A 136,431-nucleotide genomic window follows, 5' to 3' on the forward strand; every position below is an offset into this window, starting at 1 on the left:
GGCAGTCTCAGGTCCGGCTCTGGCACTGCTGGGTCTTGATGCTGATGAGGTTCTGAAAGATCCACTAGGCCCAGAGTATCTCAGCGGATCTAAAGTGATGCCAGGATCAGAGCCTGCTGCCCATTGCTACTGCGGGCACCAGTTTGGACAGTTTGCAGGACAGCTTGGGGACGGAGCTGCATGTTATCTAGGAGAAGTGAAAGCCCCGGTGGATCAGAGCCCTGAATTACTGCTTGAGAATCCCACTGTACACTGGGAGATTCAGGTGAAGGGTGCTGGACTGACACCATACTCTCGGTAAGCCTTCTATTGCATTTTCACCGCTGCTTTGTCAACATTTTATGTGCTACATCATGTTTGTATTATCTTCTTTGACTGTTCGAAATGATAATTCAGGAGATGTCAGTTCCACTTTACTATTTCATTCCTTTTCTTAAGTTCTTTGTAAAATTTTGTCCGTTGTGTTCTTTTTAGACAGGCAGATGGGCGAAAGGTTTTGCGCTCCAGCATACGTGAGTTCCTGTGCAGTGAGGGCAATTTTTGCCTTGGGCGTCCCAACAACAAGAGCTGGGTCAGTAGTGACGTCAGATTCACGAGTCATGAGGGATGTCTTCTACGATGGCAATCCACGCATGGAAGATGCTCTGTGGTCTTGCGCATTGCTCCCAGCTTTATTAGGTAATCTTTTGTTGTTTTTTTGTACCTGAATGCTTTCTAGAGTAAGTGTTACTTTTAGTGTTATTTATGTACTATTATTATTTATTAATATGTGTGTGTGTTTTAAGGTTTTAGTAATTTTATGTGCTTTCTTCATTATCATTTTCATTTTATTTAGCTTTATTATTATTATTATTTTTTATTAATTTTAGATCTTGAACTTATTTTATTTTACTATTCAAGGAACATTGTCTTATTTTAATTTCAAATCAAATATTCATGTTTCTGTTTTTATTTCAGCTTTATTTAATTAGTTGAAATCGTTTTGGCTAATAATAACAACAACTGTCTTAACTATCTCTTTTTGACATTGATTTACAGTACTTACAGTTTTAGATCTAGTGTCCCTTGTAAAGGTATTTTAGGTCTAGCCGTCATTGTACTAGAATCTAGATGTTAAGATATTGACCTGATTCTTGATGTAGGTTTGGATCGTTCGAGATCTTTCAAACGAGCCGATGAGTTTCACTGGCCGTCAAGGTCCCAGCTATGGCCACGATGAGATCAGAACCCCAGATGCTGGATTATGTCATAGAGAGCTTCTACCCAGAGATCCATCAGAACCACTCAGACCGCATTGAGAGGAATACTGCTTTCTTCAGAGAGGGTAGACTGAGGTCTATTTATTGCTTTTAATAATACCATTGCAGCGGTTGTGGTATTGAGCCATTTAAACTCCACATAATTTTTTTTTTTTTATTATTATTCCAACAGTTTGTTGGTCTCATGCCAATCATCTTATAATCAAAGACCTTATTTACATGGGTGACTTTGACAGGCTAACATCATCAGATTTTAGCTTTTATCCACTGAGGCTATATTAAAGCATGTTAGCACTGAGCAGTGATTAAATAAGATAATAATACAAAATTTTATTTCCTTTTAAATAGAACTATTGTACATTGAAACTTATTTGTGACTTGCTTCTGAGTGTAAATACTAACTCAATGTTTCATTCTAATTCTTATTCTATTATTTTCCTAAAAATATTTATTTGTCTATTAATTTTATAATGGCAGATCAAGCTAGATAAGACAGGATATAATGGGATCTACATTTAGATCAGTAATATTTTAGATAAGCATTTGATATCAGATATAACTTTCTGTCTTATTGTGCTTTCTATATGTACTTGAAATATGCCACTTTTATTACTAGGTTACTTTACGAACAGCGAGGCTGGTGGCTCAGTGGCAGTGGGTGGGTTTCTGTCATGGAGTCCTCAATACTGATAACATGACATCCTGGGCCTGACTTTGGACTATGGGCCTTCGGTTTCATGACCGGTAAAGTCTGACATTATTCCCACTGTTTAACAATCATTTGCGCTCATCACCTTCAATTTCCTTGTTGTTGTTTTTTTCTTTCTAGTTTTGACCCAGATTTCATCTGTAATGCTTTCCGATGCTTCAGGCCGGTATACTTACCAAGCCCAGCCGGCCATCTGCCCGCTGGAATTTAGCTCGGCTCGCTGAAGCCCTGGAACCTGATCTACCTCCGGACCGGGCCGAACAGGTGCTGGATGAGTACCTGCCTCTATACAATGGCTTCTATCTGAGCAACATGAGGAAGAAACTGGGTCTGCTGAGGAAGGAAGAACCAGAGGACGAGACACTCATCACAGAGCTTATGCAGACTATGCATAACACGGGTATGAAGATAGTATGAGGAACGATCATCCTTGAGCAATTGTGTTATACACGGTTCTGTAAAATGTCTTGATGTGTCAAATATATTAGAAAAGTGGGATCATTTTATTCTGTCTTTGATTCTCTCTACCTTTTCTGCCTCTTAGGTGCGGATTTCACCAACACTTTCCCGTAGCTTGAGTCAGATTTTCCTGCCCAACACAGCAGGAGGGGGAAGATGAAAGTGAGGCTATAAAACAAGCCACAGAGCTTCTCCTGCAGCAGTGTGCCTCTCTAGAGGAGCTCAAAACTGCAAACAGACCCACCATGGATCCACGGTAACACCTCAGGGTATATTCTCATGTACACTACCATGCAAAGTTTGTAGTCATGAAGAATTGTAAATGTTTTAAAGAGATCATGCTCTTATGTGTACCAGGGCTTGCATTTATTTGATCTAATATACAGTAAAAACAGTTATATTGTGAAATTTATTACAATGTAAAATAATATTTTACTATATTTTAAATATAATGTGTTTCTGTGATGGCTAAGCTGAATTTTCAGCAGCATTGCTCCAGTCTTCAGTGTCATGTGATCCTTCAGAAATCATTCTAATATGCTGATTTGGTGCTCATGAAACATTATTAATGATTATTTATTAATGCTGAATTTTGGTGCTTAATGTTTTTGTGAAAAAACTTTTTGTAAATTTTTAAGGTCACTTTTGATTGGTTTAATGCATCCTTGCTGAATTCTTTTTTTTAATAATAAAATAAATAACCAACCATAGACCTTTAGATTAATGTATGTATTTAGAAATTTTTAGCATATAAAATGTAAATTGATTAATTGTGTATTAAACTATTTCCTCAAGCTCGTAAAAAAATGTGTTTTACCAACTAAAGACAGAATGGCACACTGTTCTCATCGTCTACTTTAAAGTGGGAATAGACTTTTGGACTGCTGTTCAGAGCAAAAAGATTTGGGCAGGCCTTCAGATTTGCCTAAAATAATCAAGTGTTTTTATTGTTAACTAACAGTTTTACATTTCCCTTTCGAAGTATTTGTTATTTGAAATGAAGCTGACGTAAAAAAAATATTAAAAGTTTCTGGCAATTGAAATAAGAAAATAAATCTAAAACTAGAAACATAAATATTTACAAGAATAAAAACTAAAACACTAGGTGACAAAAGCACTCATCAAAATTAGTAAAACTAAAATTAAAATGAAGACTGACAATATCTATAATAGTATATATAATAGTATATAAAGAAAACTAACTAATAATGGTCTAATGGTAAATATGGTCTAAAATGAAAAATAAATTGTTTGCATATTTATGTTGAGTGATCTTTTCTTTCCTTCAATATAGTGAACTTGCTATGCTGCTGTCCATGGCTCAGAGTAACCCTGCACTGTTCCAGATGATTTCAGACAGGAAGACAGTCGCCAGGCAGCTGGAAAGGCTCTCAAGATTGAAGGAGTTGATGGACACCACTACAGAACAACTAAGGGCCAAGCAGACTGAAGACTGGTCCCGCTGGATACAGAAATACAGGTACAGAAAGGAAGCTTTGAATTTTTCTGATGTGATGCATTCATTTCCAGTTAACAATTAAAAAAAAAAAAAAAAAAAAAAAAAAAAATATATATATATATATATATATATATATATATATATATATATATATATATATATATATATATATATATATATATATATATATTGTAAAGCAATGTTTTTTCAAGACCTTAAGAGGACTTGAAGAAGTATCGAATTCTTCAAAGTATTGAATAAGTATTTTTCCCTGCTACAATGTGCTTTTGCACTTATTGTCTCTCCAATTTCGAAGGCAGCGGCTTGCTTGTGAGTGTGAATCAGGGCTTGATATGAAAGAACTGCAGGAGGAGAGAGTACGCGTGATGAACAACAACAACCCGTATGTGGTTCTCAGAAACTACATCGCCCAGAATGCAGTAGAGGCAGCTGAAAATGATGACTCCTCAGAGGTGGGCCCTTACAAGCTTTGTTTTAGTTTTACTCTTTATTAAGAGACATGCACTATTGTTTTTCTTTTTTCTTTTTTTTTTATAAAATGAATGCTTTCAGTCAGTAAGGACATTCAATTGATCAAAAGTGACATTTTAGGAATTTTACATTTGTTATAAACGATTTTTTTAAATAAATTGTTATTTTATATATCTGTTCATCTAATAAAAATGAAAAAAAAAAAAACACACAAAGCACAACTTTTCAGAAAATTAAAGTTCAGCATTTTTTAATAAAACAATCATGTGACACTGAAGACTGGATTAATGACTGCTGAAAATTGCATTTTAACATGCGTGATCCCTGGACCATAAAACCAGTCTTAAAATGAAAATTATGTCATTAATGACTCACCCTCATATCGTTCCAAACCCGTGAGACCTCAGTTCATCTTAGGAACACAGTTTAAGATATTTTACATTTAGTCTGTGAGCTCTCAGTCCCTCCATTGAAACTGTGTGTACGGTCTACTGTCCATGTCCAGGGTCTGTTGTGAGCGCGTTCACAACGCTGCAGTGACGCTGCTGATGTGTTATCTTTGTTATTGTGGGCACCAGAAAACACGCCAGCAGGGTTGTACATCAACTGTTTCAGCAGTTGGACTCACAACAGACACGGAAGAGAAAACAATGCTGAATAAAGTCTTAGTTTTTGCTATTTTTGAACAAAAATTTATTTTTGATGCTTCAACAAATTCTAACTGACCCTCTTATGTCACATTGGACTACTTTGATGATGTTTTTATAACCTTTCTGGACATGGACAATATACCGTACATACATTTTCAATGGAGGGACAGAAAGCTCTCTGACTAAATCTAAAATATCTTAAACTGTGTTCTGAAGATGAACGGAGGTCTCATGTGATTGGGACGACATGCGGATGAGTTACTAATGACAATTTTAATATTTGTGTGAACTAACCCTTTAAGTCACTGGGGAATATTTTTAGCAAAAGCCTAAAAAACATTGTATGGTTTAAAATGATAGATTTTTCTTTTATGCCAAAAATCATGAGGATATTAATTAAAGATCATGTTCCATGAAGATATTTTGTAAATTTCCTACCATAAATATATAAAAAAACTTTTTGATTAGTAATATGCAGTGCTAAGAATTCATTTGGACAGTTTTTAAGGTTATTTTCTAAGTATTGATTTATTTATTTTTTATTCAGCTTTCTGCTGATGTATAAATCTCAATTTCGAAAAATTGACACTTAAGACTGGTTTTGTTGTCCAGGGTCACATATATCAAAATCGTTTAAACATTTGCTGTAAATTGTAATATTTCACAATATTATTAAGAGACTTCAAAAACACACACAAAAAAGGTTATAAATATTATGGTGTCTTTTAAGTTAATATTTTTTATTTGTGATTTTTATAATTTCTCAATTTATGTTATTGTATGGAATAAATTCCATAAAGTCTTAAAAATCTGCATTTAAACTGTCATTTTCTCAAATTCATTAGGTCCAGAGAGTTCTGAAAGTGTTGGAAAAGCCGTTCTCCGTGCAGGAAGGTCTTGAAAAGCCAGGCTGGGTGGGAAGAGGAGGAGCGGTGGATTCAGTAGAAAGAGATGAGACTGGAGAAGAAGGGAATACTTCAGGAGCAGAGGCTCGAGTGCTCGTCCCATATGACAGCAAGCCCCCCGTGTGGGCCAATGAGATCTGTGTCACCTGATCATCATAAAACCTTCATGACAACTAACCTGCTCATTTAAGCAGAATCATCCTGCAGAAACTGTTGAGGTGTCATTGAAGGTATTAAAAGAGGTATTAAACTCCTGTCTACCAGTTAAAAACATGCAGTAAGATAATGTGTAGGGGGCTAAATGATAATTCAGCACATTTATCTCTGTATATTTGACTGGTTTCAAATGATGACTTAGACCCCCAGTCTAACCATGACAGGTCTGAGTCTGAAAGATAGAAGTTATTATGCCTTTACTTTAGATTTGAAGTGAAACGCACAAGCCATTGAGCAACCAAGTTCCAAAGCTTAAACGCACAAACAGATGTAATCACTTACTTAAAGGGTCTCGTTTTAAATAATGTAGTTATATATGAATGTAGCACTGATTTATTGATTAAGTACTTTAGAAGTGTACCTTTTACATTTTAATTTTGGAGCCAACAGAGGTAGCACTGTATTTTCATATGATCTTTCTATTCCAGAAATGCCATTTTGTTTTTAAATAATTAAAAGAACTTTCATGTCTTTAAGAATAGATTTTCAACAACTGTGAAGAAATTCTCAGACATTATGTAATTTTTATGAACTTCCCTTATGAATATGCAATATTTCTAAGATAAAGTACTCATTTAATAAACATAACAAATAGCAGCTATGTGTTCTAATTTTGTAAACCACGATTATTTCTGTGAAGATGATGTTTTGCAGTTGTAAAAGACATTTGGGTGAGAGTTTATGGGAAAGCTGCTTCTTTTATTTTCATTTAGGCTGGAATGTCTGTCTGTGCCTGGGGCCCAGTACTTAGGTAACATGTTAACACAGGTTCAGATATGCTCCTAAATATAATAAGGCAGATTTCAACAGTGTCAATTACATTGAACTCCTAAAACCCTCGTTTTAATGTTTTTCAAAGCTGTGTAATAACAAACATGCATCAGTTCACACATTCACTGAAGGATGATCATGTTCTTGGTTATTTTGTCTCAATGACGCAACTCATGTATGGAAAGCTGTTTTGACATTTATTCCATTAAACCAACTGGCATATATTTTATGATGCATCCTTTTTTTTAATTACTAGTAAGTAATTTAATAATGATTAGAAGACATTTTCAATTTCGCTAACATTAATTTGAATACTAAGTATTTATTCTGTTAGCATCTAGAATGTAGTATTACATATTAATTACATAATAATAATAATAATAATAATAATTACTACTAGTTGTCACTAGTAATTATCTCATTTTTACTTCTTTGGGAATCTGTGTTCAGATATCAGCTGTTAATTTCAGAGAGAGTGTTTACATAGCAGCATTTTCAACACACAAAAAAAAAATGCAGCACATCTCTTTAAATACTGCATCTTAAATAGAAGCAATTTGGCCCATATTTTACAGAGGCCAACACATATTTCAATAAACAATAAGTATTTTGCTCAGTTTATAATACTAATAACAATTATAATTAAATCAATTTCATAAGAAGTATAAAGGGCCGTTCACACCAAGAATGATAACTATAAAAATAACGATACTAGCATCCACACCAGCGAACGATATTGTCTGTGTATTCTAAGCGGATGTGTGTCTGCTGCTTTAAATTCTTGAGCTCATTACAGGAGGATTGATTCTGATTGGTTGGCAATGTTTTTATCGTTCATCAGAAAAAAAAATCGTTCGGAAAGTGATTCAAACGATATTGTTTCTCTTTGCCTTTATCGTTATAGTTTTGGTCTGGACTCCGCTATTCTTTAATATTGAGAACGATATTTAGAACTATATCTTTATCGTTATCTTTATGGTTATCGTGCTTGGTGTGAACGGACCTTAAGAAGAGTTAATTTGTGGGTGGTTTTGGCGTCTTTGTTTCCATAGTGACAGAGTCTCCAGAGGGAGTGCCATTAAGCCTTTTCACACAAGCACAGCATGTGCTTAACCTGCACGGTTTAAAACATTAGAGATCACATCTTCCCTTTGAACACAAGGCTCTCACAAGATGAACTGTAGGGCTGAATGGGAAAGTTATCAACGAATCTGCTCAGTAACTAATGATGAACGCACAATTTGCTGAGAAGCTTGCTTACGGTGGACTTAAAAGGACAGTTCACCCAAAAGTTAAAATTGTCATCATTTATACACCCACAAGTTGTTGCAAACCTATAATAATTTATTTCTTCTGTTGAACAGAAAAGAAGATACTTTAAATAATGTGGGTAACCAAACAGTTTCTGGTCCCCATTGACTCTACAACCATCAGCTGTTTAGTTGAGACAGGTTCTTCAAAGTATCTTCTTTTATGTTCAACAGAAGAAAGAACTTTATTCAGGTTTAGAACAACCTGGGTAAATTATGACTAATTAAATTTTTGTATGAACCACACCTTTAAAGTGACAGATCCATGATTAATTGCTTCTAAAGGTATAGGACTAATGTTTTATTAAAATCAGAGCTTGGTAGAAATTATTACATTATTAATTAATATAATTAATGTTAGACCCTATTAATTTATCATTGATATTAGTCAAATATATATAAACAAATAATCATATATGTCATACAATTTGGCATTTTAAAAAGTAAAACAAAATGCTAAATTGTTTAGATTAAAATTGGACAAATGATTACATAATGTAGTCCTAATTCAAGCAAATAAAAAAATATATATATTAAAAATTAATCTCATCAAGGTAACAGCTGCAAAACTGTAAAAAAAAATAATAATAATGATTATTATAATAAAATTGCGTTCTGCTGCAAGTTTACATACTTGAGCATGTTTTTTCACGATTTATTGTTGAGCTATGAGTTCCTTACTGATTATTTGTGTCCTTGTCCCTTATTTTGCCACTGAAAGTGAACCCTATTATCTTAGAATATTAGTAAAACTGTGAAATATACTGGTCGCTATTTGGTTACTTACTAATTTATTTTTTAAAGTATTGGTAATATTAAAATGGATGTAACTTTGGTTTACACACAACAGCTTTATGTCAAAACTGCTTGCCATACACACGAACACGCCGGAGAGGCAGCGGTTACGCGGGCACGCACGGTCTATGAACGCGCACAGGTAGAGTTCTATAAACAGAGTTCAGGTTAACCTGGAAATCACAGTCGCGGTACTCGAGGAAGCAGATTTAAAGCGGCATTCACCAATATGTCTGACCTATCAAGACCTGGGTATTATCGCCAGGACGTGAATAAAACCATTTGGGAGGTACCGGAGAGATACAGAGATCTGAAACAGGTGGGGACCGGGGCATATGGTACAGTATGGTGAGTGTACTCTCATTTTCTGTATTTCCTGGAAAGAATCGTGCTTTATATTTCAGAAACACTTCACTCTAGCAGATCCATGTATCTGGCGTCTATTCAAAACAAACGATGTGGAGAGCTAGTTAAGCGCTTGCCATACTAATAGCTTCTTTTGTTGTAAATTCTATTATGAGTTCGAAATTAATGTACATAATAGTTTTTATTTCTTTGCCACCTGTCACCACCCTTGTTAGTGATAAGTTATTTCATTTTTGCTGGTAACAAATTGTATTGCCATTGAATTCTGTGGGAATCTCTGGTTTAGATATTTATTAATTAATTTAGCAATGCTGTAGTTTGTTTTCCAGCTCGCCTCGAACCTGTTGCAGTTTTACTTGTAGCTATTTAAATAAATTCTAGTGTCTATTCTAGTTGTCGTAGACACTAGTTTTAACTTGAGGGATAGATTAAATAGACACTAGCCACTACGGGAATCAGTATCTAAATAGTAATTTCACTAGTCACTATTTGATTACTTAGTTGTTTTTTGTTGTTGTTTTTGAAACATTAAAATTTATAATACTTTGGTTTACATAACAGCTACAGGTGCTTCTCAATAAATTAGAGTGTCGTGGAAAAGTTCATTTATTTCAGTAATTCAACTCAAATTTTGAAACTTGTGTATTAAATAAATTAAATGCACACAGAGTGAAGTAGTTTAAGCCTTTGGTTCTTTTAATTTTGATGATTTTTGCTCACATTTAACAAAAACCCACCAATTCACTTCTCAACAAATTAGAATACTTCATAAGACCAATAAAAAAATGTTAAAAACATTTTTAGTGAACGTCGGCCTTCTGGAAAGTATGTTCATTTGCTGTACATGTACTCAATACTTGGCAGGGGCTCCTTTTGCTTTAATTACTGCTTCAATTCGGAATGGCATGCTGGTGATCAGTCTGCGGCACTTCTGAGGTGGTATGGAAGCCCAGGTATTGACCCAAGCCTCAGTCCATTCCTTGTTATTGAATTGATTTTGCTTGATAACGTTATGAAGCTGTGGTTCTCTCAGCTGGTAGTCCATCTTTTTCTTTCACGCTTTTTCCTTCCACTCAACTTTCTGTTAACATGCTTGGATACAGCACTCTGTGAACAGCCAGCTTCTTTGGCAATGAATGTTTGTGGCTTACCCTCCGTGTGAAAGGTGTCAATGATTGTCTTGTGGACAACTGTCAGATCAGCAGTCTTCCCCATGATTGTGTAGCCCAATGAACCAAACTGAGAGACCATTTTGAAGGCTCAGGAAACCTTAACAGGTGTTTTGAGTTGATTAGCTGATTGGCTTGTGACCATATTCTAATTTGTTGATTCTTATAGAGTTGGTGGTTTCTTTTTAAATGGGAGCCAAAATCATAACAATTAAAAGAACCAAAGACTTAAACTACTTCAGTCTGTGCATTTAATTTATTTAATATACAATTTTCAATTTTGTGATTTACTCCTCAGCTATGCATTTGACCGGAGGACAGGGGCAAAAGTGGCCATCAAGAAACTCCATCGTCCCTTCCAATCTGACCTGTTTGCCAAAAGAGCTTATCGGGAGCTCCGGCTGCTCAAACACATGAAGCATGATAATGTAGGCCACCAAAGATTGAAACTCCATGATGAGGGTTTCTCATATGACCTGTCATAAATGAACAGATTTGCAACTTCATGCTGTGCTGTATTCAACAACCACTTTCTCTGGTTAAACCCTTACAGGTAATTGGGCTCCTGGATGTTTTCACTGCAGACCTTTCTCTAGACCGATTCCATGACTTGTGAGTATTTTACAAGTGATTTGACCATTTGGTCTAGCTGTGATTGTTTTGGATGTGTTGTGATTCTTGGATGCATGGCCATCATCTGATTCTCCCCATCTTTTGCACAGTTACTTGGTCATGCCTTTCATGGGTACTGATCTAGGAAAGTTAATGAAAATGGAAAGACTATCAGAGGACAGGGTCCAGTATCTGGTCTACCAAATATTGAGAGGACTCAAAGTGAGTATTGTATGTTTTTATTGATACTTACTTGCTCTGTCAAATATATTCCCATACATCTGTTTGTGTTCACAGTATATCCATGCTGCTGGAATCATTCACAGGGTGCGTAAGGTTGTTTTAATCATAAATACATACGCACACATGTATCTCTCACTGCAAAAACCTCTGACTTCATCTGTTAAAACCTGCAGGATCTCAAACCAGGCAATCTGGCAATAAATGAGGAGTGTGAGCTTAAGGTATCTTGCAATGAAGTGGTATTTGCATATTCATGCTGTGTGCCTCTTGTAGAGATAAAGCCTTATGTCTTATATTACAGATCCTGGATTTTGGTCTAGCTCGGCAAGCAGACAGTGAAATGACGGGCTATGTTGTGACACGTTGGTACAGAGCACCTGAGGTCATTCTTAGCTGGATGCATTACACAAAGACCGGTTAGTTCCATGTTGCATGCACAAATCTTTATATCTTTATTTATTAGGATTAACTGGTTGCATGCATTTTTGGAGTATTAACTGAGGTTGCTCTGTACTGTATTGTGAAACACTAATCCATACTTTGATTAAAAGCAAATGTTAATACTAAATAGAGATCAGTGTTAGTCTATTTTATTATATAGAAAATTCTGGATTAATGAAATAATGCACAATTGCTATTCAAACTGATGATAATACAGAGATATGTTTGTGTTTAAATGTTTCCCATCAGTGGACATCTGGTCAGTCGGATGCATCATGGCAGAGATGCTGCTAGGGAAACCACTATTCAAAGGAAATGACCGTATCCTTCCTCGCAGGAAAGCTGTCGATTTTATGCACAAATTTAGAAGAATATTGATTTTTCCAAAAACTTCTGCCATATGCACATAAACTGACAGTCACCATTGATAAGCTACTACTAAATATTGTAGAAACTTAATTTTCTGTACAGTTGCTTTGCAGTGATTTGTATGGTAAAAAGCGCTATACAAATAAACTTGAATTTCTGATGTGCTGTTTATTTCCCTAAATCTCATCCCCAGTATATTTGAATCCTTGACCATTTTCTACCAGACCTGGATCAGCTGATGGAGATCATGAAGATTACAGGGACGCCCACAAAAGAGTTCACAGCCAAACTCCAGTCTGAAGATGTGCGTTTCAATCATATTTTCATACTAAGACTAGTTTGCAGACCTCTCACCAGATATATCGTGAGACGTTAAAATCTAAACCACATGATATTTATTCTAGGCTAGAAGATACATAGCAAAGTTACCAAAACTTAAAAAGAAAGATCTCCGGGCAATGTTACCAAATGTTAACCCACAAGGTAAGAGTGTGTCTCTCTTGCTTAATGCAGAAAGGGAATGAATGTGTATTTTTCAAATGAATTTAATCAGGGTTATCATATATTATGCAGTAGAGATATCATTATTATAACTACTCATGAGAAAGTATTTTAAAAAGCATTTTCATTTAAAATGCATGCAATTTGAGATTACATTGAAAATTTGTTCTGTAAAAACAAATTAACCACCAAAACCACCATTTTTAACTTGTGCAGAAAAGAGGTGAATTTTTGTTGTTGTTGTTAAAATTGAAAATGTTAACCTAAAATGTTGACGTGTATAAAATGTTCATAGCTTTTTATCAACTTCATTTACTTTTATGCATTTGGCAGACGTTTTATTCAAAGCAACTTTTGACAACCCATGACTGTCGTGAATTGGTTTCCCAAGGAATGCAACTGCGATTTGATCCAAGTACATCTTTCATGAATGCATTTGATGTAAACAAGTATGAATGTCACATAATTGTTTGTCATCGACGGTGTTTTGATCTCCTTCTCAGCGATTCATGTGTTAGAGAGCATGTTGCTCCTGGACCCTGAAAATAGAATAACAGCAGCAGAGGGACTGGCGCTTCCTTTCTTCTCCGATTTTCGTGAACCAGAGGAGGAGACCGAGGCCCCACCGTATGACCATTCACTGGATGAGGCTGAGCAGTCATTGGAGCAATGGAAAAGTAGGTTTGGGGTTGTTCCACACATGAACTTAAAACCTTTATATGAGTGACTTTAAATTCACAGTAATGGTGTAATGAATTAGGCAACCAGTTGTCGCATGTCTCATTAGTTCAGTATTGATGGATTGTTTCTCATTGGAAAATATTGGGAGCAAATTTAGCATTTCATCCCTTGCTCATCAATGGATCTGCTGCAGTGAATGGGTGCCGTCAGAATGAGAGTTCAAACAGTTTATAACAACATCACAAGATTCCACAAGTAATGCACATGACTCCAGACCATCAATTCAAGTCTAGTGAAGTTTAAAGCTGCATTCTTGTAATAAACTAATTCATCAAGACATTTGTAACTTCTGTTGAGTTTTAGTCCTCTGTCCGTAATATTGCTTTGTCCAGTGAAAAGTCATCTGAATCAGGAGAGAAATATGCACAGATCAATCCCGGTGTAAGCAAAAATAGTTATGTCGATAAACAAATATGTTGGTGGATTTTGATGTGAGGACAACAAGTGATGGACTTTTTTGACTTACTGACAGCTTTTCGCTTCACAAGACATTAATTGATTGACTGGAGCGGATTACTTTTGCATTACTGTGATGTTTTTATCAGCTGTTTGGACACATGCTGACGGCACCCTTTCACTGGGTACAATGATGAGACAACCTTAGTGTTTACTCTTATGTATGGGAAAGTTTATTCTAGAGAGTTAAGAAATAACCGGTTTTCCTTTTTTGTCTATTTTTCTGTCCGTCTCTGTTCCTTCTGTTCCCTCTTTAACCCCAGAACTCACCTTCACTGAAATTCTGACCTTCTATCCGGCACCAGCGGTGGCAGAATCTAAAGAGACGGCTCTCTGAGATGATTATTTTTACATCATCCAGGCTTTACTTATTATTATTTTTTTCCACTTTCCATATACAGACTTTGAACTATTTTTGTGAGTGAGTATGCCGTTTATTTGTAGCTTATTATCCTGTTGTTTGCTAGTGTTTGGCACAACTGAACTATTGGCAGACTAGCATCATTTTGAGTGAGCTGAAGATTTTACTATAAATCTTTGCAAGTATGTAAAGTAGCTATTTTTATTAGTAGTATTTTCTCAAGCAAATCACATCACTAGCAAACATTAATTCTGACACCAATACACTGGAGATAATTTCACTGAAATGCTGCATTATAAATAAGTGCATGTTTTATATGGTTCATGTTTAGTCCTAAAATAGAAAAAATTAAATAGAAAAACAGGTTTCAGGTTTTTGCCAAACCCCACAGCCAAATACTTCAGTGTCTACAAGAGTAATAACTGTACATTTTAAAACGGTCCAGAAAAATCACTATCAATGTTTATGGTATTATATTTTTAAACCAGGTTTACAGAAAAAGAGAGGTAGAATGATTAAAAGATAATTTAATACATTTCCTGCTTGTGATGTTTCTAATTCTTATTCTTGGTTGTTGTTTTTAACTATATTTCTGTGTATTTGATGGTTGTACTTGAACTTGTTTGAGATTAAATAGAATTCTGGACAATGTCTCATGAAATCCAGCAGAGGGCGACATCTACACTTACTCTGCATTTTCTGTAAAAACGTTTCATATGAAGTTCTGTTTTTATTTATTTTATTAAATGTTTTCTCATGTAATTAATTTAGTAGTGAGTATTGCTGCTACATGCCAATACTGTGAAGGTATGTACTGTAGTTTGTTTGTTTTTTAGCTCAAAGTGCTCAGTTAACCACTGAACTTCTAGTTTAGGGACACAATTCCTTTGTGCCATGTGAGTCTTTCTCTGTTCCTGTAGCCCGTATTTTAATACCTGGCCTTTTTTGGCCTCTGTTTAGAGTCCTTGTGTGGTTCATGTGGTCAGAGATTGTTCCTCAAGGAAAACAGAGGAGGGGGAAACATACATTTTTCATCCTGCTTGCTTCTTGGCAGCCAGATGTACTGACGCTGAACGAAAGAGGAAGAGAAGACAGCAAGCAAAGCCTGCAAAGTTTCTTCTCTCATTGGTTTATTTAAAGAACTTCTCTGATTTGTTGACTCAAATATCTTTCCGTGTTTGTTAGAAAGTGTCTGAACAGCATAGAACTGAATACCAATAAGTCACTGAAGTTTAAAGCCGTTTCAAAATCTATTAAATCTACAAAATTTTATCTAGAAGGTTTTAAAGGAACGGTTCTCACCAAAAGGACTAAAAACATGCAGCTTTTCATGTCACAGGACGTTAATTGATGGATTAGACACGTGAATTAGGCTATTTTGTGAATTGTTTTTTTTTTTTTTAGCTGTTTGGACTCTCATTCTGACAGCAGCCATTCAACTGCAGAACATCCATTCATTAACAAATGGCGTAATGCAAAATTTCTCCAAATGTGTTCCGGTTAAGGGCATAATTTGAATGATGATACAGATACTTTATTTCTAATGCAATTACATTCAGACATTTTAAGTGTCCAAATACTTGCTGAGGCTACTGTATGTTTATACATATACAATTTCACAGATATCTCTTTAGACTGAGAAACTATGCCCAGTGAATAAACTGGTAGGATGTCCCTGTAAAGCCTCCCATCTTGTGCAACACTCCTGAAATGGGGTTAACATAATATTTAATTGCTTGCTTATGTTTGCATAGTTTAGATATATTATTGCATAAGTGAATTTGGCTTGGTTTTCTCAACATATACAATACTGTTCAAAAGTCTCTAATGCTGACCAAGGCTGCATTTATTTGATCAAAATTACAGTTATGCTATAATAAATTCTGAAAACATTTGTGCTGCTTGATTATTATTATTATTATGAGTCAGGATTCTTTGACGAATAGAAAAATCAAACGAACAGTATTTAAAATAGAAATTAGAAATATTTTGTAACATTATAAATGTTTTTACTGTCAAATTTGATCAATTTTGTGTCCTTGTTGAATAAAAGTATTAATTTCTTAAAAAACGTAATAACCCCAACGATATAAACAGTTTGGATGGTAATATATTCCGACTGCATGACAAAAATACCAATATATGTACAGTATTTGCTCTTGGCAAGTAGATTCAAAATTTTTAAACTACAACACAGTAAAAAAAAAAAAAATGTATGTGAATGTAAATGGTGAATTTTCAATAAATGAAAAAAAGACAAATGAGAAACAATTATTTTCATTCATGAAAATTTATATTGTGCTATTATTAACAGCTATTTTGCCTGTTAATAGAGTTTAAAAAATGCTTTTAAATATAAATCTTTTGGAACATTATGAAGATTGTCACATTTAAACAATTTAATGCATTCTGCTGATTATAGGTCTTAATTTGTTTCATTCATTAGAAAAAAATCTTACTGTCCCCAAACTTTTGAATAGCAGAGCACATTTTAAACTGTTTCTGAATTTAATAATCTCATAAGCAGTCTTAGTTGCACTGTGCAACACTGTCTATCTTACTCTCCTGCTTCATGCTCACTGCATATTTTACTGTTTACTTTCTCTCTGTCTCTTTCACAAGCACAGGGAGATGCACGTGCCTCCTCAATGTTTAGCTGATCTTGAGGAATCCTTTGGCTTAGCGGGCTGCGTAAGAGGAAATTCCACCGCCTCAAATGTTCTCAGTAAAGGCCCCAGTGTGGATCAAGGACCCGGACTCCCTGCAGCCCATCGAGTCTGCAGGGACAGCGAGGGCCCAGGAGGAATGAACCTGACGGTATACTGTACCACAGATGGTTCTCCTCCAGTCAGCAGACACATTATTGTTAGAATGGTATTTTAAGTATCACCATGCTCATAAAAATAACTGTAACCCAAAACATGTGTGCATGATCTTAAGAAGTTTTTATTGTTTTCATTCCACATCATAATTCTCTTGATGAAGAATAATAAAGAAAGGGTGAGAGTGCACATATCGCAGATTATAATGCATCAGGACTGTTTTCAGAAAATATTTAGCACAGTATATGCTGTCTTTTTCATCCTTAAGTGTTCTCTGATGGATTGTATGTGTTTTATCATCCAAAAGGCCCTAGAGAGTCATCATATGTAAAGGTTGCACTTGACTTGGCTCGACCAAACCTGTCAAAGTTGTAAGCTTTTCAGCTGCCTAAATACTGTGAAGGTCAGGTGTGGTTCCTTGATTTGATCTTGGAGAAATTCAGCTGTTTTAAAGAACAGAATGTTCCTGGTTGGAAGTGATGTAAGAAGAATGCAACAACACACTCCTGCTTTGGAAAAGTTCTGGGGGACTTTTAGATTTTTTTAGCAGTATTCCAAGAAATTGTGGTCGTGGTTTCACTGTGGTCAGTTATAAGCAGTTGACTCATAAATTAACTGTATATCAAAACAGCTTTTCAATGGTTCACCAGACATTTGTTCTTTTGTCAGGAGAATACTTTGTTATTGCTGACATTCAGTTTCAGATTATGGCAAGTTCTTGATTATTATTATTGTGTGTGTGTGTGTGTGTGCGTGTGTGTGTGTGTTTTATTGATCCAAAATCAAAAGCCAAAATATCAATGTCCAAGCATGTATAAAGATAAAAATGCAATACTAAACTCAAACATAATATAAATTTTAGGCTCTATCTATCTATCTATCTATCTATCTATCTATCTATCTATCTATCTATCTATCTATCTATCTATCTATCTATCTATCTATCTATCCTTAAAATTTAATGCTAAAGAAAAATTATATAAACAATATAATAACAACACATGTATCTATAAACAACATGCTTGCTAATTGTAAACTATCTTGTGTATCCTGTTAAGTGCTTTTGTAGAAACTGTGATGGAAAACAGTGGCTTAAAGTCAGAAAGTGTTCATTTGATATGGAACCTCTCCTCTTATTTCTCTACGGCAAGGTTACATAACTATATACTTACATAACATCCTTTACAGAATTTGGAGAGTGAAGGTAAATCAGAATTTTATGGTAAAATAGCTGTATAACTGCATACAGTATGGCAACAGTACGTATGAGATGTGCTTGTGGAGATGACAGGGCGAATGTAGATGGATATATGTTACGCTGTGCAAGAGAGGAATGGAATGAACCTTTGCTCAGTTACTGTAGCTCTCAAGGGACAGTGTCCAGCAGCAAGGTCAACGTTTAGGACATACACTTTGCTCAATACAATTACATCACAGTCCACTGTTTAGGAATTTCATTAGAGTTGCAAAATATGCGGCTTTCTCTGCTTAGGACATTTCTAAACTATTTGAAATTAAGTACATTTAGCTGATTTTAAAGAGGAGTTTTAAAATCAGCTAATCAGTTTTTCCATGTTTAACAGTTTTCTAATAAGTTCCCACATTCAAGATATTAGATTTATCATTTTTCTCAAAATCACACCAGAGCATTTTAGATGAAAGTTATGACTTCAAAAATGTTTAGCAATGTTCAGCATTCAGAAACAGACCAAGATCCCTATATTATTAATAAAACAGAAAGGAAATTGGGTGAATATTTATTTATGTGGGACTATTAATGTGAAACATTTAAATAAAACTTTGATTAAAATGTTATAAAATGTCGTCATTTTACATTACATTTATGCATTTATCAGACACTTTTAACCACATTTAAGCAAGTTGAAAAAGCTTGTTGTTATTATTATTATTAGAATTTCAAAAAAGTGCAAGGTGCTCTTAAAAAAAACAGTTATTTGTTTTACATTTTTAAATATATTTCTTGTCGTGACTGTTAAAGGGGTTAAAAAAGTGCACTGTCCATTTAATGGCATGCAGTGGCAGCTGTGCTGTTAACTTTGTCCCTGCCACACAAAGACACGTTAAAGCTACTTTAAAGGTCTACCATTCAATTGTCCTCTCCCTTTACACACACCAACTTGCCATATGTCTACCCGTAAGCCACGCCCCCATCCCTATGATCCCGCCCACCAACCCGGAGGATCGAATATCACGTCTGTCTTTCGCTGTATCACTCGATTCCGTTTTTCATCCAAAAATCGCGGCACTGTTTAAGCTGAAGCCTCTCGTCCACGTGGATCTGACAGCACAGATTGTTAGTATGATACACAAATCGTCCTCTGTATCCTAAGCCGGGGGTTGGGAGGGGATAATCAAATCTTTTGACCCCAGCCATCATTCCCAGGATAACGGGCACAGAGCCACTCTACTACTCTACAGCCTCAACTGTTGTTTCCTCTCGCCGACATCTGCTGCATGTTGCTCACATTTGCATCCGATGCAACAAGAGCTCTGTATTAGGATGGTGATGGACCACTTTCATACCAATTCCTGAAGACGAAATCAGTTTAATTGGAACAGAACATTTCATCTTTTTTTTTTTTTTTAATATATATATATTTACTGAAAGAGTATTGTAACAATCAAGAGCCTGGTGTGACATGATGGAGAGTGTGGAGAAGGAGTGCGGTGCTCTAGGTGGATTGTTTCAGGCGATCGTCAACGATATGAAGGTACCACGACTGTTTTATTGATGCAGATATTTAGCAAAAAAAAGATGGTTGTGTTTTACTGCCTTTGTTTTCATCAGGGGTCCAGCTGCCTGCACCACTGATGCTGTGATTAATGGCATGGGGGTCTCAGCATAGAGGGCTTTGTTGTGAAATGAGAATTGGACCCTTTGGTAGATGTTAGTAAAACCTGCTATTTAGTAAAGTATTTTCATTGTGCTTTTTTTTTTTAGATAAACATACAAGCAATACGTAGAAGATAGAGTAAAGAGAGAGATAATTATTTTTTTCACTGAATAATATAGATCTAGTTAGTAGCTTAGAAATGTTCAGAATCCTTCAGAAATATTTTTTTATCCAAAACAGAGGGGTTTTATATGAAGCATGGGCAACACCCACTTTTTGGGAAATTGTTTTGATAGTCAAGTCTTGTGCTGTATTCGCTATCTGTTATTTCACAGAGAGACTCATGTCTAATCCCATTTTAACCTAATTCATTGTACTTGACATAGTCACAAATTTGAAAATGGTGCACTAAAAGTCTGCCTAGCTAAAAGCTGTCTAATGAGCAAAAGACATTTACCTTTATTTTGGACTCCAGTCAGAACATCTCTCAGGTTGACCCTCATATTGACTGAATGCGATGTTAATGTGCAGGGATTACGCATGGCTCAAAAACAGATAGAAATCCATCATAGTGATCTTAAATGTGGAGCTCAACTAAACTCTCATTTGCTCAAAGCCCTTTTCAGTGAAGTAAGAAATAAAAAACAGCTTTAATACAGCTTTTTGTACAGAATACAGTATTTAAAATATTGGTATTCATACATATAAGAAAGCATAAGTGATAATAGTGACGTTTATTTATGTTAACCTGTAACATTAAACATCTCGTGGCCATCTCTCAGATATGATCTGTTTTTCCTAGCTGTTTGTGATTCTTTTGGAGCGCTTTCCAGCCTGTTGAGTTGCTGGAGCAGAACCCTGTGGTTGAACGTACTGTTCCATAAATGGTTTCCATGTTCTCTTGCGGCTCCAGCAGTGAATGTATTGCTGAAAGTTGGCGTTTGAGTGAAGTTCACTGGCCAGATGCCAGATCCGGAGTTCATATATTGTGAACGGCTCCAGACTTGGCTCAGGTCCAACCCTGGCAAGGTTCAGCTTGTTTGACACGCAGTATATCAACACTCATAAAGAGGGTGCAGCTGGAGAGAGTCGTAATGTCACAGATGATGCGAGTGGGTAGGGCAATCTCCTCTTCCAAAAAATTTGCATATCGTAGAATTTCTCTACTCTGTGATTTCACTTGGCAGACCAAGATGTATAAAAGACTTTAGAGCCGCAGTCAAAGGTTTAGCACAGCTATTTTTGTTTGCATAATATGATACAAAACACAGCAAACATATGCTGCTTTCACTTTAAAAATAAAATAGAATGGAATAAAACTAATGTTAAATTAAATAAGAAATAGTAATTATATTAATCACAGGTAATGTGTATATCTTTTTTTAATAATTCAGTGTTAAAATTCCTGTCTGTACAAATTTTAAAAGCATTTTGAATTTATTTTCAGCATGTTCAAATTTTTTGGTGTTTGCAAGCTTTTAACTGTGATAGCTTTTATGACTACAGATTGGCTCAATGGCTGATATGAAAATTGACCATACACATAAGATCTTTAAGGTCACAGTTGAGTTGAAATGTAAGGACTTGTTGTCATCTTGTTGAAGGTGTTTACTGGCCACACAAGGACTGCACTTCTGCCACAAACTAGCATGGAGCCTAGGAAATAACCACAAAATGATTTTTATCTTGAAAATCTTATCTTGCTTTGTCACTGATTCCAAATCATAATACCAGAAATTTTTTTTTTTTTTTTAAATCTTTCATCATCAAAATGCATGTCATTTTAATGATATTTTAATGTTTAGCAGGAAATACCTGTTTTTAATTCTAACTAACTAATACGATCTGATTTGATTTTGAAATGACTGGATATTTAGTTCATTTTTAAATATTTCATTACAATATTGCATTATATTTTAAAGCAGATCAGATTTATTAAATGTTTAAAACTGTGATGATGGAAATATGTTTTTGTTAATCTAAAATGAAAATGAAAAACATGTTTAACATTACTCTACAATATTCTGTCTATAAAAATGATCATATTATTGAATCAAGCTGTTGTTGGTTACGGCCAATAAGCGAACTGATCTCAGCAACTGCAGACTGTTCTTAACCTCTTAACCTGCAACAACCTTCTTTGTTCATCTGTTTTAGACTCAATCTCCTCGTGTCCATCTTGTCCTTGTTACTTGAAAGCTAATTAACCACCTGTGGGCTTTAAATATACCAGCTTTGACTGTTTAGAAGAGTTTGTTTTTGTATTGAATGATTTCTGTATAGTACCTTTTACGAGTTTGGGGTCAGTAAGATTTTTGTATTTATTTATGTTTATTTTTAAATTATACTTTTATCCGGCATGGACATTTTAAATTGATCAAAAATGACAGTAAAGACCTTTACAGTGTTAAGTAAATGTTGTTTTTGTATCAATTTTTTTTCCGGTGTTTAACAGTATGCATAAAAATATTAAGCAGCAGAACTTTTTAAAAAATTTTTATCAACATTGATAATAATAAGAAATGGTTCTTGATGATTTCTAATGGATCATTTGTCAATTGTATTCATTTGACGATTTCACTGTTTTTACTTTTTGATCAAATAAATGCATAATAGTGTTCCTGTAGTTCAACTGGTAGAGCACTGCGCTAGCAAGCAAGCAAGCGCAAGGTTGGGGGCTCGATTCCCCGGGAACACATGATATGTAAAAATTGATAGCCTGAATGCACTGAAAGTCGCTTTGGATAAAAGAGTCCGCTAAATGCATAATTTTAATTAAATTTAAATTTAAATGCAGCCTTGGTGAGCATAAGAGACTTATATGACCTACAAATTTAGAATGGTACTATATTTCTATGTGGTCCTATGTTTGTTTTTACTCTAGTCATATGTTTATGTTTAAACATTATCTTTCATAAGCCAAAGATAGACCTCTTAACAGAGTAGAAAGAGAGGTTGTAATTTTAGCTGCACATTGAGCTGCAGAGCAAAATTACATTTTCTTCCAAAACACAAGAAAACCTATTCCAACATCAACAAACAAAATATTTCAGACTCTCGTGCATTGTTTTGTTTATTTATGAGATAATAAAAAACTACTGTTTACTGTAATTTTTCTACCAGATGCCCATTGTCTCCCTATTTAGCATTTGTGTCAGCAAAGCTGATGCCAGAATGCACTTATTCAGTGGTTTTTGACCAATTTGTTTTACAAAAATGTGTATAAAGCCAAAGGATTTTAAAACACATGCATTTCTAAACCTCTGCCTGAAAGATCATTTGTTCACGATCATCAGAGACCATTCAACAACAACCTTATTCCAACCTCTCCATCCCCTTTAACAAGAGCTGTCAGCTGTCATTTTTTAAAATGTCCCTAGGAATTTCAGTTTATTAAAAACAGACATTCTCTTGAATTGATCCAGTGAGAAAGCCCATAATGATGAATTCTTCAGTTGTTTTGTATAAAAGATGCATCTTGTGTGTGAATATAAATAATTATTTCGGAATGAAACTTCTTTTAGGGTTTACTGTTGTTTACAAAGGTTCTACTTGACCAAGGAAGTATTTCTGGTTAAACTAAAGGGAATAGTTCACCCAAAAATTAAACGTTTGTCGTCATTTACCCACCCTCATGTTGTTCCAAATCTGTATTTCTTAGATATTCTGAAGAATGTTGGTAACCAAACAGTTCTGATGCCCATTGACTGGTGCCACACGGAGACATTTCAAAATGTCTTCATTTAGGTTTCAAAGAAGAAAGTAAGCCATGCAAGTTTGACATGAGAGCAAGAAGAAACCTGTTGTGAAGACACCAGAATCCTAAATTGAGGAACAGCATATGCTGGTCATTTCAACGGCATATAAAGTAGTGATGACAGACAGGGTCAGCACACCTGGACAAAACTTTGCTGGTGTTCCTGTATAGAGAATGTTCTTCTAAAACAGATGGAAGTGTGTCATGAGCGTCTGTATTAAGCGAGACATCTGGTCCTCATCTGAAGTGCTTTGCTCTCTTTAGAGTTCTTTGGAGCTCTGAATGTGTCTGTTTTGGGTTACCTATATGTGTGCAGTTTAGTGTTGTAGTTTATCTCCTTTCTAACACTCTCATATGTCTTTTTTCATTCCTTTAGTTCTCATACCCAGTGTGGGAAGATTTCATTGCAAAGGCCACGAAACTACACTCCCAGCTAAGGTAATTTAACACTTCAGAAGTCTTTTATTAGTTATTTCTTTCACCTTTTTTGGAGATACTGATACTTGCCTTAGGCCTTGTTCCAAATGTCACTTTCAACCCATGCGGTCTACCTGTGCAGTCTACATTTTGCTGCATGGACTGTTAGATAATATTCTGCATCAGTGTGGGATTGACAGAAGGCCAGATGAGCACCCTTCTGAATTATAAAATGACAAATGAGACACCCTAAGGTCTCATGGTCAGTTCATGTCAAGCACTTAATTCGGGACAGGGCCTTAATCTGCATTCTCAAGATGTGAATCAGATTGATTTTCTGGAGTCCTGTCACTGTTCCTAATCAGCACTGGCGCTGATGACTCTAAATGTTTTGCTGTTTACTCCTTCACAGAACCACAGTGTTTGCGGCTGCAGCATTTCTTGATGCTTTTCAGAAGGTGGCAGACATGGCAACCAACACAAGAGGTACATTTAAAATGTTGAGATCACAATGATCAACAGTTTTTGGGTTGCTGTAATAAACATTTGCATAGTCAAATTGCACAATTTCATCCCCATGTATGCCTTTGGAAGGAAGTTGGAAGTGGGGCTGCATGATTTTGGGAATAAAATGTGATTGTTCAGCTAAATTGCAATTTTGATTTAAAATCTGATAATAATTAAAAAAAAAATCAAGTTTGCTCTGCTTGTTTCAAGGGCTGTATGATATGATTTGGACACATTTTCATGATTATAAATCAATGTGGTTATAAAATAATAATAATAATAATAATAATAATGAAAATAATAATTACTACTACTGCTGCTGCTACTAATACAAAAATATATATATATATAAAATGTTAATAAAAAATAGTAGTTAAGAAAAAAATTATGTAATAATAATTTCAGCTGGAAAATTATAAAATTAATGCAAAATAATAAATATAAAATTACAAATATAATAGAAAAATTATATTTATCTTAGCTTCACTTTTGAGTAGTGGTTATTACATGTGCAGGAATATGGTTGGCATTTCTAAGTTAAAACCCCCCAAACTCGAGATGGAGTTTGTGTGGAGCAGGATTTACTGCAAATCAAGATGCTCTGAGACGCTTTAAACATTGGCAGATAATGAGTTGTAAGCAGAGTGTGTCGCACTTTAGTCTGAAACACAAAGCGCATTTTATTTAATTAATTTGCAGCCTTTGTGACTTTGTGGACTATATTTCCATTTTATTTTGATTAATCATGCAGCTCTAGTTTACTTTCTTATGATTACATCAGAAAGGTCACTTTGGGTTTTTTCTGATAACTAGGAAATGGCTTGAGAGTCATATTTCATCATAGTTTAATTCTGCTTCTAGCTGGCTGCTGTAGAGTCTCTGAAACCGAATCCTTCTGGTGCCATTCAAATCCTCTAGTTACTGCCTGCAGGGACCAGACAAGGCTAAAGAAATCTAGTCTTCATCGACATGCTTAAAGGGTGTGGGTCAGGCATAGCTTTCGGCCTAGAGCTGAATCACTCATTTGTATCGGTCTTGTAAATTGTTCCACATATACACAAGCGCTGAATGCACTGGATCTTTACATCCTGTGTAGTGTGCGTGGGTTCTTGTGTCTTAGCGCCAACCAGCTACAGTAGACAAAGGGACCAGTTGCTATTGGCTACCAAAATCTGAAAGGTTACAGCACTTGCACAGAATCTACAGTAACTAGAGACCAGACACACATAAAAAGCTTTGGTTTTAAATATTTACTTAGTGTGGGAGAATTGAAAATTTTGACAGTTTATCAGTTAATGAACTATGATAGTGGTTTGTGCTGGTGGTTAGACAGGTTCAATCAGGGTAATGATCCTGTCCAATATCTATTTCTTAGATAAATATGATTTTTTCAATATATTCATAAATAGTTTTTTTGTCTCTTAACACAGGGACAAGAGAGCTGTCAGCGAATAAATGGGAAAACAAAGCAACTTACATATTAAAAAAAAGTAATTCAGATATTTTGTGGTAAATTTAAAAGTAATGCATTACTTTACTTGTTACTTAGGGAAAGTAATCTGATTAGGGTACTTGCGTTACATGTAATGCATTACCCCCAAAATTGAAATTTAGCATACTTGCAGTATCAAGAAATTTAGAGACAGAAACAATATAGAGTCTATAGAGACAGACTATATCATGTTTCGGTTTGTATCTGTCTAGTAAAGGCTAATAGCAAAAGTCTTTACCCAAAAACACAGCTACCTATCCACCTTCACCCTTCTGCTCAGTTCAGAATCATTACCAGATGCCAGTGAACCAGACTGATTCCATTTGTCCTGCGGGAGCGCTTTGTTCTGCTCAGGACTCCAAACATACAGCATTGCCATGAATTAGTTCAGTGAACTGTCAATACTTTTAGTGGATGGCTGTCACTGGAGCATTTTCACCTCTGACATCTGGACTGGCTGTTGTTTATCACTTTGCATTGATATAAGAGTTGCAAGTAGTTACGCTATACACTATAGTGTATCAAAGAAACTTTGGGTAATGTCCTATTTTTTAAGAAAATAATTCATTACCAGATTCTTACTTTTATGTATTTATTTTTTGTGATGGCCTTGGTTTTTATTTAATTTTTTTATTTCTCCTCCAGTAGCTCCACACTAAAATGATATCCACTGTACACCAATGAGAGGGCAGTATATAATCCCCAGTATTAAGTGTCAGCAACAGTAGGCAATGCGTTTTCTGTGAATTAGGGACAGGCTGGGGGCACTGACACAGCTGGGGATCTCACTAAAACACTGACATCAGACGGATTCTCGTCTCACTGGCTTCCAGTGACACACATTCTTCCCCCCCATCACCCCAGTTAGCAGGCCCATAATGACACACACTCCTGACAGTCACATAACAAGCACAGCCTTTCAGTGGCCTGAATGTTTAAAGTGTTTGAATGGGAGTTTTACCTTTTTTATCCAGGAACTTTATCTTGAAAAAAATGAACAACAATTGGTTAATGTTCATAAAAAAATATATATAATATAATATAATATAATATAATTCAGCATTTTTACTAACTAATTATTATTGTTTTACTTTAGATTAATGCAAATTTATTATATTATATAAATGTTATAATGCAATAATAATAATAAATTAAATCATAATATAAAAAAAATCAAACATACTATTGTTCAGTGTTAATTCATGTTTATTCATAATACATTAGTACTAATGTTAATTTATACCGCTTTAAATGACTGTCTCACTATTTGTATAAATAACCATTAACTGAGATTAATAAATGCTGTGATTGAAGATTAGGAACATTAACAAATGTATAACCTTTTGTAAAGTGTTACCAGTTCATGATTCATCTTCACGATTACCTGGATGTCTCAGTTTTGAGCAGTATTAAAGTTTCATTGGAGAAACTTGTTTTTCTATACTTGCAAAGGATTGAAGTATTTGTCATGCTAAGGTCAGTTTAAGTTAAGTATGAGTAGGCTTGGGAATATCAATACAGGGAACTTCAATATGGAAGAAAATTATATAGTCTCTCTCTCTCTCTCTCTCTCTCTCTCTCTATCATACCTCTCTCTTCTATTATGACTCTCTTCCTTTGATAGCAAAGGAGTCCAGCAGTCTGGCTTGTTTGTGATGTTTATAGTCATGGCGTCATGGTCAGGTTTTTTATAGAGCAGATGTGGGCAGTCTATTAGTGCACGTGTTAGACAGGCATGGAAGTGTTTGATGTCTGTGTTTGACTTGCATTTTGATGTCTGGCCTCCAAAAATAACAGCATTTGCTTGCATTCACTTCCAGTGATGAATGCTAGAGGAGGGATATTTACTGGAAAACAAACGTAATGATACATGCGTTGTTCATCTAGATCTTTATAAACACATCTAAGTCAATGATGTCATATGATGTCAGTGCTTGCGCTATGCATTGCACCGTCCCCTTAGTGATTTAGTTGTGGAAGTGTATAGTGGTCCCAGGATTTCTTATGTTGTGAGAGATGCACCATGGGAGAGGTTCACAAACCTCTCTGTCATGGGATTGGAGCGAGGTGTGTTTTAATGATGGCTCTTGGGTCTGTATGTATTTGTGTTTTTCTCCATCTATGCTGATGACAGGCTCTTCTCAGTGTATGTATGAGTGTATATGTCTTTACATGGAAGGAGCTTGGAAGCGATTTCACCCGGCTTGCAGTGGCGAGGTAGAGATGTGTAATCCTCTTTACCTTGTTGTGAAACACACAGACTGAGTTTGTGCATGTTAGTGTCAGTGGGACGCAGTGGGCTGCTAATCTTCCCTGCAGCTCTGGACTGGCAGATGGCATGTATCCGTTCCAGCCATCTGGAGTGTGGGGCATGGGCAAGAATTTGCCTTACTTGGCACCGGAGATTAAACTGTCAGATTCACACTTGCCACATTTCACCCATTTCTATTAACGTACCTTTTTGTCAGGTCTGTGGATCACCAAACAACTCCCAACTGATTTATTAAAGCACTTAAGAAGGTTATATGTGGCCTCAAATTAGACTTGATGTGTTTACATTGTATGTTGGTGTAATATAGATTTATCCTATTACTGTAACTTATATAATAAAATAGTGCTGTATAAATATTAGCAGGTAGCATAAAGATGGATTCTTAACCTCGGATTACCATAATTTAGAAACAAAAACTGTACTTTGGATTTTGGACATGTACCATGACAACACAATTTTTATTTATATATTTTTCAATGGCTTACCATATATATTATTTTTTTTGGATATGTAAAATGCCAGCACCATGGTTTTGTCAACATGGTGTCATGTTATTATCTGAGATGGTAATACCATGGTTTTATTGGCATGATGATTCAGTAAATTAAATTAAATTAAATTTATGCATTTAGCAGACAATTTTATCCAAAGCGACTTACAGTGCATTGAGGCTATCAATTTTTTTAAATAAATTTGTACATATAATTTACCATGGCAATTTTATTTTATGATGATATTATTTATCCATGATGGTTTTATTTTCAATACTGCGAAGAATTTATCAATGGCTAACCATTGTTTTTGTATATGTATTGTGTATGATTTTGTTAACGTGGTGCTTAATGGTTTTATTAAACTGCATCATGGTCCATGAAAATGTTAATATTGAGTAAGATGCAATATACAATAAATTATGGTATTATTTTTAATGTACTGTGATGAGGGGAAGCTTTAAAGTTAGACAAAATGAAGAACTAACAGTTGTTAAGCTAACTTCTGCTTTTCATTATTTGTATTTAGTAAAAGCAACCACATGTTTTATATCCCTGAGTGGCTTTTATAACAGTCTTTACCACAAATATTATTCACAATAGAAAGGAAACTTGGAGTGCATTGAGAATTTTCCAGAATCAACACATTTAGTGTGGAATAAGTTACGTTCAGTTGCGTGAGACAAGCACAGATGCTTCAAAACAATATAGAGCATTAAAAGAACAGAACACTATGTTCTACGGCATAATGGAAAGGACATTACCATTAAATAGGTTCAAAATCCACATGTGTCCCAGTACCCCCAGAAGTACCTTGGGAATCTGTGATGTAAAGGAAAAGAAGATGATGAATAGCAGTCAGGGAGAAGTAACTGATGTTATCTTGAACTCACGCCTGACCGAACTACTGTCGCCCTTAATAGAGAGACAGATGGACAGAGAGAAAGGGAGAGGAGGGGTCCATATTATGACTGTTTTAGTCAAATGTGTGAGTGTGTTTTTGCTGAAGCTGGAATATAAAGCACATCTGGTGAGAAGGACTGAGGAGTATTTTTAGCAGCAGTGCTCTGTCCCCCAGACAGGAAGTCTTAGAGGCTGTAAACACACACGCACGCACGCTCGCACGCACTCACACTAAGCCATACACACATAGGCATTCTTAATGTCCCCTCCTCGTGCCAGAGAGAGTCCTGGGAAATCTGGAGTAATTGAGAACAGATAGAGTTAGGGCAGTGGGTCAAACTCAACTTTGCTGTCACTGGCCTTCCTGTCTCCGTCTCTGCCTGTCGTTTCACGTAATTTGTGCTAAAATGAACACGTTTTTAATTGTATTTTTTATACATACATTGAGTCCTTCTGTTTATTAGTCTGCTGGTTTATTAGATCATTATGTAGGCTTGCCCTCAGAAACTTTCTTCAGAAAAAACGTGATTTGCAGCTACAAACGTGAGAAGAGGGAAAGAGCTATGCATGTGTTTGTTTTTGCTCGTGTGCAGTTAGGTTTGAGGCTAGCGTTGGGTTGCGTGAGAGTGTTTACATTAAAATAATTGTGTATGTCAGCACTTTATGTTCTGTATGATCCCACACTACAATGGCACCAAAGAGATATTTCTTAAATGTAAAGTGAATCCTCATTGGTAACACACTTTTCTAATGTGATGCATTTCCAAGTGAAAGGTAGGGCAAGGCTTTATTTTATCCATCAAGACTTGATTGGAGAGTCCCCATTTGATACCAGAATGGAACCAGACCAAATATGAGTTTACTAAAACAATTCCTACACTGAAGAAAAAGTCAAACAAACATGTTGTTAATTCTGGTTTAAATATGTTTTGTTCCATTTGTCTAAAAGCAAATAAACATCCCAACAGATTTTTCTTTTAAATAAACAATGTTGTTTAAATAGTATTTTCGTTTGACCCTAAAGTGTTGATGTGGAGAACACTTTCTGGCTAGCTTTACTAGCTGCAGAAATTATTGTGGGTTTTATTCATTTTTGGTGTTTTTAGAACATAAAAGAAAATATGATACATATTTAAATTAAAAAGACATCACAATAAACATTACTGTCTTTCAAACATTATTTATAGTAATTAAACTAAATTAAACATTGACTAATAAATGTGTTATTTTATAGCAAATTTAGTTTATGGTGAAAATCAGTTATAAAAAGTATGACTTACATTAAGTGATATTTTGGCTTATGTATTGTATAGTATAGTATGGTCTTTAAAATAAATAATCTTTTTACCTTGTGTGCATATTTTTGTCTTTGGGAAAGTATATTAAATAAAAATAATAAAAATAAAAATAATATTAAATAAAAAATTTAATAAAATTTTTAAACCAAAAACCATAATAATAATAATTTGAGAAAAAACAAATATATTTGGCTGTAATGAATTAGCTAACATTATAGTGCAGCCTAAGTGACATTAGTTGAAAATGAAAGTCTTTTCAGGGGACAGTCAAACTGTTGCATTGCCAGCCATTCAAACAAAGCCTGCCAACTACTTCTGCACCTGCACACATATCTTTTCAGAGAGAGAAAGGGCACATGTGAGAGTCAGAGACCCGTGGAAACTACTTCTCAGTTCAGATGGATGTAAAGGCTGTTAATCAATCAAATATTTTGACTGAAATAATGTCACATTCAAGGTGCCTAGAACAAAATCTCTTTGTGAAGATAAATTATTTTTCTCATCTCCTACCACTTGTAATCACAAACCAGTTCTTTTTAAATTGAACATGAAAATTTGATCATAATGCATATTCAATGTTATTGTGAACAATTATTCCATGCATGTTATAGTTATGCAACGCGTTGCTCAACCTTACAAACAATTTCCATTCTCAGATGTCTCCAAGTTTAAAGTCAAAGTGAAAATGTTGTCATCATTTACTCACCTTCATGTTGTTCCAAACCTGTATGTCTTACTTCTGCAGTACATAAAAGAATATATTTTGAAAAAAATGTGTCTGTTCTTGTTCCTATAGTGAAAGTCAAATGTTGTTTTTTTTATTGTATGAACAAAAACAGTTATTTGAAACTTGAGGTGGAGTAAATGATGATAAAGTCTTCATATTTGGATGTACTATCCCTTTAAACAGTCTCTGATCACATGAGCAGTTCCTCAAGGGTTCACAGATCTGCTAAATAGCTTCCCAGTTGTGGGCAGGTGTTGGAGGCAGTGAGAGTCTGGCTGAATGGAGCATCTGAAGCCTCTGGGTCACATGATCTGAAGGAAGGCTGTGGGAGTCGTGAGTGTCCGGTCAGGGTGGGAGGCCAGGGGACTCCTGGATACAGGAAATCTGTGAACGCTTTCAGGATGGAGCTGCCAGCTGATCCCTCAAGGGAAGGGAAGAGGATGCTGCCAGGTGTGTGAGTGTGTTTGTGTTGCATATCATTCTGACTGTAACCATGACGTTCGGAAGATCTGTTTTTGAAATAGAAAAGCGTTCGCTTTTGAGCGAAAGTGCAGCTGTGAGCTTTGCACTGAGCCATGCAAATAGATGTGTGTGTGTGCACAGGTCAATTCAGGAACAGCTCTGTTAAGTCTCAACGCCAGTAGCATTGAACTTGATTTGCCTTTCCAAAGGCCTTTGAGAATAGAATGTGAGACGTGCATGCTCTTGGACAAGCACACTGTGTTCTAGCAGTAGGCCTTTCTCTCAGACATATACGTATAGGATGGACCTGTGGGTAAGAGCCAAATTGCACACAGGTTTTTTTTTAATTTTTTTGCAGTATCTTTTCCTAAGTACAGCCATTTATACTGAAGATCAGATGGCTGATCTTTAACCTTCCTTCCCTCTAACTGTCACCTGGTTTGGCCACCGTTCAATCTGTCAGTGTCCCACCCAATGAAAACTGCATTTGCTCCAGTTTGAAAGAAGGAAAATAACTTGTCATGTGAGCATAGGTGCTTTTTATAATGCTGATTTGATAACATATATCAATAGCAAAAAATATCATACTATCATGTATCAATGTAAATGTCATACAGTATATGTCAAATGGATTAAATTTGAAGCAGGGTTATTATCATTAACTAAAACCATAAAAAACATTTCCATTACTTCCCTACTAAACATTTATTAATATAATATAATATATATACATAATATATAAAAGAAGAAGAAAAATTACAAAAACACAACAGAATTACTAAAGAATTAACTGAAATTAAAAATTAAATCAGAAAAATGTAAAAAAAAAAAAAAAAAAACTATAATAGTATATCAATGATACTAAAATAGCACTGGTTTGAATAACTCAAGAATCTTCAAATCTTTGTACTTTACTCATATTTGAAGTCTCAGAAGAACTGACATCCCTCTTTGCAATGAACTCTTATGTAGGAGGCTGTTTGTTTTGAAGGTTTTCAGTAGCTGTGTGTGTGTGTGTGTGTTGTTGTGTGTATTTGTGTGGTTACAGGAGGGCAGGTTATTGCCGGCCTCTCCCATTCTCTCCTGTAATAATGGTGTTTAGGAAACATGAGCAGACAGGAAAGGCAGATACAGAGTGGAAGAATGGAGGGATATCCCTTTACCGGGTTCCCTCCTTTTCCCTTTGGACCTGGCTGGATGAAGATCTACTCCTGTCTTATTGCACACACACAAATTTATATTTGGTGTACAAAAAACAGTCTATGACTACTGCAGAAGTAAGTAAGACATACAGGTTTGGAACAATATGAAGGTCAATAAATGATGGCAACACTTTCACTTTGACATTGATCTTGGAGACATCATCTGAGAATGAAAATTATTTGGGAGGTTGAGCAACTGGTTGCATAACTATAACATGCATGGAATAATTGTTCACAATAACATTGAATATGCATTAAGATCTGTGCAATCACATCTTTTGTAAGATTAAAAAAAAAATTTATATTCATAATCTTCTTATTATTTGCCAATAAAAATGCATTTCTTTTATCCACATATTAAACAAATCATTGGAGGATCATAACCAGAACCAGAATCATTTAGTTCTTTATGTTTCCAATTCCTATTTATCATAATCAATCAGATGTCCCCTTATATCCACTGGCCCCTTGAACTCTGTAAGTGGAGACTTTGTCCCATCTAGCCTGTGTAACCTACTGGCCCTCATACTGACAGAGTTCAATCTCATCAGATCTGGCTGTGAGATTGGGGGAAATCTTGGCTGAGCTGGTTGTGTTAAGGCCCGGGCAGGCAAGGCTTTATAGCTTAAGACCCCACTTTAATTACACTTGGCAGGAGAGGAAAGTTAACACCACTAAGTAATTGTGTTCAAGGTCACCAAGCGAGTGAGCACTTCTTGATGGATCAGAGCCATTCTTTTTGGCAAATGTTCAATTTGTGCTATTTTAAGTTTTGTCTCTTGGGAATATGGTGCATTTGTCTTGCATTTATTACTAAGCACATACTTTTTCCCTTTTATGGGCCTGCTTTTGTGTTCCTGATTAGGTTGCCCTCTTGTGGCCATTTTTATATGTGCGATTTAAATCTATATGTGGACAAGTTTGTCTAATGTTTTCAAAAATATTGGCTCATGATGTTAGTGCTCAAGTTACAATCAGCTTACAAAATGTTCTTTTTTGATATCCACCTCTTCTTTTAACATTGATTTGTCTTGTTGTTAGGTGCCACCAGGGATATCGGCTCAGCCTTGACCCGGATGTGCATGCGACACCGCAGCATCGAAGCCAAACTGCGCTACTTCTCCAAGTGAGTGATCGACCTATCCATGGCGTGATTACTTCATGCTTTGCTCCCAGCCAGTCAGACGGCACAGACAGGATTTAATATTGATTTTCCACTGTGGAGATAAGCAAACATTCATAGCTCAATCAGCCTGCTCTAAGGCTTTAATGTGTTGTCTTCAGAGATACCAAATTAGCTCACAGCTCATAGATTTCAAATGCTGACCTTAAAGGAATAGTTTACCAAAAAGTTAACATTTCCATATATCATACTCACCCTCTTTTCTTTCCAAACTACTGATATAATTTTCTTTATTTTGTGGAACACAAAAGGAGATATCAAGCAAAATCTTTACACTGCTCCTTTTTTCTAAATTTTTAATTCATACAGGAACAATATAGTTCTGTTTTTGTTGTACATACTGTATGTGTGTGTGTGTGTTTGTACACTACTGGTCAAAATTGAAAGTAATTGACAATTTTGTATGTTTTTTAAAGAAGTCTCTTATGCTAATTAAGGCTGCAATTTAAATGTTTGGTTAAGTTATGTTTTCAAATAAATTCTGTTCTTTTGATCTTTCAATCCATCAAAGAATCCAGAAACAAAATGTTTCATGGTTTCTGCAAAAACAGTTTTCAACATTGATAATAATAAATATCTCTAGATGTGTGTATATATATATATATATATATATATATATATATGTATATGTATATGTACAGGTGCTGGTCATATAATTAGAATATCATCAAAAAGTTGATTTATTTCACTAATTCCATTCAAAAAGTGAAACTTGTATATTATATTCATTCATTACACACAGGCTGATATATTTCAAATGTTTATTTCTTTTAAATTTGATGATTATAACTGACAAATCCCAAATTCAGTATCTCAGAAAATTAGAATATTGTGAAAAGGTTCAATATTGAAGACACCTGGTGCCACACTCTAATCAGCTAATTAACTCAAAACCTTTAAATGGCCTTTAAATGATCTCTCAGTGTAGTTCTGTAGGGTACACAATCATGGGGAAGACTGCTGACTTGACAGTTGTCCAAAAGACGACCATTGACTCTTTGCACAAGGAGGGCAAGACACAAAAGGTCATTGCAAAAGAGGCTGGCTCTTGTCCAAGCACATTAATAGAGAAACAAAGGGAAGGAAAAGACGTGGTAGAAAAAAGTGCACAAGCAATAGGGATAACCGCAACAAAACCCATTGAAAAATGTGGGGGAGATTCACAAAGAGTGGACTGCAGCTGGAGTCAGTGCTTCAAGAACCACTACGCACAGACGTATGTGAGACATGGGTTTCAGCTGTCGCATTCCTTGTTTCAAGCCACTCTTGAACAACAGACAGCGTCAGGAGTGTCTCGCCTCAAAAAGGACTGGACTGCTGCTGAGTAGTCCAAAGTTATGTGCTCCGATTAAAGTAAATTTTGCATTTCCTTTGAAATCAGGGTCCCAGAGTCTGGAGGAAGAGAGGAGAGGCACGCAATCCACGTTGCTTGAGGTCCAGTGTAAAGTTTCCACAGTCAGTGATGGTTTGTTGTGCCATGTCATCTGCTGGTGCTGGTCCACTGTGTTTTCTGAGGTCCAAGGTCAACACAGCCGTATACCAGGAAGTTTTAGAGAACTTCATGCTTCCTGCTGCTGACCAACTTTATGGAGATGCAGATTTCATTTTCCAACAGGACTTGGCACCTGCACACAGTGCCAAAGCTTCCAGTAGCTGGTATAAGTACCATGGTATCCCTGTTTGTAATTGGCCAGCAAACTCGCCTGACCTTAACCCCATAGAAAATCTATGGGGTATTGGGAAGAGGAAGATGTGATATGCCAGACCCAAGAATGCAGAAGAGCTGAAGGCCACTATCAGAGCAACCTGGGCTCTCTCATAACACCTGAGAAGTGCCACAGACTGATCGACTCCATGCCACGCCGCATTGCTGCAGTAATTCAGGCAAAAGGAGCCCCAACTAAGTATTGAGTGCTGTACATGCTCATACTTTTCATGTTCAGACTTTTCAGTTGGCCAATATTTCTAGAAATCCTTTCTTTGTATTGGTCTTAAGTTATATTCTAATTTTCTAAGATACTGAATTTGGGATTTTCCTTAATTGTCATTTATAATCATCAAAATTAAAAGAAATAAGCATTTGAAATATATCAGTATGTGTGTAATGAATGAATATAATATACAAGTTTCACTTTTTGAATAGAATTAGTGAAATAAATCAACTTTTCGATGATATTCTAATTATATGACCAGCACCTGTATGCATGTATATATGTCAATATTTGTAATATCACAATATTATGGTTTTTCCTGTATTGTTTTATAAAAAAAAATGGCGCCTTGAGCATGAGATTTTTTTCCAAAAACATTGAAACATTTTAATTATTCTAAAATTTGACCAGTAGTATAATCATAATTCATTTATATTTCGCATATAATCATAGAGTTCTGCATGTTTCATTATTATTATTTTTTTTCTTCTTTAAATAATGTTGGATGACCATTTTAAATACTGTATTATTTCTGTTGTTTAATTGCTTGCCATTTTTAAATTTACACTCAGTGCTCTAATGGAAAAAATGATTGCCCCACTCCAAGACAAGATAGAAGAGTGGAAGAAAACAGCCGCGCTGCTTGATAAAGACCATGCCAAAGGTGGAACTGACTCATCAGAGTTGTCAATATGCAAACCTGGTTATACTCGCTGTCAATGCACTACTACCGGTAATGTCTGTAAACCTAAACCTTCCTTCTGTTCACCAGAGTACAAGCGCTCTAGGCAGGAAATCAAGAAGAAGTCATCTGACACAATAAAGCTGCAGAAGAAAGCCAGAAAAGGTCAGTCTTTTTGTTCTCTCTGTAGCACAGTGATTCCTTCTCCTTATCACACTCTCTCTCTGTGTTATTATCAGAGGATTACTGCATTTGGTATGTTTAATAATTTGTGAAATTGTGTCGTGCTGGGATCTTTTCTTACACACCCACTTCACTTGCATGCTTACTTTTTCTGATGCCAAGATTAATTAGGTCAAATACAGATTATAGAGTTGGATCAAAATGTCATGGTAGCCCTATTGAATCAGATGATGGTGAACTCTACTACTATCCAAATGAAGAATACTTCCATAGTGTTCGCTTGATTTTAAAGGAATAGTTCACCCAAAAATGAATATTCTGTCATTATTTACTTACTCTCTGACATTCTTTCTAATGTGGGTCATAAAAAGAAGATATTTTGAAGAATGTTGAATGGAAAAGTGTATAATTACGCAATGTATCATAAATATTGTGAGGCAACAGACTTGCCTGTGATTTACATTCCTTTGCATTCCCTCACACCTTTGCAATTTCTTCAAGGCAATTCTATTTTTCTCTCTGTCTTTCATACTGTGATTGGCTTGGCTTCTGCTTATAAACTGTAGAACTATCAGGTATGTATTCAGGCAGTTCCATCATAGTTCATAACGTTCAGCATAGACTAACATAGATTTCATTTCGTCCGAGGCGTTTTGCGTGTGTTTTAAAGAGATTGTTTTAGTTTCCTTTACAAACACAAAATTAGATCGTTTGCCAAATGTGTTCATCTCATTGTCATTCTTTCCATCAGACATAATAACATCTGTGTTGTGAAATCACAATGTACAATCATGCAATATGTGAAGTGTGTTTAGGTTCGTAGCATCAACTCTGTCATTTATTTTCATTATATGGTCATGAAAGTTTCCTTGCATGAAGTCTGACAATGCCAGGTTGCTGTGTTGACATTATCCACCCTAATCCGTCTTTGGTTGTGTTGCCCCATGGGACATCTGTGTTGACATCTACATTAAACATTTCATGTGTTAAAAATGCTAAATTGAGCCTTCTCAGATTATCCCGTTTTTTAATATTGGTGTAAACAACTGTTCAAAACTTTGGGGAAAGTACCATTTTTTAATGTTTTTAAAATAATTATCTTATGCTCACCAAGGCTGCATTTATTTGATCAAAAATCCTGTTAAAAGCAAAATTGCTATTTAAAAATCTTTAAGAAATGTTAAAATGTAATTTATTGCTGATGATGTTGTTACTTCAGGCGTCAGTGTCACATGATCCTTCAGAAATCATTCGAACGTGATGATTTGGTGCTCTAGAAACATTATTATTAGTGCTGAAAACACTTATGTTGTTTAATGTTTTGTCGAAATCATGATATATTTTTTTCAGGAAGTTAAAAAGAACAGCCTTTATTTGAAACAGACATTTTTGGTAGCATTGTAAAAGTCTCTTTTGTATTAAATGTATCTTTTGATCAATTTAATGTATCATTGCTGAATAATTCTTTTTTAATTTTAAAATTTTTTAATCTTTCTTACCCCAGATTTTGAAGAGTAGTGTAATTTTCCTTTCATGAATTGTTCATCCACACGCTGCTTTATAGCCTCTTTCTCTTCATCTCAGGTCGAGGAGGACTGAAGCCACAGCTGGACAGTGCCATGCAGGATGTGAGTGACATGTACCTTCTGATGGAGGAGACTGAGAAGCAGGCTGTGCGCCGAGCCCTCCTGGAGGAAAGGGGGCGCTACTGCACCTTCATCAGCTTCCTGCAGCCTGTAGTGGTAAGAATGAAAGGCTCTGGGTCTGAAGTTACTTCTAGATAATATATTTTAATTTATTTATAAAAATGTATTAACTTGTAAAAAAATTTAAAAAATAAAATAAAAAAATAAAAAACAAGCCCTGGTCTCCCCAATGTATGTGAATGAAAGAGAGGAGTGCTTAGTGCTATTTACAATAAAGTGGCATTATCTTTCCATAGATCGGTGAAATTGCCATGCTGGGAGAGGTCACTCACCTCCAGGCCATTATTGATGACCTCACTGTGTTGACCACTGACCCTCATAAACTCCCAGAGGCCAGTGAACAGGTGCTTAAACACATTTATGAAAAGCATTTAACAAACATGCACGAACAGATGATAATAATGACATATTATTTTGATTTCACTAGGTGATTTTGGATCTTAAGGGGTCTGACTACAACTGGTCCTACCAGACCCCACCTTCTTCTCCCAGTAGTGTTGGATCCAGGAAGAGCAGCCTTTGCAGGTGCTTGTCTCATCATTTTTAACAGAATTAAGATTTTGCATTTACTAAAGTTAAAGTTACTACCATTTTATAATGATATTATTATTATTATTATTCAAGAATAACACTAATGAGTTCTTTGTTTTCGTCTCAGTTTGGTGCATCTGCCACCAGGCAGCGGCCATCGATTGAGCAGCATCTCTTCTCATGATTCTGGTTTTGTCTCTCAAGATGCCAATGTGCACTCCAAACCTCCCTCCCCCATGCCGTCTGACATCACTAGCCAGGTCTTTATCAGTTCATCTGGTGTTTTGTTTTTGACTGTTTCATTTCATGCTTATTTCCACATCCATTTCACTGATCTGTAACTATCTTTGGTAAACAGAAGTCAACCAGTTCTGCATCCTCAGAGGCTTCAGAAACCTGCCAGTCAGTCAGTGAGTGCGGCTCTCCCACAATAGTAAGTATTAATATCAGTCAGGAAATGTCATTAATACATTATTTGATTAATTAATCTCCTTGCCCCCAACATCTTAAACTTTCATGAATGAGCTCTGTTATATTTTTGTTAAATTGACAGAATTCTGTTTTCTGTCATTATTTATTTATTTTTCATAATTTGCACTTAACATATTCCTTTGATTTAACACTTAACACTTTTAAGCAAAATGTCATGAGATATGTTTGAGATATGTTTATGTATGTATGTATAGAATGCATAAAAAGGGTACATTTAACCGATTTTTTAAAATATAATATTGCACTGTTATTTGATGTGGGTATTTACTGAAGCTTTTGTAATGATCTCTGTATTTGATTGGGCCATCCTGTCATTCCGTTTCCACAGTTCGGCTCATCCTTTGCTACCTTCCGTCCTGCTCACTGTTTTATTGACTCCATCAGGCCTCACTCTTACTTACTTCCTGCGTCCCCTTCTTATAATCAATCCCCAGGATCAAATTCCCCTTCACCCACATCAAAGATTCCTTACTGGAAGGTCTGTTTTTCATTTTGACCATTCGGTCAGCCTTTATTTGCTTTATTATGTTCTGTTATTCTTTACAAAACATGATTAGTTTTCATTAGTTTTTTTAATCTCCCATTTAATTTGTTTATCATCTCCTTTTCACTATTAACCAACATCCTTACATTTGCTGGTTATTTTTGCTGATTAAAAAAAAAAAAACATCTACTAAAAAAAGCAGGCTGTGTCCTATTCTGATTATATTTCCATAACCTTAAAAAAAAAGCTATTTCCTCATGCAGCAGGACTGGTCGATGGCAGGTCACTATGAGCAGACGGTTGTGACCGGGCAGCGCAGGACTGAGGCAGCAGAGCCCTCTGCTGGAGCGGGAGGAAATGGAATAATTCACCCTGAGGATCCTTATAGGCTGGCTAGGATGAATTCTAAAGACATCGCTGCCAAGGTATTGAGAATTGATTTTTAATATAAAATTGAGAACTTTATGATTTTATTATTTTCTTTGTTTTATAAATATACTTATATACACTACCAAAAGTTCTGCTTTTTCAAATGCGTTTAAAGGAGCCTCTTATTCTCACCAAGGCTACACTTATTTGATTACAAATATAAAATAATATTGTGAATGTGAAATATCATTACCATTTTAAAATACCTGTTTTCGATTTTAATATAAATTAAAATGTAATTCATCCCGTTACGGCAAAGCTGAATTTCCATTACTCCAGTCTTTAGTGTCACATGATCCTTCAGAAATCATTCTAATACACTGATTTGTTGCCAGTTATTATTGGTACTCAATTATTAATAATCATTCCTGTGATTATTAGGATTGTCAGTGTTGAAACTGTGCTGTTTAATATTTTTGTGGAAATTTTAGGATTTTTGATGAACTGAAGATTCAAAAGAAGAACAATTATTCGAAATTGAAATCTTTTGGAACATTATACATGTCTTAACTGTCACCTTTGTGATCAATTGAATACATCATTGCTGAATAAAATTATGATGTTTTTTATCTTAATAATCCCAAACTGTTGAATGGTAGTATATCATGGTATCCACAAAAATACTTGACTTCTTTCTCTCTTTTTCTCTTAGCATGGTAAGCCAGTGTCATCCGCTGCTAGTGAGCTGGCTATGGTTCTGACTCGTGGGCTTAGTATAGAACAGCAGCAGAAGAGCAGCTGTGACTCTCTGCAGTACTCCAGCGGATACAGCACACAGAACACGACACCATCATGTTCAGAGGACACTATCCCTTCACAGGGTAATAAACACATACAGACAAACACTTTAAATACAGGTGCACAGTAGGTACAGCATTTACAACACTTGTCCATTTCATTTAGAGAACAATACATACTTACAAAAGCAAAGATTTCCAACAGGCTCTTGTTCAAAAACTAGTTAGAACTAAACAACAAAAGTGACCAATTCGGATTGCTGTAAAAGGCAACAACTCTATACAGCTTACAAATAATGCCCCTCACTAGATGCAAATGGCTAATGAAACAATACTGTAATAAACACAAAATGCAATTTAATCTAATCATAAAAAATGAAATGAACCATTTTAAATAGATATAACCATTTCTGTTGATATTTTTAGTATGAATGAACTATAAGTACGTATCGAAAGTTTGGGATCAGTTATTTCAGTAAGGATGCATTAAGTAGTTCAAAAGTGACAGCAAAAAAGTTTATAATATTACAAAAGATTTCCTTCTCAAATAAATGCTTGTTCTATTGAGCTTCATCCTGAAAATAATATTTTTTTTTTTACATTGATTATAAGAAACGTGTCTTTCTTGAACAACAACACATTTAAGAAAGGTTTCTGAAGGATCATGTGACACTGAAGAATGCAATAATGACTGCTGAAAATTTAACTTTGCCAGCACAGGAATAAATAACTTTTTTTAAAATATATTAAAATAGAAAACAGGTATTTTAAATTGTAAAAATAGTTCAGAATTGTACCATTTTACTGTATTTTTGATAGCAAAAGAGACTTTTTTTTTTTTTTTTTACTTTAAAAACCGTACTAAAGCCATCAGTAGTGTACAATTTCACCAAAACAAGGTATCTTATTTTCTGGAACAGCTGTTGAGTTTTGGAGTGTGCTTATGATGCTTTAAAATCGCGCCAAAATAGGCCACAAATCTCACTCATGTTTTGAAACAGCCACATTTTTAGCAATTTATTAAACTGTTATCAATTAATTAGAGACCTATAACAGACACAAAAACAATCCACTGCATGAAGACAGTGTTTGTAAGGCAGAGAGAGTTGAGTACTCTTCCCATTTTCTCTTTGCAGGATCGGATTTTGATTGTTATTCCATGAATGGGGATGCTTATAATGATGCCCACACAGACTTTGACAAGTCCTGCACCGTCCCTCGGCATAGCAACCTGGCTCAGAATTACCGCCGTATGATCCAGACCAAGCGGCCCGCCAGCACCGCAGGGCTGCATGGAGCACTGGCTGCCCAGGGAGCCCCAACAACCAATGGGAAAGGAAGAGGAAGTGGTGTCATAGCCTCAGGAACAGCCACCATTCGTAGAACCCCTTCATCTAAAACCAATGCGAGACGCACCCCATCCAGTGTGGGTCCCATCCCTATTCGACCGCCTATTGTCCCTGTAAAGACCCCGACTGTCCCAGACTCACCTGGATTCCCCAGCTCTCCTCTTGTGCACAATGGAAGTGAGGAAAACCTGTACAGTGACGAAGCGTTCGAAATTCTGGACTACAAAGCTTCTCCCAAGCGAATGAGTCTGCCAACGTGGGGAGCTGGTGGTGGAAGTGTCTACGCCCAGCAAACTGGAGCCGCGGGATTCACTTCAGAAGAAGAGCAGATGCTTGCCGCCAATCGCCATAGTCTGGTGGAGAAGATTGGAGAGCTGGTCGCTAATGCTCACGCACTCTGTGACGGCCAGTTCCCATTTCCCACGGATTCTCAGGCCAGCCAGGGCCACCAGCAAGATCAAGGGCATGAGCAGGAAGGAGAAGACATGTTGAAGACCATCCGCAGGGGAGTGCGACTCAGGAAAGCAACCTGCAATGACAGATCAGCACCAAGGATTTTGGGATAGTTTAGTACCGCTTACCCTGCTAAGTCTATTGCTACAGACTCTCCGAATAAAGAAGAGCAATATATTATGTGGAAATATAAGATTGTATTTTTTTTTTTTATAATTTAGTGTTAAAATCTGCCATCTAACAACTAAAGGCCAGTGTCAGTGTTACCTGTTTCGTGCGTATGGACACAATACTCATCCGGCCTATTATTGTGTAATTATATTCACCAGATTTGGACTAATATCTCTGACAGACATATTATGATGGACAAATTATGGCCTGAAGGATGAGAATGTAATGTTTAAGATGTGTATTAACATGCTGGTTATGCCGCTTGTTCCTTTTTGGAGTTGCAGTTTGTGATGACTATGATCGTGTTACTTCTATGTAACTGCTATGTTTTTGAGACATTTCTCTTCCCACGTGTAACTATTGTAAAAAGCCAAAGTCTTGTTCACAGCTGAAAAGATGCACAACACAGCTTATACCGCAGCTCAGTCTCAGATGGACCATGCAATGGAATCTCTGCACATGCTGTAAACTGCCAAATAAAGCACATCAGTTGTAGCTACTAGACCAGATTTTTTATTTTCTTGTTGAATAGATTACTAGTGAGCGATTTTAAAGGCGTGGGGGTCTATTTCAGAATTGTCCAGCAGGTGGTGTAAGTTGCTTAATTTATGTAGCATATGAAAATGTCAGTCATACAATAGTATACTATGGTAGTCTATTTATCAAAGTACCATAGTATTGGCATGTTTCTTACATGCAGTATCATGGTAATACTGTGGTTTACTTTCATTATGTAATGGGATACTATGTAAATACAGTTTAATATTACAATGGCAATCAGATTTCCTTTGTAGGCTGCTTTAATTTAAATGTACTTTTAAATTAAGATGTATTTATAGGGATTAGGATTAGGGTTTGGTTTACTGCATCTAATTAGGCTATGCAGGCTATAATAAAATAAAGTGCTAATCTTATGCTGTAGCACATATCAAAGCAGCATCTGATACATACTTTACTATGACACTTCTTTCATTTGTCAGGGTAGTAAACTTACTACTAGTGCACTTTGTATTCACAGAACTGGTATGGTAAGGTGTGCTTACCAATGGCTCTTTTGATCTTTTGTACTTTTGTTCAGCAGGGCCAGAGATTACCCGCATGTAGGGTTTATGTGACCCATCCTTGCGATTAAATCTAATTGATGGGATAAAGAGCCGGACGTGGTCTGAAGGAGGCGTTTGATGTGGCAGCTGGAGATCGTGAGAATGAGGAGAGGCAAAAGCCTCGGCTCCAGTCACTCATTCACTCACTCACTCATCACATCCCCGTCTCGGTCATCCTCCCCCTTTCTGACGGACGGGACCCCCACACTCCGCTCTGGGCTACACATACAGGGATGTGACACTGGTGCGCATCCCGCTGTCAGTCGCGCTGCAAAAGTGGCACGCGTGTCATTTTCACTGACAGACGCGCTCGTCTGCCTATCCACCCTCCGCCGCTGCAAATGCGGGACATGACTGTATACTGATGGAGCCACGCTGCAAACAAGACAGCGCAGCAGAAATAAACACATCTTGAGCAATGCGATCTGATCTGGAGGATGGGGGGTGTTTAGAGAGGGACAGAGAGCACTTATGCACAGGGACACTTGAGTAACAGCTTGGTTTTTACCCTTTTCTGCAATACTGGACGTTTGGGATGAGATTTTATCCTGTGCTATATGATAAACTAAATGGGGTAATTTGGGGTTTTAGAAAGGAACTGTGATTATCCACGATGTCAATTAGGCCATTTTTTTTTTTTTTTTTTTTTTTTTTTTACTGAATGCGCATTTTAACAGTCCTGCAATTTCACTAAAGTTAGATTAATTTAATCGGTCAAACTCCCTTTAAAGGTAGGCTAATATATGTGGTCTTTGGTCACAATGTGCTAAAATAAATTAAACTTAATAAACTAAATAAAAGTATTCATAAAAGAAATCATTTTGGATTATTGAATTACACATTTAAAAAAATTAATAAAAGGCAAAAAAGCCTTTTGTCTTCTGTCGAAAACAAACAAGTAGGGGTAGCGCTAACTGCTCTAGAAGCACCAACTTACTGCGACGAACTAGAACTACCTCAAGAACGTGGAAGTTAAAGGTATAGTTCACCCAAAAATAAAATGTTATTGTTGTTTTTGTTTTATTTTTATTTATTTATTTTTGCACACAAAGAATATAGCTATTATCATAGCTTCGTAAAATTACAGTTGAACCACTGATGTCACATCAACCATTTTGTCGATCTTCTTGGTGCCTTTCTGGGCCTTCACTGTGGTAGTTACCTTGCTGTCTATGTAGGGTCAGATAGCTCTTAGATCTCATCCAAAATAACTTAATTTATGTTCTGAAGACGAACAAAGGTTTTATGGATTTGAAATGACATGAGGGTGTGTACTTAACGACAGAATTAACATTTTTGGTTGAACTATGTCTTTAAGCTGAAGTCCATAAATTATGCCTCTTTGTTGCCATCTCTGTTTGAAACTTGGAATTGCAGTTATTTGCGGAATTATCTTCTTTACGTGGGTTGTGCATCGGCACGGCTCCTCAGCGCAGATGAATCTAATGTTTTAAGGCTGTCTGTCTGCCACACAATGACTTTTCCCTCGGCCCAAGTACCGCAAAGAATGACGGCCCGGAATTGGCCCAGAACTGGATTAAAGACTCGGGCCACACATGGGCCATAACCGGCCAGAATCTCAGTTTATCAGCCTTAGCTGGCCCTGATCTGGGCCAAAACAGGTTTTATTATTGGTGCCAATTCTCAGCCTTAAGTAAACCTGAATCCCCAAAACTGAGCCACACCTGAGCCTTATATAGCCAAGACCCAACCCAGACAGCAATATAGTTTAATGTACTTTATTGACATAGTTTGTGTCTACATTAAAGCATGTCACAAAATGAATAATTGCGATCATATATACAAGGTAATAATATGAAATATTAGACACAAACTATGTCAATAAAGTACATTAAACTGAATAGAAAATCAGACTTAAAACCCACACATCATGTGCAATAAAAAAAACAAAAGCCTAAGTTAAGTCTTCAGTAACGGTGCATGTCATTGTGCCAGTATATAAATTCTGTGATTTCTTTTTTTAGAGCACATATAGTTATCATTTATTCACAATCACTTGTTAAAACATGCATTTTAGATCTTAGAATATTAGTGTAATAATATGTTTATATTTATAACTAGGGTTTTAGAGCATAAATGGTCTTTTGTTGTAATTTTTATCTATTTCTATAAACCTTTGCTTGTCAATAGGATATTAGAGCAGATCTGTTGTAGCAATAGGCAAAGGCTACAATCTCATTCCACAGTTACACAGTTTGACCATTGATTATTTTTTCTAATTTCTCCATTGCAGTTGGGGATATTTTTGGAGACACATAAAACGGGCTATTTAAAATCTAGTGCTCTACTGATGAGAAATAATTCTTTTGTTCTTTTAAAAACAGAGCCATTGACATAAGCTTGCTGACGGATGCTGATGCTTTCAATACCTCAGAGACCAATGATGAATTACTGCAGACACACAGCGCTGAGCATGCAAATATGTCCAGCTACTCTGATATTGCAGCAGGGGAGGACAATGCGCTTACATCTTTTAAAAAAAGACACCCTGTTTGACTATCTCGCTCTGCATTCATTTTGTTTCATGATGATTAATAATTTGTCTCATTATTGTTTAATTCACCATACATATAAGCTATATATATTTATATACACATATTATATAATATTAAAAGTAGTAGTTATTATTATAGTTTATAGGCAGCAGTTTCCTGTATGATCTTATTTTCCTGTTTCTCACTATCCTTCTTAACCCATTTGCTTTTGTGTCTCTTGTCAATGAATTAAGTCTAGAATATAGTTTAAAAAGCACTTCATTTGAGAGAAAGCTTATCTAATAAAGAGCACTTCTGCTATGTTTTTTTTTCATGGCTGTTGCTATAGGACCCTATGCAAAGAAAAACAAATTCACATTTGTCTCGAAAATGATTAGGCTAATTCCATTTCAAAAGCATTTAGAAACTTATTATTCTATTACTTTTAACTTTCAGCTAGAGTTAAAAAAGTGGGATGAAGATTTATTTATGCAGTATATAGTGTGTGTGTGTGTTTTGCAATTACAGTAAACATCAAAGATCCTCTCTAATGCAGCTCTGTGGCAGTGGGATGATATATGATTAATGAAATAAAGCATCTGTATTTTGTGGTTTGGTACTAGGTTTGTATAGAGGATTTGTTTAAGTCAGATGACAGTGAAAAAGAGATCAAAGTAGCTTATGCAACACCTCAAGGGATGAAAATGTTGTGGTCTGTGTTTGTGTCTATGTGGCTTCCAGATGGCAGGGAAGAAAACAGACTGTAGCTGTGGTGGATGGAATCCATAATGATGATATGGAGAGCCCTTTACAGGCAGCGACTGTTGTTCAGATCTTCGATGGCCAGTAGCCGAGTTTAGTGACGCGATGGGCAGTTTTGACTACCCGCTGAAGGGCTTTCTCGTCTGAGGATGTGCAGCTGTCAGCAGACTGTGATGCAGCAGGTCAGAAAGCTCTCAGGAAGTTCTCGAGAGCTGGTTGGGTAGATTGAGTTTGAGATGGGTATTATTTGAAGATGTGCAGTATGTGATAATTGGTAGCTTGAATCTTTCCTGTCTTTTATCATTATGCTATATTACACTGACAGACCCAAAACACAAATATATAATGTATGCTTGTGTACATTACACACAATATAATATGAGATCCATAAATGTCCTTGGATATGTTTATATATTTACTAAACAGTTTGTGATAAAATTACATTTGTGATGTATTTGTTATTGAAGAATTGATACTCATTTTTCCATCCTGCCAGTAGCTACAAATCAAGTGAAATTACTCCATCAGCAAGGACAGTTAATTACAAAAATGCATTTATGTCACTGATGATGGATTTTTGGTAAAATAATAATATCTTCCCAATGTTAATAAGTATATCTTTCACCTTAATCAAAACACTTCAGACTTGCTTGAAAGACACAATACCTTTCAGTATGCAAATTTCTAAAGCATAATGCCATAGCTCGTTTAGACTTAAGCACAATACACTCTCTCATTTTCTCTTTTCCTGAACTATCACAGAAATCACAAGACAGGCTTACCTGAAGATGGAGTCGATGTGTCTCTGATGTCATGTCTCCTGTCAGATGTTTGAGCTGAGAGACAGGAATGGCATGGCCAGTGAAGCCCCAATGAGCAGGGGTCATCCTTCAGCTCAAAGACAGGCTGAGAGACAGCCACATGGCACACATCTCCAAATGACAGCCTGTCACTGGCAGGAGATCCACCATACGGCCCTGTCACCTCTCACCTGACTGAACTCGGCCCACTGTAATCTCTCGCTGAGGGGAAACTGCGTCACTGTCAAACTAATGGTGGTTAAAGGTGAAAAATTTCCATTTTTGCCATAAGCTCCATCTGTACATTTATATTTTAAGATCAAGGCTTAATTATCTATTCAGAGCGGCCTATGACCGTGCCTCTGCTGTCATCCCGGAGAGGAAGTTGGATTAGTGGAAATGTGAATCTGGTGTGGTCATATTAATGAAACATTTCTCAGTGATAACTGCATAAATTAAATGTCTTTTAATAGGGAAGACTGGGGCAAGTTGTCACAGTCATATTGAATAATTTATACAGAATATTTAGTGAATATTTCTCAGGCTAGGTATATTTTATATCTGTATATGCATCTTATAGGCCCATTCACACCAGGGACGAAAACAGTATAGTTTTAAAAATCTTTCTAAATTAATCAGAATCAGAAAGAGCTTTATTACCAAGTATGTTTACACACACAAGGAATTTGACTTGGTGACAAGAGCTTCCAGTGCAGAAGAAAGCACACATATAGAATGCTGTTTTAGCACCGCTTATTGTCTTTCAAAAAGCTCCAAAAGTGCATTTCCATCGTTATTCCCTCCAACAGTTCTCGATGGGAAACTGTGCTGTTCCATGTCGATCCAGCTCAGTGGGCTTTTTCCCACTGAGAATGAGAAATATTGTCTCTACAGTAGCATAGAATTATCCAAGTATTATGCAATAGGTTTATGAACCAGATGTATGAAACCAACATTTGTGTAACTCCATACCTTTTAGTAACAAAGATAGAAACCCCAGTCTTACCTGTTGCATAAATTGGCCACTCAATTATGTTCCTAAAGATATTCATGTTGCTGTATTGGAAGCAATACTTGTTTCATTTTACAGCCTACTAAAAAAAATACACTGAATTATTGCAGGGTTAAGAGTAAACATCCTGATTGTGTCACTGATTAAGGAGTGATCAAAACTTTTTAGAAGATAAGGCTTGTAATTTCTCTACCTGATCAATACCGAGTCAGAATGAATTGCTAAAACAAGTATTTGCAGATTCTTTGTCCAGTTTGATTTAATCAACATCATCACCTTCCCTCTGTTATTTATTTATTTTTTTAACATTTATTATACACCCTTGTGCTGCCATCCCCAACACATTCACCTCACCATAGATCTCTTCAAAACAGATTTGTGAGTCTATCCGAGACAAATAAGCGGAGTTGGAGAAGGTGAGCTGTGCTGTTTTGACACAATGTTAGAACATGATGTTACAGAGTCAGACACCTGACTTGGGAAAAAGGTCATCTGTTCATCATAGATCAAAGTGGAGGACAGCACCTCTCAAAACAGTGTAGGAGAGCGGGCAGGAGGAGATAAAATGAAATCTTCACAACAGGACTGATGGACATGTGGCTCAAATACACCCTCCTGTGAGCTGTAGGGAGGGTGGGTGTCCTGCTGGCAGATGTCCCTTCTAATTTCAGATGCTGCTTGACAAGATTGCTCTGAGGTGGGGAAGACCAAAGCAGTCTGGGTAATGAGACAGTTGCTTCCTTAATGTTTGCTCTGACATCGTTGCACAAGCACAAACACAAGAAGACATATTTGACTAGTTAAGGCCTTTGAGCCCTAAACAGAATGAACTTAGCAAAGTAACAGACTATTACAGAAATCTGAAAATGAGCTATTAAATAACGTTTGCTACATTTAAAAATGTAACAACCATTACACTTCATGAAAACTAACCAATTTTGATTTATTATGCAGTATTTTCTTTTGCTCATTTGCAACTGTTTTGTGTTTAGCTACAACATATCCGTTTGCTCCTGACCTCAATCAACAAACCCTCTCCATCCCATTCCATGAGGACCAATACAAGGATGTCACTGGCAGACCTCGCCTTGCATTTGATTTATGTTGCTCTAAAAGTAAAAATCAAAGAACCTCTCTAATGCAGCTCTGTGGCAGTGGGATGATATATGATGCAGCCGAGCAGTTAAATGAGAGCACTATGTCTCTGCCTGCGTTTTAATGGCACGGTCAGAACTCTGACCCCACATCTGAATGACTTTACAGTACTTAAAAAGACATCCTCAGACTGTGCTGATTTGTAAAGAAAGTCCTCAGGGCAAACTTGTTTTCGGTCATGCAGTTTTGATTACTCAAGAGACTGTTTGCAGAAAATACAAAGGAGACACTCACAACAAACTTCTTTTATTGGTTTTCAGTAGAATTCAACATTGAGAGGCTTACAGAACAGCAAAACATTGAGAAAGAAATTCACATTTTGAATTATTTTGTTGCTCATTGTTTGATTTCTACAAATATGTCTAACACATTAAAATATTAAAACGGCAGTCATTAATTAGATTTGTTTTCTATTTTTTTTCTCAAAACATAAAATAACTATTATTTATGGAATAATAAGGATAATCATGCATATTCTTACGGAAGTATGAGTGGCAAATATTTCAAATATTTTTAAACGCTTTATAATAACTATAAAGTTCTAAATGTTTTATAGGTCAGTTCATGTACATTTAAATATGAACATCTGATAACATGGCCTAAATCAAAATTTGTAATAATTTATAAATATCTGAACGAATATAAAAGATGCAATATTTTTACAGCTTTTTATTTTATTTTATTTTTAACAGTTTAATCAGGGTATAATCAGGGAAGGTTAATTAACCCTTTAACCACTCTTTGATTTATGAAAACAATTGTAGAATAGAAATGAAAGAATACACTGTTTTCACAAGCATCATAGAATCCTGAGATCAATCATAGCTAGTGGGATCGTTTTGTTTGTGTGGAAATCATATTTTCATGTAATTTAATTTCAGAGGGTTTGCTGGGCGGATCCAATTAACTACACAGCAACAGCATGAGGTTTTCTATTTAGTAAATTTGATAAAATATATTTGAGATATCTAGTTAAAGTGCACTTTCAAATCAGTTTTAATATAGTGTAGCCTAATGATTATAAAAAAACGTCTTATTTCGATGTAAATAATTAAAGTCAATGGATAATTAGGAAAAATACATGTTAACCATTAACCGACATATCATCCATTTGGTATAGCCTGTGCTTAAAAACACTAAACACTGCTGGTTGTTAATGTCCCCCAAAAAACATTTTTTTTTCCTGCGTGTGTCCATTAAGAGTTAAGTCACATCCTTCCTTCCTGACAGTGTAAGCGGTATTGTTAATGTCCTCTTAAGTGACATATTGGCAGTGTCTCAAAACCGTATGAGCTGCCTACTTAGACTGCATTTTGGGCGTTTTGTGAGCACGGGAGTGACCGATAGGAGTAGGCTACACGACGCGTCAGTTATTGTTTAGTTTTTTTTTTTTAAATCCACACATGATGTCTTTGGTTGGTTGTGTCTCTCTTATGTCTCATAGCCATTCGCGTTGTCGAGTTTAAATGGCGTGTAATTTCTATTTACTTCTAATTTCCGATTTAAAATGCTGTGTTCATCGCCAGTCCGTTTCACAACATCTAGCTGTTTTGGACGCAGCCGGACGTGTGGAACGCCTCTTCACTTTTTGTGTTTTGAGGGGATCGGTTGCCGCGGACTTTTGAGTGATGTGACAAACTCGTAGCGAGCGAGCGCGGTTTCTGTCCTGCTGTGCAGTTTTCCTCATCATTCCAACAGACGGGCTTTAAACAAAGACTACAGATGAACACGGAGCACCTTGGCTTTCCTCTATGCCTAATGCGAAGTGTTGTAGCTTTTGTGACTGCGCCGCACTGTTCTTTAATGGTGATACATCTGGTTGGGAGCACATAGCTATCTTTGAATAGTGTTTCAGGTTGCGTTTATAGACACACAATCTGCGCGCAAGTATGCCGAGGAGAAAACAACAGGCGCCAAAACGAGCGACAGGTAAGTTTATCTGAACTGATTTTTAAGATGCTCGTTTGCATCTGTCCTCTTGAGTTTATTTTCTTTAAACTGTTATGTATGCTACATTTGGTTTATAGTGCCTGCAATTACAAACTACCATAAAGAACATTATCTGGGTTGGTCTAGGTTATATAGGCTCCTAATCGTATTGGCATGGATTTTTATTTTCGTGTATAACTAATTTCCCTTTTTTCATTGTTGATGGATACCTTTAAGCCACAAAATTCATTTTCTAAAAAGATACTTGAATACAGCTTTTGAATTATGACCATGCTTTACATTTTTAATTACAAGTCATTTTGATGGAATTTGTGTGTCTAAGGTGTAACCCTGGATACTGTAAAAAAAAAAAATACTTAGACACTGAGAAAGAAAGAAAAGAAAAATATATTTTAAAGACATTTGCTGAGAGAGATCCTGAATATATAAGTTATAAGTAATTAGACTTTTTTTTTTTTTTTTTTTTTTATGGGGCAAAGCAGTTTTGTTTAAAAAATATTAATATTTGAAAAACTCTGTGGCATGACAAACAGCCAGGAAGCCATTTTGTTGTCATGTGACAAGAAAAACATAAAGGAGAAAGGACCCATTTAGACTCTCATCTGCATATTAAGGACATTAAGTTGTTGTTCCTTTGGATATTTGTTGTGAAAAGTTTGTTGTTTGAACAGGACAAATGGACTAACCCTAGTAAAACTTAATGTTTGGAACTCAACATGCATGATAGAAAAGTTAATATAAAATAAATAATAATTATTAAAATAATTAAAAAAAATTTTTTTTTATGTGTCCTTTTTATCAGCTCAGATTTGTGTCTTTATGCATCATCACTGACACATACATACATGTAACCATTTCAGACTTGTAACTTCTGTAAAGAGATGGGAACTACTGAAACGGCATTAATGTTAACTAAAATATTATCTGTCAGCCTAATAAAATAGATCCTATGCTATGTTCTGGGGCATTTTTATATTTATAGCAGAGCTCTTTGAAACAGAGATACAAACCATTATTATATATTCTTCACTGTTCGTGTGTGTGTGTGTGTGTGTGTTTGAGGCACAGATGATGTGGAGTTTAATGGAGGGGTATGGCTTGCTCTGTTAGACTGGCCTGTCAGAACAGCTTTGTCTCATGTTGGATTTAATTGTTATCCTTGTGACAGCCTCATCCATCAAAGGCTTTAATGGTCAATCAGAGCAGGGCCATGTGAGTGCTCTCCTTCTTTTTCCCATAAGCTTGCCTGAGCTTTTATTTCATCAGTATGCTCATCCAAACTTCACTCATGGGCGCTGTGCAGAGTGGTGACCGTGTGGTTTACAAGTATGAGTTTATGGTTTACAGGTATGAACAACACATTTAGTGATGTGGTCACAGACTGAGCCACTTAAATAAAAATGTTACTTTTAACTTATTGATTCTGATGCATTGTTTCTCATAGGTGATGTAAAGCTCAATCGCGATCTTGATCTTTCATTAAGACGTCTTGTAGGTGAAATGTACTCTTTCCCCATCGTTCTCTCTTGCCTTAAAGGTTTGCACATCTCTGTGTAAATTTATTTTTTGCTTTGATTAATTTGAGCACACCTAATTAGCTGTAAACTTGATTGATTCCTGACAGATGTAATGATTGGAGTTGACAAGCTATGCGTCTGTCTCCAAGTCATATTAGGTTTGTGCTGTCTTGATGTAATCAAGTTGATATTAGTCACTCCTGCTGGCCTTTCCTATTGCCGTAACCCAATTTAACACCTTTCTGTGACATATGAGCTTTCTGGTGTCTGTCTTGAGTCTAGACGATTCTGAACTGTTATGAGAAGACAAACGTGTGTGGAGATGCAGTCCTTCTGAAATTAATATTTTCATCTGTCTTTGAACCATATTTGGAATGACAGAATAGACATTAAATCTATTTTGAGAGTTGTACTTTGCCTCAACTCTGTTAGTTAGATCTCTCTTCATCTGTGTGTGGGTGGATAATGTGAGTTAATTAGACACGCCTCCGCAAATCCCATAGGCCACCCTGGCCAAAAAGCTTCTCGCTTCTCAAACTCTTTTGGGCGCGACTCCAGGTCCTGCCTTCTCCCTCTTTCTAAGGGTAAAATTAGTCGCTGTCAGATCTAAGGTGCGAGGCAGGTCATCCGAACAAGCGGCCATCAGTCATGCATGGATGTGACGCAGGAACGGGGCTTGATTGTGGTGGTGATGAAAGGGCAGGAGGCCCACCATTCCCTAATCCCAACCAGTGTCAACATACCTCTCCAACCAGGCATGCCTGCAATCACAGCCAACAAAAATCTGCTAGAACACCATTGATTTACACAGCAGCTGAGACAAAAGATCAAAGTAATCAAACACATTCCTGCGTACTTGTGCCTTGAATACATGTTAAGCGTCATCTTAATCATCATTTCACATAAAAAAATAAAAAATATATATTTCAAGGAATTAAGTTCTTATTTACAAATATTATAAATTATTAATTCATAAATAGTTTCTGATGAGTCAAGCCATATTAATTTATATTTCTTTATCATTAATGTTTTTTTATTATTATCATTTGATTTTAAGAGAATTATTGACCTTGACAGAAGTTTTTTTTTTTAATAAACAGTCAAGCTAAATATTTTAATTTTACTAGAAATAATAATAAAAGATGCCATATATATCTTCTAATTAAATGTTTTCTTAATTGTGATTATAAGAACAGTTGTATCACTACATGCCCCCACAAAAACAAAACACTGACCTACTGTCCAAACTCTCATTTGAACTAGCACTCTATTGTGGTTGTAAACTTATATGAATGTTACTTTGTTGTGTTGACAATGAAGAAATCAATCTTCTGTTAAGAAGACAAGAATCCATCTCCTTTCTCATGGGAGGTGGCTTTTAGCTGGCAGTCCATTTTAGAAAAATGAGTCAGTCTGGTCCTCAGGGGTCCAGAAACCAAACCCTGGTGGAGAAGATCAGCACAATGCCAAACCGTCAATTACCCTTTCAACAGAGCCGTTAATCACACTGCCACCCTTTACTTCTGGCGTCCTGACACATGTCATCTATCACGCAGGCTTTCCGAGATGCCGAGGGAGGGAAGAAAGAAGAAATATTTTTGAGAATTAGACAGAAAAGGCTGGGAAGAGAGTTGGGAAGTCAGAGATACAGGTCAAATGTATAAAAGCAAAGTGGAGGCGGTGCTGTGTAGTGTTTGTTATTAGACTAAAAGAAAGTGACACATGCGAGAAAATTTTATAAATTGTTGAACTGCTGAGTTAAGCTGTTGGGTCATAAAGCCCTGTTTGGGTAGAGACCTCAGCCAGTGACAGACAGATATATTGCGTATTGAGCAATTAAAGTAACAAATAAGTTGTAATGTAGCTTATGCATGATCATTTTTACTTTAGGGTAAAATAGAAATTTTCTCCTACCAAACCACATTTTAAATCAATCCATCATCCATTGACTTTATTTGTCAAGAATGCACAGTTGTGCATGCATCCTCCTTTGTGTGTGGGCATTCATGTATGTGGACATTTGTGTGTTCATAAGCGCATTCCCGTCCAAGCTTAAAATGACATGCATCACTCAAGCTCAGCTGGCCTGTAAATGAACTCTAGTGTTCTTTCCCAAAGCTCTAGCCCTGCTCCATGATGGATGCTCCTTTAAAGAAAGAGATTAATGAGAGGTAGGCGGCTTAGAGGACCATTTATCACAGTGAATATTATTTGGATGGTTGTGTAAGCCTGTAACCTGAGAGTTAGAGAGGCATAGACAGAGCACAGGGTCTTGGATGTCCTCTCTATGATAGATAGCTTTGCTTTCTCTCTGTGTTTAAGAGACACCATCTGTCCACCGGGTGGTCATTGCCGGATAAGATTGGGAGTTCAGTATTGCATTCCCAACGAATGCTTCCAGTATTCTCAGTGAACCCAATTCCTAGTTATCGGAAGCTTATTAAAGGAAGGTAACTCAGGGACAAAGCCTTGCTTGAAAGGTTGGGGGTGGGTGGGTTACAGTCTGGGTTTTTTTGATGTTGGTTTTTGCCCCCAACCTCCCCCACCTTGTCCCTGCAGAGTAGAATTATGAGTACCATCCATCTCATGGAGTTCTTTGATGCTGGGCCATCATCTCAGCAGCTGCTGGCTTAGATACACATAGAATTGTTGCCAGTCACTCTTGGCAGCTGAGGCACATCAGACACACTGTTGTCAAGGGGGAAAAGGAATCAAAGGCACACGGAGTGATAATTAGAGAGACATCTACCCTGAAAGGACGTTTGTGGTCAGTGGAATTCCAGTCAGCAGAGACCGTTTGCTTTCCCACATTTACTGTAAATGGTCAGTTTTAAGTTTCTCTAACAGAGAAAGAGAAACAATACAGAAAAGGAAGAACACGCTAATGTTTGGCATGGGGGCATCTCAACATGTTGCCTGAACGCTGATTTATTTTGGTCAAAGTGTCATGTGTTGCACAAAAGTATGGCCTCGAGCAAGAATAAATCTCACAGTCAACCTCAATCTGTATCTTACTATGAGGTTGTGTGTGAGTCATGTGAGTTCTAAGGATGAAAAGCCACAGTATTTATGAACCGCAAAATTTTAAGTTGAGCAATCATCTTATTGGTTACTATTGCAAAGTTACCTAACAAGAACAGTGTATAGCGGTTAAATGCAGTGATGTCAAGATGAGCTACCTGATTTTCACTTGATGTAAAAATTTGATGAACGAGATAGTTTAGAGGATCACACTAGATGAGATTTACAAAATATGCCAACTTTGAACTATAATCATGTACAGTCTTAGAGTATGCAATTATGCATGCACATTAAACAAATGTTATTATGTATAGAATTTTGTTTCAATTTAAGTGTCATTGGTGCTGTTTTTGTCTATAAGGTGGAGGGGGTTAATGATTGATCATATGGAGACAAATATAGTTATATATATAGTAAATATAGTTACATTAATCACATTAGGCAAGTGCCACTAACGTCTCCTGGATTTTTGTTCTGCTAGAGCTCATTGCACACATCACATTTTATTAGTTTAATTAATCACCCAGGCTGTCAATCAAGCCTTTTGAGAATAACTGGTTATGGTAGGTGCCTCCTGAGATGGATTATAAATCATTCAAGGTTAAAGATTGTGTTCAAATTTCATGGGCTTGGGACTTGGTACACACATACACATTTGTGAGTGTATATGGTTTCTTCTTAGGTTACATTCTGAGGAGTATCTTCTGAACATTTCCACCCACAAAAAAACAAAACAAAAAAACAAACAGAAAAAAAAAAGTAAACACTTGTAGTCTTTGGCATTTGTGCGAGAAAAAAGCTATTTGCCATTGTGGACCCTCAGTGTGTTAGCATAATTGTCTCAGGGATATGAGAGGGCAGGAAAATGATCGTGTCATTGTAGTTACACCTGGTTCACCCTCTTTACGAGCTGCTTTGGAGTTCATGCCAAATCAGGCCGTTCAAATGACATCTTTTGATCAAGGCTGTCAGGCATGATCAGAGGAGATTGGCAAGTAATGGATACCTAGTGACAATCCAAATCTACAGAGGGGATAAGACTGGCCTGCACCTGCCAGTTATCCTTTAGAGACCCTATCCTGCAGGCCGCTTGGCTGACAGCCAGTGAGAGGCTAAATAAGAGAAGCGCAGGTTTGTGAGATTGTGTATTATCATTTGAAATGAGAGCTATTTGTGCTTTAACGTTCTTGTCAAGACTGTGGTGGATCTTGTAAGAGAGAGAAAGGAAGAGAGACCATGCGTCAATGCATTTGAATCACACATGTGGCGGCACTCCATGTTAGCTTGTAATGCAAGGCCTGCTGTATTTTCAAACATCTATCATGTCAAGCGTTTTCCTTTTGACATGGGCAACATAATCACAAATGTGCACACAAACAAGAGTGAATAGAGTGGAACAGAGACTGGGGGGGGGGGGGTATGGCTTTCAAGGGGGCATTTGTTCCACTTACGGAGTCAGAGTGACAGTGTCAAACTAGCAGGGGACAGGCTGTCAGGAGACTGGATCGTCAGTCCCGGAGGACAGTGGTGGTTGGGCTCTTTTGAGGGTGTGAGGACAGCAGGCAGAGAGAAGGGCGACCGTGTCCCCTTGGATCTGTCATCTGGAGGTGCTCGAGCAGACACCTTTCTCGCAACATGTCACCTGTCCAAGGTGAACAGTCGTCAGGTGGGATTCAAAGTGACAGGTGGCTTATGTGCCGCCATCTTATGCCATTCCCCTTAACCTCTCAATCTATCTGTCCACCTTTTCCCTTTATCTTTTTGTCTCTTCATATGTGCACAGGTGTGTTGAAATGTGGAGAAGCGAGCCAAATGGCAGCAGGTGCAGCCTCTTGTAAATGGCCTGATTATGTGCTTAACAGTAAACAAATATATAAAATTCTTTGATGTTCATAGACTGTACCAGACTAGTTCCCAATCGTAGTTACAGAACAAATCTAGGTTATTTCTTGGTCCTCTGAAATTTGTTTGTGGATTTTCAAGTGCTTATGTGCCATTCAGAATTGAATAAATGCCTTTTAGATTCCAATTACATTACAGAAATTGATTTGCATTTGAATTGTGGTAGACAACAGGATACATAATTGCAATTCAAATGTGAACACAAGACTTTGACTTTTGTTGGCCAGGGTGGAGGAACACTTCATTTGAATTGAATTGCCTGTATTGAACAATTCCAGTTCAACCTCTGGTGGGATGTGGCCCATTCACTTTATTTTCTAGAAGATTTTCATTAGGCTAAATTATTGTTTTGTTTGTTTACCTCATTCAGTGCAATTTATGTGGCATTAATTATTTTCTTTTTTCTCCCCTCTAGTTTATGATTCAGAGAATGTTAAGGAAACCACCATACAGACTGAAAGCACTGGAAGTGATTGTGCAGTGACCAAGAATAAACCGCACTGTGAAATTGATTTTGGAGAAGACTTCAATAACCCAGTGGATGAACAAGATTCCCCCACTCCTGAGCTGTCAGGTCATGATGTTGACAGTGAATCTCAATTAAGTGAATCTAGTGACCCCACGTCAGATTCAGACACCACCCTGATCAAAAATGAGGAGGCCACAACAGACTTTCTAAAAGACCATTTTGTGGACTCAGCATGTATTACAGACAGCCTAGAACAGATGAAGGCTGTTTACAAAAGCTTCCTTAATAATCCCTACTGGTCCTTTTTGAGCTTGAATTCCCCTAAAGCACATGGAGACGAACAGCCGGCCAGTAGCAGTGGTAGCAGTAGCAGCAACAGCAGTCCTGGACGCAACAGCTATGACTGGCATCAGTCTGCTATCGCAAAGACACTCCAACAGGTCTCTCAGAAACAACCTGCTGCACTTGAACCAAGTATTTTCAAGCACCGCCAAAGTACTAAACTCTACGGATCCATCTTTACCGGTGCTAGCAAGTTCCAATGCAAAAGCTGCAGTGCATCTTATGACACACTGCTTGATCTCACAGTTCACATGAATGAAACAGACCACTACCGTGATGATAACCTTGAAAGTGCTAGTAAGGGTGCCAATTCATGGTCCAAGCCACGTAAGCGCTCTCTTTTAGAGATGGAGGGAAAGGAAGATGCTCAGAAAGTCCTACGCTGTATGTACTGTGGACACTCTTTTGAATCCTTGCAAGACCTAAGCGTGCACATGATAAAGACTAAGCATTACCAGAAGGTTCCTCTGAGAGAGCCAAGAACAGCAATTTCTGCTAAAATTGTGTCTTCATTCAGGAAGAGGGGTCCAGTGGAGCTGGGTGTTGCAAAATCTTTGCACACCGCAGAACAGACAAAAAGTCCCAACGGAGACCAGGCCAAAGATATTTTTCAGATGTATTCTGAACAAACCAACAAAGATGACTTGACAGATCAGAAGACAACCCGTGATGTACAGTTCAAGTCCGAGAACCTCAAATGTATGGAGTGTGGAATTTCACATGACTCTGTGCAGCAGTTGAGTGCTCATATGATGTTGACCGGCCACTTTGTTAAAGTCACCCAAACATTGCAAAAGACAGAGAAGCCTCCTCATCACAAAAGTAAGCCTGTGAAGTCTAAGTCTGGTACACCATGTTCTTCCCCTCTCTTAGCCACAGGAATCTTGGAGTCATCGTCCCTCCCATCCGTAAGAACTAGGGGCAAGAACAAGTCACAAGAAATTACTTCTCAGAAAGATAGCGTTTGCAAGGAGTCTGCAAATATAAATGAAGTTAAGCAGAAATTCAGCATATCATCAAAGTCTGATTACCTAACTGAAGATGATCTAAAAGAGAGTCCTAAAATGGATTTTGATATTCTAAAGTCATTGGAAAATACAGTAACATCGGCAATTAACAAAGCTCAGAGGGGTGCCCCGAGCTGGGGCGGTTACCAGAGCATTCATGCAGCTTATCAGTTACAAAACCAACTGAAACCTGCTCTAAACAACTCCGGCTTTATTACTTCTTTAAAACAATCAGCTGGTAGTCAGGAAGGCCAGTCCGTAGACAAAAGTCTTTTGATCCCTCCAAGCACTCCATCAAGATCTTCCACAGTTAATTTCCAGGAGGTGGACAAGCTGGACAATAAAGTAACAGAAGAGTCTTTTGAAGTAGACAGTCAATTTAATGACTTGAATAGGCAGGGATCCCCACACCGGCAGCTGCTGAATTCTAAAGGGATATCGCTAATGTCAAAATCTCCAAGTCATGAGAGCGTGGTAACATCTGTGAGCGATGTCTCTGAGTGTAACACAAACAAAAAGGAAATTCAGATGCAGACACAAGATTTAAGAACTCGCCTCACCTCCACTTCAGATCTGTATGATGATGGTGGTCTACTCTCTGCTCTCCCTGAGCCAAAACAACCCTCTGTCAGTCCTCTAAGTGCCCTTCAGTCTGTTATGAACCTCCATCTGGGTAAAGCTGCCAAACCAGTAAGATCTGTCCAGGACCCTATGAGTATGCTTCTTAGGATGAGCAACAGCATGGCTGAAAGGGCCGCTCTTGCCGGTCCATCTGGACACTCGGCAAAACGTAGCCAGTTGCATTCTGACTGTCATGAAATTTGTGGAGACCAACCCATAGACTTGTCCAAAGGAAAAAGTGAACAGGGTCTCAAAGCTGCCGCTCTCCCAGGCAAAGCTTTGAGTTCCTGTGTTTCTGATGCATCTGTGAGTGAATCAACTAGTTCCAAAATCGTAACACCAGTGAGTCCTTTGCGTGAAAATGCCCTCTCTGACATATCAGACATGCTGCGCAATCTCTCAGACTCTCAAGTTTTGAAGTCCTCGACACTTCTATGTAGGCCAGAGCAGTCAGAAATCGAGGGTTCCCATACTTCAGATGAGGCAGAGGATACATCCGTGATGCATAAACGTAAGGGAAGGCAGTCGCACTGGAAACCCCAGCACTTGCTGATTTTGCAAGCTCAGTTCGCATCCTGCCTCAGGCAGACAGCTGATGGAAAGTATGTGATATCAGACTTGAGCTCCCAGGAAAGGATGGTCATATCACATATAACAGGTCTATCAATGACAACCATCAGCCACTGGCTGGCCAATGTGAAATATCAGCTCAGACGAACAGGCAGAACAAAGTTCATAAAGAATGTTGACTCAGGACACCCAGTTTTCTACTGTAGTGAATGTGCAACACAGTTCCAAGCTCGTTCTACTTACATATGTCACCTTGAGTCCCACCTTGGGTTTAAAATAAAAGACTTGGTTAAACTTACTTCTAAGGATCTAAACCAGAGGATTACAAAGAATTCTAAAAGCCCTCCCATAAAACCCATGATTCCCGCTGTACTGCCAGCTAGAGGATATCAGGAGCAATTGCCACCAGTGCCAGTGCTGTAACATACATAAAAACATATAAAACAATACATTTAACATGGTATGGCAGGAAATGTATTGTACTCCAAGTTGAGAACAGACAGTAGGATTCATACACCATTACTTATATATTGTTGCATTAACAAACCCAATTGGCCTTGTAGGTTAAGCTTTTCGATCATGGATATTGTAATGGTCATTTAACTTTAAAAACCTGTTTAAAGTTAAGGTGGCTTTCACCAGCTTTACCAAGTAGATACACAGTATAAGAAATCTATTATATATAAAACTGTCTTAACATTTTGAACATTCTTGAATGCTCATGATGAACAGCTTTTGGGGGGAAGTTTCTGTTCTGATTAGAGAAGAATGTACATTGTACATAGATAAACTATGTTATGTTATGCATATCTTCTAAAATATGGCTTTGAAATTATTGCCTGTGCTTAATACGTAGTGTGTTTGTGCTTAATCTGATTTATTTATAGATATGTCTAAAGAACTGTATATATTTTAATTGTCTTAAACATTTTTAAAACAGTTTTGTCAATGTAAATTGCCTTGACTTGTTATTTTTTACATATATTTTGTTTTCTCCAAATATTTGTATCACCTGTTCATTTTTATTCTAGCCAGATTTGTTCAGGCTATTTAGTCAGACATTTTTGACACTTTTTTTCTTTTATTTACATCAATTTTATTGAATGTTAATACATTGAATGAGGCATGCCATCTATATGTGTATATGTAAATGAAAAAAAGAAATCTGTCATGGGCTCAGAATCAGTAATCTTTTTAAAGAAAGAAATGCAATTAGGAAAAAAAAACAAAGCCTCTTTGTCTTTTTTTTTTCAAATAGATTTCACATTTAATATTTTTAAACTGCATAATTTCAACCTAATATCAGTATTCTAATAAAACCATTATTTTTATTAGTCATCCAAAATAGTCCAAAAACACTTTTTGTCCCAAGAATGCATACTTATGTCTGTATTGACTCTTTGTCATCTTGTGTCTTTTTGTTTTGTTCGTTTGGTACCGTGAATTCAGTGGGGTAGTCACGCCTCGGTGGTAATAAAATAAGAGAGAGAAAGAGAAAGAAGTGCTCCCTGTCAGAGTCACATCAGCCTATGTCATCGCTCTAATGAATATCATCTAAATTGCTTTGTGTATCTGAACAGTTTGGATGTCAATCTAATTTGAGTGCATGCACTGATGGGAAGGGGCCCAGACTAATGAGAAGAGAGCTACGTTTGATAGTGCAATAAGCTTCAACCTGATCAGACAAGTTTGAACAGGAATTCTGACACATGTGTCGATCCAAAAAAAAGAAAAGTTGACGTGAAAACAGTAGCTTGAATTTGATGAGAAATTCTGTACTGATTGTACTGGCGTCATCCTTATTTCTTCTCTGAAAGCTTGTCAGACGTTAAAAACTATAGCATATAGGTCAGAACCTGAAAAAGTGACATATCTCAAACATACATTTTTATAAATATCTCAACATTGAACCTTGTAAAGCTGAGTTCCATTTTAGTATAAATTGTAGTGTTGCTTTAGAGTCAATTTTAACTAGAAAATAAATTGTTTACTGAGCTAGCACAATCTTCATCTCATCATGGCCTCTTGGAAGTTATGTTCACCCAGTACTTGAGTGTCAGTTCATATTGTGACCAGCCCTGAGTTGACGTGACAGTGTATGACAGCTCCAGAGCACTCATGGGACAGAATCTAGGTAGCTGCCCACAGAGTCCACAATGACTGAATTATTCTCAGCACAAGGGTACGGGTTAAGGTCATTTTACTTTTCTTAAAGAATGGGAAAATTGTCATACTGCTGAAGTACAGTCAGTTTTAATTATGCTGGACAACATTTATGCTTAAATGTTTTAAAATATTATTTAAATGTGATATTGTCATGGAAGGTCATGAGTTATAAATTTACGCAGTATGAAGAACTATGGTGCATTACATCAATTTCATCCATCTGCCTAATAAACTTAACTAAAGAATGTTGTTACAAGTCCAAAATATTTAACAGCCGGACAGGGAATATTTTCAGCAGCTGAAATTCTATTCACTAACATTTCCCTAAACAGCTGTCAAGAGCATTTTGGCATGATATCACAGATTTGCAAAAGACACTCGTTTCAGGGCATTACACCATACATTGTTAATTTAATGCATGATGACACGACCAATTATAGTTAGCTACACGCTCAAATAGCATGTCAAAAGCTGTGTATCAATCCATTTGATCCTGTTTTCCAACACCTTAAGTGATACCTTAAGCAACATTTCTGACTAGGAGCGAAGTGCTGACCAAGTAAAACGCTTGAGAGGAACACACTAGCTGATCTAGCTATATTTGCAAGAAAAGTAAGGTCTAAAACAAGATCTGTTGGTGTATAAATAAGAGCACATATTTCATTTTTATACACTAGAGTGTACCAAACAACCGTCAAGAGAACCCAAGTTGGAAATCTTACTGAGCAGTAGTTTTTATATTCATCCAGTTTCTTTTTATTTTTATTATTATTTCTTACCTCTCTTGACAGAGTTTAGCAAGAATTTTTCTATTCAATATGAGGTTTTGTAGGGTGGCATATGTGACCCTTTAAACCTGGAAATAAATACAAAATTGCAAAATAGTTCAAACTTTGAAAATGAACAATAAATATTAAAGATTATAATTTCATGACATTTAACAGAATAGTATTTACTAGTAGTCTCAAAACAAATGTTTTTTTTTTTTTGTCTATCTTTTTTCACTTCAACTGACCTCATTTTTGTCACGATTTCAGAAAGAAGCCGTGCATTGTAGCATGCTAGCTCTCTACCGTCGCCAGAGTTTGTCTGACATGGTGGCATGACTTCTGACGTTGTGTATTCAGAATGAACTGACAAGGCATCCACTCATGTTCTGTCAGGGCTCATTGGAAATGTGGTAATGGTCTCGTCCCTGTCCATCGTCCGTCTCCGCATGTCTCAGCCATATGCATAGGTGGAGTTTAGATGCGACGTCCCAGAAATGCATGAGCTGAGTGCTTCATGCGACCTCCTGGACCGCGGTAGCCATCCAGAGATGGCAGGGGACACGATTCAGTATGACACTCCTGGTTGGAGCTGCCAAACTGCCACTTCCTGTCCTCTTTATTCACACGTTGAGGGAGATGAAATACAGTGTTTTGAAAATCACTGATCAGACATCTGTCTGCTTGTCTGGCCTTTCTGTTTGACTGCCATGATGTTTGGCCACCTCTCATTCAACGTCAGTGCCAGCTCTGATCTGCATTACAGAGCAGCAGATACCAGCCATGTGCTACTGCATTTAATGGCCAACTCAGCCATTTCTATACTAATTAAGCAAGTTTTTCTTTTTTTAAAGAACAAATTAATTAATTTGATTTCCTAGAGTCAATGATTGTTTAATTCTGAGAAAACGGATGTAACATCAAGGTCTAGTGGTAGTATAGTAGTATAAAGCTTCACTTTAAAATCTGTCTAAACCAGTAGGAACCATGACTTTAGTCAGATTATACGATATACTGAATTTAAAGAGGCTGTGAGGGATAGACTTGGGTCTGTTCACACAGAATGTGATTTTCCATTCCACTACACTTAAAGGGATATTCCACCCCAAAATTACAATTTTGTCATTAATCCCAACCCCATGTCGTTCCAATCCCCTAAAAGCTTTGTTCAACTTTGAAACACAATTTAAGATATTTTGGATGAAAACCAGGAGGCTTGAGACTGTTCCATTGACTGACAAGTAAATTATAATATCAAGGTCCAGAAAAGTGTGAAAGACATTGTCAGAATAGTCTATCTCATCTGCCATCAGTGGTTCAACCGTAACATTATGAAGCGACGAGAATAATTTTTGTACATGCAAAGAACAAAAAAAAAAAAAAAAAAACTTTATTCAAAAAAACTTTATTATAAACTTTATACAGTCTTCTCTGTGTCTCTCTGCATCACTGTAGCAGCATTTTGGAGAACATCCGCTGAATGCATACTATGTACGCTATTCTGTGTCAGCCACGCTGTTTTCGTTCAAACCAAATTGTAAATAGAATACATAGAAAACATATTGTATCTTGTGTCGCAGCTGACACAGAATAGTGTACGCAGTTTGCGACATGGGGGTAAGTGATTAATGATAAAATGTTCATTTTGGGGGTGGAGTAACCCTTTAAATTAAAGTTCAACTTTTAAAAGCACTCTTAACTCTTAAGGCATTTTACTAATTTCCCATCTCAAGTTTTTCAAGGCAAATCATGTTCCGTGTGACGCTTTAAAAAAATGTAAGTTAAAAGTTGAGTACCACATTTTTAGAACACCGTGTCATGCACAGAACATGGCAAAAGATGATAGCCGCAAACACTCACACATTCGTCTAGCGCAATTACACAGAAAAACAATGGAAAAGCAGTTCAATGAAATGGTAAACGTTCTGTGTGGACAAACTCTTACAGTCTTTACTTTGGCACGCACTATATACTGTTTCTAGATCACCATTTTGGTTGCACTTTATTTTACAGTACGTGTACTAACATGTACTTACAGTGTATTTATCTAAGAAAGTTTTGGTAATACAAGGTAACTACATGTGGTAGGGTTAGGTTTAGGGGTAGGTTCAGGGTTAGTAACTAGTTATTACATAGTTATTGTAATTACTATAATAAGTACATAGTATGTACACGAGGAACAGGACTGTAAAATAAAGTACTACCACCATTTTTTTTAAATATGTTTCATCAGCTGAAGAATCAGTAAGTTGTTAAACAACAGTACAAACCGAATGAACTGACTATACTGTTCCTCACAGTCTTGTTTTCATTCCTGTCAAAAATTAGATATGGCACTATCCTGACAAAGATGTGACTGATCATTACTTCAACCAATCAATCATATAAGTTAAATTTTAGTTGTAGCCTTCTCATATCGTTCAGACAGCGTAAACATTAACACAAACCCACCCGCAGTCTCTCAAGCTGCTGTCCCATACCTTCAACATGTTAGTTCAACACAGAAAAAATGACAGAGACGTGATAATGTGTTGGAGAACACACACACATACATCTTCGCAGACAGACATCAAAGAGGTGCAGAATCTTGTCAAAGCTGTGAACGTCAGCCTGTGTGCTCGGCAGGGTGAGTCTTTCCCTCATGAAAAAATGCCCCAATAATAACATGAGCTGGAAGACAGAGGTGTCAACTCTGTCCATCAGCTTGGTTTCAGGATATTATGAAAGAATTCACAAAGGAAAACATCTGTAGTTATATTTTTCATAGACAATGACTCATTGTGCGTTTATAAATGCTGAACAAATTAACCCTTGTGCTGTGCTGAAAATCAAGAAGAAGAAACAATAGAAGTTTTTTTTTTTTTTTTTAACTGATTGGTCGTAGGGCTCATTTATCAGAGCCTATGCACCTCAGTTTCTGAGTGATCATTTTGGCAATGTTCACTCACCAAACACCATTTTTGGGTGGTTGTTAATGTTATACCCTGTGTGAACAAAGTCAATAAGGTTAGTGAAGGTTTAACATGAAGGTTAAACATTTAAATAAAGATAAAATACCATTTACTTCCACAATAACACAGTATTGCAAATCTGAATAAAATTATTTCCAAGATACAACGTGTGCATGTATCTAAAATGCATATTATCTGAAGACCAAAAATTTCTTATTTTAATATTATTTATATTTATTTGTGAAGTTTTAGTGCATGATGAAGTTTACTGCATGAGTTAAAGTCTGCATGAACATGTAGGATCATATGACCAGACACAAGGAGAGGAGCTAATTTTGACCATACCAGAAATGTGTATGTAACATGTTCCACTGATGCATAGGGTGGCTTCTTCTTTCCACCAATGTATGTATGTATAAATATACCAACTGATGTTAGCATGAAGTATACATTCTATTTTAAATAAACCAACATGTTTCTGTACCTTGTAAGGAACTTGGTCAGTGGTATATAAGCTATGGTCACTGTAAAAGCTTTAGAGAAACTGAGAAACTGAGAAACTGAGAAACGGAGAAACAGAGAAACAGAGAAACTGAGAAACGGAGAAACAGAGAAAGAACATACAGCTGACAAAGACAACAAGTTTCTCTCCTATGTCAGACAACAAGTTTCTCTCCTATGTCAGACAACAAGTTTCTCTCCTATGCCTGATACATATGTCAATAAAGATTTTTGACAAGGCAACTGGTATTCGGCCCTGTGATTGAATTATAAGGGGACAAGACTGATTTTGGATCAACATTATCCCTTCATAAAAATTCACAAGAAGAATTCCACCTGGTCTTTGTCTTATGGCACAGTAATCTGACAAATCAGCTTATTTCCACTTAAACTTGCCTTAAAAGAGAGTAAATTCTTATTAACAACTGTGCAATTTATATAATGAAATGACTCATAGAAATTACTAAATGAATAGTCATACCATTTGTATAATATTATCATTATTGTCTATTTTTCATGGAATTCAAACAGCCTTGTAATACTTTGATGTGTTTGCTTACCAATTTCAAGAATACAAATATTTCAGTATTTATATAATAATTTGACGTTTGATTTGTGAAAAAATAAAAAAATGTAGACAGTGAAATAAAGTATCACTATATATATATATATATATATAGAATAACAAATAAAGAATAACAATTGCAGAAAATTCTGTCTACTGTAGCTGCTGGTGTAAATTGGCATGTGCATATAGAAAAAGTAAGATTAAATGTTGCTATGTAAATGAATAGATAGTAAGATTCCTCTCATCGCTTTACATTTTCTGTTTATTATAAAGTATGTAATATAGTGTAACTATCTGAAAATACCGTTTACTTTATTCATTGTTGCTTTAGAAGCTAGCTAGTAACTACAACAAATGTATCCTGAAATAAACAAACCCAAGCAGCAAGCGCAACATGCTGGACCATGCCAATGTGATCTGACTTGACCCTGTGACAGGTGTATTTGTCAAGGATGAGCCTGTCCCTCTCGATTTCATGTCATGTAAATACACAGGAGACATGAGTTTCCATTCACTGGACTTTTGCGTGGCAGGAATCTTTTTTTAAGTCAAACATATCCAAAGGGAAAAAAAAGTCGTTTACTCTTTGGATGATTAGACAACAATTCGACGGCAAATATCATAGATCATGATTAATAATCCACTGCAGAGGAAACATGAAATGCAGACATCATTAGCACTGACTGTTGCAAATGCTGCAAAACCCATTGTGACACTCTTCTGATTAATGCGAGCTGGCAGACATCAGCGTCAGCTTTAATCTGAAGCCGATGATAGGCTTTGAAATATGGCCAGGATATTGTAAAGTCTTTAAAACTGTGAATGCCTCATCCAGACAGATTTAATAGAACCTTCCTCCCCTGCACTGACCCAATCATGGGATTTCAAATGTGATATATAACAAAACGCAAGACAGTCATTAAATGGCATACTGTATGTCCATTTTGGGAGCATATACTTTAATAGGCTATTTGATTTAATCCTCATGTTCTGTTGAGATTAACTTCACTGTTGTCATGTTTGGAGTATAAGTGTAAGAACAATAAAAGCTAATTTAAATGAATGTAATTTTGTCTAGTCAAGTTCCTCAGAAAACCGTAAATGCAATGTTATTGAAGCTTTACGTCTCTTTTAAAAAAACAGACGTGCAATTTTTTTTTTATGTGATTGGTATCCTTTAAATTAACATTGTTTCTGTTTGGGGTAAATTTAACTGGGAGCATAATCACTCTTAAGAAGAAGAAAAAAATTGAATCTCAAAAGCCAGTCAAGCAGTAGTTCTCATCCAAGGGGCCAGGGCCTGTTAGGGGGGCTCAAGATGACTTAAAATGATTAAAAATAATACAAATCAAGCATTAAAATAAGTTACAACTAACATTTATTGTTCATTGTTTATTTTAATTACTTATTTATTTTCAAACTTCTCCTTAACAACTGTTTTTTTTTCTTCGATGAAACAGATGCTATTGTCTTGAAAAAAAAAAAGGATACAGTGGGGAAAATATTTACTGGATCCCCAGCTAATTTTCTAAGTTTGCCCACTTACATAGAAATGAAGGGTCTGTGATTTGTATAGTAGTTTTATTTTAATGGATAGAGATAGAATATGAACCGAAAAAATATAGAAAAAAAAACCATATGTTATAAATCGATTTGCATTTCAGTGAGTGAAATAAGTATTTGATCCCCTACCAACCAGCAAGAATTCTTGCTCCCACAGATTGGTTATGTGGAAAACAGATTAGTCCTGCCACTTACTCCTAATGTCAGCTCATAAGATGTATAAGACACCTGCCCACACAATCTGTATCTTCCATTCCAAGCTCTCCCACCACCATGGGCAAGACCTGAGAGCTGTCAAAGGACGTCAGAGACAAGACTGTAGATCTGCTCAAGGTTTGAATGGGCCACAAGACCATCAGCAAGAAACTTGGTGAGAGGGAGACAACTGTTGGTGCGATTATTTGGAAATAGAAGAAATACAAAACAACCATCACTCAGACTTGGTCCAGACCTCAATCCAATAGTAAATCTGTGGAGGGAGCTGAAACTTGTAACTTTCAAGATCAGCAGGAGATCAAATAAATATTTCCCCCATTGTATATGAGGAAGTCTCATTTTAAAAGTGTAATTTCCAGACCTGGAAAAGTCATGTAAATTGATAAAATCTCCAAGGGAATTTCTATAACGAATACACTTTTTCTAATTATACCAAGCTGTAAGTATTTCATTAGTTTAAACTGTGAGAAAAAATATCTATGTTTTTAAAAAGGCCCTGACTATATTAGGCTCCACACCAACGCACAATAACATTCTGTTTATTATAAGCATTTGTTGCAGGTTTGTCATTCGCCGCTTTGAATGCTCAAGCTCTTCAAAGTAGGATCATTATTGTTGGCTGTCATTGTTTTTATAGTTCATCAGCTGCAAAAAAAGAAAAGAAAAAGAAAAACCATAATTACAACAATATTGTATTATATATTTTTTTTATTTGATTAAATATTGCATATTTTTGAGCTATTAAAAACCCCTAACAAAACATGAGGGTTAAGTAGTATGCTGTACGGATACATATCACCACCTAAAGTTGAAGGTGGAAGTGAATTACAAGAATAACTTTACTATCCTCTGCATTATCAGAAAACACAATTACTGTTTACTGCACATTTCCCTAGATAACTCTAAATGAAGAAAAGTCCTATAAAAAGTGCATTGTTAACAGAAAGTTCTGAAGTTATGAAACCTGGAGAACATACACCACGTTTCATCTGGAGGACTGTTAATGTAAAGCTAGACCCCAACCCACCACCACTACCCTCTCTCACATCATCATTCACAAGAAGTGTTGCTATGACAATAAGATATTGACAGGTATGACAGAACTTTGATTGCAGTGTCAGCCTCCGAGCTGAGGCTCGTCATCTGTCAGGTGTGAGCAAGGCTCTGCTTACCAACATGGACGGAAGAAAGAAGGAATGTTTTAAAACACACATATAATGCCTTAACTATTAGTCCTGTATGGACATCATGACATCAAAATAAGCATTCAAACAACACTGACAAGGAAATACAGGTAGCAATAACACACAATGGAGTCTTATGTTCACCATTCTCACTTTGCTAACAAAAACCTGTGTGCCAGGCATATAAATGTGAATGCAAATGTAAACCTAAGAGGATATGGCTTTGACCAAATTTGACTTTTAAGAAAACTGCAAGAGAAGACAATGTGAATGGAGGAAAAAGATGTCTCCCTGCCAGCACAAGAGTTGAAAGCTTTGACGGGCACGTTTCATACAGGCTGACAGCTCTGTCAATAGCCCCAGGATGGCAGGTCTGATTGACAGCTAGCAGGTGGTGGCTGAATGGAGTTGTCAGGGCAACTGTCAATCAGCAGCATCGCCATGGAAACAAGGGAGGTAACACAGCTGCCCGTGGTGATCTATTGTTTTACCAGTCAAACACATGCCTCGTGGAACACTGTCTTTGCAAATCTCCAGAGTGAATGTAATTGCTTAACAATTTTATTGAGAATTGGAGTAGGCTATATATTTAGACCCAGATGCAAAACATGCACAGTAATGTAAGGAACAAGGATCCATCGCAAACATGAGAAAAAAGAAAGAACAGAAAAGCTCATTCTTTTCAGCTTCTTTCATACTACTAATCGCAGCCGAGCAAAATCCAGGGCAGGTTTGTCATTCGAGCTTGAGCATCTGGCTCCATTAGATGTGTTAACTACACAACTAATTGGTGTGTAATTGCCTTTAATAACGTTGCTTTGAGATGAGTAACAGATGTTTTAATCATGGGGTGAAATGGCCACTCTGAGGCACTATGGTTTGGAATAGTTGATATAATGATACATCCAGACTGAACACTTCGGAGAGACTCTGACCCCTAAAACGATGGATCAGCATGAGAGACCAGTTGGACATTATAGAGCTCATGGGCCCAGAAGCCATTATTAGTGCGATCCTTATCAGTGACAGTTTCAGTAACACAGATGCCCAAAGCTGTTGAGACAGTGGAATAAAATAGAAGGCACCACAGTGCCTCTAGATTTATTATTTACTGACACAGAAAATAATCTGAAAGCACTGACTCACGAGTGAGAATTAAAGTGACAGTTCTTTCAAAAATGAACATTTTGTCATCATTTACTCACTCTAATGTTGATCCAAACTTGTTTTACTGTATTTCTTCACAAAATGAGAGACATTTAGTTGAAAGTTCATGTTTGTCTTTTCAGTAAAATGGATGTGAACAACCGTGAACAGAGGTTGTTAAAAATTACCAATGACAAGCAATATACCAATGACTTCTATTTTTTCACAATAAACCTGCTAAATGACATAAAAAAAATAAACTCTAAGTCATTTTAACCACGAAGTGCTTGAAAAAAAATTGATTCTAGTTGATCATTCAGTCTTTTTAGACAGAAATGAATTGAAAGAACTGTTGTGTTCAGCCCAGCTGCTGACTCAGGACCTGTCCACATCCAAATGTCAATGTGCTGATGGATAAGTCTGCAGTCAAAAAGTGACTGATACCGGTGCAAACAAAGGCACTGATGGAAAAAGTATGAAAAAGTCCTCCTCCGAAATACTCCATCCTTGCCGTTAAATGCCATAAGTAATAATGGAGCACTCTTGGGTCATCTTGTTTTTGGATTATTCGGACACATTTGTTTTCAAGAGGGCTGAACTACTTTTGTTGAATTCAAATGTAGAAATTACCTTCGATTAAGTTAGTAACTTGAAGTCACACTGCCATATATATGTTGGCCCAAAGCTTATTCATAATAATTTATTGAATTATTTAATTCTAAATATTTTAAAACTCTATTTTATTAAGTTTCATAACATTTAAAAAGAATGCTTATGTAAAAACACCTAATCTGACAAGCATTAAAAAAAATTGATGGTAACATTTACTTCATGTTTGGAGGGCTAGATTCAGCTGCTAAAATTCTATAGTTTTTTCCCCTTTCCATAGGCAGCAGCTTGTTTTGGCTTTGAGCTGTAAAGATAATAAAGTAAAAGGCTTTATCGCCCTCTAATGGTTCTGACTGAACAACACCACAATGACAAACGAGTTGCGTCATCAACAGAACCGCGACTCGTTTCATGAACAGAAGTTAAAGCACAAATTAACATCCTGTGTAGAACCGACACCAAACGAACAATGTCCTACTGAACAGTTAAAACACCAGTACAGTCAAAATCATTTTATTTTTTTTTCCTTTTCAGTTCAACATTTCAGCATTTTTCCAGCAGTCACAAAAAAGCTGATGTACAAAGCCAAAACTCTGTAAACAAGATACAAAACGAGATGAGAGAGAATCAGAGATGAAGTTCATAAAGGATAAATTTTTTTTTTTAATGGTGACAGAAACTGGCAGCTATTCCATGGCCAACATATGTCAAAGTTGCACATAAATGTCACGAATTAACAAAATGAGAATTAACTTTGATAAAAGCATTTTCCAAAAACATCCAGATCATAGACCACATCACAACAATGACAATGATGTCATCAGTCATGATGTCACTAAAACTACTATTTTGTTTGTCTTGAAAACATTTTAGCATTTTTTTTCATTTTATTTTTAATAATTATTAATTGAAACAAATACACACAAAAGATACCTAAATGTGCAGCTTCTTCATAATGTAAAGAGATTGTTCACAAATAAAAAAAATTCTGTCCTCACTTAATCTCATGAAGATCGATTCTTCTGTGAAACAACGATTTCCAACTTCCTTCAAAATAACTTCCTTTGTGTTCCACAGAAGAAAAACAGGAAAGAAAAAAAGGTGAGTAAATGAGGACAGTTTTGATTTTCTGGTGAAGTATTCTTTTAAATAAACCATCTGGCATTTAAAAAAGCAAACTGCAGGGAAATAATTTGTAATCTCTTTTAATTACTCTTATAGAGCAAATAAAATGTCCAGGGTGCATGTAACCAAAAAATAATAATAATAATTGATGACAGTATACGAGTAGTGTGGAGGACAGAAAAAGAGGGCAGATAGTGGGAAAGTAAGACTATGAGAGTATAGTTTGTACAAAACCGAATTTAAAAGTTGTGTGTTGATGAGATTAACTCATGTCTGATGCAACCGTGTAGCTTTAAACTTGGACATCCTCTTGGGTGGCTCCTGAAGAGCTTCGGGGCCCACCTCCTCCAGCTTTCTCTCGGGGATTGTGGGTAAGGCAGGAGGGACGATGGTCAGGTGTGGGATGGAGCAAGGCAGGGGATCCTTTTCAATCACTGTGCCTGTAAAAGCCTAAAACACAAGAAGAAATTTAAACATTTAGTGAGAGTATTGTTTCTGAGCAAGACAAATAAAAATAACAATGCATTTAATATCAATTCTGGACTGGTAAGGAAATAAAAATATTTATTGTATTAAATATTGTATTAAATATTTATTTAATATTTATGAAGGAAATTTGACTGCTGCTTTTCCATGTGAAACCTGCTGAGGCTTCCAGTCTATTATGTGTAGTTTCTAGGGCATTTCTATGGTGTTGCTACAGTATTTTGGGTGGGTTTTAAAACCACATTCCACTACAGTTAATAAATAAATGACCATAAGATCAATAACATCCAATTAGAATTAAGATTGGGTGAATTTCTATTTCATGCAGAAATAAGTCTTCTGTACCTCAAAGCGTCCGTTAGTGCGGGGGCTCGTTCCGGTGGGGCTTTCCTCCTCTGTAATGCCATCGCTGGTATCACTGTGTGTGGCGTCATCATGGCTCCACGAGCGTCCAAAAGCAGCACGGCGCTCTTCGAAGTCAGCTGTGCTGCTCTCGCTGGTGTCACTGCACACACTGTTCTCACGGCTGCGGGACTTCAAAATGGACTTGCGTGGTACCGGCTCTCCATTCACCAAATCAACAAACACCCTACAAACAAAAACTTGTGTTGAAACTGGAGCGATAAAAAAAAAAAACCAACAAGCAGTGTAATACATCAAGAAATATAGACGAATGATGTTTCCCATTAGGCTGTTACCTATAAATGTCTGTTGGGCTTGTGATCTTGTAACCTTCATGAGGAGAATGGCCGTTACTTTTGCCACTTTTCTTTTTTCGCTTGGCTTGTGCCTTTTGTTCATTTCTTTCGCTGAATTTCAGAGTGGTGTTCTTTCCTGTATTAATCCTGACCTTCACAGGGAAAAGAGAAAATGGAGGGAAGAATTATGCAAAACTTTTACTTTTTAAGACACACAGGAGAAAATAATTCAATGCAAAAAAAATAAATGTTGATATACACTACTGTTCAAAAGTTTGGGTCGGTAAGATTTTATTTTATTTTATATATATATATATATATATATATATATATATATATATATATATACACACACAAGTATGTTTTTGAAAGAAAAAAATATTTAATCAACAATACAGCAAAAACAGTAAAATGTGAAATATCATTACAATTTAAAATAATTCTGTTCTGTTTTTATACATTTTAAAATGTAATTTATTCCTGTAATAACAAGACTGAGTTTTCAGCATCATTACTTCAGTCTTCATATGATTCTTCAGATGCTGCTCAAGAAGCATTTCTTATAATTAATATAGAAAACAGTTCTGCTGTTTAATATTTTTTGTGGAAACAAAGGGGCCATTCATATGTTGCATCTAGCTTTTTCTTTCCAAAGCACTTGGGACCTGCCGTTGTTAAGCATGTTTCATCATGTAGCACTGTATGCACGCTCTATTTGTGTGCGCTTGCCACACATCTACATTTTAAATAATGAACCTGGGTGTGTAAAAATCTTTGATGAATAATAATTTAAAAAAAAACTTCAAAAGAGAAGCATTTCTTATGTAGGACTATCTAAAAGAGGTTAATGTAGCGCTGTACTAACCTTTTTGAATTCCGCAGTATGAGAAAAATAGATAGTTGGAAGACCACTGCCTGCTTCCTCATCAAAATCTTCCTCCTCCTCATCCTCAGGGTGTGAGCCATTAGTGCCGTTCATCTGACTTGTGATAGATGACGGTACCCAGCCATTTTCCTTCTGATGGCCATTAACCTGGACACCGCTGCCACCTTCTGCTTCCTTCTCTTCCTCTGAGGAGGAAGTGGTGTCTTCTCCATTAGTGTCTGTGCTGTCCAATCTAGTATAACAGGAGGAAAAAATAGAACAAACCTATAAGCACACTATTAAAAAGTTTGTGCAACAGCTACTTTTTCCGTGTATTGCACTTTCAGTTTACCTAGAGATGTATTCATATGTGGTATGATAAACAGGGTTTCTACACTTTTAGATCAATACATTTCCCATGACTTTTCCGTAAAGTTTGTGATTACCAGATAAGATGACTGGGATTTTTCTTTTAAAAATTTCATTGGGATATCTGGGGTTGATTTGCATTTTAATGCTATGCACCGATACTTTACACTGGAGAAACACCACCTTGTGTCCCATAGGAAAAAATTATTAGCTAGTATCATTTACTCACTTATACACTGCTGTTCAAAAGTTTGGGGTTGATACAACTTTTTGTTGTTTGTGCTTTATAAGAACTAATAAACAGCCAATATGTTAATAACAAGCATGTTAATAATCAACTAGTTAATAGCAGTTAACGGGTCCCTTTACTAAATTGTTACCATTTTAAAATGTAATTTATTCCTGTGATGGTAAAGCTGAATTTTTAGCAACCATTACTCCAGTCTTCAGTGTCACATTGTCCTTTAGAAATCACTAATATGTTGTATTGGTGCTCAAGGTACATTTCTTATGTTGAAAACAGTTGTGCTGCTTGATATTTTTAGTGGAAATTCAATATTTTACCGGTATCTCTCATCTTGAAGTTCCTCCTCACGCTCTAGTTCATCAAGTCGGGCCCACAGCTCCTCCTCTGACAACAGCCCTGTCGTTCTCTCCTCATCGCCTTCTTTCTTCTCCTTGTCCTCCTCCAGCTCCAATAAATACTCCTGCTTAGGTTTAGAATTGGGTTTGTGAGCCAGACGATGTTTTCCTGTGGAAGCAGATAGTAAGTAAATGATCAACAGAAGATAAAACAACCTGATAACGCAAAAGCTAACCTGAAAAACTAGAATTACCTTTGGTAAATTCCTCCTCATTTATTACCTCTTCTCTAATGTCTAGAAAATCTTCTGTATCCTGTTAAAAAAAATAAAAAAAAAATAGAGCAGACATGATTGTTTCTTCCAGGGAAGAAAACATCAGTATTAGGTTTCCATGTAATGAGGTCATGCTAAGGACACTTACACCAGTCAATTTTTTAAGATCGTCTGTAAAGTCAGCCCTATTCTGAAAGTTCTTCACCACTTTCTGTAAGTCATCAAGCGCATTCTTGACATCTGGAAAAATAACACATATCAGGTCAAGCTGTATGGATTTTTCCAAACTGGTCAATGGAAAATATGAATGGAATAGAAACAAACTCACGTTTCTTTCTGTGTTCCACAAGAGTGTCGGCTTGTTTGGCAGAACACTTTGCAAACCAGTTATCCCCAAGGAGCACCGTTAACTCATTAGTGTGAACTAGCTTTCCAGGCATGAAAGCCAAGGGACCAAATGGTACCTATCAAGTTGAAAAAACATCCATTAATGAGCAAAACCAGGCCTTAAAGAAATAGAGACAGACCTGTTCACTTCAAGAATGATAACTATCATGATAACTACACATCTACCACAGCAACACACATAAGTTTCTCACTTTAAATGGTCGAGCTCTAATTGACTGTTAATGTTTTTATTATTCATCATCTAGAAAAAAACTGTGATTCCAACGATATTGTTATTCTATGTCACTATTGTTATAGTTAGGGTGTGAACTGTGAACTTTACTATTCTTATAGAATAAAAAAAAATTATTAAAACTTTATGGTTATAGTTATCATACTTCGTGTAAACAGGTCTTAAAACAGGCTAAACCTGCGTGAATAATACTCTGATGATAACTTAATATTTTGTTTGCTCAGGCAAAGAAAAATGTTTGTGTATCTACGTGTGAAGATTAATTTGGGTGCGTCAGTAATTGAAAAGTGACACCATACCATAATATCATAAGACAACTTGTCAGGCAAAGTCCTGAGGCGGTCTTGAAGAGATTCATAGTCTTTTTCAACTTTACTCCTGTCAGTCAAAGACAAAAATGAATCTTCTAAAAGGAAATTGTTAGTTTGTTGACACACAAGCTCTATTTTCGTCCTACCTACTGAAAGTCTTTTTAAAATAATGAAAAGTAATAGATCAAAAGCCTGTCAAATCTTGTCATAACCATCTACATCTTTATAGTGAGTCATAGTATAAATAGCATTTTCATTCCAAATTTAAACATTCAACAACCAATGACAAGCTATCATGCAACAATGAACGATAATAATGTTATGCATGTCAGAGAGCTGTTAAATTGCAGGAGGACACTCACCAGTGCTCAATTTGACTTGTGCAATCTTTCACCACCTGTTGTGGAAACAGAGACAATTTGTCTTTTCATTATCGCTGAGATTCCTAAAATGCCACAGACAACCAGTGACAAATCACTGCTAAAGGACTGTATTATTCTGGTAATGTGAATTGGTCATTATATATAGATAGATAGATAGATAGATAAGCCCCTTTCACACTGCACGTCGGACCCGCAATATTCCCGTAACATTGCCTGGTCGCCTTCTGTGTGAAAGCAACCACGTCCCGGAATTGATTACCGAATCGAACCCGGGTCGGGGACATAGTAACATTGCGGTAATCGATCCGGAACGAGCGCTGTGTGAACAAAAGCCAGATCTAATTCGGTATCGAAGTGATGACGCGCGTTATCGCGCGACTCTTTTACCGGCTGTTTTGAAGGAAGATCAACATTCGCGACGAAAACATATGTGCAAACTGTAATGAAGCAGAGATCAGTTAGTTCCTCACTTTCCGCGCTGACGCAGAGTTTGTTTGCTTGCTTCAGTGAAAGTAAAAGTGCCTAGCGTTTTCGACTCGTACATTACACGTCACGCGCTGATGTCACGTGTCGTTACGGGATCTTCAAGGGCTGTGTGTGAAAGCACGCACATATACCGGGTCATCACTGGCAGTGTGAAAGTGCCAAATCTAGCGACCAGGGAACAATTACAGGAACACTTTAATCCTGTATTTGCCGGAATGGCAGTGTGAAAGGGGCTATAGAGAGAGAGAGAGAGAGAGAGAGAGAGAGAGAGAGAGAGAGAGAGAGAGACAGAATGACAGTCCTGTAAATTTCTAATAAGATGTAGAGAGAAGGTATCCTGTAACGCATGTTTATGGAGAGAGAGCAAGCGCAAACCTGTGTATTTATGGCAATGTAAAAAAAATAAATCTGTAGACTCATACATAAACATGTTTTTATGTATATTAGAGTAATAATAATAATGAGACTCTTTTAGCATTAGGACAATTAACATTTCAAGGTTAATGTGGTTGAATGTCATGAAAATAATGTAATACTAAATATCATTTAAAAGTTAGATTTTTTTTACTTCTCAATTGTTGTCTTTCATATTGGTGTTCAATATGACGGAGGTTTGTCTTTAAAGAGATTCGCCCACCAATAAAATAATATAAAGCATGTCTAACAGCATGCATTATGTGTTTTGTTTTTTCTTATTTTCTCTTTTAAAAAGACATGTCACTTAGTGTAGTGTAGTCCAACACAGAAGTTTCCAGATCTTCTAAAGGAAAATTCACCAGATTTGCTGACTGTAAAGGAAGCACTAGTAGCTTTCATATCAGGCCAGCTAAGGTTTATCCTCCAATGTCAATACATAGGTAAACAAACCGTTTCTTTGCCTTCCAACTAATCACGTCACTAAAAATACCATTCAAATATAAATAGGTCAGTTAACCCTTACCTTCACACAGAGTCATTTCACAGCATGTATTCTTCCTACTGTAACAGTACAGTAAGCGTTTTGGCAACGTGGACCACATGTGTTAGAATAAAGATTGTTTGCTAACTACTATACACAAATAATTAAATGTTGACAATGCTGAGATACATTGCATATGAATATGCACATGCTTTTTATTGCAAAGTATCAGAAACACACATGCACCGAAGCAAAATATCTATTTGCAATTAGCTAACGTTAGCCAAAGGCAACACGTGATACACAAAGAACTTTCCAGAGAACGAAACGCGTAATACCGCAAACAACATAAAATATTTGACAAATGAATCGATGCTGCTAATAAATCACGTGCATGGACATCAAGATTTAATATCTGCAGGAATGCATTGGAGGTTTTTGAAGGAAACATTAACGTTACTCCTGACCTTTCTGTGCTCCTCTTTCAACCTCTCGACGCCTTGAGGAAGATCTTTACTCCGTTTGACTTTTCCAATTGCAGCCATTTGGTCATGCAAGTATGCCATCCACAATGAAACAAGGATCTGTTGTTTAAATATCCAAAACACTGGATGCTCAGGGGTTTGAAGTCCTATAGAAATGTTTATGAATGCAATTGGATGTGTTGCACTCAATCTGTCGCCTCGTAATCATCAATGAAGCAGAACAAGTGGTCCAGTATATCGACTTTGAGACCATTTCACACGTGCATGGTACGATGCCAGCCTTATCCCAAAATTTCCTCTTGTTTACAGTCCACCGACGGCCTGTTTCCCCTGCGCCATGTTCATCTGATCACGGATGTAGCACGTACTCTGGAAATACAACGACGCAAACACGTGACCACTTACTTCTCTGATTTAATTTCACTTTCATTACTGATTAACAAATACAGATGTTAATATAATATAAAATTCGTAAACTATAACGTTAACGTTACATAGACTAAAAACAATTATAAGCATGAAATTGCATATATACGATAAACGTCTACTTTTATACTCATCACTATAAAATGGCCATAATGCAGCATAAGTAATTAATTAGAATACATCTATTTTTTTCATAAATTATTCATAAAAGGTTCTGTAAATGGCAAGATACGTTTGATCGAAAATGTGATTCGTTGAGGAGCGTCCTTTTAACGTACCTGTAAACAATCCCCACGCTGACTATGTCACGTGACCTTTTGAATCAGGACGAAACAGGAAGTTGAAAACGTTGTAACTAAAATAAAAGTCTTAAATTCAAATTTCTTGCCAGTGTTGTTATTATATATATTAACAACATATTATATATATATATATATATATATATATATATATATATATATATATATATATATATATATATATATATATATATATAATGTTATTATATATGTATTATATATAATATTATTATATAATACATATTACATTATAATTCCATAAATCCACAATTTTATTTTCACACAGAAACTTTTATTTTGAAGAGAAGACAAAGTGTCGTCGGTATCAGTAACGTTTTCCGGAATGGTCTGTCCTGTCTATGCTCAGTCCTCACATTGAAATGTTTCTAATTGCTTAAAGAAATTTGCGCCTGAAATTCAAATTATTTATTACCATAAGGAATTATTAGAGTGCTGGTGATTGCTGACACTTGCTCATAAAAGTGACTGAATCCTTTGCTTGTTAAAAATCATTGTTTTGTCATATCATAACAAAATTGTTCATATTAAATAAATATATAGTTCTCACATGTATTTCACTCCTTCTGTTTAATACAGCTACTTTTTAATTTATCCGTGGTTATGTAAATTTAAATGTGCATTCAGCTTAATAAGCTTAATAAGCTTTATTTATTCACTAGTTGGTAAGCACGTTTATTGCATTAATAATTATTTTGTATTTGTTGAAGTAAAGATTTATTTCTTTTGTGTGTGTCCAGGTAACAAGAGAGAAGGTTTTCAGTCAGTCATGTTCAGACACTGCAGGGCATTTTCACATTGTGTTTTAAAAAGTCAGACAAATATACTTTCAAAACCAGTTAGGATTCTTTTGCCCTGGTCTCCATGCACTTGTACCACATCCCCACGTACTCATTCTACCAATATCAAGATGCACTTGGTTTACAATCTCCTCCATACAATCATGTGTGTCAGTTTGGAGATCCTGTGTTACATTAACATGCTGCGGCTGTGGAACCCGGAGCCATTCAGGGGCCAGAAGTGCAGAAAGTCATAAAGACCCTGGTCAAGGCCATGAGTGCACCCCAGATTTGTGTTCCTCTACGAATATTAGCCATCCTTGGACTATCCAAAGAAAATGCTGGAGGACAATTCAATTCCTTGCAACCTCAATTTGATCACATTTCAAACCCAGAAATATTTGTTCACATTAAACATTTACAATCAAGCTAGTTTCCACTTTGGCTATACAACTAAATGGAGATTACCACACCTTTATGTTTTAAATAAAAGCAAAAGCAGAATTCTCTCAGTCCCTTTATTTTGGTATTAATTCCAATAAACCATCACATCACATCACATCACATGTGTGTTATATTCAATAATTATATGGCAGTATATCTCTCTAAGCATCATAGTAATTGGTTAAATCACTAGCTAAGACCCCAAACCATCATTTTCAACCATCAAAACGTGTTGAACCAGTTACTGAATACATTACAATTAACAAATATTGGCCTGGCAATCACACAATCTCACCAATAGACAGTTACAAGCCATGTTACTGTGTGACATTAGTAAGAGATAGTTAACTCTAAAGTGAACTTATTAACTTTCCTTCAATATATGGCTCTTATCATCACATAAAGACACCACTGATATCAAAAATCAAAAGCCTAACAGATTGCATGTTTCTATCTCCCAGAATTTCAGATTCATTGTGGAATTACCAAATTAATAACAGGCTTAGTTTGCGGATTAAAAACAGTGTATTCGACCAGACATGGTCAACACTGACACAGTTCTCTCTTCAAATAGAGGAAGAGCTAAAAGGCTTTCCACACTTGCATAAGAAGGTATTTTTATAGCAACATGGACGGCAATACACAGCCCCACAGTACCTGCATAAGGTGCTAAGTTCAGAACTGAGGCATTTGATGCAATGTGTTCTGACATGATGTATTTTGTGTTTTTGAGAGCAATGTGGTAGATCAGGACACCCAATGAAATGAAAGACTTCACAAGTGAAGCATACAATGTCAGGAAATGTTTGGTTAGCTTTCAAGCAATCACGGTGATATGGTATTGGTGCATTAGGTGTTTCTGAATCCCCCGTTTCCTGGGGGTACTGCATATTATGTGCAGAAGAAAGACATTTGTTTCTCTTTCGAACACTCACTCTTTCTCCTCGAGGGGGCTGCACTGTCCCCGTAGACTGCATATAGTGATTACATCTGCGTTCTTTACAGTTGTGTTCATGGATCAACTGACAGTCATTGCACGCCACAAATGATTCAGAAGAAGAATTCATCATACAAAAATGTGTCTTGAGTGAATCTTTCGATCTTTCCTTGGTCATTATGAGCTGGTTTTGTGCGGAATAAAGGTCTTCAGTATTAAATTGGCACAGAGCTAAATTATGCCCTTTTTTTCCGCACTCCTTATAATAGTCACAAACTGAACTGTGCACGCCTTTGCATGTCTCACATTGGTATATATATAAAAAGCCTTGCTTTGTACAGCTGCATATCACTTTTGCTGCTGCTTGTCTCTGGGCATCACCTTCAGCAAAGCTTTCCATCAGACCTGGACTTTTGAGCGGTCCTTCCTGCCTTGCATCCTCATTATTCCCACTGTTTGACTGTGAGACCTCTTTGTGTAAAAGCACTTTGGGTTGCATATAAGAAGAGTAAGGTGGTGAACAAGATGCAGATGTCACTTGAGAAGCATCTGTCTGCTCTGTGTACAGATCCAGCTCAGTGTCAATGCCAGCTGTCAGGATGGCATCTAAAACATTAGCAGCATCTCTCTTTTTCTTGGTGTTCTCTAGTGCTACCTGAAGACTGTGGCCCGCTTGCCTCTCTTTAACTAACTGTAGAACCCACTCCACATCTCTGTCCACCGAGTCCAAGGCCGAAAGTAGCAGCTGGCACTCCATCCGGGCAGTGAAGAAGCCACATGCAAAGCCAAGTAAGAAATCAGTAGGAACTAGTTCGGAGTTCAGCGCCAACTCCTCTTCTTCATTGGGACTTGAGGCCTGGTATCCAAGCAAACCAAACAGCTCCTTAACCTGCTGAAGGGTTAGTGCAGGTTTGATCGAATAAGTAAAAACACCTGAAAACATCTGGTGAGAAGAAAGAGACTATTTTAAGGTAGTGAAAACAAAGAAAATGTCATTGAGACTGTTAAAAGTCTACCTCTATAGGTGGAGCACCAGTATTTCCACATACCTTCACCAGTCTGTACTCTCTCCTCCAGGGGTAGACGTAGAGGTTTAATGCAGCGAGCTCCAACACTTCAAAGGCATTGGAAAGTTTCTCAAGCCCCATTTGGCCAGTTTTAGAGGGAAATGCATTGAGAGATTTTTCCATCACTGCCAGTGAATCTAATCCATGTAGGTGATGAATCTTCTGGGAATTGCCATTGTGAAGAAGCATCTTGACTTCCTTACAAAGTTGCTCATTCCTGCACACCAAACCTCGATCACCCTTATCAATTTGTCTCTCCAAGTTAGTCCGATACCTATTAATGTGGCCATCTTCTGTCTTTTTATAAGCAGAATTCATCCTAGAAGAAAGAAAATTGTTTATTTAAAAGTTTATTTATTTTTAACAATAATATCATAATTAAACATAATAATCACAACAGATGCACAGAAACAATATAGCAAGTTTCTATTTTGCATGACGTCATCAACACCATGGACAGTCGGGTGAAGACAACTTAAACTAAAGATAGCATTTCAATTCAGTTCAATTAAATCTGTCAAGTGATTGAATATATGTGGAACCCAAATATTAAAAACCATCTATAATACTACTACGGAAAAACAGACTAAAGTGAAAGTAAAGATCGAAAGCACAGTTCCATCAACCACCGTTTTACACAATTAATTAAATTCCGATTTTTAAAAGTATATTTAATGTAAAGCACGTTGTTGAACAATAAATAGCATACACTACGCAAAATGTTTAAAGATTTAGTATCTTGCCTTTCCCAACCACAGCTACTGCTATTTTTAACTGACTCATTAAATTAAAATCAACAAAGCTCTTGACACACGACTAACGGCGTTTACATTAACGAATCGATTAAATTAAATTCATTACCTGATCGACATTCAACATCGAACACAAACGGCTTTGAAGAGCGTCGCTGTTTCCCAGTGGATAAACTTTTTTGACATCACTTCCGTACTGGGCTCGCATGAAGATTTTTAGGGTTGCAGTGACGGCAAACCTTACAAACTAAACAAGTAAATACAATTAAATTAGTAAATATAAGTTTTAAAAAATAAATAGACTAAAAAGTATATACCAAAAACTGTGTAAATTAGCGTTTTAACACATATGATAAGTATTCCATATCAATATTGAGATCCCTGTTCCTTAATTATTCCAAGTTTAAAAACATAGCTAAAATAATATATATTTTATTCGCAGTTTATACAACTCTTAATGTGCAACTTTGCAATGATTATTCAACTTAGAGTATCTACCAGTGGTAGTTCACAAGAGGGCGCTATAATATATGAAAGAAACTTGGTAATATCAGTCCGTATCAAACTTTATTGTTACAACCATTTCTACTGACATGATGATATTATTGTAATTCACCACATTATAATATGTTATTTTCAGTCGCAACATTAATAATTTTCCTGAAAAAAGTTTATTTGAAACTGTAATTTAATTGTGATAAAGCATAAAAGAATGCATAATTAGATGGGCGTGTCATTCTGAAAGGGGCGTGGTATCTCGCTGCGGTTCGATTTAAAGATCCTGAGCAGCAGGAGAAATGAAACCCATAAAATATCTCGGACGTCTGCACTGCTGCAGCGGTTGTGTGCACGATGTCAAACGGGGCAGAATGGTTTTAGCCCTCGGTGGAGCAGGAACTGTCGGCTCCGGGATAGTGAAAGCTCTCCTGGACAAGGGTAAGAGCATATTAAGCATTTACACTTAATATATAATAGTAAAATATGTAAATATATTAAACATTATATATAATTATATTTATAGCAGCAGTAACTATTATTAGTATTAGTATTATCAGTACAGTTATGAAGATGTTTTTTAGGTTTAATTCTGATTCCGTAATTTAATTCTAAATTGATTCAACCCTTTCCTTTATTTTACATTAAATGATAAAAAGAAATGTCTTTGCATTAATTAATTATTATTTTTTATGTTTTTTTTTTTTTTTTTAAGCATTGTATGTGTAACTATGCAAACACACATTTAGGTTTCAAGGTTGCTGTGATCTCCAGAGACAGCAGCAAGTTGGAGAAACTTAAGGGGTTTGTTTCACCTAGCACAAAAAGTAACCTGACCACTTTAGTGGGGAATGTCGGTAAGTATCTTCTTCTTTTGCAGTTTTTTAACATTTTGTGTGTGTGTGTGTGTGTGCGTGTGTTATCTTTGCAATTCTAGACATTTTAAGGTCTCATTGATTTCTGATTGTTGGTGACTGTTACTCTCCTTATCTATCAGGCTCAGAAGAAGGAGCGGAGGAGGTCAAACAGGCCTTGCTTAAGTCAGTGGGAAACATCACAGATGTGGTGTCCTCTCTGGGCTTCAGCTGGTGGCAGGGTGGTCCACCACACACTCAAACCCTCAAAGAACTGCACTGGGTAAGAGAGGAACATTTACCCTTGCAGCCCCTCTATATTAAATAAATACTTATTAAACACAATCCTTTCAGTGATTGTTTATATGACAACATTTCACCATCCACGCTTTGCTTTCAAACCAAACTTTTATCCTTAGGTCTGCATCTTCACCATCAATTCACCCCCATTTGATTGCTCAAAACTCTTTCCTCTCTGATCAACAGGTTATTGAGACTCTGCTTTTCAGCACCTTTGTGTCTTGGAAGGCGTTCTTTCCCCTGGTGAGAGATGATGCTAACTCCACCTACACGTTTATCACAGGTACGTCATTATTTGTCCTCCAAAACATATTAAAATAATTGTGAGTTTACTAGTTAATTTTAAAAAGACTGTTCTATATTAAAAGACACACAAATGTATTTTCTTGATGGCAAAAACATTTAATTGAAATATAATTCCATGGCCAGCAAATGTTCTCAATCCACTAACCATTATCAGGCGAATGATGCAAGAAAAAGTCAATTATTCCCCCGATTATTCAGATGCATTCTGTGTTATCCAGGAGGTGCTGGAGAGAAAGTGCTCATGCCGGGCACAGGGTTCCTGACTGTAGGGGCAGCCAGTGCCCTGTCGTTCTGTCAGGTTCTGCGTGAAGAGTACCCAGAGGTGCCATGCAAAGTCAACCAGGTGTCTCATCAAACTCTCCTAAGCACAACGACAGGCTCATGGGGAAATATTCCGGCCATGACATGTAGACTCGCTGTAGATGTGCTTAATTGAATGTCATGAAAGAATTTCCTCATATTTCTTCATCTATGATGCCTGTCTTAATAATCTTCCAACAGGTGAAAATCAATACAGGTGTGGCGGTTCCAGACCGAATGGCCCCCGGGTACATGAACCACTTGGATTTAGGGGAGGCCGTGGCTACGCTGGTGGAGCGCCGCAACACGTCCCACACCATCTTCCCTGTGAGCTGTCCTGCCGATCTAAAAACTGTGATCTTGGAGGGCAGTCTGTAAGCAAGGCCCATCGGATTTTCCTCTGTATTCACTTTATCCTGTTTGTATGCATGTATTGTATTTAATGTCAACCAAACATTTCTGTACTGTCAAACCCCAGCTTTGTCATAGTGCAATCATAACCATGATATACTCATTGTGCTCAAAACAAATCAATATAATAACCAATGGAATGGTACAGATGCTTTGGAGTGCAGCTGAGTGAAAACGCAGTCCCAGATTTGTAAGTTTGACATTGAAAAAGAGAGAAAAATATGGCACATTGTTGGCACACATGCATCCCCGTAGCGTGACGACCTGCCCTCGTTCACTCAATGCTTAACTGGCTGTTATTTCCACGGCTCCAATTATTCCTAGCCAATGTTTCCCATTATAAGTGTGTAGGGGGCAAGGGGTTCAGAAATGGCCGGCCTTCAAACTGGAGGACATTGTTGTCCATGTTTGCTGTAATCATGACATATACATTAACGCTTTGGTGACAGGGATTTAAATTTGCCACTGGATTTAGTAAAGTGTCTAATTAAAGGGGAAAGGATGTGAGAAGGCTTTGTCAGCTTTTAACTGTAGTTTTGCATTGAATCAGTTTTTTAAAGTGATAGTTCACTCAAAACTTACAACTTAAAACTTTCATCCTCATGTCAGTTCCAAACCTGTATGACACACTTTCTTCTGTGGAACAAAAAAGAAAACATTTTTTTTTTTTTTTTTTTTTTGAAGAAAGAAAACCATATAGGTTTGAAATTAGATACTCTCTCTTTATATCTTAAATACAGACCAAAAAGTGTGCCATTCTGTTTATTCAACCAAAACATAGTTTCTGTTACTCAGTTTAGTATTTGTCTGAGTGAAAACAATTAATGGGGCGTTTATATTGTGTGTCTGAGAAAATTTAAATAATAAAAAAAGAGAAAATCTCCCAGACTCCTAATTTCTTTCAAGTAGTAACCAACGTGACATGTGCCTCAAAGCTGAGGGTGCGATATGACTGGAGTTGCCTGGATTTCATTAAAAAACAAGTTCTTATTTCAAAAATAGTTTGGTAATTGAAAACAACGGAAAACAAAGTATCCACTTTGGCAACCAATGAAATCCCTTTTCGTGAGACGGTACACTTCGAATGCCAAAATGACATTGTTTCTCATCAATATTTTCCAACACAAAACTCATACTTGAAGGGATAGCTCACCACAAAATGAAAACATTGTCATTATTTATTCACCCTTATGTTGTTCCAAATGGGTATTTTTTTTTTCTTCAAACACAAAAACTGCTATTTTGAAGCACATGAGGGTGTTAAAAATAGGAACCATCAGGGTTGCAAAATCTCAGACCAATACTAGTGCAATCAGAAATCACAAAACGTGAATCTCAGTAAGTTTAATTTATATGTAATCTTACAAACTTGAAACAAATCTCTCGCCATCTTTGGTGAATAACAGGAAGCATCTATCTGGTCTTGTCATATCATCCATTTATATATCTTAAATTAAACACATAAAGATCAGGGTTTGCAAACTTTCCATAACCACTCTTGCTGTGTTTTGGTGTTTAACCCCAAGGCTTGTCACTGGTTATTTTGGGTACCAGCTCTAAAACACAGACAGGAATTGGTTCATTTTGTAGAGGGACAAGACAAGTGGACTGGAAGGGATTTAAATGGCCGCCTATAGACAAAGTCACACAGTGAAGCCATTAGAGTAATCATCTTCCATAGAGGGTATTCTAGGACAGAGGTTAGCCTCCTGATTCAGAGTGGCATATTTTCTCCTTTGGTCCGGGAACTTTCTGAACAATCCAGCCATCTGCCCATCAGGCGACTCAGCCATCCTCTGAGCAAAAGCTTCTCCCAGTTCTCTCCTTGCCCTTCCAATTTTAACTAATTTTAATGATTAAAAGGTGGTCAAAAGCATGGAGGAATTAGGAAAAGAAAAGAAAAACACCACCAAAAGAACACTAAACTGGGTTACATATGTCTTTATTGTTCGAAAATTCACATGCCACGCACTTTCAAACCATGCCCATGTGCATTATCCAATCCAAAGATCAGGTATGGAGAACTTGGGAAGGTTTTGTAAAAAACATGGCCACTGTCTTTCAGGTAAAGAGATTCAGGCTACATTCAACTCACATTACATAACATGTGTTCAGCAACAAACATTCTGCTCAGACAAAATATATAAATATATACATTTATGCATTTGCATGCACACATTTTATTATGCCTATTTTCCATTCAATCCATTCAACGTCAGACTGAATACATGGTTCAGCAGCATTAATCTTTCTTGCACATCCAATCTTTTTTTTTCACATTGATTTCACTTCTTTGACTATTAGAGTGAAAAGCATTTAAATAAGTTAATATATTTAAAAAAAGAAAAGAAATGCACAGCTTAGAGTTTATGTATATATGATTGTTTTCAACAATTTTTCTCCATTTTCTCCTAACCATTTAAGCTCAAAATTGATATAATGATGAGCTAAAATAATACAAAAACTCTGAATTAGTGTCACTTTTTATATGGTTTAATAAATAGGGTGTTACAGGATGACAACCGCTAGTAGTGCTTTAGTCTTTCATTTCCATAGTAAAATTCTCTGGGAAGTTCATTTGGACAAGAGGAGAAAAAAAATAAAAATCAATGAGATTAGAATATATACACATAAAAAAAAAAAAAAAAAAAAACTAAACTTTTGAGTCCTTTCCTAACATCTTGCTAATTTCATCCCATTCAGTCTCATATATATATTTTTAAACCACTTTCAGATGAACCTGCCCTGTAGCGCCCACATGAATAACCTTCTCCAGTCCCTTCAAAGCAGAAGGTGGAGAAGATTTGAACAGAACTGATGTCTGGCCTGATTTGGGACTAAACATTATCGATATACCAACTCCTGAGGACGGTCAAAACACCATGAGATCGTTCCGTAGGCTAAGGCCCCTAGAACCAAAGCACAAACAGCTCCAATTAAACTGGATGAACACAAACTATGCAAGCGAGCCAGCCAGCTACTTTAAGAGCAGAGACTGGTACAGAAGAAAAAGCAAAGAAAGTTTTGTCTATGATTCTAGCTGACGCTGGAAGTTTGTTTGACGTTTTGGCATGCTTAACAGTCTCCATTGGGTAATCAAATTAGAAATTAAGCCACCGTAAACTATCATTATTTCAGTAACACTACCTTAAACAGAAACTTCACCCTGTGGGCAGAAACAAACAGCAAAAATTCACTTTAAGAAGTTCAGGGTTCAGCAAGGTCGATGTAATCCATCCATCAAGGTAATAGCAGCACATCTGGCTGTGATCCAGGGGTACAGCCCAGCCCCTCCTTTTCTATGGGTTTCATTTAATCTGTTCAGAGATGGATGACGAAAGAGAAGTGCATTTCAACACGGTACGCCGTAGCATAATTGACAGCGGTACAGACATTGCGCTCTGCAAAGTTAAACCTTTGGATAAAATGGGATAACTTCTGATGAGGCGGAAAAATGTTGTGAGATAGAGTTAGTGGTCTGGTTTATCTTTCCCTGACCCACCATATGACTAAGTTACTCAACTGAAATATGACATTTGAAGAGCACAAACCCATTTAGGCAACAATAACAACAACAACAACAACAATAATAATATATACACAATCATTCAAAAGTTTGGAGTGGGTAAGATTTTTAAAATGCTTTTGAAAGAAGTCTCTTATGTTAGCAAAGTCTCCATTTATTTGATCACAGTTTAAAGTATTAGTTTTCTATTTTAATATATTTTAAATGTATTTCTGTGACAGCAAAGCTGAAATTACAGCAGTCGCTCCATCAGAAATCTTCCCGATATACTGATTTGCTGCTCAAGAATTATTTTTTTGCCATCAACAATCACTGATTAATATTTGTGTCAATTTTAAAGTTGAAAGAGCAGCATTTGAAATCGATAAACAACATAATATCGTAACTGTTACTTTTACAAAGAAAGAAAAAGAACAAATGAATGAAAGAACTAATGAAAGAAAGAAAAAGAAAGAACGACCTTGGATTGGGATGGTAATATAACAATATAGCCTCCATGCAGGTAGCTCACTAGGTTGAGTCAGTGTGTATCAGAGAGGATGAACCTGAAATGATATGACTGGCTTTACCTACGTCAGGTAAGTTTGTCAGTCAGGGGCGGAGCACCACCCAAGGGCAATGACTCGATGTAGGTCAGCGTGCTCTGCAGTGACGTCAGGCAGTACCCTTCCTCTCCGATCAGATACCTGTAGACATAAATAAACACTTCATTGGCGCTTCTGCTCACAAGGGAAAACAAGATCTCTTCCACCGAGGGTCAACTTCAAGTGAACCCATCTGCTAATGAGACGAAGACACGAGAGAAAGCTGAAGCCAAGAGTCAGTTTGTAACAAGGTGGATGGTGTGATGACAGAAAATAAAGGAGAAAAGAAAAGCAGTATGAGACAGATCATTCTATTCATTAAAATAAGTTTGCTCAATTAAAAAAAATAATAATGCACCCTCAAGTCATAAACTGTTATTTGATTGTGACTTGCTGGAGGTGCAGATTACCAATAAAAGTTTGTATGATGAACAAAAATCTCTCATATGAGCAAGTTCACCTAAAAATGAAAATTTGCTGAAAAGGTACTCAAACACAGAGGCCATCCAAGAAGTAGCGGAGTTGATAAAAACATCACAATAATCCACACCACTACATCAGTAAACATCTTGGGAAGTGAAAAGCCACGTTTGAAAGAAAAACACAATACATCAAGGTGTTTTAACTTTGAAATGTTGACTCTGCTGTGTGCTTGATCTGTGCATATTTCCCTCCCGAGATTACTTTTTTACTGTAGAAACAATATTATGGACAGGGGACTCATATTTTAGCTGGAAGTAAAGGTTTGAAAATGTCTTGATGGACAAACAGCTTTTCATTTCACAAGAAGTTAACTGAACGGCCTGGAGTCATTTGGATTACTGGGATGTTTTATCAGCTGTTTGGACTAATTCTAACAACACCAATTCACTGTTGAGGATCCATTGGGGAGCAGGAGATGTAATGCTAAATCTCTGTTTCAGATGCACACACTACAGATACTACTTTTAGATCCTTTGAGCTTGATGGACACTTGAAGACTGCCACTACAAAAACAATCATTGAATGGAGAAAAGAAAAAAAAAAGGTACATTTTGTGTTCAATGTCAAAAATATAATCAAACAAGTTTGGAATGACATGACAAAAATATAACTTCTTTGTAAAACTATCGATTTAAATCAGTCTTAGATGCATGCATATAGTTCTAATTAAAGAAACCGTGCACTTCCTATCACAATCTTCCTCACACGCTGCAGAGTTCCAGCCTTCGTTCCAAGCCACCAAGAAGCATAAACATCTAAAGAGATTTTATTTGTATTTTTATAGGGAGAGAAAACCCAAACCAGAATATCCCCAACATTCCTTGTTAAGTGCCAATCTAACCAGCCTGTAAAAATGTCCAGTTTTTCACTGATAAACAGAGCTCAGGGCTGTGGTCGGAGTAGACACGCAAGAGTACAGCACAGGAGGGGTGACATGAATACCCACAACGCCGCTGAGGAAACCGGTCAAACGGTGACCTAAATCAACTGAGATCTCACGGTTGTGATATCCTCCGCTCCAAAAACTTATCTAAACATGAAATATGGCATCAAAGGTTGACTCATATTACAGAGAAGAACTGTAATATTTGTTTTCTGGGTTTATTTCAACATGTTTAGACTGGAGGGTATTTTTCGAGCTGAAATATTCATGAACAAATTCTGAGGCAATACATGACATTTTGATTACTGGTAGCAAGCGAGGTCATGTTCTGTTGATACTTAACACATGCCCAAATGACAGGAGGACTGGCACTTAAAAGGATATGACAAGCCAAATTTCAAAACATCAACATCTGATGCCACAAATTTGACAGACTTTCAATCAAGAGCCTATCTGATTGAATATATAGTCAGCCTGTAAATGTAACATTTAAACCATTATAATAACATTTAACTCAGCCATATAGGTATCAACCGGACAATATTTTACAATTTGTTTGCTTATTTATTTGACAGTTTCATTCTAATCCGTTTCCATAGCAAGAACTGTATATACACAAACTACATCCAAAAGTATCATGGTTTCCACAAAAACTAAGCAGCACCGTTTTCAACACTGTGATGATATTTGAACTCCAAATTAACATATAAGAATGATTTCTGAAGGAATGGAATACTGGAATAATTACACTAAATAACATTGCATTATTATTTCACAATATTACTGTTTAACTGTATGTTTGATTAAATAAATGCAGCCTTGATGAGCTTAAGAGACTTTTTTCAAAGTCCCTAAAGAACACTTCTTTAACCCTTCTTGTGGTTAACTTGCCACTGATCTCATTTGCTACTGGTAACTTCATTCTTTATAACATTTAAACCTAAAAAAGATTGACTATAGATAGAATGTCATAAGACATGCCCTGGTGGGAGGCAGGTGCATAGAAGAGTGTGGGCCTTCTCGCTCTATTCTAATCAATTTCCTGTGGTACAGCAGGCTCAGTTCATCTTTAGTTCATAAATAACCGTGGAGAATAGAAAAAGGACACAGCATTTTATATTGAATACACACCCCTCGTGAATGAATTCTTCCAACGCAGCACATTCAGACACCAGCTGAGGCATTGCACTGCGTAAAGCCACGAACGCCAAGATGGGCAACAGGTCATCAGCACCTCTGAGGATGACAAAATGGGAGAAATTAAGGAATGATTTGATGAAGTCAATCAATCAATTTAAATTAAATGTATTTGCAGATCAAGCTATTCTGAGAAAGAACACAAACCCCTTGATTTGTACAGTGGAGGGACGTTTGCGTGAGAAAATAGCTGGGTGTCCCCTTTCCTGACGGACAACAGGACACCGTACGTGTTTCATGCAGGTGAGAATAGCTCTGCTCCAAAACCATTTCTGCTGCTATCAAAATAACGCTCATGCACAGAAAAGGTGTGCTGGGATTACGCGGCTGTTAGCTTGTTCAAGCCTGTTTGTCAAATTACGGCAAAAACAGCTTTTTTTTCAGTGAGGGCCAAATTCGATAGAGTTAAGCAATGTGAACGCGAAGGACGATGATTGTAATGTATTATAGACCAATACGCCCCCTCTAGAGAAAAGACAAAAGACCAATGCAAAGATGGACCGACAGATTAAATGACTGCTGTGCAGAAGGAACAACAAAATAATTTAAAGTGTGTGTGAAGGAAATCCATAAAGAAGAAGAAAGTGAACAAGTTTTAAAAGAGGAGAGACAAGGTAACAGAACAAGCAAAAAAAAAAAAAAAAAGAGTGAGAATTGCTAAATTGTTCAAGTTCATGCATGCATGAGGACAATCATTCTCCCTCACAACCAAACACAACCTTAAATGCAAAACAAAGGCAGAATGCGCCTTGGCTGTGCTACCAGGGCAAAATCAGGACAAGTCTCGCAATGACACATCTCCTTTTGGTTCGCTGATGCCTTTATAGCATAATCATTTTTAAACCAAAGTTTAAGCACGGAATTGAAAACACCCAAAGAATGCTATCGAACCAAAACCGTTGGATTTGGAAAGCAACAGTACACTGTTCTGGTAAGAATCAACAAACATAAGAAATAGGGATGGGCAGTATGACCAAACCATCTTATTGCAAAATCATAATTATATAATACTTAAAAAAAAAAAAGAAGCTTTAACTACACTATTAAACAATTACATAATTGTACACTATTTAAATGATTAAAAACAATGTAAATTAATAAAATAAAATAATTTAACTGCTGAAATTAAGTAATTTTAAACAACAACAAAAAAAAATGATTATTACTATTATTCAATTAATATGTTTAAACAAAAATTTAGGGCAAGGAGATTCATCGGTTTTTATTTTTGTTTTGAAATTTGGCTTCCAACAAATCCAAATCAGTTAATCAGTAATTGTTGTAAAATGTAGATTTATTGTCTTCAGTAATTAATTGAGGACTCTTTACTTGCATTAATGAACCAAGATTTCGCTGAAGTACTGAAATTTTTACCAATAACTATGAAATCTAACTGAAATTTAAAATGACTCCTACTGCAAAAGATGATTTGTCAATACACTAAGCATATGCATCACCAGCGACCCATCGCTCTGCAAACTGTGATGCAAAAGACATGTAGATATGACAAGTGTTTAATCTACCCTTGTTTCCTAAAGTGAAGCAAGAAATCAAGAGAGAAATATGAACAGGCAGCTTGTTTTGATGGGTGTGGCAGGGCCAAAAGGTTATAGACATCATAACAGCCCACATAATCTCCCAGGACAGTTTTTCCCTTTTCAGGACTCTTACGTGAGCTTGCACTTTAACAATCAGCTGAGGAAGGAGGAAATTTAAGATGTATTCCAAAAGAGTGGAGCAGACACTGAGGTCTGTGGGAGAATTAGGGAATCTGAGCCAAGTACACACACTCCGATAAACCTAAATAAACCCAAATATTTAAGAAAATGTGTGTCACCAGGATATTACTCTGGTGGAACACACCCATTCATGCTGTAAATCCAGAATTCAAGAGTTTCACAAATTAGAAGAGCTGACATTTTAATCTGGGCGGTTCAAATTCATTGGCCAAAAGCTGTGTGAACATCTTATGAACAAGAACATAAGTAGAGCCATTATTTACAATAGATAAGGCTGCCTTTTGGTTAGCATTACTGGATCAATTTGTCTTGAGTCAAGCAGCTCTCTCAAAGTGCATCAAGGCCAAACAAAGTCTGCTCCAGACAGGGCGACCCACTTAGAGAGGAAGTCTGCTCCGAGCGCCCCGTTCAAAGGTTCAAGATGAACCCCTGCTGAGACTGACGAAGACTGACACAAGGCCAGCGGACAAACAGGAGGTCCATCACAACTTCTACTTTTTTTTTTTTTTTTTAAAGGAGAACATAAAGGATGGATCTTCCCAGAAACACAACGGATTTTATAAGACTTGTGTATACTCACATTGCTGCTGATTTGGGTGAAGGATCATTTTCTTGCATTAGGCAGTACTCTTCAGCACAGCCACAGATGATTCGTAGAGTTCTCACTGCAATGAAAAACAACTGCAGTCATTTAAAAAAAAAAAAAAAAAGACAGGACATTACTGGTAAGATTTGGATTCAATCAAAATGCTCAATCAGGTTTTAGGCATTGTAAGCTTTAAGACATGCTCAAACTGTAAGAGTACATATCGCAAAGAGTACATAATATGTACCCTGTAGTGGTAGAATGACATTTCTTCCACATAAGAGAGAGAGATAGAGAGAGAGAGAAAACAAGACTTACCAAAGCATGATTTTATTAATTAATAATAAATTATAAGATCATGTCAATAACTTCAGGTCTCATAATTACAAGTTGAATTATTACGCAAGTCTATAAATATGACTAGAAATGTGTCAAATATTTGAATTCCTCCGATTTTTGACATAATTCTATTCTCTGAATTGCCTATGTAAGGCAATTCAGAGAATAGTTTCTAAACACATTATAAATGTTAGAAATGTAGTGCCGAAAACATGTTACAAATACTGTGATTTATGTAGTAGGCCTATTGTACAGTTAGACCGTTAAACAGTTTTTCACCATTCTTTGTGTCCGGAATTTTTTGGGCGGGCTTGAAATAATGTCTCGATGACGTACTGGATCGACTGAACTTGGCCCCTCCCCTAACCATATAATACCTAATACGGCATAGAATCTTTAAAATAGGTTTGAGAGTTTTACACACCGGTCTGTTATTGTGGCGACATGAACGCGATGAACGAAAAGAACTGTGACTGGTTGTTTGACATGTCGGTCAAACGTCCACGAACCTTCAGTCATTCAAGTGGTGGCAGCTTTCCTGTGAGTGGGCGTGGTTTCAGGGCTGCGAGTGGACACGCCCCCAGCATTTGAGAGCAGAGAACACTGCTTATTTTTATCAAGATTGTGGTAACCTATTTTATTTACTTGGCTTTTTTATGATTCAAATTTGAGTTGTTAATAAAACATTTCTGTGGTTTGAAACTTGGAACACATTTAATATTGCTTTACAGACTTTAAGTTCATAATTTTGATTACGGTTCACCTATCCCATCTTAATATACAGAAATAGCTAGAGGGTGAGCAATTTGTAGGTTGATTTCACCCTCCCAAAAAAATAAAAAAGGGCACGACTATCAGTGTGTCAGATTTGATGGGGAGGGTGTTTGCTTGAAAACTTTTTTTTTTTTTGCAATTAGGCACTAAAGCAACACACTGAAAGGGTCTGTGGTTTCAATTTACAGTGAGATCTTACCTATACACTCCAGTTTCTTCTGAGGACAATAGTCTCTACACAGAAGCTTCAGCTCCTGCACCGCTGACTCGTAAGGGTAAGAACCGTGCAGCACAGCTGGGTCTCTGGGGAACAGTTTGGATGGTACACCAACATCACCAGGTGAAACATTATGATGAAGACGCATGCGGCTCTCAACAGCCAGCTCCCGTTCTTGATATACCTTCCTAAAGCATCACAAAGAAAACAAATAAGTTATTTCTATGCAATTATCTAAACCATAGAGCTTCTATGAAAGTGCTTTGATGACTAAGAGCTTTTTGGGAGCATTTGTAATTGAAGATGGAATTTCAGCCGTACTTGGACTAGAGAATATTAGACGATTAGTGCCATCTACTGCTCAGTGTCTAGACAATTCGTATGTGTCGGTAATCTCCGCCATTCAAAGTATTAATTTGAATATTTTAGATTTTGAATAAGAAAAAAATAGTACAATTAAAAGTTGTATTAATTAATCCTTTAAGAAAGGATTAATTAAAAATTGATCAAAAGTAATCAATCAAAAAAACATTTTTAATGACATTAAACAAATGCTATTCATCTATTCATTAAAAAATTCCCAGAAAAGCAGTTTCCACAAAAATATTAAGCAGGAAAACTGTTTTCAAAGTTGAAAAAAAAAAGTTTGAGTAGCAAATTAGCATATTAGAATGATTTCTGAAGGATCGTGTGACATTGAAGACTGGAGTAATGGCTTTTGAAAATTCAGCTTTGCTATCACTGAAATAAATTACATTTGAAAATATACATTTTAAATTGTTATAAGACTAACAGTACTGTTGTATATAATCAAGTTAATCAGATTTGGTAAAAAATAAAAAAAGAACTCATTGACCTCAAACTTTTCAAAGGTGGTATATGTTTTAAAAAATCTATTTTGGCGACCTACCTAAAAAGTGCAGACAGAGGGCACCAAATAGGGGTGAAGAAGACTTCCTCTATACTTGCCACGCATTGGTCCTTAGAAATTGCAGTGTTGAGACATTCAAAGGACAGAAGACACAGAGACAGCAGGCGATCTGTTTTACACAAAGATAAATCCATTTGTCATAGACAATCAGCCAAGTAGTCCATTTCATGAAAGGACCTTTTTACGAACATGTTTATGGTGGATTATGATGCTCAGGCGTTAGATACACCCTGACACAGCATAAACACATGATACAATAATACAGATCCCACTGGCTTTAAAAGGGGATTTCTAAAAATGCTGAACTCACATGCTGCACATATCTAGAGTCCCAACTAAGGTCTCAATCATACAAGAACAGACATGTATTTACCAATAGCAATGTGGATGTCTTTGATAATGGCCTTCAAATGTCCCTTTAAAGCACGATCCTCAAGATGATGAACATGAGACTCTAGGTCTATGTGTGTTGTGTCAAAGGTCACGTCAGAGTCTGTATCATCACCGCAGTGAGAAGGAACCCAGTCCAGCTGAGTAAGAAACTTCTCTAGATCCTCAAAAGAGTTCTCCCTATCTGTAGAGACCAGAGATGAGGACTCGTCCGGGTCTATCTCAGACATTGTGTTGTTGGCATTGAGGTCGTGGGATGGGGAAAAAGAGATGGAGGCGTCAGATAAGCTGTGTGTCATAGAAGATTTGAGCGGGCTCTGCTGCTGCTGTGGAGAGATAGGACTGTCTGACAGGAACAAGCTTTGGGCACTGCAGGAAGGCTTTAAGGGTAGTAGTGAGTGACCAGGCGCTGTGCTCAGAGGAACACACTGGCTCACTATAGGATAGAGTCTGTTATACACCCGATACTGAAGCCTCTTCAGCAACTTCATGACTGGGTGGTCTGGGTAGCTGGGATCAGGAAAGAAAAGAAACTAATGACATAAGATACATAGAAACACTTCTGCTTACAGATGATGACAACATGAACCTACCTGAGAAGACATGACATAAGACCTGAAACCAGTGTTGGATCATTTGGATTCTTTTTCAGATTCATTTTCCAAATTTTTGGCCATTCCTATGTTTAAACAAATAAAATCATTATTTATAGACTACACTAAGTCAGTACGATTTAAAAAAATAAAATAAATTAACACTCTTATATAGCAAGCCAAGGATGCATTACACTGATCAAAAGTGACAGTAGTTTTACAAATGACTTGTTTCATATAAATGTTGTTCTATTCATCAAAGCATATTGAAAAAAAGAGTTTCTTCAAAAATATTAAGCAGCTCAACCTTTTACTACAATGATGATAATAAGAAATGTTTTTTAAACACCAAATCAGCATATAGAAAGATTTCTGAAGGATCATGCGAAGCTGAAGACTGGAGTGATGATAATGAGAAATCACAGTTTTGCATCACATGAAATAAAATGTTTTAAAATATTAAAATAGGAGTCATTTTAAAATTGTAGTAATATTTTACAACATGACTTTTATTACAGTGTTTATCAAATAAATGCAGCCTCGCTGAGACCCCGCCTAAATTTGTTTTTTTTATATATTACCAAAAATATTTCTTTATTTATTACCTAACCTAACTGTTTGAATTGAAATTATTATTAAACGTACATGATCTTGCTCATATTCAAGTACACTTGCATACAGAACCCGCTGCTCTTGTTCCTCAGCTGTCATGGTCCCACAGGTCACAAACCTCCTGCAAAAATGCACCCATTTCATGCACCCAAATTAAAACATTGTATAATTAAGAAAAAAAAAACAGTTGGGCATTAAACAGATTAAACGTGTTTACAAAATTATTTTGCTATTACAAGGTATTGTGTCATGCACAGCACTGCAAACAACAGATAGGAAACTCTTAATACTACATTTGCAAATAAATAGCTAGCTAAACATCTTTATATGGCCTATGGGATTCTCACCTGTTGGCTTCTTCCTGCAGCCGGAGTCTCCTTTCTTCCATTTTTCTTTGAAGCTGAAAGAGCTCAGGAAAACTCCCAAACATTGGAAAAATTACCACACTCATAAAAAGAGATCAGCAGAAGGCAAACCTTGAACACAAGCATATTGATTAAACATTCACCCAACATGCTTAAAGTTTAGTTTTCGTTTTTTCATATCAACATTATAGTATCAATGAGACATTGCTTTAATATAAAAAAATAAATACAAATAAAATAATATTATATATATTTTATTATGATTCAATGAAACTTGCAAATAAAACTTAGCATTGAATTTTGAACAATAGACGACTCTGGTTTGTAAAGAAAGTACAAAGTAAACCTTTCTTCCCAAACACTCGTGACACAGCAAACACAGTGCATCTCAAAGGTCAAACACTGATACACTTAAAATAAACATCAAAACCCTTTGATAATCTTATGTAACTACCTCTACAACAGCATAAGTGATCGACAGAAATTATTGATGGAAAGAAAAAAGACGTAACAAATACGACAGCAAGACCAATCCAATTACAGCCACCGTTCACTAAATTTGAACACCTGTCCAATTCAAGGCTGATTTTACAACAGAATCGCACTGCTATGCATTTAGGCAGAAAATCTGAAACCAGATCTTAACCAAAGCCACAGCTCAAGAAATGGTTAAGGATACTGCATCTTGCCTGGCTCTGGCTATTATCAGATTCTCCATCATCTGCCTCTGGAGTGAGAGGGTCTATAATAAGAAAAAGAAAAAGACCAGTGTTATACAAGTAATTATTTCAGCTTCAATTATGTTAACATTTACTCTTTGGAAGAAGAGGAATTTTTATTTTTAAGAAATGTACATGAAAAAGTGCATATAGTTTTAAACATAACACTGCAGAACCATTGCAGCTTTAAAGGAAGGAATTAGAAAACATCCACCATTTCCACTCACAAAAACTAAATTACTTTAACTGGTCACTAGTTGTTTCCTATTTGTAAATCATACTTTTGTCTAATTCATATAATACTGAAGTGTCAAATGAGCTTTCAGAAATACAAAAAGTAGAGTATGGATCAAAATTAAGTAAAAATCCTGCATGCATAATGCAGAATTAGTAAAATACAGATTAAAATACTTTTAGATGGGCCATGTGAAAGTATGACATGCCTACTTTCAAACTTTAAACATTTTCATTTTGTCATTGTCATGTAATTTTACGCACTGGATTTTCATATGGCAAAGATTTCATCATACATAGTATACCCAGTACGTAATTTGCATTTAAATTTACACGATTTTCCTCCAAACTATAAAATAATATGTAAATCGATTGAGAAGCATCCGTTATATTACTTTATCGCCACTCAAATATAAAATAATACAATCTAAGTCAAAACTAACCTTCCAGAAAGCCTTGATTTTTTTCCAGTATAAACGGATATCCATTGGTGTTACTCTGCGTCTCCGGATCATTCTTGAGAACTGAACAGCACACACTGTTTGTGTCCCGCCGAACAACATTAAGTTTGACCAGCCACCAAAACGAAAGAACTTACCGTGTACGTGAATAAAACTACGATAGTATAGCCATGCTGCAATCTATCGCTCTGATCCCCTGACCGGATCCCAAAAACAACAGCAGGCGTCGCTCCACATTAAGCAAGTTTAGTGAAACGCGCAAAGTCATTTAAAATTGAAGGAGTGGCGTCACGTGTTCTAGGCACGCGCGCAATAAAGTAACAGATCATGTGCGTAAACAACTGCAATCGGGTCAAAGAATAAGTTCTTTGTTTATGGACTTTCCACACATATATACAATTTTATATATATATCATGAACGCTTTGAACCATAAGGTGTATATAATCGCAAAATGAAATATTTGCATTGCCTTTCTGGTTCTATTTAAAAAAAAAAAAATCCTCTTCCCTTTTATTTATTTTTATAGATATTTTTTTTTACCAAATACTTTTTTATTCAGAATTTGTTTACAAATAAAAACATGAGGAAAAGTAAATAAAAATACAAATAAAAAATATAGACATAAATATAAAAACTGGAAAAGAGAGACCTGTAAAAAAGTACAGCAGAATGCTAATAAAACAATCAAAACAAACGAGAGTCGTTATATGGATTCATACATTTATTCATTTATTAATTTCCTAGACACACACATTACTTTCTTCCCAGACTTACCAGTGAGGTTTTCTGTGTGGCTTGACCAGGGGTAAGTCTTGCCAGCCGAGCCTCATAATTAGCCTTAAGTTTCTGGTTGAGACGTGATGCTTCTTCAATAGGCGTTAATTCCCTGCCATGCACATACAAAACATATTACAGTGTACATACAGTACTGTACATTTAGGGACAGTGAGAGTAGAAGAATATGATGTCCTATTAACTTCCTTCATATGGATGCAGAATAGATTTGTTCTCTATCACAGAGCCGATAACATTGAAAGATCAATTGTCGGGGTCAGTGGGAGAGCACGTAATTGTGTGAAATGTGGGGCATCATGTGAACCATTATTAAAAAAAAAAATACAGTGGTGAACAATCAAATGTTAAAGGTTCTGTACAGCAGCTAACAAAATAGAGATTTTTTAAATAATAAATTATTTATGATAGTTTTTTGAATTTTTAGAAAAAGCTTGCAGAGGCATCATCCGGATGAAAAACAAACTTGACATTATTGCTTTTTTAAATAACTTTTTTTGGAATGCAATCTATTAAAAATGAACCATCATATACAGTTTTCAAATATCTGACAGAGGCTATTTTGTCTTTTGTAAAATAAAGCATAATGTCTTTGGAGAATCTAATTTAATAAAACTGGGGCATTCCTTATGGAGAAAGTTACAGTGAATTACAACACTTATTTCATGTAGAGCTCTGAGATGGTGAACCATAATTTACGAAACCATATTTATTAGCCTTTAGAATTTTATAATAGTAATGTCGTTTTCAGTGTTATTTAATCTTGTTTTCGTTTGTTATCTTGTATTTCTTTGTATATCATACTATATCTTTGGGAACCAGATGTGAATGATCAATGGATATTGGGACTCTGTACCCATCATTATGAAACTTACTTTCGGTTGTCTTGTGATTCCACTGACTGAAGCTTCTGGAAGACTTCAGGGGGCAGGAAGGGGGAGTTGGTCTCCCCTCCCTCAGAGAGGACTCTGCGATGTCTGGTGGGCTGCTCTCTTCTTTGGGTCTCAGAAACCAATGCAGCTGCATTAGGTGTTTCTACAGAAAGAGGACAAGGTTTCACAGACAAGGCTTAAGCCTATCTCAGACTAAAATGCATGTTTGTTCAGTTTTAACTGTAAGAAACTTCATAAACACCCTGACTGAAACCCAAAGAAAATAAAGGCTCACCTGTTATTTTGGGACGTGCTGTCACATTAATAGCTGGAATGGTGGTCTGCTGGGAAGCGGACAGAGGAGGGGAGGAGATGACAGATGTTGGGGACTCTTGCTTTCTTATGATGCATGATTTAATCCTCTCTAAACATTGCTCGACTAGTTTCACCATTTTCTCCAATTCAACCGACTCCATTTCTATTAGAAAAAGTGCATAAAATACATATGTCTCATTAAACACATGAAAAAAGGACTTCAAAGGTACGATCTTACAGTGGATTTACTCCTGCCTAATCAACCAGGCAAAATTTAAATCAGCCTGAAAAGTTAATTATGTTAAAAGTGACATCTAACCTCATCTTATTAGAGCATCATTTAATGCAATCTACAGAAGTTAAGATAAGTTTGAACCTTGTGTGTATTATCATCAACACAAATTTGTATGACACATTAGCAGTGTTGTGGAGTAACTTGTTACATGTAACACAGTTAAGTAATTTAATTACAAAATAAATGTAACTGTAATCAGTTACAGTAACTGAGAATTTTTTGTAAATTTTAAATTACAGTTACTTATGAAAATGTTAAAGATTACAAAGGGGGTTACCTCTGAATATTTTCTCACACTCACACATACACAGATATTTTTCCCCAAAGTGCATTGACTGCTCTAACATATGAAACACCAAATGTTTCAGGAGTTTAGGACACATAATATTTATTTCCTATGTGGGTTTATGTATGTTTCTTGTTGTTTTTGTTTTTTTTTGTTTCAAGATGAACTGTTAGATGCCTGTGTTTCCTTTCATAGCTATGCAAAGACTTGATTTCAAAAACAGTATCATAGCTATTTAACTATATCTTATGATTTTAAATCTGTATTTAACCTCAGAATGATCTGAAACTAAAAAGTTGTGCTAAAGTCAGTTTTTGTGGCGGCTGTGCTGATTAACTGATTTATAATCTTAATTCAAGTGATGAAGGATTTTGAAAGTCTGACAGTAATCAGTGTTGAGTCCTACTGTAAGATTAACCCTGCCTGCTTTAAATGTTTCAAAATGATTTATAGTTAAAAACATTCATTAGAAATTTAGTGTAATAAAGTTACATTACTTTAATAAAGTAATTGAAAGTTACACTATTTATTACATTTTAAATAGTAACTTGTAAGCAACCTTCCCAACACTGCACATTAGCAAATACAATCTCTTCCTTTAAAAGTTCCTTCTTGAAATAGGAAGCCAGTTTACACCACATGACAGACTAATGCAGAGGAAATAGAATGCATTGTGAAATAACCTTTGAGGCCTGAAAGCACACATCACATTTGAATAGAAAGTTTGAAGAATGTCTAATTGGAAAACAAACTCATTTTCTAAATTAATTAGGAATAACTTACGTTTAGATGTGGCATCTTCAAGCAAAGCATGAGAGATGTAGCTGATACTTCTCAAGTATTCACAGTAGGCCTCCTATAAAGGGATATAATTATTCATAGTGGGTGGCAGGAAGATTTTATTGGATGTTTTGTGCAACACTGTGCCTTACAGTTATGTTATTTGCTAGATGCCCTGCTCCGGTGTCTCTTACATTGCCACAACCATTAAAAAAATGCTGGATAAGAAACCAAGCATTTTTCATCATTGTCCAATATTACGCCTCCTCTCCATCAGTTTGTCAACCTCCGAAAAGCTGATCATAGCAGAATCATTCCCTTTAGGAAAAGTGTATTTGACCAAACAGTTTTTTTTTTTTTTTTTTCTTTATTGTTATGTAAATATGTAATTTTACTTTCTTTTAGGGTGACTATTACCATCTGTCTGCAGATGAAAAATAGCCTTCTGGCTAACCCTGGCATATTGACAGAAATGTTTATGCATTGTCCCTGAAATAAATAAATAAATACATAAATACATAAATAAATAAATAAACAATCATACGATTAGGAAACAGGCAATCATGGTTAGTTAAAATAAAAAGGTAAACACTCCATATCACTGGATCTGGACTAGACCCGCAGTTTAAAAATCATTGGGGTTCTAATGATCATCGGCTTCTAACAGTGTTTACGCTGATGAATTACGTCACACTCGCATGCATTTATTGGATAAATATGACCATATCTGGGACAAACAGGGCCGGTTTAAAGATTTAAACATCTGTACCTTGTGTCTGTTGCCGGTATCCAGCTGAATGGCCACTTTTACAAGTCTCATGGCGTTCTGCAGCGGTCTCTGACTGCTGTCACTTTCAGGAGAAGCCATCCTACCAAAACAGTCGCGTGAGTGCGCAACAACTGGTGACGCAATCACTGCGTTTTCAAAATAAAAGGAGATGTAAACAGCTGTTAACTGGAATACGTTAAATAAACAAAGAAAATACAGCTAAAGAAAATAACAATAATGATAACCAAATACCTTAATAATGAACTATCATATAATAAATATAACAAGGCAAACGTTCAGAAAATAGACCAATATAGAGATCAATAATGAATAAAATGAATAAAATGTACACATCTTGGCATAGCCTACATATTAAATAACTTCAACGGAAATAAAAAAGTGGCTATATAGATTTTATTTTTGTTCTCCTGCCACTGAATTATTTGAACATTATATTTTGTATTGTTACAATGCAATAAATACAATGATATATAAATAAGGTAATAATTTAAAACGTACGCAGTGTTATTTCAGTATTAATTATACTTCATGTACTACTTCATTACAGTATTTAGAAACATTTGCATTTGCTTTTCATTTATATTTTCATCTTACGTTTATTGATTTTTATCATGTGCTTTGTCATTTTCAAGTTTAATATATATATATATATATATATATATTTCTATATAACTTTAATGTTTATTAGTTGTAAGTAGATACTTCCGTTTAAACTTCTTTCATTTAGTTGCAAAGGTAACATTTCTAATTTTCAAGTTGAGCTTAAGTTTTTATTTTACTTTAATAATGTTCATATTATTTCAGCTTTATTTTAGTTTCTTCAGACATCTTGTTAACAATAACAATATTTTAAAATACCAGAAGTTATCAAACTTAAGTCTAGAAAAAAAGAACAACACAGCAAATACAGTAGGCTAATTTTTTTTTTTTTTTTTGAATACCGTTGCAGCAGTTTTTACACTGGGGGAAACAGGGAACAATCTGCAGTCTCTGAATAAAACACACTTCCTCAATCAGGTCACACACATACAAATGGCTGTGAGGTTTATCCTCATGTGGCAAATTTCTTTTGTTTGATGGGTGCAGGCAACTGAGTGGCGATGTCCTCTAGAGGGGGCTCAACCACCACCAGAGACTGATCCGGCATCAGCTCAACACACAGGATGTCCTAAAAGACGAGAGGAAAGTTATACACTTTCCTTCCAAAATTTCAGCAAAAAAAAAAAAAAAAAAAACATTCCCTTGATTGTGGCTAACACACACCTTGAAGGTCTTGCAGACTTTGAATGCATGGCTGTGAGATTTCCTTTGTTCCTCTGTGAGGCTCTTCAAACTCAGCTGATTGTAGAACTGAGTTTTTTCATCAGGCAGAGGCTAAAAAAAATACATATAAAGTAAAGAAAATATAAATATATATATATATATATATAAACCTTCCATACTTACATACATATATACACATAAATATATACATACAGTACACACACACACACACACACACACACACACACTCACATACACACACATATATATACACATATGTATATATATATATATATATATATATATATATATATATATATATATATATATATATATATACACACATATATAAATAAAAAATCTACCAACATTAGAAATATTAGGCTCTCAAATAAGATGATACGAATCTGTCTCACCAGGCTTTGGTCAATGATGCAGAGCATGTACATATCATGCAGGATTACATGGGAAGGATTTTGGGGATTGAACATCACATTGAGACATGGTGTGTCTCTTTCCACCCAGAAACGATGAAGGCCCTTCCTTTGCACCGCCCTGCTCCAATCCGTGTACTGTTTCTGCTCTATGGAATACTCAAACATCTATGGTGAACAAAAACACATGATACAAAGAAATATATGTACACTGCCATTCAAAAGTTTTTATTTTATTTTTTTAAATGCTTTTATGCACCAAGGATGAATTAATCAAAGATTGCAGTGAAGTTTTTGAATGTTATAAGACATTAATATTTCAAATAAATGCTATTAATAAAACATTCTATTAATCAAATAATCGTGAAACAATGCATCAAGAACCCCCCCCCCCCCCCCCCCCCCCAACAAAATAGGGGTCACTTTTCTCAATTGAGATTTATACATCATCTGAAAGCTGAATAAATAACATTTCCATTGATGTATGGTTTGTTAGCATATGACAATATTTGGCCAGGAAAAAAACTATTTGAACATCTGGAATCTGAGGGTGCAAAAAAAAAAAAAATCACCTTTAAAAGTAGTCCAAACGAAGTTCTAAGTAATGCATATTACTAATCAAAAATAGTTAATAAGTTTTAATATATTTACAGTAAGACATTTACAAAATATCTTCATGGAACATGATTTTTACTTAATATCCTAATGATTTTTGGCATAAAAGAAAAAGCAATAATTTTGACCCATACAATGTATTTTTGGCTATTGCTACATCATATCCCAGTGACTTAAGACTGGTTTTGTGGTCCAGGATCACATTTGTCAATTTAAATTGTAAAAATATTCCACATTATTACTGTTTTTACTTATTTTGAACACACACACACACACACACACACACACACACACACACACACACACACACACACACACACACACACACACACACACACATATATGTATATATATATATATATATATATGTATATGTATGTGTGTAAAACATGTATGTATATGTGTGTGTAAAAAGTTTCTTTTGTTTATGTTTTATTTTCACCAATGATATATCTAAATAAATCAAATTTAGAATCAAAATTACACATGTGTGTGTGTGTGTGTGTGTGTGTGTGTGTGTGTGTGTGTGTGTGTGTATATAAGGTATTGAAACGTTAACTTTATCGTTTTATACATTTAAGTTGCAAATATTACACATTATACGTATGTATAAAGCATTTAAACCATTTACAGAACTATATATAAAAAAATAATGGTAAAAAAAAAAATTGCTACAAATTTTTTTTTAAACCAAACCGTGCCAGGGGAGCATAAAGGTCTTTAAACATTAAAGGTCTTTAAAGCTCCTTCAAATACTTTAAAGACTTTAAAAAAGGATTTAACTTAAGTCAACAAAACTGTGAATTTTTTAACAAATTTTCATTTATGAATGTGAACTTGGGTTAGAAATAGAAGTAAATTTATTAAAACCTTCATGATAATCAGGGAAGTAGTCTAATAAATGTATGGCAACAAAATAACTGAATAAAGGTGGTTTCATAAGATTTAATACAGAAGATCTGGTTTATAATTTTTACCTTTTTAAATTTCTGTAAATAATGATTTGCTGGATAAAATCTGTTAATCTGTTAAAGGAGATTTCTTTCTTTAGCTGCGATCAAACCCCACAGTACCATGTCTTAAACATGTTAATATAGGCTACACATAAATATGACACATAGATATATTTTGTCAACTGTTTTATTTGGAATTACAAATGTTTTGCTTTATTGAAAGCTTTATTGTGGTTTGTCCCACTTTTCAGGAGAGTAAAACACAGAACGGCACAATGACAACAAACAAAACAACAACAAAAACCACAGTTATTGAATGGAGCACCATACAAAAAACAAGTCTCTTTTAATGTTAGAGCACATCTGGATTTTAACTGTTGCTTGGTAAAGGTGAACTAGTTGAAGCAACACATGAACACATGATATTTGAAAAAATAAAAAACTTCAAAGGAGAAACATAATTGGTTGGTATCTTCCTTAAACACAACTCACATAGTTAATTCTGCTTTTTAGTATGCATATAAGACATGTTATTGTATAAGTTCTTTGATACTTTCTGTGGTCTCTTTTTGGCTTTTATAAGAGGTAGGAAATTTTAGCTTTGCATTTCTGTCACTCCACATTTTAGCACCTAAGAAAAAGAGCACCAGATATGACCCGATCTCTGGTTTGAGATGAAGAGAAAGGCCTTTGGCACTTCTGTTGGATTTGATGGTTGGGCTTCAAGTATAAGGGTCAGCGGTTACTGATTACTTCAGTCCTCTAAAATGGAACCAACTTTCAGTCACCTAAATGAGATAAAGTAAAACATTAGACCACAAAAAAAAAAAAAAAAAACGGCATTCAAAAGTTGGGATTCAGTGGGGAAACTCAACTCACCTGTCTCAGCCCACATGCTTGTGCTGTTGTTTCTCATAGCTCGCTGCATTGTTGGAGTTACTTCCTGAAGAATAAAGATTCAAATCATTATCATTCATTCTTCCCTTCCCTACAGCTGAAACACAAAATAAATTGGTGGTCGTACTAACCTAAATAATCCTTGTAATCTTTGAATGACTTGTGTCTCAGGCTACGTCCATCTAGAGGGAGAACAGTTAAAGGTTTATTGTATTAATATATATTTATTATAAAGTCTGCTGTTGAATGTGTGAATGTAATCTTGTTGTAAACAATGGTTATAACCACCATACTATATTACCTATAACGTGTGGATGGCATGATGAATGTACGGTATGAAAGAAAGTTTGGATAAAGGAGCCCCTACAGACCTGAGTTTCCACGCTGTTTGATGCACTGGCCTCGGTTTGGGATCCCAGCCGAGGGGTTTCCCAGGTTGATGATGTGGCACTCGTAACCGGTTGGGCAGAGCAAAGGCTCATCTCCATCCTCTGTCGTGCTGCAGGCCTCACCTATACACATAAAGACAATCAAGCAAGTTACTGTTTTTTTCCACAGTGTGCATATCTGTGCTCAAGCAAGCGTTCTGACACAAAATATAATTTATTGGTTTGAGCACCAGAATGTTTTATTGCAGGTAAAGTGTATATATATATATATATATATATATATATATATATATATATATATATCATTGAATATGGCATCTACCATAACTAAGGCCTATTAAGATGTTTTCAATATTGCTCCAAACAACATTTAATGGTGCGTCAGTATTCAATCACTGATTAATCGATACCTACCCTGCAGAACCTCTTCTGGTCCATCTAATAGCCAGCCGTTCCCTCCTAACCACCGTGGCTTGGGCTGCACCAACCAGTCCAGCACTGACCAATAAGAAATCAATACACAATATCAGCATGGTTAAATGTAGTCAGGCTTCACCATATACGCATCCAGCTCACTACTTCATGAGAGGATCAATTCATTTTATAAATCCATTAGCACTATGCCTTGTAGAAATGTTAAAGTGGATATTTGTATCTATTGCTTCTATTGATTTTTGAGCAGATCATGGTGTTTTCTCACCGGGTGGAGGTTGCACTGACTCCAGGCAGGCGTAGATGCAGCCGTTGTAACAGCACCGCTTGTGTCTCTCACACTCAGAATCGGACCGGCAGCCCGGCACCTCACAGGCTCGCTCGGGCAGCATCTGCGGTGGAGGAGGACAGCGGTCGTTCTTCTGGTGCTGAGGATGGTTGGGGTACTCATAGTCCTGAGAGATAGAAAGAACATATGTAAGGGATATTATTAATTAGGATTTTTCAAAATGTTTTGTATGTTTTTTGAAAGAAGAGTAATATTAAGACACATTATTACAATTGTACTTTTTCTTTAAAATGTAATTTATTCCTGTGATGCAAAAGCAGAATTTTTAGCAGCCATTACTCCAGTGTTCAGTGTCACATGATCCTTCAGAAATTACATATGCTGATTTGGAGCTTTTTAAAGAAGAAGTTTATGGAACCCATGATACACTACGATTTAAAAGTTTGGTGTATGATTAAAAAAAAAAAATAATAAATAAATAAATGCTGCATTGGTGAGCATAAAATATTATTATTCCAAACTTTTTTTCTGCTAGTGTTTGTGTTTTATTATTTTTAAAGATTCCACAAAAAAAAAAAAAAAAAAAAAAACCCTCGCACATTAATTATACAAAACAATTGGCCTTGGAAGACCTGTCTGATAAACATATTCCATGGATGACATTTTGAGTCTACAATATCCTGTGACTGTGATTTAGCACTGATAATATAACGGGTTAACTGCTCAGGAACATAATACCTCTCTTAGATATGTTGGGTTAGAAAAAAAAGCTTTTCATCCAATCCTGGGCCTTGCTGCTCTAGTTTTCTTCCTCCCATGGGTTTCTTCAGAGGTACTGTTTAGGGGTGCATTTTATTCTGAGAGTCCTCCTCCATTCTCTTACTCTTAATTTTCTTTTTATAGTTCAACACTACTTAAGCTCATTAATTCTCTTGCTACTCTGGCCAAGTATATATACGGTAGTAAACTGCTGCTGAAACTTCAGACAAGAGCTTTAGAATACAGACTAACATGAGCTGGTATTCAGCACTTTTATTATGGGCCCCGAGTTGAAATGTGGCTGTGATTTTGTTTACTAATTAAATTATGGGTTTGTGTACTGCATGCATCTTAAAAACTCAGCATGTTCACTTGGCAGGTTTCACCCAAACTGTTAAAATAACAGCAAATATCTGGCAATAAGCCCATTGTTTTTTTGTTTGCAATAAGCATAGATTCTATTTTATTGTCTTTTTACAGAGTACATAAAAAATTAATTCCATACATACACTACCACTCAAAAGTAAAAATAAAATCTTGGCAAAATTTGTTTTGGGTTTGTAAGATTTTTAATGCTTTTGAAAGACGTCCCTTACGTTCAATGCAGTATTTATTTAATAAAAAAATACAGAAAAACACCAACATTGTGAAATATTATTACAATTCAAAATAAGTGTTTTTTGTTTGAATATGTTTTAAAATGTAATTTATTCATGTGATGGAAAAGCTTAATTTCAGCAGCCATTACTCAAGCCTTCAGTGTAACATGATCCTTCAGAAAACAATTCTAAATGATCATGTGTTTCAGCTTTCTGTACTGGAAGCTCCAAGATGAATTCCTTGTGTGTATTGTGTAAACACATTATGGAATAAAGCTCTTTCTGATTCTGATTCTAATGTGCTGAGTTGCTGCTCTAGAAATTATTATTAATGTTAAATACAGTTGTGCTTAGATTTGCATTAATGCATTTATCAGTTAACATGTTTATTAGATTTTTTTTTTTTTGTAATACAAGTCTTTAATCTCAAAAAAAGACTTGATCAAAAGTATTAATTCATTTCAGAAACTCTTATTTACCACAAAGCTTAGATCAATATATTATGATTTATGACTGCCATCAACATGCCATTAATTCAGCATGCAATGCTGACAATACAGATTAAGATCAGTCTGCCTTCGCTTAACATACAGATTGTAAGTGTCTCAGGATGAGGTAGAGAGGAAGTGGCAGTGTGCACTTCCTGTCTGGAATAGGTCCCCTGATGGTCTGCTGTATATGTCTTTCTGCTTATATCTCACAGATCCTCTGTTCCTGCTTAGAAGATATCAGTACCTTATATAACAGTTTGTTCCAGTCCTCTGATTTAATCACACAACGATATTGATACTGTTATTAACAGCACAGGAACTTTCTACTGTTTGATGCTGCTTTTACAGAGTTTTATGAATAACTTAACAGTTAACTAAGAGCAGCCTATTATTTTAATGTCACCAATGCAGGGTTAAGCACTGCAAAATTACACTCCCTCACCCTCCAAAGAGCCACAAAATATTCTTAAATTCCCATTTAAATGCTCCACCCTGTTACTGCTCTACACACTTCAAGTTCACTGACTTGAGGCCCCTATTAGTATGGACAATAAGATTTGAACTAAATACATGTTGACATATACTTAGCACTCTGTAGTGTGGTCTTCCTTCATTAAGATAATTACAAGAGGAAACCTAAATAGCCCCCTTTCCTCCCTCTCTCTCTCTTTCTCTCTCTCTCCAAGTTCCACCAGTGAGCTGTGATTTAAGTCTAGACGTCTGCACGTTCATTTCCTGCCGAGTTCTGGGTATTTTACAGCGTCTTAGGTGCTTCGGTGGCTTGGCTCAGTCTAAACTGAGTGGAGTGAGTAGGACAGGACCTGTAGATGACTGGCAGATCTGCTAATAGGAACAGAAAGCTTGATGAAGGGCAGGGTGAAGGTCACTTGTTTCAGTGTTTCAGCTCTTTTCCTGATAAGCCCTGATAAATTATGGCAATCCCTAAATTTTTTGAAGAAATGTAGCAGGTCCTTTGTTTTGTACTACCTCAATATTGACATGCCATAAGGTTAATTGCCATATACTTGTTTGAAACAATGTTTTCCTTCCTTAAATTAATTGTAATATGCATCGTTTAAATTGAATGGTAATGTGCATCTTCTAGTGTCAGCCGGGTGTAGATGGGTCTTGAACATAACATACTCCAAATATCAGTGCAATAGGACACTGTTGCAACCACACAGTACACTCTACTAAGTGCATAGTATCACCCTAGGAACCACCCAGATCACCCTGGCAACCACATAGCAACACCTTAAAAATGACCTAGAACACCCAGCAAACACCCTGCAAATCCAATGTGTGGGTAGACTTAAGAAATAAGCCCTTTAATGAAACATTCATGTGAACTTTACAAATAAATATATTCTTATTGTTCTATGTGTGTTTAATCATGGCCTCCTCAGATGACTGAGATTACTGTTGAACTCTCTCTTCAACGGAACACATGACTGCTGTTCAACTGCTTTAGGCTGGTTTTAAGGTTTACAGATGACCTGAACTCTCCCAATCTGTCCTTTTGTATATATGCAGTGCTGGATTTTTTTTTTTTTATCATTTTAGTAAATCAGTTTGTTTGTTTGTTTGTTTGTTTGTTTGCATGGTTCATTTGAACAAACAATTTGATGATTAAATAAATGATTCTAAGATTAATTTCAAGTCTCTGTGTCAATAGTTTTACACTGCTGTGCTGTGCTTTGTAGTTTTATTTGTCATTTACTAATGTTCAAAGTTCTGTAAGATTTCTATGTTTTGAGAAGAAGTCACTTATGTTACCGAAGGCAACATTTTTTAAAGAGCCAGTAAGATGAAAATTCTAAGCTTCTTATCACTGCTGTTTTTCTTAGAGAGGTCATATCAGTGAAATAATCTCAGTTATCCTCAATGTGATCCTAATTATGGTTTATTGTTATAACAGCACTGTACTGTGTGTCTGTCCATGCTTCACCACTGACTCTGCAGAAAGAGAGAGTGAGAAAGAGAGGAGAGCTAGGGAAGGAAGCAGATGTTACTTGTCATAATGACAAATGAACGATAAATTAATCAAATAAAAATGAATATGAAAGGACTTTGAAGGACAAAATCAGAAAGAAGATGTTCGTATGATAATGTAACAGGCACGGTCCATTTCCTGTGGCATGTGAATGGATCCGTCTTGAATTCCGCAGAGGAGCTGTAATCAGAATGACGCTGGAATTCAGTTTGTTGGGAAGGGATATCCATCCCATATAAATTCCATCTTGCCATTCCTTGTTAATTGTTATCAGTCAGAACTACACTTATGCAGGACTAATGAGCGGAGGCCCAGAAACTTCCCGCCTGAAATCCCTCTTCTGTTGCACACACACACACACTGCATACATCTGAGTATTCAACCGTAACCACAGCAGCTCCACGTGAGTCTCAGAGACACAGTGTATTCATTAGTGTTCTTTTTTTTTTTTTACTGTATAATGGACCTAAAAACGCTCTTAAAGACTCACAGATGCCAACCTCTGGCAACACTGCCTTCACTAACAACAAAGGGCCAAAGAGTGCCATGGTATTACCATTTTCCTGCTCAAGTGTACATCAAATATCATATCAGAGTGCATGTCTGCATACTACTTTTTATAGCGTATTTGCAGTCTATGGTAATCTGAAAATAACATCTTGAAAATCAAGATTAAAAAAAAAAAAAAACATATAATGCAGTGGTATTCTTTGAAGTACCATGAACAACATATTGTGGTACATGAATATGGCATGACATGGTTCCATGAGTTTTTGGATGTACCATGGTGCTACAATTAAAATATTATTATGAACATGGACGGTATCATTCATTACCAAAATATTTTGATACAGGAATTATAACACAAGACTGCATAAAAAAAAAACATGCATTAAATTATATATCAATTACATATTATTAACTATATTTCTGAACCTAAGAGGCCTATAGTGTTCAACACACGCACACACGAACATGCATTGAATCCTTACCTTCTGGTTGAGTCCCCTCTTCCCGATCATGCGTGCATTCCCTGAACCAGAAGCCAACAGCAGAAAGAAAGAGAGCAGCAGAACTGGCACAAACCCAGTCCGGATCTGACCGCCTGGCATGGTCCCGCTCTTTCAGGCTGGTTGCCCTTCTTCTTCTCTCCCAGTAATCCTCAGACTTTTGAAGTTGGCCCCGTTGGAGCTGCTTATGTTGTGGCTTCCTCAAGCATGTATATGTTGCTTAAGTTGTCTCTGTCCTTTTGTAGTTCCAATAATTCCTTTACAGGAGAGTTTCCAGAGCCATGAAGAGGAAAAAAGCTGCATAAAAAACACATAAAGAACACTACAAAAGGAGAAGTTATTCTGAAGAGAGGGTTAAATATGTCTTCTGACACGAAAAGCACATGGTTAGTGTGAGAGAGGGAGGGAAGGAATGAGAAGAGAGGGAGGGAAAAAGGAGGACGAAAAGTTTGGGGAATGAGATTTTCTTACACTTTCTTTGGCTGGGCATAATTTTAATGCAAACTTGTATCTGAAAAAAAAATACATCTGTGAAGTATGCAATAAATCAATAAAGAACATTAGAAAATCTCATATTTCACATATTTGCTTTTGTCATAAGAAAAAAAAAAGTTATTCCTAGCATCATTATCCTGAGGTTTCCCTGCAATCTGTGAGTGTTTGTGTGTGCTCATTTTCATAAGATAAAACAGACTGGCTGAACAAGCAGAAAGAATGAAAGCTCAGTCAGTGAATTCTGAGGAAGGGGCCACTAGTCTTTGAAAATTCACATTGCCTCTTGAAGTAGGACATCCCGCCTCCAGCACTCTCTCTGTACCCTTCTGTACCCCTGCTGCAGAAAAAAAAAAAAAAAAAAAAAAAACCTGGAAAGAATGCCGAGTCCATTTTAACCTTTACCACCACTGCTTTTACTGGAAGAAGACACCTGTGAATATTTCAGAGTTCTGTAAAAAAAACTGGCTACATGTTTAGTGGAAAGTGGAAATGTAATTATATCCCAGGTAATAGGCAAAGATGTCAGTTAAATAAAGAAAGGAATAGTATCAGAATATTCTAAAGATTCTATTTGTGATATACTGTATGTGTTTACATTTTTTTTTTACTTAAATTCATCAAACTTAAAGTCTAAATTAATAACAATCATAAAAAAGGATGGCTGATAAAAAAAAAAAATCTGCATTTAGGTGATGTGGGCTTGAGTTTGTGTTTTGTCAGGAATTTGTCAAGTACTCAAATGTTACTCAATTGTCTGTAACTTCCAACCAAAACTAGCACAATTAACTCGAAAAATACACCAAAAATTAATTTTGTGCATTGGAATTTATTTCCAATTTGTTGTCATTTCTGTCCAATTTCTCATGTAGTTTTCCTTTTGTCTTTATTGTTAGATTTAGTCTAATCAATCTAACCTGACTACACAAAGGTCAAAGTTTAGAGGCCTGGTTTTGCAGGATGAGGGAGATATGGCTGGAGAAACGGATCTGGGATCTGTTATTCCACTTAACTCCATCAACTGTTTCCAATTACAGACTTCAAAGGACTCATCACCTCAACAGTGTTTAAAAGACAGGATGGCTCAGGTCACAGGAAAGGTCACTCACATTTTAAAGTAACAGAAAACAAGTTATATATAACAAAATAATGTAATATAAGGGAAAGTCAAAACTGTGCATGTGAACAGACTAAAATGTGAAGAATTTTTCATTTGTATGCCATTGAAGACTCTATTTGTCTCGCATATTGATTTTTATTTCTGTTATTTATTTTTTTTTTCCAGTTTGGAAAGCCATTAATCTGTGATAGACACAGACCAGCATGAATAAAACACTTCAAAGTACAGATGTTGGGAACAGATTATTGTTACAATACGAGAGATGAGAAATTTGCTTTGATATCCTAAAGATAGTTTGGCTTTGAACGATTAGTCTACTGTTTCATCACACTGTATACACAGGCAAGATAGACACTACTGTCTCGTGTGGTTTTCTTCAGCAACACATTTTTGCTCTGTTAACAAATTAATTTTTTTAATATGTAAAAATTAATAGGGGGGGGGGGGGTGCATTTAGAACCGTTTCCTTGCAGCGATTTATCTTGCATTTCCCTTTTCTCGCCTGCAGAGGGCGATAAATGAGAATGTTTTCTGAACTGTAGGATGTGTGTGACATCCAGACCTGCAGATTGCACTTTGAAAAAAGAAATGAAAAAAACTTTCAAACCCAAATTTCAATTAGTGTAATTTTGGACAGACTGAATAAAATACATACATAGGCTACTGCCATACAAGAAATTGCAGCATAAATTGTTTTTGACTGCATGTGATCATCTTTGGCTTTAGCTAAACTAAGTCAGCTTCCATTAATCCATTAAGGCAGAGCCCATTTTCCAGAGCAATAGATCTGATGAATCTGCTTGCAATGGTATCATTATAGGACAACACTAAGAAGACTTCCCGGAATCCATCAAATACTTCATTTAGGTGGGAAATGTCTGTTCACTCAGCATCATTAAGAGTGAGGGTTTCCTTCAGGAATAAACAGAAAGTGCATGTCAGCAGCATTAGCCATGATGTCAGTTTCACCACTTTTGACAGTCATCTCTAATTATAATCTCTGCTTACATGGCTGCATGTGAAACATAACACATTATGCTGTTTTTCATATCCCCGTGGCCTCATGTCCTTTCCCGTTCTCCAAGTTGATGTCTTTTCCCTTTTCTGTCCCATTTTTGTTCATCTGCTGTAATACAAGCAGAAAGAGGGCAGAGACTAGAAGAGCCACACCTGCCATCAGAAAACCAGCACCATAGTCACTCATTTTGTCTATGAAGATTCCTGTAGAAACAGTAGAAAATAGGATTATTTCACTGAAAGCAGTAGTTCAGCATAGTTTTAGGTGAACTATTCAATGACAAAGACTGAATTAATGCAGAAAAATAAGGCTTAAACTAAAAAAAAAAAAAAAAAGGAAATTACACGTAAAGGTCATTCATATATGCAAACAAATCTTTAAAATAGAACCACAATGAGCAAAATGTGAGGGTGCTGCTTGCATGCAAAACTCGCCACAACGTTTCTAGCATGTTGTAGGTGTTTGCAAAGGCATTTGTATGTGGTTTCAATAGGATTTTCTGGGTGGTAGTTTGTGCATAATAGTGACGCTTGCTCAAGCACCACTAATTTGCCCGCAGTTGTTCGTGCATCATCCCACCTCACGTTTTCAGGCCAAGCTGCTTTCTGAATGCACACTTCCCCGAACATTTAAATGATCAATCAATTAAAGCACCAAGGAATAGAGCGCCTGTGAAGTCAGTGACGCGGTGATCATTTGAGTCATCTTTTATAATGCCACAGTAAAGCAGTTTTCCAACCCGATTAAAACTCACTGACAAAAACTGCCGCAGAGTTAATTTATGGTGTAATTACACCGCCGGTTATGGAGCCCAGCAGTCTACACTCTTAACCTGTAGTGCCTAAAATAAAGGCGCTCCTCTCCTCCCAAACATTAATCTGTACTCTACTATTTAATGGACTAAAAACCCAAGAGATTCATTTGAAGTACATTAGTCTATCAGAATACAGATATAGACATAGTTTTGGCAGTCAATGCCTTTAAATAGACAGATGAGGTTTTTCTGGATGATTGAGTGTTGAACTGTCTCTGGTGGGGGAGAGGTTTTTGGCTGCTTGTGGTGCTATATTTTGGCAGATGTTCTTGAGAGAAAAACTGCTGGGTAAGAGCAAAATGTCATTATCTCAACATTACAAAACTATCTATTTGGAATTTCCCTATCAGAGCTTATCGTCAAGTAATCAATTAAAGCTACAGTATTATATACAATGTTGTTCAGGGCGGGTTGTTTGTTTGTTGATTTATTGGCCACTTTTCTAAAGCTACGCTGATGTATTATCACCCTAGCGTTTGTGATGTGTTCTACATTCTGAGCAGTGGGCACAGAAAAATTACAGCCAATGAAACCAAATCAATGGTTTGAGTGAGGACAGTCAAAGCGTTGCCTGCTGTTGAAACAGGAAAAGCCATTTATGCAGTGACCAATAGTCCATGAAATTAACACAATAGCCAAATACATTTATCTGACAGGCAATGCTTTATGGGAAGATACAGTAATGCAATATTACTGTAAATTGAGCCCTGTCAGGCATTAATGAGAAACCTCATCAAAGAATTATGTTTAGGAAAGTGTGTGCATTAGGATGACTGATAAAGAGCTTTCAACATACAGTAATGTAACAGGACATCTTGTGACTGTACACTATCAGATTAGAGAGTATCTTCAGCAAGTAATTTGTAACAATATTACGTCATAATTACACACAAACAAATAAATAAAGCAACAAAAAACAACACCACAAATATAAAATAGTATAACTTTCCACTGCTTAGGATAGTCACTAGTAGTGACCATATTTCTTTTAAACATCTCACCTGCCAAAGGTGGTCCAAGGAGGCCACCGCTGCTGCGGATGAGCATGAAGAATCCCAGTGCGCTCCCAAGCTTCTCCAGCCCCACCACTTCCGCTAGTACCGTGATGTGAATCGCCACAGTGGCCCCGAACACCAGTCCATAACCCGAACTGAACAACACTAGCTGGGTGAATGTGGTTGCTAATGGGCAAAGCAACAGAACAATGCCCAAAAGAATCACTGTGACAATCAGTTGATGGACTGTCTTCGCCAGCTGCAGATTAGCCACCCACCCGAAAAACACCCGTCCTAACAAATCTAGCACCGCAGAGATGGACATGAGAGTAGCCGCCTGGTACTCTCCCACTCCTTGACTGTGGGCGTACGGCACCAGAAAGAGAGATGGAGCGAAGAAGCCGAGAGCAGCGAAGACACCAAACACTGAGTAGACCATGAAGCGAGCATTAGCGATAAGCGTGTAGTCCATGAAGCGTATTATTTTGACCTTCAGTGGATCAGACTTTTTCGAGTCTGACTTGTTATTTGAACTTTTAGAGTCTGTGTTAGTTTGCTCCAGCTCATGTTCGTTCTCCTCTATGAGCTCTTTAGGAGGAATGTGTCTGTTGAGGGGTCTCAGAAGAGCTCCGCACATACACAAGTTAAACTGCAGAGCTCCCAGGATCAGCATCGCTCCCCTCCAGGAATACTGTTCCACCATGAACTGAAAGGATGGGGTGAGGATGAAGGTGAGGGTGCACTCTCCTGCGCTGGCCAGAGCGTTGGCCACAGGCCGATGCTTTTCAAAGTACCAGCCCAGCATGGTGACAGTAGGGGTCCAGGTCAGGGCTAAGCCAAATCCTGCAGAGGACGAAACAAAAAAGACTTTCAGAGAGCAAAGTTGGTGGATATAGACGAGCAAGCATTTATTCTTCTGACAAGGCATTACTTTTATAGGATAAAACATTGTTGAAATGTACAAGAGTATTACAAGATTATATTTATTAGTAACCAGTTTTGGGGGTAACGTAGTTTGGGGAGTTACATAATCAGATTACTTTTTTTCAAGTAACTAGTAAAGTAACGGATTACTTTTTAATTTACAAGAAAATATCGGAGTTACTTTTTTTTAAACAAGTAACGCCAGTTTCTTTTTCCCCATTTATTAATTAACAGCTCTTCTGTCCCCATGTTGAGAAAAATCAGAAGTAAAATGTCATTATTGTTCTAGAATAAGTGAAAATGCATTAACTAATGAGATTAACGCATTAATCTCACTCAAAATAACAACCACAGATTAAGTATGCCTCAAAATGAATAAAAACAGCAAAATGCAACTCAGAATGTGATGCAAACCTGCAATAATGAAATGTTAAACAACACAAATATCTTTTATGTATTTAATCACATTTTATTAACCAATGTCTTTGGTGCTGCTGACCTTCAATGACACAATTCAACCATACTAATAAGCAACAATTACTCTAATAAACATTTGTGCTTTTTTTTTTATTTATTGCTGAAGTATGTTGAACTTCAGAGTCACATGATCCTTCAGAAATCATACTAATATGCTGATTTAGTGCTTAAGAAACATTCCTTATCATTTTAAATGTTGAAAAAGTTGTGCAGCATAATATATTTCTTTCTTTCCTGCTTTATTGGTCAAACAAAGTCAGTAAATTTTTAGTTTTTGTGGCTTAGATTTTGTGCAAAATAATAATAGTGTAAAAAGATTAAACAAGTAACACTTAATGCACCAGTAGTTAAAAGTTATATTTTATCTCTTGGATAAAATCTTTCTCTCTCTCCCTCTCTTTCCCCCTAACATTTTCCCGTTTCATCATATGGTCTGCAGTGTTCCTAAATCTGAATAAGATCCCATACAGCTGCTATAAATGGCTAATGACCTTTTCAAGTAGTGAATCCAAATTGAATCATTGGAAGCGTGAATGTATGTGTGCAGGAGCAAGTGGGGACAGTCATATGCTCCACTGCTGGTTGCGCTCCTACCTGTAAGGAACCCCACAGTGATGTACAGCTGTAGCAGATCCTGGGCATATGACCCTGCCACCATCCCAATGCTGCTCAGCAGGCCCCCCACCATGACCACTGGCTGATGGCCGAAGTACTCGCTCAATGCAGAGCCTACGGGGGCTGAATCACAGACAGACAGGAAGTACACAGTCATGACATACTGTACCAGCAGGAGCCAAGTGCTCTGTCAGAGAAATGGAGGGTAGAACACAAACTCATATTTCTAGTACTCCGCTCTGTTAGATTTATTTCAGCCACAGAATATTTTAAAGTATGATGGTGCAGAGAACATGAGCGTGCCTCTAACAAATGTGACAAGATTAAAGCGAGCTTGTGTGTTGGCATGCATCTAAATCACAAATAAGATTAGACAACGAGTTTTTCACAAATCACATCTTCATTGTTTGCAGCTTAGATTTTGTGTAAAAATTGTGCAAAATAACTTCGGATTCAACTATTAATATTAAATAATAATATTTAAATAATCATAAATATTTTGAATAAAAATTATTAATAAAAAAAGGATAAGTGAACGTATGTTTATATGTGTTGAGATGCAGCGAATAAAATACATTTTTACAAAATCACATCTTCATTTATAGCCAAAGTTTGCAGCATAGATTTTGAATTAATATTGCGCAAAATAACATTATTGCAAGTAGATTAAAAAGGGGATATTAACAAATAATACTTAAATGATAATATATTTTAAAAATGAAAACTGATGAATAAATAAGAAAATAAAACAAATTTAACAAATATTAAAATATTACAATGATCGTGTTGTAGTATGCATCTTAATTATAAATATCATAATGAATAACATTGCGCTCCTAACCATCAGATATATGAAATATTTTTCATATTACTATTATTATTATAATAATTTTTTTACATGTTATTTTCATGTTTTTCTGCATTTAAAAAAATAATTATTTAAAGGTTATCATCTGGGCAATAAGTGTTATAGATAAAGAGGGGCATTCTGACCTCTAGTATTCATGTGAATTTTAAAGTGTAAGCATAAGCCATTAACAGATTTGCTTAATATTACATTTAAATATTGCTCTGTAAATATTCCCTTCTTTTTCAACACATGCAAGCTGTTTAATCAAGATCTATTTTCAGAGTGAAATGTAGTTTTTCAACAAATATTAAAACATTATTTCACATAATTTCATATTACACATAAGTAACAAATGTTATTTTATAATTATAATATTACAATATCATTCCATGGCTGAATTGGCTCAGTTTCATTAAAATGATTTGTTCCATAATAACTGTGCTACGTTATTGTTTCCTCTTATTCCTCTATTTTAGAGCATGTAAAGAGAATTTATCTTGTTATGCTGCAGGATTTGTCCAACCGAGCCTCAAGCTTGAACGCTTGAATGATCTCTGGATCTGAGCATAAATAAGCTGTTCTGAACTCTGTACAGCAATGTGCATAGTACATCATTCTCCAGAGCAAAATAAGATGTGTTGAAATTAATAATTACTTATAAGCTAAATCATCTTTATATCCTACCCAACTAGCTTACATTTCAACAATGGAAGCGAAGCTAGAAGTATGCATCGTGTGATAAGTCAAACATGTAATTTATAACTGAATAAACCTGAATACATTAGTCAATACTAATGAAAACAATTTCTAAGGATCAGATAGAATAGAAATATGTTTTTGTAACAACTGCACAAGAACTGAAAAAATAAAAAGTACTGACTTTTTGTTTTTTTTTTTAACTCCAATATGGTACATAATTTATTTTCATTTCATTCTAATTCCTTTTTATCCAGTAGCTCACAAAATGACTAGTATAGTAATAGTAGGATTGTGAAGATGCGATGGAGGGTTTTAGGGTAAACACTGCTTATAGCAGAAAACCAAAGTGAAAGTGAATTTGAAAAACAAATTAAAAGGAGGCTAAATTAAATAAGCTCGAGGGCCAATAAAAAACTTGTTTCATTGATGTTCTCCCTCTCCCTCTTTATGCATGTAAAGTGGGAAGTGTTTCCTAAAAGGAATGTTTAACTATCAAATGTGCATAAAAATGACCAGCTTCAGATTCATTCTGCTGTAATGTTTGGCTTCTGGACAGACACTTAAACACTATTCATTATAAAACAGATGAATAATATTACAGGTGAGCAGAAGAACCAAAAGAACATTGTTGGTACAACATTACTGTGTGTAGAGTGGCAGTACATTGAACAAAAATATAAGAAGTCAGTTAGCATACATTAACAAGGTGTGATGAATAAAGCCAACATGAGTCCAGGCCAAGGATCATGGGAAATGTAGTCATTAATAGATGGCCAAGGACAAGAGGGGAGCAACCTCTGGAGGAGCTTTTGGGAACTTTACAACATGACATAAGCAGTCACATTCTCAAAACAAAACTCTGTTCCTGAGTGCAATAAATATAAACTACCATTCAATTTGTGGTCAGTAAGAGATTTTAATATTCCTTTTTTTTTAAAGTAGTATTTTATGTTCACCAAAGCTGCATTTATATGATTAAAAATACATAAAAAATATTTTTACAATTTAAAAAAAAAAATTCTATTTTAAAATATATTAAAATGTAATTTATTCCTATAGACAAAGCTGAATTTCAGCAGATATTACATTAGTAATCACTGACTACCTCTTACCAAACCGGTTTTGCCTTGTGGTTGAAACAGCAACGAACAACCACAAGGTTATAATCTCCCTACACCTTCAGCAACAACTTCAGTACCTTCTCTTCAGCAACCCTGCTCCTGTGTGATGTCTGGATTTTATGTACAGACTTCAGAACCTTCACCTTCAAGAATCCTCCAGCTGCGTGTTCCAGACCAAGGACCTTCTCGGTGCTCAGGAGTTCATCGTTCACCACTGTGTTCACGACTGTGAAATGGATCCAACTCCTTTCTTTCCCACTGCAATGTGGCCCAGGTTAACAAGTGGAAATTGTTGCCATTCAAACTCAGCACATTGTAAACCTCTTTCCAGAGACTATTGGCATTATTGTGTATTGTCATTAGGGGCATCGCGATATAACGGTATTGACAATAACCGTGATTTTCAAAGCAACAATTATCGATATCATGTTAATTTAGTCTGTGACGATATACTGGTATTAGCGATAACAGCAATACCAGTACTGGTTGAGCTTCCAGGTGGCAATACTGGTGGGAAACGTTATATTAACCTGCGGTTTTCTTTGTTCATATATTTAAGTAAAAGGTGATTATTTTAATAAGTACTGCGTTTTCTTTACTCATCTTATTTTTTTGTATTTGCAATACGGCCTGTGCGTATACACTATATTTCTTTGTTCAAATCTATTAACAGTTACACGATTAAAACTAATCTTGAAAAACTGAGCGACCACATTGCTACATTAAACTCTGTAAAATGTTAAGTTGTTCACAGTGCCATGAACTTAATGTCTCAGCTGAGGTCACTTTTCAATAAGGTTCATTAGTTAACATCAGTTACATTAGTTAACATATATAAACAAACCAAATAATAACAAAAGCATTTTTTTTTAAATCTTAGTTCATGTTAATTTTAGCATTTACTTTTGTTAAAATCACAAGTTGTGTTTGTAAACATTAATGCACTGTGAATTAACATGAACAATGAATGACTCATGCATTTGTATAATTTGTCTGTTATGTCGCCAGTTATGTTGATTTGTGAGAAAATTTGAATGCTATGAAATAAACATCATCTATCTATCTATCTACTATATTTATTAAAAAAGATTAATAAATTGTGTGTATTGTTCATTGATCATTCATGTTAGTTAATATATTAATGTTAACAAATTACATCTTACTGTAAAGTGTTACCATTAATATTTATTCATCATAATGTTGAACTTGACAATATTTTCTTGTTATTTCATAGGAACTGCAAAGAAAACGGAGAAAGCCAGAGTCTTGTGCCCTGCTTTTATCAGTATCTTTATGCTCATTGGGTGAAAAAGAAAAACTCAATAAACAAAGAAAAAAAATGATTTGATTGATATCTCCCCCCAAACCAAGGTTTCTCTAGATATCACAAGATATTGATATCGTGAATTCTTATGACCACAATAACCATGATGTGAAAAATCGAATATTGTGACAGCCCTAATTTTCAGTTTATGATTATATAAATTGCATTAGATTTATCAGTTAATAACAGTTAATAACAAATAATCTGTCAATTTATTTGATGAATCTAGAATAAGGTTTTCCAGGAAACTTAATCTAATCTTTCCATAAGATAACTTCCATAGTAACATCTAAATCAGTCACTTCCTATAATTCTTTGCACGTTATCTGTTGTCTATTTAATGCATCCATGCTGAAAAGAGGTATTCATTTCTTAATAATAATATAAAAAAATCTTACTGACCCCAAACTTTTGAATGGTATTTCTTAAAATATAAGCAGAAGGATAACTATAACAATAACTATAGAGAATGATTATTTTGGTTAAACAGCACTAGGTTAAATATAATAACATAAGTTATACTTACGTGATCAGCTGTAACGTTAAATGTTGCATGTCATGTTTAGAGCTTCATAGTTTGAAAGTCCTCTGACTAATTGCTGATCCAGTCTGGGATGAAATCCAGATAAAAAGATAATATCCAACCACCAGCTAGCTAGTTATCAAATATTATGCAGTGCCTGATGTTTTACACTCTGGACATGCATCAGACTACCCTTGGTCAGCAGACCTTGGCATCTTGATTAATGATTTCATATTTTAGTTATGAACCAGGCTCTTAAGGTAAAAACTGACAGTAACTTAATCAGACTAATTTTCATGTTACTGGCTATCATAGCTGGGATGAAACAGCTTTTAGATTAAGCTCTCAATCTCTGGGTGCTGTGCCCTGCAAGGTGTTAAACAGAAGGTTAGCATTAGCCGAGCCTAGGATCATTCATCATAATAAGGTCTTTTTAACCATGATCATTCTCTGGTAGGATGAGAATGTGAAGACACACAACATGAAACTAATTAGATGACATGGATGGACAGGGTAAGTTAAGTATTAATAATGTTTCAGAGCAATAAGATGCATAATGTGAGGTGGAATGACATGTTGTGAAGTTGAAACTTATGTTTTTGCATTGTCATTGCTAGAAGGGCATTCCCTTCTGGCAGTGCTTCCACTTCAGTGGCTTTCACCCAAAAAGCCCAGGTGTCCCTGCACTTACACAGATGGTTTTGTTATTGATTACAAAACCTGGGTACCGCAAAAAGATGAGAAGCCAGCCACACAGGAACTCACTGGAACATAAAGATCATCTAAATGACAATTCCACTGAAATCGATTTGTTAGATGATTTTCTATGAAGCTTGTGATACGATACAAAGCATATTCTTCCAGAACAAAGACAGAATGTACATTATTTCTTTCTTGAATACAAACTTGCAGGACACTTTTTGGAGATAAATCAATGTAAATGAAAATGAGGTGTTGTTCTTTCAAATAATAAATTTCTCTCTTTTTTTGGATTAGCTGTCCCGAGAAGCAAGCTTATCTTAGAATGAGACTTGAGACTGGTTTAGACAGACATGGATTCTCATTTTTGTGAATTTAAACCATATTGGCATCTTCAAAAACATTTCTATATAGTTAGTATGTCAGGTTTGTGCGCTTTCAAAATGAATTGAGAAATTTAATTCAGTTCCAAATTTGAATTGAATGTAAACAGAAGTAACAGACAGGAAGCACAATTTTAAGGACATTTTTAATTGAATGAAATGCATGTATCTACTGTAAATGAAAGCTCTGTTGAGCATGTTCCCTATTTAAATTCACATGAATTTAAGGGGAGGTAGTTCTTAAATGTAAGGTTTTTTCACATCTTAAAAAAAAAAGAAAAAAAAAAAGGGTTGAATTTGAAGGGAAATCTGAGGACTATTGAATATTTGCTAATAATTACTATGCATATGTGTTTATGCCACTAACACTGATTCTATTCTGTTGCTTGCATCTTTAAAAGGTGTGACTTTTATAGATACAGGTGCCCGCTTTATTGTCATGATTATGTTTTGGTGTCCATGGTGACTATCTGTGCTCCTCAAGAGGATTTGGTGTTACAGCACTAAAAACATCCCTCCCCCCCTTATCTTTCCACAGATTAGCATCACACTCTGAAGGAAAAAACAGACTTAAAGACTGAGCTAACATGTTCTTTCCTAACATGTATATTCAGTAGAAAAAGCAAGAAGTCTTACCTGTGGCCATCAGGTGTGTTGTAGCACTGAGCCTCTGGTCTGCTGTGATGATGTCAAAACTCCACAGGTTAAGTAGGGCGATGAGGAAAAGGTGGAGCTTATGTAAATGAGACAGAAGAGAGAAGGGTTATTATATCTGAGGGTTACTATGGCTGTATATTCAGAATACTGAGTAATGTAAGAGTTTGATTTGCATGGACGCTTACATGCCATCCAGTTTAAGCGGTGTAATTCCAGGCCTGAATTTGGGTGCAACATTTTCATTGTGCTTTATAAACAGCAACTAGAAGATTTCTGCACATCTCAAAGGTTTAGTTTAATATAGAAGAAATAAGTTTAACAATGCTATTCTGTATGGATTTTGGACGATCAAATCCATAAACATAATAACAGAAGATAGTATTTTGAAATAAAATAAATTAAGAAGTAAAAATGAAAAAAGTAATACATTATTAAAGATATTAATAATGGAGTAATTTGATTTAAAAAAGTTGTATTAAAAAAGTTATTTAGTTACCAATGGCTTTGTCCAGATTTTTATGCGGCATTATTTCAAGGAGAATTTTGAGCAGGCACAGAGCAGCCTTGATTCAGCTGTGTAAAGATGCCTAGAGTTAATGCTGCTCTGTGACTGCTCAAAATTCAGTGTAAAGACATATTGCTGCATAAAAGCCAGACTATACTTGGTTTGCTCTGTCCCACTTCTGAACTTAGTATCAAAGTATTATTGCTGTGTAAATGCATTTATGCACTTCTGAGAAGCATTAAACAGTTTGTGCAGAGACACTTAAATGCCACTTCAGAAGGGTTTTTTTTTGGGGGGGGGGGGTATTATTATATTTTTTGTATTATTTATTTGTTTGTTTGTTTGTTTGTTTATCAATGAAAACTATTTGTTTAAATCTAAATAGTCCATAAATTGTTGATATTTTAAATGTGAATTTTATATTTGTTTAAGCACCAATATAGATTATTCTTTTTTCTTTTTTTTAATGTTCAATTTCACCATCTGCCCTGCATAGCACTCAAAGCCCAAGGCATTTTAATTTACAAGAGCACAGAGAGATTTAGTCAACAAAAAATTACTATATGGCCAATCAAAATCTGTGGACGTGTGCACACGCACATGCATATTTGCATGCACTGGTAAACTAAAGGAAGATGGTGGTTTTCTGTGCATTTCCGACAAAGCGAAATGAAGGGCTCATCAGGGGCTTATTCACAGTCTGTGCTGATAGTATGGATGATTAAGATTCAGTCCAGCCCTGCCACATCTGAGAGGACACAGTCTTCTTCTAGTGCTTTTCCATACCTCTGGATTGATCACAAATTACACTGAATATCTAATATAGGAAGGAGGGAGGAAGGGGGTAAAATTACAGTCCAACTGGACTACTTTCTTTTCTCCAACCATCATCATGTTTGAAGAAAAATAGGGCAGTCAAACTAGTGGTTTGACAGATTCAGTGGGCATATGGAGATCCATATTTACAAGTTTTTTTTTTTTATGTTTTTGTGGCATTCGATTTCTTAATTTTAGGCAAGCTAACATCTGGCACAGATCCAGAGTGAGACTTGAAGATACAGTGATGATATCTCTGCTCGAGCTGTGCAGGAGAGATGAGAAAGGAAATGAAAACCAGTTCTACAAGTATGATATAAGACTAGTGACTGAAATCAAACGGAAGGACAAGATAACAGTAAAACATTTTTTGTTTCTGTGATGTATTGTAGTTTATTTATGTAGTTATGTTGCATAGACATTACATAGACATTATGAAGACAAAACTCAAAATTCAACTCTTGAATATAGAAAGACCTAAATTGCCTAAAAGTCTCGATTATATTTAAATAACATTTTTTTATGTATAATAACATAATAACAACAACAACAATATATATATTATATATATATATATTATATATATATATATATATATATATTAGCAATTATACAGTATATATATATATATATATATATATATATATATATATATATATATATATATATATATATATATATATACATACTGTATAATTGCAAAAATTCAAAAGCCTCTAAGTGCCATTTGAAATTTTCTTCTCCATTAATGTGAAATAACTTAAAATAAATATAGGTGAAAATGATAAACTCTTCATATACAGTATTTATATACAGTATTTATATACAGTATATATATATATATATATATATATATATATATATATATATATATATATATATACTGTATATAAATACTGTATATGAAGAGTTTATCATTTTATATTTATATATTCTTACTTTAAATCACAATAAAAAAATAAATAAGTATTGATCGTCATTTTTTTATAGCACAAACCATGCTCAAATCAATATTTCACAGTTTGCTTCTATCAAAAGAGTGATTACCTTTTTAAATTAAATGGAAAATGAAGGTAGTAATAAAAGGTAGTTTTATCAAATTTGTGACCTGGGGAAAGGTGATTATAAATCATAATGGAATCATCAGTCCATTTGTCTTTGGACATTTAATGGATTTCATCACCATCCTTCATGAGGTCTGAATAGAAGCTCATTAATACATTACAGTCAGAGTCACATAACTGATGCAGGGACATTTCTACATTCCTGGACTTGACATCATCCTGGTCATCGTGAATAACTCATTCCTGTCTGAGGGCTATTTAGAGTGTGCCATGATCGATTGGAATTTAGGATGTTAGAAGTTGGAACTAATTACCCATGGTGATGAGATGACAAATGCTGCCCTTTATCTGCCCTTAAAGACAGTAATGCACCAGTGTCCCGTATCTGCCTTCTTATCTCTAGATACCAGGTTCATCTCGGCCCTCCACCTGCTCTCTGATCTCTCTTGTTCATGCATGACTCCAGCATCATCAGCCTCTGTGGAACATCAGAACAAGTTTGTATCATTAAAGCAATTACAGCCCCTCCAACAACCAGAACAGCTACTAATGGCATAATTTATTACTCTTAAAACTTTGCAGGGTGCATATAGAATACACCTGTATGAAATGAATAAATGTATGAACTACTACTTTTGCTAAATGTGCAGTTTACAACAGAACACATTGCAAGAATATATTTATGGAATAAAATCCCACAATACAATGGACTCAACCTAACCTTCTATTTCCAGAATAACAAAATTACCTAAAAGTTTAAATATTTTTACACAAAAGTTAGGTTAAAACTGCAAAAACACCTCAATTAAACATGCACATTGTGACAACAGTATAGTGTACTGTACTATTGTATAAAAAAGGTTTAACATTAGGTTTAACATATTTAAAAAAAAAAAAGCTTTGAGTACAAATTGCGCAGTATGCAGTAAGCTATTATTTCACTCCGAACATAGCCTTTGACATCCAGTCTGTTTATAGATGATATACAGAAAATCAATATAAGTTTATGCATTTCAAGCACCAGAGATGAAATGCAAAGCTTGCTAATCATGTTGCAATGCAGTGAAATAATGACTTAACAGTAATTATAAAGTCAGAATTTTCTGTTTGTTACATTTTCTTTATCAATTAGTATTTACTAGCATTATTTATTGACTCTCTCAGTCTATTTCTGTCTCAAATGTTAACTAAACCACTTTCCTGTTAAAGAGTAATAAAGAAGAACAAATGTTGCTGGCATCACCTAAAAGCAGACATATAAACTCTGTTAGCAGCGAGTTTCTTTAGTCTAATAGACAAAGCATCATTTTTCACCACAAAATATTAAGAAAGTCAAGTATATCGGTTTGTCTGTAAAATGGAAAGCTTGTTACGATTCGGACTCCGACACAGTTTGATGCTGGTGTATGTGGGACACAAAAAGACACTTTATACCTGAGCAGAAACTCAAGCAGACCTCAGTAGAACAACCGCAACATAAGTGGCAATCTGATGGCAGGAATAAGAGCCATCATGCACAAACACCTGCTTAACAGCCTGAGAAGCCTGAATAAAAAAGAACATTTAAAAAGCATCATCAGCCTCTTTATACATAGTAAATATATAAATAGTACATTGCATGTAGTACATTGCAGCAGCTATAAGCTTTTTTGTGTGTACAGTGAAGAGTAGAAGGCCCATTGACTTCCATAGTAAGTACATCACTGTAAACATAACATTTGCTTTTTATAAACTGATTGATGAGCAGAATTTATAGTCTATGGAAATTGAACCTTCATTTTAATATTTATTGTTTTACTCCACCTTGTTCTAGGTTCTCCGGATGATGAACATATTCCAACAAAACACATTTACAGTAGTAGTCTCTCTTTGATGAGAGAATGAGACTCATGCATAGGAAAGTTTATTGATGGATTTTATGATTACATCATGAAATCCAGCGAGTTTATTAGCTGATAGCACATCACATGGCATCCTTTAAATGAATCTGACTGAATCTGTATATGAATGAGTGCTCTAATTGTCCCTTCTTCTCTTTCGCTCAGCTTTGTGTGGGGTATAAATAATACTTGGATAATCACTCTGAAAACCCTGAAAACATCTCCTCCTAGAGCCTTTGATTCATTTTTTTAAACTTTGCCTTAAAAAATACTATGAGGAATGGCTCCAATCGCAGCTGTCTGTCAAAGACACAGAGGTTTCTAATGTTCAACAAACCTCAGTCTACACTAGAACTACTGCAATGATGACATTCATGTTATACAGAGAAGAGGAATGCTTTAACTTTCTAAGCGAGATCATTTCCAGGATTTCATCGCCTCACTGCAGTACGTCTATGGTCAAGCTGTCATCTAAGATTAATGGGTAGCTTACTGCCCCATTGAGGCTCTTACAATCATGACAGATAGAGGAAAAAAGAATGACACTGTATCATAGCTAGGAGCAATGCAATACATTTATAGCATCAAGCTTTTTGTCTGTCCAGGGGGAAAGGAAAAAAGCTGCAGTATGTGACAAGTCAAGCAAAACACATTTGATACTTGATATACAGCAGGATTTTTGACCACTTTGAGACAGATTTAACTTAATCTCATCATGCCTGGTTAGGACTGTTTGTGGTCATGAGGTTGTTAAGTTCCATCACAAGGCACTCTTTCTTTGATCTATACTATACCGCCTGTGTATTTGAAAAAAAGCAGTGCTTAAAATGAGATTAGGCAGTGCATTCTGGGTATTTCAGTTTATGCTGTATATCAAAATCACTATAATGTCAGCCAAAGTTCACAATATCAACTCCATTTACAAACAAGTCAAACAGACGGACTGACAATGCTATCTAATTATGACTGTCATATAAAAAAATAAAACTGAACGTGGAGAAACTCAATCATCTTTTTTTCCTTTATCCTTTTAAGAAAAATTATTTTTTTTTAAATTAATTAACTAATTAATGCATGCATGAGTGAATGAACAGAATGTTTGCCTTCCGCATCCTAGATGATGAATGAAGACCATCAGAAGTCATCATAAAATGAGAGAGACAGAAATGGCCACCCATCCATCTGTGGACTACTTTATACCTGTCAGAAACACATGACACAACCATAACAATCAACCACACCTATACACTCTGAAATGTTAAAACTCTCTCTCTCTTCTCTCTCACACACACACACACACACACACACACACACACCCACACACACACACACACACACACACACACACAATCATTGACC

At 36.0% G+C, this 136,431-nt stretch overlaps 9 protein-coding genes, 1 long non-coding RNA gene and 1 pseudogene across 19 annotated transcripts; 5 read left to right on the top strand and 6 right to left on the bottom strand.

Moving 5' to 3' along the window:
- Nucleotides 1–4: 4 nt before the first annotated feature.
- LOC113093290 (selenoprotein O-like) lies at nucleotides 5–7,149 on the top strand (annotated as a pseudogene).
- A 1,993-nt stretch (nucleotides 7,150–9,142) lies between these two features.
- On the top strand, nucleotides 9,143–16,130 carry LOC113093289 (mitogen-activated protein kinase 12-like). Its single transcript, XM_026259090.1, has 12 exons — nucleotides 9,143–9,373; nucleotides 10,859–10,988; nucleotides 11,114–11,172; nucleotides 11,283–11,394; nucleotides 11,470–11,499; nucleotides 11,589–11,636; nucleotides 11,717–11,831; nucleotides 12,106–12,177; nucleotides 12,450–12,529; nucleotides 12,630–12,708; nucleotides 13,230–13,403; nucleotides 14,187–16,130. Exons 1-12 carry the CDS (start codon nucleotides 9,255–9,257, stop codon nucleotides 14,258–14,260), a joined length of 1,092 nt encoding a protein of 363 aa, XP_026114875.1. The 5' UTR covers nucleotides 9,143–9,254; the 3' UTR covers nucleotides 14,261–16,130.
- Nucleotides 16,131–19,237: 3,107 nt separating this feature from the next.
- On the top strand, nucleotides 19,238–44,320 carry LOC113093283 (MTSS1-like protein). 7 transcript variants are annotated; one of them, XM_026259079.1, is made up of 16 exons: nucleotides 19,238–19,838; nucleotides 24,095–24,156; nucleotides 24,548–24,621; nucleotides 34,531–34,615; nucleotides 37,176–37,267; nucleotides 37,376–37,450; nucleotides 38,035–38,043; nucleotides 39,053–39,210; nucleotides 39,411–39,518; nucleotides 39,602–39,699; nucleotides 39,833–39,965; nucleotides 40,064–40,138; nucleotides 40,526–40,675; nucleotides 40,948–41,106; nucleotides 41,763–41,931; nucleotides 42,984–44,320. In XM_026259079.1, the coding sequence occupies exons 1-16, from the start codon at nucleotides 19,767–19,769 to the stop codon at nucleotides 43,760–43,762; spliced, it is 2,298 nt and encodes a 765-aa protein (XP_026114864.1). In that variant the 5' UTR covers nucleotides 19,238–19,766; the 3' UTR covers nucleotides 43,763–44,320. The 7 variants fall into 7 exon arrangements, with proteins under 7 accessions (XP_026114864.1, XP_026114863.1, XP_026114867.1 ...); XM_026259078.1 differs by having other exon boundaries at nucleotides 19,240–19,838; nucleotides 40,945–41,106; XM_026259082.1 differs by lacking the exon at nucleotides 40,526–40,675 and having other exon boundaries at nucleotides 19,241–19,838.
- Nucleotides 43,593–49,167, bottom strand: LOC113093284 (uncharacterized). The gene is made up of 3 exons (XR_003287723.1): nucleotides 48,963–49,167; nucleotides 48,109–48,392; nucleotides 43,593–43,725 (listed from the first exon to the last, which is right to left on the bottom strand). It is a non-coding gene; the product is annotated as an uncharacterized LOC113093284 (long non-coding RNA).
- Nucleotides 49,168–52,421: 3,254 nt separating this feature from the next.
- LOC113093287 (teashirt homolog 3-like) lies at nucleotides 52,422–64,695 on the top strand. Its single transcript, XM_026259088.1, has 2 exons — nucleotides 52,422–53,076; nucleotides 59,953–64,695. The coding sequence occupies exons 1-2, from the start codon at nucleotides 53,037–53,039 to the stop codon at nucleotides 62,967–62,969; spliced, it is 3,057 nt and encodes a 1,018-aa protein (XP_026114873.1). The 5' UTR covers nucleotides 52,422–53,036; the 3' UTR covers nucleotides 62,970–64,695.
- Nucleotides 64,696–74,710: 10,015 nt separating this feature from the next.
- LOC113093286 (unconventional prefoldin RPB5 interactor 1-like) lies at nucleotides 74,711–82,573 on the bottom strand. Its single transcript, XM_026259087.1, has 12 exons — nucleotides 82,525–82,573; nucleotides 81,803–82,189; nucleotides 79,931–79,965; nucleotides 79,557–79,635; nucleotides 78,946–79,081; nucleotides 78,766–78,857; nucleotides 78,597–78,657; nucleotides 78,325–78,511; nucleotides 77,392–77,644; nucleotides 76,527–76,678; nucleotides 76,174–76,417; nucleotides 74,711–75,792 (listed from the first exon to the last, which is right to left on the bottom strand). The coding sequence occupies exons 2-12, from the start codon at nucleotides 81,899–81,901 to the stop codon at nucleotides 75,610–75,612; spliced, it is 1,521 nt and encodes a 506-aa protein (XP_026114872.1). The 5' UTR covers nucleotides 81,902–82,189; nucleotides 82,525–82,573; the 3' UTR covers nucleotides 74,711–75,609.
- Nucleotides 82,574–83,854: 1,281 nt separating this feature from the next.
- Nucleotides 83,855–86,797, bottom strand: LOC113093281 (spermatogenesis-associated protein 2-like protein). 2 transcript variants are annotated; one of them, XM_026259075.1, is made up of 4 exons: nucleotides 86,652–86,797; nucleotides 85,773–86,109; nucleotides 84,616–85,666; nucleotides 83,855–84,218 (listed from the first exon to the last, which is right to left on the bottom strand). In XM_026259075.1, exons 1-4 carry the CDS (start codon nucleotides 86,660–86,662, stop codon nucleotides 84,211–84,213), a joined length of 1,407 nt encoding a protein of 468 aa, XP_026114860.1. In that variant the 5' UTR covers nucleotides 86,663–86,797; the 3' UTR covers nucleotides 83,855–84,210. The 2 variants fall into 2 exon arrangements, with proteins under 2 accessions (XP_026114860.1, XP_026114859.1); XM_026259074.1 differs by having other exon boundaries at nucleotides 83,855–85,666; nucleotides 86,652–86,795.
- Nucleotides 86,798–87,082: 285 nt separating this feature from the next.
- On the top strand, nucleotides 87,083–89,887 carry LOC113093282 (uncharacterized). The gene is made up of 6 exons (XM_026259076.1): nucleotides 87,083–87,478; nucleotides 87,787–87,894; nucleotides 88,035–88,174; nucleotides 88,378–88,474; nucleotides 88,716–88,840; nucleotides 88,999–89,887. The coding sequence occupies exons 1-6, from the start codon at nucleotides 87,340–87,342 to the stop codon at nucleotides 89,173–89,175; spliced, it is 786 nt and encodes a 261-aa protein (XP_026114861.1). The 5' UTR covers nucleotides 87,083–87,339; the 3' UTR covers nucleotides 89,176–89,887.
- Nucleotides 89,888–91,134: 1,247 nt separating this feature from the next.
- On the bottom strand, nucleotides 91,135–108,050 carry LOC113093280 (VPS9 domain-containing protein 1-like). Of its 3 annotated transcripts, none has more exons than XR_003287722.1 (16): nucleotides 107,952–108,050; nucleotides 107,186–107,258; nucleotides 105,802–105,984; nucleotides 105,510–105,669; nucleotides 104,617–104,728; nucleotides 103,107–103,169; nucleotides 102,410–102,462; nucleotides 102,096–102,183; nucleotides 101,451–101,536; nucleotides 100,841–101,367; nucleotides 100,447–100,576; nucleotides 99,519–99,724; nucleotides 98,201–98,285; nucleotides 95,816–95,920; nucleotides 92,356–93,420; nucleotides 91,135–92,117 (listed from the first exon to the last, which is right to left on the bottom strand). XR_003287722.1 is itself a non-coding variant. In XM_026259073.1 (16 exons), the coding sequence occupies exons 1-15, from the start codon at nucleotides 108,048–108,050 to the stop codon at nucleotides 93,309–93,311; spliced, it is 2,082 nt and encodes a 693-aa protein (XP_026114858.1). In that variant the 3' UTR covers nucleotides 91,135–92,525; nucleotide 93,308. The 3 variants fall into 3 exon arrangements, 2 of the variants coding, with proteins under 2 accessions (XP_026114858.1, XP_026114857.1); XM_026259073.1 differs by having other exon boundaries at nucleotides 91,135–92,525; nucleotides 93,308–93,420; XM_026259072.1 differs by having other exon boundaries at nucleotides 91,135–92,525; nucleotides 93,304–93,420.
- Nucleotides 108,051–111,444: 3,394 nt separating this feature from the next.
- On the bottom strand, nucleotides 111,445–118,515 carry LOC113093288 (WAP four-disulfide core domain protein 1-like). Its single transcript, XM_026259089.1, has 7 exons — nucleotides 118,079–118,515; nucleotides 113,224–113,410; nucleotides 112,938–113,021; nucleotides 112,506–112,646; nucleotides 112,266–112,316; nucleotides 112,117–112,180; nucleotides 111,445–112,025 (listed from the first exon to the last, which is right to left on the bottom strand). Exons 1-6 carry the CDS (start codon nucleotides 118,196–118,198, stop codon nucleotides 112,122–112,124), a joined length of 642 nt encoding a protein of 213 aa, XP_026114874.1. The 5' UTR covers nucleotides 118,199–118,515; the 3' UTR covers nucleotides 111,445–112,025; nucleotides 112,117–112,121.
- Nucleotides 118,516–120,583: 2,068 nt separating this feature from the next.
- Nucleotides 120,584–133,670, bottom strand: LOC113093285 (monocarboxylate transporter 2-like; the record flags this gene model as incomplete). The annotated part of the gene is made up of 6 exons (XM_026259085.1): nucleotides 120,584–120,929; nucleotides 122,542–123,378; nucleotides 124,531–124,738; nucleotides 127,299–127,447; nucleotides 130,787–130,883; nucleotides 133,600–133,670. Coding segments are annotated over 6 exons (1,538 nt in total), but the record flags the coding sequence as incomplete, so codon positions are not given.
- Between the last annotated feature and the right edge of the window lie 2,761 nt (nucleotides 133,671–136,431).

This window comes from Carassius auratus, unplaced genomic scaffold, assembly GCF_003368295.1.
Source record: "Carassius auratus strain Wakin unplaced genomic scaffold, ASM336829v1 scaf_tig00214947, whole genome shotgun sequence".
Taxonomy (NCBI): domain Eukaryota; kingdom Metazoa; phylum Chordata; class Actinopteri; order Cypriniformes; family Cyprinidae; genus Carassius; species Carassius auratus.

Coding starts and splice junctions, on each gene's coding strand:
- LOC113093288 (XM_026259089.1), bottom strand. CDS start 118,198: ATGCCAGGCGGTCAGATCCGGACTGGGTTTGTGCCAGTTCTGCTGCTC. Junction 113,411..118,078: donor AGAGGGGACTCAACCAGAAG/GTAAGGATTCAA, acceptor TCTATCTCTCAG/GACTATGAGTACCCCAACCA. Junction 112,317..112,505: donor CAAACAGCGTGGAAACTCAG/GTCTGTAGGGGC, acceptor TTCTCCCTCTAG/ATGGACGTAGCCTGAGACAC.
- LOC113093287 (XM_026259088.1), top strand. CDS start 53,037: ATGCCGAGGAGAAAACAACAGGCGCCAAAACGAGCGACAG. Junction 53,077..59,952: donor GGCGCCAAAACGAGCGACAG/GTAAGTTTATCT, acceptor TCTCCCCTCTAG/TTTATGATTCAGAGAATGTT.
- LOC113093281 (XM_026259074.1), bottom strand. Junction 85,667..85,772: donor GAGAGTACAGACTGGTGAAG/GTATGTGGAAAT, acceptor TCTTCTCACCAG/ATGTTTTCAGGTGTTTTTAC.
- LOC113093286 (XM_026259087.1), bottom strand. CDS start 81,901: ATGGCATACTTGCATGACCAAATGGCTGCAATTGGAAAAGTCAAACGG. Junction 79,082..79,556: donor AGTTGTCTTATGATATTATG/GTATGGTGTCAC, acceptor TCAACTTGATAG/GTACCATTTGGTCCCTTGGC. Junction 78,858..78,945: donor TGTGGAACACAGAAAGAAAC/GTGAGTTTGTTT, acceptor TTATTTTTCCAG/ATGTCAAGAATGCGCTTGAT.
- LOC113093282 (XM_026259076.1), top strand. CDS start 87,340: ATGAAACCCATAAAATATCTCGGACGTCTGCACTGCTGCAGCGGTTGT. Junction 88,475..88,715: donor CACCTACACGTTTATCACAG/GTACGTCATTAT, acceptor TGTGTTATCCAG/GAGGTGCTGGAGAGAAAGTG. Junction 88,841..88,998: donor TGCCATGCAAAGTCAACCAG/GTGTCTCATCAA, acceptor ATCTTCCAACAG/GTGAAAATCAATACAGGTGT.
- LOC113093283 (XM_026259078.1), top strand. CDS start 19,767: ATGATGGAGAGTGTGGAGAAGGAGTGCGGTGCTCTAGGTGGATTGTTT. Junction 24,157..24,547: donor AAACTACACTCCCAGCTAAG/GTAATTTAACAC, acceptor ACTCCTTCACAG/AACCACAGTGTTTGCGGCTG. Junction 39,966..40,063: donor CGTCTGACATCACTAGCCAG/GTCTTTATCAGT, acceptor TTTGGTAAACAG/AAGTCAACCAGTTCTGCATC.
- LOC113093280 (XM_026259073.1), bottom strand. CDS start 108,050: ATGGCTTCTCCTGAAAGTGACAGCAGTCAGAGACCGCTGCAGAACGCC. Junction 107,259..107,951: donor ATACCGGCAACAGACACAAG/GTACAGATGTTT, acceptor ATCCCTTTATAG/GAGGCCTACTGTGAATACTT. Junction 102,463..103,106: donor CCAGAGCCAGGCAAGATGCA/GTATCCTTAACC, acceptor GAGCTCTTTCAG/CTTCAAAGAAAAATGGAAGA.
- LOC113093289 (XM_026259090.1), top strand. CDS start 9,255: ATGTCTGACCTATCAAGACCTGGGTATTATCGCCAGGACGTGAATAAA. Junction 11,832..12,105: donor GATGCATTACACAAAGACCG/GTTAGTTCCATG, acceptor GTTTCCCATCAG/TGGACATCTGGTCAGTCGGA. Junction 13,404..14,186: donor GTCATTGGAGCAATGGAAAA/GTAGGTTTGGGG, acceptor CTTTAACCCCAG/AACTCACCTTCACTGAAATT.